At 44.0% G+C, this 144,179-nt stretch overlaps 2 protein-coding genes, 1 long non-coding RNA gene, 1 other non-coding gene and 1 pseudogene across 5 annotated transcripts in view; 1 reads left to right on the plus strand and 4 right to left on the minus strand.

Moving 5' to 3' along the window:
• Positions 1-2,297: 2,297 nt before the first annotated feature.
• Ppp1r21 (protein phosphatase 1 regulatory subunit 21) lies at positions 2,298-68,408 on the minus strand. The gene is made up of 22 exons (XM_051157774.1): positions 68,268-68,408; positions 55,905-55,973; positions 53,517-53,663; positions 50,632-50,733; positions 48,990-49,154; positions 48,803-48,861; positions 47,925-48,019; positions 44,886-44,938; positions 44,039-44,188; positions 40,852-40,953; positions 40,677-40,765; positions 36,873-37,009; positions 33,537-33,629; positions 29,248-29,375; positions 25,935-26,087; positions 23,024-23,116; positions 17,526-17,768; positions 13,033-13,065; positions 10,821-10,937; positions 8,539-8,637; positions 7,285-7,413; positions 2,298-2,823 (listed from the first exon to the last, which is right to left on the minus strand). The coding sequence occupies exons 1-22, from the start codon at positions 68,322-68,324 to the stop codon at positions 2,794-2,796; spliced, it is 2,343 nt and encodes a 780-aa protein (XP_051013731.1). The 5' UTR covers positions 68,325-68,408; the 3' UTR covers positions 2,298-2,793.
• Positions 15,477-15,804, minus strand: LOC127199977 (protein S100-A11-like; annotated as a pseudogene).
• LOC127200059 (uncharacterized) lies at positions 21,821-23,017 on the minus strand. The gene is made up of 4 exons (XR_007832021.1): positions 22,804-23,017; positions 22,457-22,514; positions 21,993-22,050; positions 21,821-21,876 (listed from the first exon to the last, which is right to left on the minus strand). It is a non-coding gene; the product is annotated as an uncharacterized LOC127200059 (long non-coding RNA).
• Positions 68,409-104,880: 36,472 nt separating the features above from the next.
• Foxn2 (forkhead box N2) overlaps positions 104,881-144,179 on the minus strand; it is a 49,021-nt gene continuing 9,722 nt past the window's right edge. For both annotated transcript variants that reach the window (XM_051157914.1, XM_051157843.1), the window contains exons 2-6: positions 127,512-128,062; positions 122,234-122,328; positions 119,985-120,049; positions 107,498-107,566; positions 104,881-105,686 (exon numbers count right to left, since the gene is read on the minus strand). In XM_051157914.1, the coding sequence (XP_051013871.1) occupies positions 105,169-105,686; positions 107,498-107,566; positions 119,985-120,049; positions 122,234-122,328; positions 127,512-128,048 (1,284 nt within the window). In that variant the 5' untranslated portion in view covers positions 128,049-128,062 and the 3' untranslated portion in view covers positions 104,881-105,168. The remainder of the gene's footprint in view (positions 105,687-107,497; positions 107,567-119,984; positions 120,050-122,233; positions 122,329-127,511; positions 128,063-144,179) is intronic.
• Positions 131,241-131,345, plus strand: LOC127197622 (small nucleolar RNA U13). The gene has a single exon (XR_007831705.1). It is a non-coding gene; the product is annotated as a small nucleolar RNA U13 (small nucleolar RNA).

Below are 144,179 nucleotides of genomic sequence, written 5' to 3' on the forward strand. Positions count from 1 at the left end.
TTCCTATTAAAGAATATTTTTCTTTCCATTTTCATTAAAACATGTATGTTCATTAAGTAAGAGCAAAAATAAGTACATTTCTAAATTTTTTTTTTTTTTTTTTTTTTTTTTTTTTTTGTGGTGGGGACAGACAACTCCCAAGCGCAAAGCCAGTGCCTAGCAAGAAGAGCAAAGGAAAGCAGCATGCTATTTGGAAATATAAAAACCACACAGGTGAGTCAAAGTGGTTTTCTCTTCACAGAGTGGGATGTGAGAGGAGGCTTAGGGGACTGGCTTTGGTTTCTCCTCAGTAACATGTATTTTCGAACAGCCTGACTCAAGGTGAAGTTCGTAGCTCCGATTAAAGTCGAGATAACATGGGAGCTGGAGAACTGGCTCAGCAGTCAAGAACACTGACCCAAGTTCAGTTTCCACACCCAGTTCAGCGCAGCTCAGAACTGCTCCGACTCCAGTTCCAGGAGATCCAACACTCCGGCCTCCTGTGCTCACGTGGATTCTATTATATACACAGACAAACACATAATTAAAAAGACTTCAAAAATGAAATACAAACAACCTAAGGAAAAATAGCATCTATGTATTACGTCGTGTTTCTTTTTCTCTTTTGACGTTTTTGAGACAAGGTTTCCCTATGCCGTCTTGGCTATCCTGAACTCTCTTTGTAGACCAGGCTGGCCTAGAACTCACAGAGATCTACCTGCCTCTGCCTCCCACAGTGCTGGGACTAAAGGTATATACTTCGTGTTTCTTGAGCTGAGACCATCACAGGACTGAGTGAGAACAAATGACAGTTATGATTATGTCATCGTTATGTCACCACTTAGCACTCCAGGCAGTCCATGTCAGCTGTTTGCCCCCCCCCCCCACACACACACACTCAGATCCTGCTCAGCAGCACCTGATGACACACATGCTCCCTGCATGCAAAGATCACATGAATAAGACAGGTTCAGAAAACAGTGCTTACCTCAATTCACAAACATGTGTAGAACTAAAGCACTCAGATGAAACAGCCCAGCCTTCAAACAGTCCAAGAAAAAGAATGTGTGCACAAGATGGGCAAAATATTTCTAAGAATTGACAGGGCCATGAGGGTATTCGTTCCACATCTGTGTCTATTTTGAAACTCTCGTCGTTAAGTGATGACAACAAAGTTAATGGCACAAATAAACTAAACTTGTTTGATAGTTGGAAAGACTTGTATAGGAGGGAATATGCTTTTTTTTTTTTTTTTTTTTTTTTTTAAAGACAGGGGGCCAGAGAGATGGCTCAGCAGTACAATCGCTTGATGCTCTTGCAGAGGCCGCGGGCTCAGTTCCCAACACACACATGGCAGCTTACAACAGGCTGTGACTCTAGTGATCCAGTGCCCTCTTTTGGCTTTTCTAGGCACCAGGCATACATGCAGTACATGTAAATACATGTGGGCAAAGCAGTCATACACATTTTAAGTCAGAGGGAAAAAACCATCATGCCAACAGCTGGAGAGTCAGTGGCAGTCAAGAGCGGTTGCTGCTTCTTCAGAGGACCGAAGTCTGATTCCCATCAATAGGTCCTTCACAGCCATCTATCTAAGGCTCCAGCTAAGGGCATCCTCCGCCTCTGGCCTTTCGAGCGCCTGTTCTCTTGTGTTCACACACACACACGCACGCACGCATGCACACACACACATTTTAAAAACAAAACTTAATCTAAGAAGGTGACCACAAGGTCTGAAGATGTGAACAAGGTGGATGACACTAATGGAGTTACTGAGAAATGGAACACTTCACCCTCCAGACACAAAGCACCAGGAACGTGGTGCCCCACCCAAAAGGCGTGTTGGTGAGCGGGCTCAGGCCTGTGCTCCCGACTGTGGCCAGGTTGCCTCTGGCCTCTATGCCTTAGTTTCCTCTCTGCAACTGAGCACAAGCATCTGCTTGTGGTCTTGGGAGTGGGGTGCAGGGAGAGGCACCCTGAGGTTGGTGCTGGAACAGAGTCCAGGGAAAGCTGAAAGAGCGTAGAGTCCTCGCTTGGAAGGTGGCTCCCAGCAAAACTCAAGCCTTCTAGAGGCTTGACTGTCACTGCTCAGTCAAAAGCTCCCTTCTAGGTCAGTTGGAACTGGACATATTTCCGGTTTCTTCTATCGCATTGGCACAGACAGACTGAAAGGTTCACGTGGCATGAATTTATTGACACAAATTCCTTTAGCAATTATTCTAACACAGAGAGTACTGCACAGCTGCACACATGACAGCAAACCCACGGGGCTCTAAAGGCTGTGAGGCTTGGCACCTCCAAGACATGGACGGAAGGGGGGAGGAAGGGAGACCCTTTTAAAAACAATCTGAGAGGTCTTTCCATTTTCAATTATAAGAAGAAATGACAATACGGGAAGTAACGGCATCTGACAATTTAAGCATTTTATCCAGAAACATAGATCTATTCCATAGATACCAAATCCGTTACCATATAATTGAGTTTGAAAATATACAAAATATTTGTTGTTCTTACATACTGAAATTAAACCTTAATTTTAAAAAGTGCACAGTAAAAACAGCGTAAGGAAACCTACAATATCCATGGTTATGTCTGTTGTTTTCCATTTGACTGTCAACAACAAATTCTGTATTTGCCTTCTGTTTACAAATAGACTTCAAATGCCTCAAGGTCACAGACAACACTGGCTAGTTTCCGAGGTCCGGCAGCACTTCAGCCTCCCTGAGGCCACCAGCACCGGTGCTGGAGCCTGCATCTTCGAGCAGCAGCTGCAGTCGGTCTGGAGGGGACAGTCACTGGCCAGCTACTCGGCAACTATCGACTTCTGTTCTTCTTAGAATTTCCCTGTGCAAAAAAAAAAAAAGTCACCATGAGAGCACAAGCTTCAGAAGTGTTCACACAGCTTATAAACAAGCTGCCTGTGGCCATGCTGTTCCACAGACCTCTGGGTTCCCATACGGACAATAGCTGGCAGATAACCTGCACCTCAGCTTCTGTCCAGTAATCACAGTTTGACTCTCCCTGCTCCCAGCCTCCACAGCCAATCCCTCTTGAGCCAAGGGCAGAGAATAAAGAAAAGCAAGCCACTGCCCAGTTTACCAAAATTCCTTTTCTTATGAGAAATAGTTTTAGACCAAATATGGTTTTTGTTATTTAAATAAGCAGGTTTTAGAGGAATAGTTTTCAACCTTCCTAATGCTGCCAATGACGCCCGACCATAAAATTATTTCGTTGTGATTTCATCATTGTAATTCTGCTACTGTTATGAGTTGTAATGTGAATATCTGATATACAGGATACCTGATATGCAATCCCCAGGGGGTCGGGACCCACAGGCTGAGAACCACTGTTTCAGAGCATGGTGTGGTGGGACACAATTCTTTCAAACAGGGTGATTTGGCATCATTCTCTTCTCTTTGGAGAGGTTTACTTCTTAGGACCACATTCTAATTACATCCCTAAATAATGAGGTCCACACACTATTTCTTCCCATAAATGGGCAACACTTGCAGAGCACAGCTACTAAGAGCAAGATCATGTCACACACGTGGTAGAGATGTAGAGTCAACATCCAGTGGAGACAACACTCACCAGCTAGAAGAGGACACTACAGCAACATAAACACCAATGAGTAGAGGCAGGTGATGGGCAGGGTTAGGTCAAGTTGACACAGTCATATGAAAGGAGGGAGCATCTATTTTAAAAACACCTCCATAAGATCTGTAGGGCATTTTTTCTTAATTAGTGATTTATGGGGGAGGGCTCGGCCTGTTGAGTGGTGCCATCCATGGGCTGGTGTCCTGGGTTCTGTAAGGAAGCAGACTGAGCAGGCCATATGAGCAAGCCAGTAAGCAGCGCTCTCTATGGCCTCTGCATCAGCTCCTGCCTCCAGTTCCTGCCCTGCTTGAGTTCCTGCCCTGACTTCCTTCAGTGAAGAGCAGTGCTGTGGAAGTGTGAGCTGAATACACCCTTCCTTGTCCAGGCTGCTTTTGGTCATGGTGTTTCATCACAGCAATAGTGACCCTGACTAAGGCAAGGAGGAAGCAAAGTACAAGGCTCCCAGGATGACCAGAATGGTTAAGAACACCCTCTGAACTGAAGCGAAGTCACTTAACTGAATTTAATAATGCAGGTATTTTAAGGACTTTAGAGACAACTTGAAAAATTAAAATTTTGAAGCAGCTACAATTCAGTTTCTTTTGAGATATGTTACACCTAATATCCCCTTCGCTCACCTCGTACAATGTATATGTACCTCAGGGGGTGAAGCATTCACTGTCACTGCTCTTTAAATATTAGGTGTTACAACGCACTTTTTCACAACTGCTACGATAAATTAAATCATAGAAAAACTAAATACAATCTCTTGAGTGTATGTGCTTTCTACGCTGACTAGAAATGTAACCAAGTCATGAGAGTCAGGGGAGGCATTCATGGGAAGGAGTGCAGGCACACACGCACACCTGTACACCATGCCTCCAAGATCATACTTCCTGAAGCACATTGGCTGGTAATCAACCAGAGATGTCCAGACAAGCAGCAGTAACAGCTCCCCAGGGCTACCCTGAAATGGTGCTGAGAAGTGTTCTGTAGTGCAGACTCCCAGGAGAACTAGTCGACAGCACCAGCAAAGCCGCAGCTGCACCTCTCCACTGCCTCTTCAGCTCACAGCTGGGCGGGCAAGTGCCCACTGAGCTCCAGAAACGCACTGAGCATCTGAGCCGACACACAGGACTGAATGCCTGCTGCCCTGGAGTGCACACTCATAGACGAGGAGCTGCATGTTACCACTCACGAACAGAGATGCAGGGTATGGAATGCATCCCGGTCTAAGCACAGTGCCCAGCAGCTACTGCCAGGCCCAGACTGAGGCTCTATGAGAAACAGTATCAACAGGGATCCGGCAGGGGAAACAGTTAGCATTCCTAGTTACACAGCCAGTACTGAGAATAGATAAAGGGCTCTGTTCCACCCCAGGCACATACCCAAAGAAGGCCACATCCTGCCCCAGAGATGACTGCACAAACAAGTTTACTGTGGCTTTGTTCACAACAGCAACAGAACGAGACCAGCTTAGATGCCATCAACAGATGAAGAGATAATGAAAATGTGAGAGATATATGCAGTATTATTCAGCTACAAAGAAAAATGAGACCTGCAGGAAAATGGGTGGACTTGGGAGGCATAAAACTAATAGAGGTTAACTAATACTAAATAATTAATAATAAACTAAAAAAGAAAAAACCTACATGTTCCCTCATATATGGACCGAGGCTCTAATGTAAACATGTATGTATGTAAATAGGTCCAGGTCAGGCCATGGGACAGCACTTAGAACAGAAACCAGAAGAAGGTAGCACTGAGTGGTGAGAGGACAGAGTGCAGGCATGGACACACGTGAGTCAGGCATGGACACAGGTGAGTCAGGCATGGACACAGGTGAGTGCAGGCATGGACACAGGTGAGTGCAGGCATGGACACAGGTGAGTCAGGCATGGACACAGGTGAGTCAGGCATGGACACAGGTGAGTCAAGCATAGACACATGTGAGTTAGGCATGGACATATGTGAGTCAGGCATGGACACATGTGAGTGCAGGCATGGATACACGTGAGTCAGGCATGGACACACATGAGTGCAGGCATGGACACATGAGAGTCAGGCATGGACACACATGAGTGCAAGCATGGATACATGTGAGTCAGGCATGGACACACGTGAGTCAGGCATGGACACACATGAGTGCAGGCATGGACACACGTGAGTCAGGTATGGACACATGAGTGCAGGCATGGACATATGTGAGTGCAGGCACGGACATATGTGAGTCAGGCATGGACATACGTGAGTCAGGCATGGACATATATGAGTCAGGCATGGACACATGTGAGTTCAGGCATGGACACACATGAGTCAGGCATGGACACATGTGAGAGCAGGCATGGACAAACATGAGTCAGGCATGGATACACATGAGTCAGGCATGGATACACATGAGTCAGGCATGGACACACATGAGTGCAGGCATGGATACATGTGAGTCAGGCATGGACACACATGAGTCAGGCATGGACACACATGAGTGCAGGCATGGATACACATGAGTCAGGCATGGACACACGTGAGTCAGGTATGGACACATGTGAGTCAGGCATGGACATATGTGAGTCAGGCATGGACATATATGAGTCAGGCATAGACACATGTGAGTGTAGGCATGGACACACATGAGTCAGGCATGGACACATGTGAGTGCAGGCATGGACACACATGAGTCAGGCATGGACACACATGAGTCAGGCATGGACACACATGAGTGCAGGCATGGACACATGAGAGTCAGGCATGGACATACATGAGTGCAGGCATGGATACATGTGAGTCAGGCATGGACACATGTGAGCCAGGCATGGATACACATGAGTGCAGGCATAGACACACGTGAGTCAGGGATGGACACATGTGAGTGCAGGCATGGACACATGTGAGTCAGGCATGGACACACGTGAACCAGGCATGGACACATGAGACTCAGGCATAGACACACGTGAGTCAGGCATGGACACATGTGAGTGCAGGCATGGACACATGTGAGTCAGGCATGGACACACATGAGTCAGGCATGGACACACATGAGTGCAGGCATGGACACACGTGAGTCAGCAAAGAGGATGCTAAGTATTTTTTTTCCTAGTTTCAACTCTGTCTGTTTATTCTTTTTTCTTGTGATGGATAACTGAGTAAAATTGTAATTAAAGCCATGCAGAGGTGGCACATGCCTTTAATCCGAGCACCCAGGAGACAGAAGCAAGCCAACCTCTGAGTTCAAGGCAAGCCTGGGCTACACAGAGAAGCCTTGTCTCAAAAAGCAAACAACAAGAACAAAAAGCAACAAACAAACAAAAAAACCAAAGCAGCAATGGGCAGTGAAAGTGTAAAAGCCTAAATGAAGCCTCTGGTCTCAGGATGTGCAGTCGCTCACTGAGATGGCAGAGTTTGGGGCTGGCTACATGTTTGAGTGGCTTCCTTAAGCTGTGTGAGGCTTCTTTTTGTGAATTAATTAGAATACATGATTTTGAACAATTGGTAAGGGTTACTCCTTTACCATTAGGGTCTTAAGACAGACAGCACTATCCCTCTGCTAGGGCAAAAATGTCAGACCTCAGCTTAGACTCAGGCAAAGAAACGTGGAGTGAAGGAAGAGGATCGCCAGGTGCTCTCCTCTTGAAACACATGGCAGTGACGTGTTTTCTCTCAGCTGCATTGCACACACCCCTGCGGCCCGCCTCCCCGCCCTTCACACACCTTACTGGACATCTTTAGTGTGTCGATCTCCTCCCTCTGTTTGGACAGCGTCTCATTCATGCTGCACAGGTGGTCACTCATCATACTTAACTGATCCTCGTAGCTCCTCTTGGTGGTCGTCAGCTCATCCTAAAGAGCGGAGAAAGAAGAAAGGCCCATCAAAGACCGCAGCCACCACCCAGAAGCTTCTTTTATTACAAGGATCTGGGAAAGCAGCCTTTCATGCTGCCTGAGTGATCACTTAACACAAAGTTAAGGCACAGGCTGGATGGATGGACAAAGTTAAAAGAGATGGGAGAAAAAGGTGTCAGGCCGTGAAGAATGTGTTCATAACTTATATGCAAAAATTTAAAGGCTGGAGAGCTTAGTCAACAAAGTATTTGCCTTACAAGCATGGGGCCCCAGGTTGCGTCCCTAAAACCTGGGTGGGCTTGGGGGTGTACACTAGTAATCCCAGCAGTGGGAAGGCGGGGAGGGGACAGATCCCTGCCTCTGGGACACATGGACAAGCTAACAGGCCTACTTGGCAAGTGTGAGGCCCAGGCGCGGCCCGTTGGCACCTCTCCGGAAGTCACCCTTCTCTCTTCCCACTTCCCATGCTCTCCTCAGCCTCCTGACTGATCTGAGAAGGGGATCTGAAACAGGAGGCCCTGTGATCCTGGGTGTGCCTGTGCCTGCCTCATGTTGATATCAACAGGGCTTCCTAAAAGGCAAGGTTTGAAACTGAAATTTGATTTACTTACTTATGTTTTTACTTAATTATGCATACATATTATATCTATATTAAGAAAGGGGAAAGAAGAATTATAGGTACGTATAAATAAACAAATGTAGATTGTGAAAGATTTTTTTGTTTTTGTTTTTGTTTTGTTTTGCTTTTTAAGGTTTTTATGAGGCAGGGTTTCTCTGTGTAACAGTCCTGGCTGTCCTGGACTCATAAACCAGGCTGGCTTCCAATTCACAGCTCACCCACCTCTGCCTCCCGAGTGCTGGGATTAAAGGCGTGTGCCGCCACGACCAGCCCTGTGAAAGATTTTTAAATTCTTTCTTAACTTCAAGTCAGATACAAATAAGACAGCCACTTTTTCTCTGGTGTAAGTAATATGTTACTTTAAGGTAAGTTAGAAATGAAGAGATTTGACAAGTGTCTTTAAAGGCCAGAGAACACCATCTCCCAAGGGAAGGCTGGCTTTGCTGCCCTTGCAACAGTCAGCGAAAGAGTCAAGTGTGTTGAGGTCACGTTTCAGAGCTCACCTGAAGCCTGCTGATGTTCTGACTGGCTAACTTCATCTCCTCTGTCAGGGTCTCCTTAGACTTCTCGGCCAGGGTTAGTCTCTTAGAGAGCGCTCGGCACTAGACAATCAAAACACTCCATTTTATCCTCGGAAGGTTCGCAGATTACACCAGAGCCACGGCCACTCACTCACTCACCCACTCGCTCACTCACTCCAAAATTGTCTGCTGAATACATATGGTGGAGAACAGAGAGAATGTGGCCCCACCCTCTTGTTTAATGTGACACAGGCTGCCAACCCTGGGACCGAAGATAGGTCCCCTGGGGTTCAGGTTCTTCACTAGAGATCCCAGTACAGGAAGCACAGCATCCTCCTGACCCCACCCGCAGACCACGCGTCTACCTGGGGAAGACGGGTGGCTTCTCTAAGAGCTTTACTAAACCCAGGAGATGCCAGACAGTGCAGGTGAAAAGGAAAATGAGGGAATTTTGTTTCACACTACTGTACAACCAGGAGGATCTGAAGAGACACACCCGAATGCTGTGTGACACCAGGGCTGCAGCTATCCTCTCCAGTAAAGCCATCAGGGGCAGCACTGCTTCCTGTTTCTAGATGAGAACGAACTAGGACAATCTAGAACGTCGTGTATCATAGCTGTGCTGAAAACATTTACTAATATAGGCAAACTCATAAAATCAAGACAGCCTGAAATTCCCCTAGTTACTCATTCGTCCTCAAGAAAAGTTCAGGACAGTTTGTACAGTCAAACCCACCACTTCCCTCTGTGCTCAGCACTGAACCTAACCAAAGAGGAAGACAGCATGCAAGGCACAGGCCCACAGGAAGATGACAATCACAGCTGGGATACCGACCCAGGGAACCAGAAATGATGGCGCCGGCTGCATGTGCATCTCAAGAACCAGTGTCCACCATGAGCCAGCCTGCTTGCTGTGCCCTCACCTTCTACACTGTAACAAGAAGCCACAGTGACTGACCTGTCGAAGGCGGGTGCAGCAGCTCCCTAGACACTGGGCTAGGCAATTAATTTTAACAGGAAAGAATACAAAGTTCTTCTCTTTGTCCAGCAACTGGTTACTGTCAGCCTCTGCATTTCTGCAGTGCTGGGGACAATCACAGGTAAAGCAGGTCCTGACACAGTGTGCCAACCCTTCCTTTTTGGTTTTACAATTGAAGTGGCGTAATTCTTGGCCTGCCATCTGTCATTAATTCTTACTATAGTGTCAAATCAAAGGCTTCAAGCCCTGCATGCACCTACCCAGCCTTATTCCTCCTATTCTTTAGTAGTACTTGTCCCATCCACTCCCCCTCCAACTTTGTAAAGTCTATGCATAGTGCATAGTGGGTTTTTAATTATATGAATTATCGAGTAAAGGAAGAAGAAAATGTGTCAAAAATAAGATTTTATGTTTCTTACAAGTTAAAATAGGCAACACATTTTATTTTATCATTTAAATTCAGTCCTATAAACTTGTCACTTAGAAATTGAAGAGCTGGGCTAGGGCGGTGGCTGTGTTGATAACTGTCTGCTGTGCCTGGGCATGTGATAACATGCCTGCTATGTAGGCACGAGGACCTGAGACCCCAACAACCATGCAGAAAAGCCAGACATGGCAGAATACAGTGTAATGCCAGAGCTGGGAGAGAGAGACAAGAGAAGCCTGGTGTCTGACCAATAGGCTCTGGGTCAGTGAGAGGTCATGTCTCAAAAAGTAAGGTGGAGAACAATGGAGGGATGTGTGCACATGCACACCCACCACACACACACACCACACACACACACACACACACACACACACACACACACACACACGTGTTGGCAAGATGGCTCAGGGGTAAAGATGCCATCAAGCCTAATGACCCCTGGAACCCACGTGGTGGAGGAGAGACAACTCTTGTAAGCTGTTCTGTCACGTCTACATGTGCTGTGATACTCACACACATACAGAGCAAGAAATGTCAAACCAAAAAAGACCAAGTGCATTTTACTTCTCATCTTGTGTATGTGAAAACCCCCTCATCTGTGCATTCCCCACCACGATCCCAAGTAATCCTCAGGAAAGCACCCAAACCCGTACTCTCTCTAGCAGTAACTTGGAGTCTTACACTCGCTGAAATGAAGATTCTGGAGTGGCACACAGACTGTGTGCCATGAGCTATGACCCGTCCAGACACACATGGACAGAAAGTGCAGGCAATGTCGTCTCTCTCCCAGCAAGCAGAGGACAGAACCTGACCTGGCTCGGGAAGGGTCAGGAAGTGGCAAGCTTATCAAGCCCTCACCTCGGAGTAGAAGTGCACTGACTTGCTGTCAGCCAGCTGCAGCTGAGACGTGAGCTCAGCTATCCTCGCCATGTAGTGACTCTTAATCAGGTCTTCACGGGACTCCACTTCCGGAGCCTAAGCAGAGCACAAACGGGAGATGCCAGTGAGAGACACAAGTCTAGCGAGGAAACAAAGACCACACTTTACAGCCCTTCACCAGTCCCTACCGAGAGCCAGCTCTCCTTCAGCCATGCCTCCTTACACAGAGCCTGCTGGCCTAAGTCTTCGGGCTCCCCAGGAGAGAACAGCGCTGCTGTGAAGCCGCAAGAAGCCCTATGGACCAGGCAGCATGGTTTTTATTCATTGGTTCATTCTTGGGTTTTATTGGCTGTTTGTTGGATTTTTAAGTAAGAGTGTTGATAAGCATCCAGGGCTAAACTCAAATTTATAATCCTCCTGCATCAACCTCCCAAGTGTTTGGATTACAGGTGTGAGCCACCACACACAGTTCTGCCCAGCTTTTATCAGCCATAAACCTAACTTTCAAAATTTCTGTCTTTCTGACTAATACACTGTCTTTGATTGGAAGATGGCTGAGAATGGGGCACACTTACTGGAACCGTGTGTTTTTATTAGCACAGTCAGTATATATGCAGCACTGGGCTTCAGCTCAGATAAGCATACACACATTTTGCCTATGCCCTGAATTTCCCACCTTCTCCTCTCTCTTCATCCTCCATTAGTCCCCTCCATTCTTCTAGTCCATACGCTTCCTTGTGTCTTTACATAACTAGGACCCACAAATGGAGAACACAGGACATTTATCTTTCTGAGCCTGACTTGACCTACTTCATATAATAATATCTGGTTATACACATTTTCTTGCAAATAACATATCATTCTTTATGTAGTCATATAATTCTATTGTGTGAATATGCCACATTTTTCTTTTTTCTTTTCTTAAATTTTATTTATTTATTATTATGTATATAACACTGCCTACATGTACATGTGCAGACCAAAAGAGGGCATCATCTCACATTGTAGATGGTTGTGAGCCACCATGTGGTTGCTGGGAATTGAACTCAGGACCTCTGGAAGAGCAGACAGTGCTCTTAACATCTGAGCCATCTCTCCAGCTCCCTTTCTTTTCTTTTCTTGTTTCTACTTCCCTGTTGATGAACAGCTAGGCTGACTACATGGCTTGGCTACTCTGGACAATGCTGCAGTAAATACCTAAGTGTACATACTGAATGCTGTGTTGATTCAAGGTCCTTTGGAACCTCTAAATTTAGAACATTTTTCACTCCTTCATAATTAAACATACTAATAAATTAAACAAAACTGAACACTTAAGGCCTTTGTTCCAGACTTGTACTTTTCGTTGTTATACTACCAATGGTAACTGAGCCAAATTTCAAAATACACGAAATTCAATGTTACCTTTGACATAAGTAAGGAGATCACAGACTCTACCGACCCCTTGAACATTATGTCTCAAGGCCCTGCTAAGTGATAAAGAACTCACAGACTCCACTGGCCTCCTAGAGCCACACTCTGTACTGAGAAATGAGTGCGGTCACTTCAATATTCATTTACTGGTCACTTGTAAACCATGATCTTCAACGATTTCAAACCTCAATTTTTTTTTTAAAGATTTCTTTATTTTATGTATGAGTGCTCTATCTGCATGTACATCTGTAGGCCAGAAGAGAGCATCAGATATCTGTATAGATGGTTGTGAGCCACCTGTGATTGCCAGGAATTAAACTCAGGACCTCCTAAAGAGCAGATGGTGCTCTTAACCACTAAGCCATCTCTCCAGGCCCCCAAAATTCAAATTTATAAACCCACGCGTTAAGTCGCAGTTGATCTGGGCTCACTCACAGAACACACCATGGAGGACTAAGAAGCCCTGCCTTCCCAGCTGCATGCTGGAGGATGACTGGGGCCCTTGGCTTCATACACTTGGCAAAGAGCAATGGCCCTATGGCCAGCCACAGCTGCACTATCAGAACTGTGAAAGCTGGCCCCCAAGTCAGGCTTATCCCCTACTGAGCACAGCATTCAAGGAGTGTGAAAAGCACCATGGGAGCACTGACGAGAGAAAAACACTAACTTTCCTTCTAAGAATGACTGGAAACTAACACACAGACAGCTCCGACAGAACTCTGCCCACAAACATGCTACACATGTACTAACAAGCAACAAGATGTAGAGCGCACCTTACCTCACTGTCTGGCATCCTGGTTAGAATCCCAATCTAGAACATAAAGGGGAAAAACCAGTTAGAAAAGAAGATTTACATCTGAGACCCAGACGTTAATAGCGTTACACTGCATTCTCCTCTTGGTCTGCGCTGTGCACAGAGTGTTGGTAACACAGGACAGATCGCTGTGGATGCTCAGCATGGCTTCTGCCATGAAGCAGAAACCTATGGCCACTGCCAAACGCTCTGTAAAAATACTGATTCACCCAAAAAATTACTCAGGAGGAACAAGATGATGATCAACATTGACCCTGTCATTTCATTTCCAAAGAAGGAGCCAGAGATAGTCCTATGGAGACCACAATCTATAAATGTGCTGAATGAAAAACACAAATAAACACTGCATAAAAACTCAAAAGGTGAGCAGGATGTGGTGGCGCACACCTTTAATCCCAGCACTCAGGAGGCAGAGGCAGGTGGATCTCTGTGAGTTCGAGGCCAGCCTGCTCTACAAAGTGAGTCCAGGACAGCCAGGGCTGTTACGGAGAAACCCTGTCTGAAAAAACAAACAAACAACAAAAGTAACAAAACAAACAAACAACAAACCATCAAAAGGAAAAAACGAACTTCTACACGCTTTCAAGACATTAATAGACATTAATTTGAGACTTAAATATATATAATTTTAGATGAATTATAGTACAACCCTATTTTTCTGAAGTTTGCTTTTATAGGTTAAGATTTCAAAAACAGGACTGGGGGTGGCTTGGTGGTAGAGAGTTCGCCTTACATGCACAGGCCCTAGGTTCAATCCTGACCACTACCACCAATCCTTAAAACCAGAACAGATGTCAAAAACAGGTATGATTGTAGGACTCAAGCTACTGTCCAAGGTGGCGGGGTAGGTGGAAGACAGAGGGACTAAGAACTGCTGAGGACTTCATTCCCAGTGGCTCTGATGGCCAGGGCCAGCCCTGTTGACGACTTCATTCCCAGTGGCTCTGATGACGATGGCCGGCTCCAATGGCAACTTCATTCCCAGTGGCTCTGAGGGCCAGGGCCGGCCCCGTTGGCAGTCTGCACACGTTTTCATCCACCCTCCATGTATCCTTCTTCTGCCCCTGACCCCGACCACAGCCTTCATAGAGCCGGTTTCCTTGTGTAACCACGGCTGGCCATGGACTCGTGGCCTCCTCCTGGGCTGAGCAGCCTAGTGCTGTGTGCCACATGTGCCACTGCGTGCTAGGAACTAAATGTGTGTAGCTACAACAGAGCCTTCCGCAAGAATTTTTGGTTATAGAAGAGCCACAATTTTCTTCTCAATGAAGTAAGACTAGCAATTTCTCTGTTTCTCCATAAGTTAAAAGCTGCTTATAGCAATCTGTTGATCATCTGACTTTGTACAATCAAATATAACTATATTTGGTGTAATAAAACGCAAAGCTACATCTATGTCCCTTTATTTCTCCCACTTCCTACTCTCAGCTTTGAAAACATGTAACCATACAGAGTCCTTCAAAGAATGGTCTATAAATGGAAGGAATGTAATGAAATATATTTTTCAATATTTCTCATATTCTACTAACAAGAGTATAAACCAATACAGTCTCCTTAGAACATATTTGGCAATGAAGAGCAAGGAACTTTTGGTTCTGTAGTTTTTTTCTTTCTTCTTTTTTAAGCTTTATTTATTATTTACACCATATTCGGCCCACATTTGTGCCTACATGCCAACAGAGAGCACCAGATCTCATTAAAGATGGTTGTGAGCCACCATGTGGTTGCTGGGAATTGAACTTGGGACCTTTGGAAGAATAGACAGTGCTCTTAACCTCTGAGCCATCTCTCCGGCGCTGTAGTTCTTTCTTAAAGCTTATTCTTATTATTTTTAATTATGTGTGTGCTTGTGTGAGGGTATGCACACTATGAGTTCAGTGCCCTCAAAGTTTCAATAAAGGCACCAGATCCTTTGGAGTTAGAGTTACCGAAGGCTGTGAGCTGCCTGGCCTGGGTGTAGGGAACCGAACTCAGGTCCCCACAAGAGCAGAACCTTCTCAGAGTCACTGAGCCATGTCTCCAGTCTAATTCAGTAATTCTAATCCTGCCCTAAGAGTACACCCTGAGGAGATCATCTCATATGCTTGAAAACGAGATGATATTTAAGACAGTAAAACATACCCTATGTTCAGCCATGGGGAAACTGAGACGTGTTAGCCATGGAAAACTGTGGAGTCAGCAAGTTCCTACACTTTCCAGTAATACAATATGCATTAATCTTATGCACAGGCCTAAAATGTTTTTGTTTTCCTTTCTTTCTCTTTCTTTCTTTCTTTCTCTCTTTCTGGCATTGTTTTAGTTCTGCTAGCAGGTTTGGGCTGCACATGATGGTGGGTGTGGTGGGTTCAGTGCAGGTGTGGATGGTGGAGGATGGTGATGCCTTGTTGGCTGGAAGGCGAATGAGACAGTTAGATGCGCTTCCGGGAAGGCTGGAGGGTAGGACTCGTGACACACTATAGCTAAGCGGCCAATAAGGTTGGGAAACTCTTGGAAATCTAGCTGCCCGTCACTGTGAGGTCCAGCTTCTCCATCATGCAGTCCAGGGCTCCAGGGTCCTTCTGGCTCTTCGTGAAGGTGCTGGCTGTGTCCATGAAGGCGAGGCACTCAGTTTTGGAGTGTTGACCGCTGCTCCCATCCTTCCCACTGTACTTCTGGAAAGCAGCCATCAGGGACTCAGTGCATCGCCCAGTCTCTGTAGGCTTGGACATTTTTGCCAAGCTGAGGAGCGAGGTCGGACTGTGCCTGAGGCTGAGGGCGGCTGGAATAGGCACGTCTTTGTTTTTCGAGACAGGGTTTCTGTGGGTAGCATTGGCTGTCCTGGACTCACTTTGAGATCAGCCTGTCCTCAAGGTCATAGAGATCCACCTGTCTCTGCCTCCCAAGTCCTGGGATTAAAGGCGCTGTATTCCACTATATACAGTAGTGTGTGAACATTAAGGAGGCACCCCAGCTTTTCTCTAATTTTGAATATCAAAGATAGTATCTGAAATAGCAGTTCATAGAAAATGCAACTCAACTGAGTTTAAATTCTAGTAAGATTTAATTTAAGAAAGTGAAAGAGAGGGAAGGAACAGGTGGTGAGAGGGGGTGGCACAGAGGTGGCAGGAGTCATGAGTAAGCAGGCATCCAGGCAAAAGTACAGGCATAAAGATACTCGAGGCAAAATGCAAAGAACACTATCAGAGAGCAGAATTCAGTTTGGTTTACACAGGGAAATGAGCATCATTCAGCTAGAAAGACAGGATCCAGGGGAATGACCTGTCTCCTGCAGATAGCAGGGAGCGGGAGCCAGAGTGTTAATTAATAATAGGCTCTAGGAAAAGCACGGATGGGAACAGAAGACAAGGCTGTGTGCACACATACTAACTGGACATCTTACTTAAAGGAAGAGCAACTTCCTTTTTTTTTTTTTTTTTTGGTTTTTCAAGACAGGGTTTCTCTGTGTAGCCTGGGCTGTCCTAGACTCGCTTTATAGACCAGGCTGGCCTTGAACTCACAGTGATACACCTGCCTCTGCCTCCTGAGTCCTGGGATTAAAGGCGTGTACCACCACCACCCGGCTTGACTTTCCTTTTTTTTTTTTTTTTAATAACAAGCAGAGTATTATAACTAGAAAGCTTTATAAAACACAGTTGTGAATCTATACTGTCAAGAGAGCTCTTTCTTTACCTTCTGAGTTGAAGTAGTTAAGAAGAAGGCAGGAGCATGAGGCTGTGAGCCGTCGGCCCAGGATCCCTGACAGAAGACATGAGCCTAAGGGTTCTATGTGACACTGTGACCTGAGTTTGCACTTCCTAGGATACATTATGAAATTTTGGGTTGGCTATTTAGCTCAGTGACAGAGCACTTACCTAGCAAGTAAAGGCCCTGGGCTCAGTCCTCAGTGCAGAGAGAATGGGGGGTGGGGATTAATTAAAAAGATAAAAACCCCAGCTAAATATAAAGCAGGTATTTGGTCCCTGGTTGAAAACTCCACCTGGGAAGTATCCTCAAAGAGAAGCAGAACTGGCCCTGATTTGACTTACTGTATCTTCTCTAGAAACACTGCGCTGACCACATGGACATTTGGCAAAAACCTCATGAAATTTAACAGAGTTGCTTTTTGAAGGAGACAAGCAGTAGAAACTGACGTGATTCAGATGGGCTTCATTACGTCTCTTAACATCTGTGACGGAGCAGGAGGGGAGGCCCTTGGGAGATACAGCTCCCAGCAGCTCATTCAACACTTTTGCACAGGGCAACACGATGGAAAAGACCTTAACAGTGAGCCTGGAAAGGCACTGCAGAGACGCCTGCTTATGCACGGCACAGTCGCCCCCTCATATCCGTCCCCCACCGCTGCTCATCAGCCACCTGGTCTCTGCTATCTTGTGGTAGGAACAGGAATGCAACAGGTGGGTTCTTTATCAATTACTGCTGAAATAGACTGCAGCATGGGCAAGCAGGAAGACACTCACCAGGCTGGTGCTCTGCACTGGCTCTGTCAGGACCTTCGCTGCAGCTTCCTCCTGGCCAGCAGCAGTGGGCACAGGGGCACTGTCCTGGGCCAGAGCGAGCAGCTGTGCACTGCTCCTACTCCTCAGGCTGTCTGCGATCCGTTGGTTTTCTTTCTCCAGCTTGATTTTGGCTAACTGTGCTTCTAACATCCAGTGTTCTTTCTCCTGCTCCAGCTTAGAAATCTTTTCCAAACTCTGTTGAACCTTAAACGGAAAAAAAAAACAATGTCATCTTAGAGAATGCTGGAGACAGAGCATAGTGGGGCAAAGACTGGACCGAGTGGGAACCGCAACACAATAAAGACTAACACTGGAGCAGAGGGACATTTGTTATATGGGACACCAAAGGAACAAGCCTAAATTCGAAACTTGAACCAATAAAACTGAAGAGTGGAAGGAAGGATAGAGGTAGCTGGGGGGGGGGGGGGGGGGGGATAAAGGACACCACAAGAAGACCTACAGAGCAGTCTAGCCTGGACCTAAGGGTGCTCACAGAGACTGAACCACCAGCCAAAGAGCTTGCATGGACAACACCTAGACCCACTACACATATGTAGCAAATGTGCAGCTTGGTCATCATGTGGGTCCCCAAACAATAGAAATAGGGGCTGTCTCTGCATCAGCTACCTACAGCCGGGTCACTTTACCAAAGCTGGGCTGCCTGGTCACTCCCTGGTGGAGAGCATGAGCTTAGTCTGCAGTGACTTGGGATATCAGGGTGGAGTGGTTCCAACTGCAGGCCTTGGGAGTGGGGAGTAGGACTGGGGGCAGAGAAGGGAGGGGCCGGATCGGAATGTAAAGTGATTAAATAAATAAATAAATAAATAAATGGAAGGAAGGAAAAAATGATGGAGAAAAATCCAAATCTATATCCATCAAAGGATTTACTGGGATGACAGCCCAGGCAGGGAAATGTGGATCTGAGTTTGTTGCTTTGAATTCATGCTAACAAACAGCAAAACTACCCAATTAAAATCCTAGCTCGGAGGAGAAGACGCCAGGTGGGGCTCTGGGGCTCTATGGGGAAATACATGGTGAGTTCCAGAGCTAGGGGGGGGGGGTGGGGGGGGCAGGGGGGGGGCAGAACACAATGAAAAGGAAGTTCAAAGGGTAGAAAGGTTATGAAAAGCATCCAACACAGACAAGCTCCCTGGAGCCCTTGAAGAATCCTTCATGGACAGACATGTGTTTCTGTGATACGCATATCTTACACTGAATTCCTGAAATTCAAGAAAAAGACACTAAAGCAGAAAAGCAGCAAAAACAGCAAAAGCAGAAACAAAGAGTCAAAAGCACTGGAACAGACTACCCACAGGCCTAAGGAAGCACACTACAGGCACACAGGCCTAAGGAAGCACACTACAGACACACAGGCCTAAGGAAGCACACGACAGGCACACGGGCCTAAGGAAGCACACGACAGACACACAGGCCTAAGGAAGCACACTACAGGCACACGGGCCTAAGGAAGCACACGACAGACACACGGGCCTAAGGAAGCACACGACAGACACACAGGCCTAAGGAAGCACACTACAGGCACACAGGCCTAAGGAAGCACACGACAGACACACGGGCCTAAGGAAGCACACGACAGGCACACGGGCCTAAGGAAACACACTACAGGCACACGGGCCTAAGGACACTACAGGCACACAGGCCTAAGGAAGCACACTACAGGCACACAGGCCTAAGGAAGCACACGACAGACACACAGGCCTAAGGAAGCACACTACAGGCACACGGGCCTAAGGAAGCACACAACAGACACACGGGCCTAAGGAAGCACACGACAGACACACAGGCCTAAGGAAGCACACTACAGGCACACAGGCCTAAGGAAGCACACGACAGACACACGGGCCTAAGGAAGCACACGACAGGCACACGGGCCTAAGGAAACACACTACAGGCACACGGGCCTAAGGAAGCACACGACAGACACACAGGCCTAAGGAAGCACACGACAGACACACAGGCCTAAGGAAGCACACTACAGGCACACAGGCCTAAGGAAGCACACGACAGACACACGGGCCTAAGGAAGCACACGACAGGCACACGGGCCTAAGGAAACACACTACAGGCACACAGGCCTAAGGAAGCACACTACAGGCACACAGGCCTAAGGAAGCACACGACAGACACACAGGCCTAAGGAAGCACACTACAGGCACACAGGCCTAAGGAAGCACACGACAGACACACGGGCCTAAGGAAGCATATGACAGGCACACGGGCCTAAGGAAACACACTACAGGCACACAGGCCTAAGGAAGCACACTACAGGCACACAGGCCTAAGGAAGCACACGACAGACACACAGGCCTAAGGAAGCACACTACAGACACAGGCCTAAGGAAGCACATGACAGACACAGGCCTAAGGAAGCACACGACAGGCACACAGGCCTAAGGAAGCACACGACAGACACACAGGCCTAAGGAAGCACACTACAGACACAGGCCTAAGGAAGCACACGACAGACACAGGCCTAAGGAAGCACACGACAGGCACACAGGCCTAAGGAAGCACACGACAGACACACAGGCCTAAGGAAGCACACTACAGACACAGGCCTAAGGAAGCACACTACAGACACAGGCCTAAGGAAGCACACGACAGGCACACAGGCCTAAGGAAGCACAAGACAGACACACAGCCCTGCTTGTCACCCGGCACAGAGGAAGCACAGCCTCCACTGTCCTATAACTAAAAGAGGAAGCAAAGGGTAGGTGTGTCTGGGCATGTGAGCTTTTCTTCACAAGACTGAATGCAGGTCTGACCTAAAAGAGCATATATACACTAAATAGCATAATCTCATTAAAAAATCTCCGTATCTGCCAAGAAAATCAGTCTACAAAAAAAAAAAAAAAAAAAAAAAAAGGAAACAAAGCCAATCTGGGGTATTAGAATGTAGTAGAAGGGGCAATCACAGTTATAGACGGGCTTCTGGAGGCCTCGTAGTTGTTCCTGAGGCACATCTTACACAATAACACAAGCATGTGTATGCATATGTGCACACATGTGCACACACACACACACTGTCGAACTCTGGGTCCTGCTTACATTAGTGTGTTTACATATAAACACGGCGGCAGGCATTAGTGATCTGTATACTTTTTTATGTGTTATACTTTTTTTTCTTAAGTAATTTAGGGAGTGGGAGAGATGGCTCAGCAGTTAAAAACACTGGCAGCTTGTGCACAGGACCTAATTTCAGTTCTCAGTACCCATAGCAGGTGCCAAAAGAGGCCAGAAGAGGATATCAGTTCCCCTGGGACTAGAGTTACAGGCAGTTGTGAGCTACCACAAGGGAGCTGAGAACCAACCAGTGCCTTTGGGGAAGCAGCCACTGTAAACCAAGGTGATACTCTGGGAGAGCAGCAGTGTGAACCAGGGTAATAGTCTGGGAGAGTGGCAGTGTGAACCAGGGTAATAGTCTGGGAGAGCAGCAGTGTGAACCAGGGTAATACTCTAGGAAAGCAGCAGTGTGAACCAGGGTAATACTCTAGGAGAGCAGCAGTGTGAACCAGGGTAATACTCTAGGAGAGCAGCAGTGTGAACCAGGGTAATATTCTAGGAGAGCAGCAGTGTGAACCAGGGTAATACTCTAGGAAAGCAGCAGTGTGAACCAGGGTAATACTCTAAGAGAGCAGCAGTGTGAACCAGGGTAATACTCTAGGAGAGCAGCAGTGTGAACCAGGGTAATATTCTAGGAGAGCAGCAGTGTGAACCAAGGTAATATTCTAGGAGAGCAGCAGTGTGAACCAGGGCAATACTCTTGGAAAGCAGCAGTGTTCTTGACAACTAAGTCATTTTTCCAGTCATGTAAGGAGTATTGTCCAAGTTAAAAATAAGTCATATATGAAAGTAATTTAAGTAAACATCTAACAATACCTAAATTGATATAATTTTATACCAATTTCTGAATCAAACAGTACCTTCCGTGCAATCTATTGGCCCCTATTCAACTGACAAACAAAAGTAAAACTTCTACTCATATAAGAAAGGAAATAACCCGATGAGTCTACACGCTTCTCCCTTTTACTGACATTCATTTGTAGTGTTATTACTCAGCACCAAATATGGCACCAATTAAGTAAAGATGTCCTAAAGTGTCAGAGAGTGATGTCTACTGTGGTCCTTATCCTCCCTGTGAAACAGTCTCACATTAGAGTGTCAGTGAGCGACACCTGTGGTCCTTACTCTCCATGTATAACACTGTCACATTAGAGTGTCAGTGAGTGACACCTGTGGTCCTTATCCTCTGTGTATAACAGTGTCACATTAGAGTGTCAGTGAGCGACACCTGTGGTCCTTACCCTCCATGTACAAAAGTGTCACATTAGAGTGTCAGTGAGTGACACCTGTGGTTCTTATCCTCCATGTGTAACAGTGTCACATTAGAGTGTCAGTGAGTGACACCTGTGGTCCTTATCCTCCATGTATAACAGTGTCACATTAGAGTGTCAGTGAGTGACACCTGTGGTCCTTACCCTCCATGTACAACAGTGTCACATTAGAGTGTCAGTGAATGACACCTGTGGTCCTTACCCTCCATGTACAACAGTGTCACATTAGAGTGTCAGTGAGTGACACCTGTGGTCCTTACCCTCCATGTATAACACTGTCACATTAGAGTGTCAGTGAGCGACACCTGTGGTCCTTATCCTCCATGTATAACAGTGTCACATTAGAGTGTCAGTGAATGACACCTGTGGTCCTTACCCTCCATGTACAACAGTGTCACATTAGAGTGTCAGTGAGCGACACCTGTGGTCCTTATCCTCCCTGTGAAACAGTCTCACATTAGAGTGTCAGTGAGTGACACCTGTGGTCCTTATCCTCCATGTATAACACTGTCACATTAGAGTGTCAGTGAGCGACACCTGTGGTCCTTATCCTCCATGTATAACAGTGTCACATTAGAGTGTCAGTGAGCGACACCTGTGGTCCTTATCCTCCATGTATAACACTGTTACATTAGAGTGTCAGTGAGCGACACCTGTGGTCCTTATCCTCCATGTATAACAGTGTCACATTAGAGTGTCAGTGAGTGACACCTGTAGTCCTTACCCTCCATGTACAACAGTGTCACATTAGAGTGTCAGTAGTGACACCTGTGGTCCTTACCCTCCATGTACAACAGTGTCACATTAGAGTGTCAGTGAGTGACGCCTGTGGTCCTTACCCTCCATGTACAAAAGTGTCACATTAGAGTGTCAGTGAGTGACACCTGTGGTCCTTACCCTCCATGTGTAACAGTGTCACATTAGAGTGTCAGTGAGCGACACCTGTGGTCCTTACCCTCCATGTATAACACTGTCACACGTCACAGATGGAAATCTGACTGCTGGAGCCTTCTGTGCTCCTTATCACTCATCTACCTTAAAACCTCCCACAGGATTGAACATTTCTGCTTTTTACCAGACTCCATGATGTTCCCAGTGCCGTACCTGCTGTGCAAGGCCTTCCCGACTCTCTGTAGAGCTGAGAAGAACCCGGCGGTTGGCCACTGCTTCCTCATAAGGCACAGACTCTGCAAGGGGCTGGGGGGAAAACACTGCAGTCATTAAAGGCTTCCATACATGAAATCAGCATGCCAAGTGGAGTGTGATCACAAACTGAGACAGTTGTCCACATGGATGATTCCCTTTATTGTGTGCGAAAAGAGAAATGTGTTTTCAAAGGAAAACAGAGATAGGGCACTTGTCAGAATAACTTGTACACCTCTCTAACACAAACTCTACACACTTGTACCAAAACACAGGTGGCAGCAGGACAGACATTGCAGGAGCAAACCACGCACACAGGAGTCTACTGTGTGGCAAACGTTGCTCCAGCCCAGTGATGGAAGGAAGGCCTGACAGAAAAAGAGCAAGGCACATCTTTCACATAGTAATCATAACGAACTGGAGATGAAACACTTAAATTTAAAGCTAGATGAAAAACATATTTGAAGAAAATATAGCTGCATGTTTCTATAACCTTGGAAAACAGGCTTGACCAAGAATGACAGAAGAAAAAGATCTATTGGGACAAAAAAGAAAAACCAAACAATGAAAAACCAAGCAGGACCTGTTGAATGATAAATAACGTAAGGACCAAAACTTGTGTGGTGCTGACCGGCTCAGTGGGTAGAGGCCTGTTTTCTATCCCGGGGACCTCACGTGGAGGGAGAGAACTCCGGCTCTTTTCAGAGCATCACACACAGGCCATGGCAATGCATACTGTATCCACCCACTCAAAACAAACAAAAGCCAACATCTACTCTCACAATACTATAACCAAATGCTGGAAAGTATTTTCTACATAAACATGATTAAAATCTTTATATTGTATATCCAGCAGGTGCTGGGATAGATATGACCTAGACACATGTATATATGTAAGAAACTGTCAAGGAATTAAATTTAAATATTCTTTGCAACTCTTAATATATAGGGAACTCTTTCCATTCTAGCTAGGAATGATTCTTTTAAACAGAGAGCTCACAGAATAAAGGTACCCACGGGAAGCTGCCCTACCTCACTAGCCAGCATACACACACGTTAGAACAGGAATGAGCACCTGCCCTTGGAGCCAGGCAAATACTAAGCTTACGGACAATAGGTAGCACTCATGAGATGTCGTCTGAGATACTTACATATATTTTTCTAAATGAGTAAGAATATGTGGTCACTGAAAAGAACCAGAAGATGCAGCAGTACATTATTTTACTCCCAATCTTACCACTCACGTGTGATGCTTCCCATTCCTAACTATGTCCTCATGCAAAAATGTGACTATATATATAAACATTGTGTATGTGTGTGTGTGTGTGCGTGTGTGTGAGAGAGAGAGAGGGGGGGGGGCAGGGGGAGACTGTAAGACCAAAATGTATCTCCTATTTGAATATACTCTTTTAGAGCGTTTTACCCTCCTGATGCATTGTGTATATTTCACAAATATTTCATACATATAATACATTTTGTACTACATAAACTGTTTCTAATGACTGTAGGCATGTGCCACTATCCCTACCTAGTGGTCATCATTCTAATGTCTCTCCAGTATTTCATTCTATGGATGTGTAATGGTTTAACCATTCCACTGCTGGTGGGTATGCAGGCTGCTGCCTGGTTGTATGCACTGCTACAGTGAATATAGTTTGTGTTTTAGAGTTTTAGCTAGAACACATATAAACAGTTTTAAAGTAAAACATTCCTTGTAAGTCATCCCTAATTGCAGTTTTAATTCGGGGGTAATCAAAATTACCAGCTCGATATGTATGTCTGGATCCTTTGATCATTTATAAGTATCTCTCCAAATCTATGCACACTGTCTAGACTTGTTATTTTCTTAAATCTGACTTTTACTATACAGTTTGGTTTTTGAATTGAGAACATTTTAGGGATCTGTCAGTCACTCTGGATACCACCATATGCCCACTGTATTCCTGTCTGAACGCTACCTAGAGTTTTACAGAATGGATGCTCCATGGTTTATTTAGGCTTCCTTTGATTGATGAGCACTGAAAGCCGTAGCCTTGTAAACATCTTCCAGGCACATGCGTAGACCACTAAGAAGTCTAATGATTAAAGCAACCTCATTTGCATGCTATAGAGCTCTCCTGTGCCATCTCTTCTCCAAAGGGCACCCCTAGCCGAATGTAAGGCTACCGGCACCCTAGAGTTGTCTAACTAATGTTTTATGACTAATTCTCCTGAGAAGAACTGCTGATTGAAAGTTTGTGTGTTGGGGAATGGTCTGATGTATTTTGATGTTAATTACTGCTTGCTGTCTGACTCAACTTTTGCTTAATAAAAAGCCATCCCACCAGGGCAGGGCAGGAGATAGGTGGGGCTAAAAGAGAGAAAGAAATTCTGGGAAAAAGAGAAACCACCAAGAGGAGAAAGGAGAGAGACCTGAAGGGAAGAGAGGAAGGCCGCCATGGGTTAGCTGGAGGAGAAGCACATGGCCAGCGGTATGGATGGAGAATCCGGCCCAGATGAAGAACATGAACAAGGATTTGGGATTATGGATGGGAGGTAGCTCGATAGAAGTTATTGGAAGCAGATGGCGTGGGATTGAGGCAGGGATCCCATGCCTGTCCCACTATGGGAGGTAGTTTAGAGGATTGATATCTGCCCTGCCCCAGGTTAACTAAGGCTATTTTAAAATATAACAAATGTCTGTCTTAATTGATTAATAGCCGGGCCTATTGATAATACTAATAATATATGTAATTTAAAACAATATTTGTGAATGCTTCCAATGTTCCAAAAGAAAAACAGAAAAGACACATGCCATTGGTCCACCACCCCAACACAATACCGATAAGGGTAAAGTAAGTATATAAAAGACTGTTAGCAGCCGACCACAAACCTTTCTCAAAGCCTTCATGTAGGCAGCAGCTTTCTTCTTGTACTGTAGCATACATTCAGCTGAAAGGGGACTAATGAATCCACTGGCTGTCTTGGGCCCATAGCTCAGTGAAGCAATGAAGTAGTCCACGTTGTTGTTGAAGAAAGACGCAATCTAAACAAGACAGAACAAGAAACAGTGATCTAAAATACCTACCTAACAGCTCTGCCATGGTTTAAGTGAGAATGGCCCCATAGGCCCATACATTTGAATGTTTAGTTCCCAGTTAGTGGAATTGTTTGGGAAGGATTAGGGGGTGTGGCCCTGTTGGAGAAGGTGTGGACTTGTTGGAGGAGGAGTGTTAGCAGGGGTGGGCTTTAAGGTTTTGAAAGCCTTTGGCAGGCCCAGTCTCTCTCCCTGCAACTGTCTGATCAGATCAGATGTGAGTTCTCAGCTACTGCTCCAGCTTCACACCTGTCTACCTGCTACCAAGTTTCCTGCCAGGAATCACAGACTCACCTCTGAAACTATAAGCAAGCCCCCAGTTAAATGCTTCCTTTTATAAGTAGCCATGATATTTCATCACAGCAATCAAATAGTGACTAAGACAAGCTCTCAGAGAAGTCTGAATGGAAATAAAATTTCAACACCTGCCCCAAAGCCTGCACTTATTTGAGAACACCTCCGCACTGTGTGCTAAAAAGAAGACACCCGTGTAAACACAAAAAGACAACACACACATCCTGCTTGGAACAGTTTCTGTCCCTCCTGAAAGCCAAGACTGATGCAGAATTAGTCTGTAGGTAGCTGAGTGACTCTCTTGTTGAGACAGGCACTCACTATGTAGCTCTGGATGGCCTAGATCTCATTATATAGACCAGGCTAGCCTTGAAATCACAGAGATCGATGTGCCTCTGTCCTCAGAGTGCCAAGAGTAAAGGTATACACCATACCCAGCTGTGTTTCTCATGAACTATACCATCTGTACTTATCTCACAATATCTGAGTTTTTTATGTTAACATTGACTATCTCATATTCCACCAGAATAGCTATGACATAAGCATCTTAAATATGTAATCACTACTTAACCTTAGTTCTACAAAATCTTAGCTTGTTAATTTTAAGTAGAAGAGAAAACAAGACTAAACTCTGTAGATTCTTGTCGCTTACAGATTTAGCATTTGCTCAGTATATGTAACAGCTACAAAGACCCACAATAACAATTTTGCTGAGGTATGATTTTGAATTCTACAGTGCTATATGGAGTGGTGATATAAAGAAAACATCTGTCTAAATATGTCAGCTACAAAAAGAAGTCCTGGATACACTAGCAGGTGTTCTATTTTGGTAAACATTAGAAAGTGATTTGTGAGTGCTCTACCTTGGCAAATATTGCTCAAAACTAATCAATCAAACTCCAATAGTCAACAGGCCTTACTTTTTATCAGTCTTTTCAGCAACAAGTAAAACTCAATGTCAGACACTATATGGCCCAGGTGATTGGTCATTTAGTGGCAGCTGGTGCTCTGGGAGGTTGTGGACCTTCCGGGTATAGAGGAAGCCAGCCACTGGGGGAGGGGCCTTACGGCAACAGCCCTTCTAGTTCTGCAGGTCTCTCAGCTTCCTAGCAAATGCAATGTCACCAGCTCCCTGTGGTGGCTGCATCACCTCAAACGATAAGCCAAATACAACAACAGACATGCCAAAGTGGACAGGGAAAGACGTGAGGCCTCGGCCCTACAGAAGGAACTGCAGGCAACTGAGGAATGCTGAGAGGAGGAGAAACAGTTCTTCCTGGGGAAGAGCACACCAGCTCTTGGTTATCCAATACCAAAACGTCGGCCCTGATCACATGCACCTGAGTAACACACAGGCTGAGTGTTGTGGGAAACTTTCTGGAATAAACACTGTGACACTGGTGAGAGAGGAAGAAACAAGATGCCACCCATAGACCAAAGGCTGAACGCTTCTGAAAGACTTCAGTCCCAGGCCCATTTGGCACTCCCATTTTATACTCTGACACCACAAAGTGGGAGTTTTTACAGATGTGTTCATGGCCACCGGCAGGTTGCTAAGGGCAACGAGCCATTGTGTCAGCTGTTCCTCCAGGTCATTCTGTTCCTGGCAGCAAGTGAAGTCATGCTTGGAAAATAGGGCAGTACAGGCAGTGCTCTGAGTAAATAAATCAATTTACGGTCTTCCTACCTTTCTCCACTTCATCAGCAAGTTATACTAGTAGCATATGTGTGTGCATGTAACAATGAAAAGCCAGGCCATGAATTTTAAAGAGAGCAAAGAGTGGGACATGGGAGGGTTTAGCGGGAAGAAAGGGAAGAGAGAAACAATGTAATTATATTATGATCTCAAAAATAAAAGAAATAATGAAAGATAAATCTCTTCTCTTTTGATTGTTTCTTGCAAGGCATCTGCTCACAGATAAGGAAACTACAGGCAGTGTTCAATAAAATTAGTACTTGAGGGCTGGTGAGATGGCAAAAGCTGCCCTCTCACCTCCTCAGGTGTGCTGTGGCAAGAACACAACAGCCAGATAAAAATAATAAAAAAGACCTCTTCCTCCTCTTCCTCCTCCTCCTCCTCCTCTTCCTCCTCCTTCTTCGAGACAGGGCTTCTCTGTGTAGCCCTGGCTGTCCTGGACTCCCTTTGTAGATCAGGCTGGCCTCGAACTCACAGAGATTCACTGGCCTCTGCTTCCCAAGTGCTGGGATTAAAGATGTGTACCACCAAACTAATAAAGACTTTCTTTTATGAAGTAATATTCAAGACACTTAGGCTGTTCAGGAGGAGGGAAAAGACTAGTGGGCGGGGAAGGGGAAAGGGGATAAGAGAGTAAGGGGGTGGCTACGACAAAGCACAAGGAAGGCTGAGTAAGAGGTATCATAATGAAACCCATTGTTTTGTATATGAAGTGAAAAATTGAAAAATACTTTGGATGGTTTATAAAAACCAGTGAGTGACCCACTCTTTCAGCACAGTGCTGACCAGTCACTACCACAGTGCTTTAAATACTGGATAGAAGGTTCAGCTGAAGAAAGCTGGAAAAAAGTTGGGTAATGGCGAAGAAAAGGAAAAGTAAGACGTTGTTATAGAAAGGAGAAGAGAAGAGGCCTTCCGGTCTGGGGATGTAGCTCAGTGGCAGAGTGTGCCCCCTGTGCTCCTCCGTCACACACACACACCCACAGACACACACACACACACACACACACGCCTTACATTCCACACACTTTTTATAGACCAATGTTCCCATCGTTGTTTTCAAAGGAGCACCTTTTAAAAGAGCTGGGTAAGAGCTGGGATAAGCCAGGGCACACGTACCTTCCCTGCTCCGGTAGTTAACGCCACTGCTGATGACAAGACGCAGTCATTGGTCGTCACCAGCTTCTGCGTTGCTGTTGGAAGTTCATGCTCTATGGAAGCCTTTTGACTATAATGCTTGGAAATATCTATAAAATGATGAGACGGAAACATTACGATCTACATACAAGTGGCATGCAGTTCCAGCCTGTGTGGCTCTCAGGGCCAGTCTACTAGGGTTATTAAGTGAATTTGAAAACAAGGAGCTCAAGTATCTGTTTGCAACAGCTAGTCGCAGAGTGAAGAGGAAGTGGTGTGTGTGTGTGTGTGTGTGTGTGTGTGTGTGTGTGTGTGTGTGTGTGTGTGCGTATTGTGCAAATGTGTACAGATGCCCAAAGAGGCCAGAAGAGGGTACTAGAGCCCTTAAAGCTGGAGTGACAAGCATTTATGAGGCACCTGATCAGGGTGCTGGGATGGCAACACTGGTCCTCGTGATCAAGCATCCAGTGCTCTTAACCACGGAACCATCTCCAGACCCCGTGTGCAACTTTTAATACACTTTTCTGTTCAGAGAAAAGCTATAAAAGTCTCCTATATCCCTCAGCTAGCTTCCCTTCTTACGTGCGTAGGTTGTTTTGTCTTTTTCCCTCAGTACTAAGGATCAAGACCTCGGCCCATGCGTTTTGGCAAGTGTTCTGGTCTCTGAGCTAGAAAGTCCATCTTTACATCTTGATGTCACTATCCTACAGCTGTCACCATAGAGGAACTGACAAACTGTCCCAGTACTATTATGTGCAGTATATTTTTTAAAATAAATGGTTCTCCTATACATAGTCATGTGATATCCACGTGTGTAAAAATCCAGTTAACATGTGCTGTGAAACTTGCTAGCCCCTAAAGCGGACACTTTCTTGCCTCACTGAATGGAAACTTGACTCAACAGTCCGCTGAGGCTGTAAATATTGTACAGCTTCGCTGTGTGCCACCTTGGGTGGTAGGTACTTAGGGTGCTTGTGAAACCGGTGCCACACTGAGAACAGTGCCATCACAGTTGGCTTCAACTCTACCGGTCCTAGTGTTTTCTCTTCATTTGACCCAAATCCTTTTATTATTCAAGGTACAGCCTGACATTAAAGTTTAACTAAAAAACAAAAACCCACAGGAGTGACATGACCCAAGCCGTATGGTTTTCTCCTTGTATATTTCTTGGTATCCCATTAGTCTACTTGCATCAGAGTTCCCAAACTAAAAGGAAACAACCCTCCCACATACGACACTATCAAAATAGCAATGCACTTACATTTTACTTGTGTGTGTGTATGCACGTGTGTACCTGCGTGTATGTACGTGTCCGTGCATGTGCACACCTGTGTGTGGGACTCATGCATGCCACAGCATGTGTGGAGCCCAGGTGACAGCCTTCAGTAGGACTCAGTTCTCTCCTACCATCATGTGGGTCCGAGGAGCCAAACTCAGGAATTTAATGATGAACTTTTACTCACTGAGCCATCTTGCCAACCCTCAACTTCATTTTAATTCCACATAAAAGACATATTATATAAATCCCATGCTTGCTTTTTACACAAACAACCTACCAACCAAACCACCTGGACTTTGCTCCCTATGTCCAAATTAGACAAAGCAATTATTATTCAGGACAAAGCAGAAGGGTAGAGAATTGCAACAAAAGTTGTCTTAAAAACCAGCATTTCGGGCTGGAGAGATGGCTCAGAGGTTAAGAGCACTGTCTGCTCTTCCAGAGGTCCTGAGTTCAATTCCCAGCAACTACATGGTGGCTCACAACCATCTATAATGTGACCTGATGCTCTCTTCTGGCCTGCAGGTGCACATGCAGACAGCACTGTATACATAATAATAAATAAATTAATTAAAAAAAAAAACAGCATTTCAGCCTGGCAGTGGTAGCACACGCCTTTAATCTCAGCACTCAGGTGGCAGAGGCAAGTAGATCGCTGTGACTTCAAGGCCAGCCTGGTCTACAAACCTAGTCCACAATAGCCAAGGCTACACAGAGAAACTCTGTCTCGAAAAAACAGAACACAAAACAAAACAAAAACCAGCATTCCAGACAGGCATGGTGGTGCACGTCTGTAATCCAAGCGCTTAGGGAGGTTGAGGCTGGTGTGAGTTCAAGGCCAGCTGGGTCTACAGAGTGAGTTCCAGGATAGCCAGGGCTACACAGAGAAACCCTGTCTCAAGAAACAAAACAAAAAACACCACCACCAACAACAACATTCTGCCAGACACTGTGCTGCAGGCCTATAATCCCATACTTGGGAGGCTGAGACAGGATCTCAAATTTGAAACCAATCTAGGCTACAGGGTAAGATCCTGACCAAAACAAAACAAATGAGAACACCTAAAGAACAAACAATGACAGAAAAATGCTCCTGCTAATTCCAGTTAATACATACGCCATACTTTTATGATCAACAGTCTTCTGAGTTAGGCAAGGAGACAGACTGAAACTGTCACCATAGCAACAGGGCCCCATAATCTTCCCAACAGGATTCCAGTTTCTCACTTTTCTTTTGTTATATTCATTTTGAAGAGTAGAAAATGTCATAAGGAAACCCATTATTTTCTCACTAAATTAGAAAATATAGCAAATAAGAAGAAAAGAATCAAGTGGCAGCACAGAGGGCCGAGGAGGCCTGACTCATCCACAGTTCCCACTGGCTCTCGCCAGACAAGGAAAGTAATGTGTTTGTCCTGGACCGCTCAGCAGCATCTTGACCTTAGACAACACACAAACAAAAGCATCTTAATGTTTTTAAAGCAGTTTAGGGTTCTTAGGGGGTAACTGGTGAATTCAAATATCCATATAAATAAAATAAGGATATTATGGCATGCCAGTCTCTGGAAGGGCACTAATTATATTCCACCTACACATTATACAAAACACGTCTACATTAAAAACAAGTTATTTCCTATAAAGTTAGTCACCAAGTATCAACAGTGTGATGGACCACCCAGTACAACAGCCCTTCACACAGCTCCTGAATCTTCTCCCACAGTTCAGAAGGGAAAAGGGAGAGAGGACAGGACATCTAGAAGCAACATAGAGCTACGGATTGATTACAACTCAGACCCACCCACTCCAGAAGCATGAGAAAGACCTTCTAATACGGCCACTGGCCATTTGCATTCTTTTCTTCTTTCTTTCTTTTTTTCAAGGCAGGATTTCTCTGTGTAGAATTGGCTGTCCTGGAACTCACTCTGTACACAGGCTGCATATAACAAGCATAGCAAATGTCCGTATTTAGTATGTCTGCTGTGGTCGAATCTACATCCCCACAGGTTGGCCTTGAACTCACAGAGATCTGCCTGCCTCTGCCTCCTGAGTGATGGAATTAAAGGGGTGCACCACCATCACCCAGTGGCTCACTATGTTCTGAAAAGCACAGAACTAAATGAAAATTGGACAAGACCTTAAAAAAGACAGTCATTCATTCATTCATTCATTTATTCACTCATTGATACAGGGTCTTATCTATGTAGGCCAAGCTAGCTTAGAACTCAGAGATCCTCCTGTCTCTGCCTCTCAATACTGGAATTAAAGGTATGTGTCACTAGGCCTGAGCATTTCATTTCTTAAAGTTATGCTCAACAAGACCAGTTTTAAAACAAGCATTTTAAATACCAAAGTATGATCTTGGAATGTATCTCGAAGTGGTAGAACACTAATGCACTATGTACAATGTCCAGGGTTCAATCCTCAGCACTGAGCAACAACAGCAAAAGGATGCTAGTGAGATACTGGGCATGGTGGCACGCCTGGATCCCCAGCATTGCAGAGGCAGAGGCAGGAAGATCACAGGCTGTTTCAACTATACAGAGAGTTCCAGGTACCAAGACTACACAGTGAGACTGTCTCAAAAAGATATAAACAACTAAATAAACATTCACAGGGTAACGTACACTTGACACTCTTCCTAGAGACACTGGCTTTGGTTGCCTCAAGTCCTGCAGGCTTGAGACCTAACAAGTATAACAAATTTACTTAATGCCCCTAATTAGCATGTCTGGTGCAGTCTGATCCACACCCCCAAGTTAAATCACTACACTGTACTGAGCACTGTGCACATGGTCTTCCCTTCAGCATCGTGTTTCCTTTCAGAAGTGAAACAGATGGCAACAGCAGAAGGCCATAGCTGTGCATGTCCATGTAAGCCAAATGCTACGGAGCACTTTTCTGGGTCTGTTACCCTTGGCAGTATTTAAGCCAAATGCAGGCATATTTCAAAACTGAAGGTTCTCACAGATGGAGGTTCTGGTTCAACGCTCACCTTTCATGACATCATGAAATCCCTGCAGAGCAGCACCGACATTTGTTAAGACGGAAGTGTAGTTTGTGCGAAGGAGTCCATCTGGCTCTGTACCTAGGAAAAACCAGTCACAAGCCCATGAGCATTTCCTCAAAAGGCTGACCTTGTGTGCACAAGCATGCACTTGAGAACACACAGCGCTGGACGCAACCATACAGTAAGAGAAGCTCAATACCGACTCACAACTCAGAAGGAGCAGAACAGTGTCCCCCACAAGCTCAGTGTGACAGAGACCCCACTGTCAGCAGGCGCAGCCCAGCACACAGGTGTCCCTCTCCTCATCCCACAGCCAAAGCTGGATCTCTCCTTTCTCCCAGTCACTAGCTGCTATGGCTGAATTCTGATCAATATAGGCAAAGAAATAGGGAAGGGCCCCCCTCCACCTACGCCCCCACCTCTGAGATGGAGGCTCCACCTTCAACAACTGCTGATGAGAATGTCCTGGCCCTTGCTACCCTTGGCTCACCAGCCAAAAAGACCTGCCGTTGCTGTGACACAGATGCCCCCAACACCTGAACTGGTTCAGAGATTTAGCTCTAGAGAGAAGCAGCTTTACCATAGGAAATGACTTCACTTGCAGGACGTGGAGAGGTGCAGGCCTCTGGCTCTTAAGAAATAAGAAACTGTGGTGAAAGCCCAGAAGAGTGGCCAATTCATTCAATTGAACTATAGGTAAACTTAACCACAGAAAAAGAAACAGTCCTCCTCAGGTCAGACATTATAAACACTAACCTCAAAAACTGTACCAGAAGCCTGTAGCTAATGCAATCAGCAGTGAGTGACAGATGTCCCAACGCCTTTAGAAAAGCCCAGAGCAACTATCCAACAATCAGACCCCTTCAGCCCACTGTCATTCAGGGGACTGCACACAGCCAAGGCTGAGCCCCTATGGAGCAGAATGTGTATGTAAGTCTCAGGCTCCAAAAACTACACTGCTTAAAGAAACACCATGGTCAATGGTTCAGAAGACCTAATACGAAATACTCTTGGTATATTCCTTCGGCTACTGAAACAAAGTACTACAAATGAGACCTGTACATTATAGAACCCACAGCTAATGCTACAATTCCTAAGAAAGGGTCCCAAACAATCAAACAATCTTGAAAGAGTAGGAGGATTCACTCTTCCTCATCTCAAAACTTACTACAAAGCAAGTCATCAAAATGGTGTGTGGCTGGCACAGGAGACATGTAGGTCCAGGAACAACAGTGGAGTCCAGGAGTAAATTCATATAAGCATGGTCAACTGACTTGTAACAAGGGTGCAGAACCATTTAACAGAATTGTCTTTTCAACAAATGGAGCTGAGATGGTGGGCAGAAACACGAAAAGATGGAGCCAGATCCTCAGCTTGTACCACACACACAAATTAGCTCAAAATGGATCAAAGACCAACAATAAAAACTGTAAAACTCTCAGAAGAAACCATATCTTCATGACTTTGGAACTGATAAGGGGTTCTTACATATGAAAGAAAAAGAAAGACCCTTCCCCAGCAGAAAAAAAATAACAGCTAAACAGATAATTGTGTTTCATCAAACTTAAAAACTTGGATGTTTCAAAGTGTGCTGTAGACGAAGTGAAAAAACAAGCCACAAAGTAGAAAATTCAATAAATCATATATCCAACAAAGGACTTGACTGTGGAATATATGAAGAAATGTTATAACTCAACAATAAGAAAGCTTCCAAAGGTCCTGAGTTCAATTCCCAGCAACCGCATAGTGGTTCCCAACCGTCTATAATGTGATCTGGTGCCCTCTCCTGGCCTGCAGGTGTACATGCAGGCAGAGCACTGTATACATAATAACAAATAAATAAATCTTTTAAAAAGTAAGTAAATTAACAAATCTTTAAAAAAAAAAAAAAGAAAAGAAAGCAAACAACTGAATCCAACTCAAATTGAAGAAGCGATTCAAACAAATGTTTCACCAAAGACAATAAAGAAGTGTACAATAAACTTATCAAGGGGCATCTGGCACAACTGGACAGCAGGGAAGGGCAAATCAAGCCACAGTGACCCACTAGGATGGCTAAAACCAAAGTCCCATAATAATAAATGTCCATGAGGATGGGGAAATTTTAACTTTCACACATTGCCGGCAGGAAAGCAAAAACAGTGCTTTGGAAAAGGGTCTTGGTAACTCTTCCAATAGTTAAACAGTTACTACTTGATCTAACAAGTCTACTCCTAGGTATAGATGTGTGCCAGCCACCAGGCCGAAAGAAGAAAACGGTAAATCTACATAGAAGCTTATAAATTAGTCTATAGCATCATTGTTCTTGATAGTGAAACAATCCCAATTTGTTGATGAACATGCTTATAACATTTGGTAGTTCTGAACAATACAATAGTGTTCTGCAATAATAATAATAATGTAGTATAGATACATGCTGCATTTTGCATCAATCTTGTAGGCGTTATTAATGAAAGCAAACAAACACACCAAACTACATATAATGGTGCCATTTGTTAATCTGAAGTTGGTAAAGCTGAAGACAGGAAATAGAGGGGTAGCTGCTTAGGGCTAGAGACAGGGGGCATGGCAGAGTAGGAAGCAAAGGGTTTCTTCAGGTGATAAAAATGGTCTGCACTGCAGGTGCACATCAATGACTACACTAGAATGCAGGTGCACATCAATGACTACACTAGAATGCAGGTGCATGCACATCAATGACTACACTGGAAGCCACTGACTTGGACTTCACATGGATAAAATGCACGGTAGGCAACTGAGAGCATAAAAAAGATAAAAACAAAACATCTTTGTTATGCTAGCATTTATATGCTTAGTAGAAGTTTCCTTCTTCTCTCTCTCCTTCCTCCCTCCCTCTCTCCCTCCAGAAACTTAGGACCCTTCTGCCTCAGTGTCCTGAGAGCACAGATAAGCTACCAGGCCCAGCTAAAACCATACCATTATTTAAAATGTCATTGAAACTGAAGTCCATTAGATTTCCTCAGTATTCTTCTCCTTTGGGCCAAACGAAAACTCCCATATGCTCTGGGTGCTAACAACAGCCATGACGCCTGCCCCCTAAGGCTCCCTTATTGAAGTGGTTATTACAATCACCCCACAAAGAGTCATGAAAAGGAGAGAAAAGGAATTCATTTTTAATATATAGGCAGCAGCACACAGCCTACCTTAACTTCATCACACAACAGTCAAACCATTGACTCCAGTAGCTCTAACTGGCTGAGCTCATGGCTCTCAGGCCGTAGACTTCACCCTGCTCACTCCCCCAAGCTAACCCTCAGCTCCTGAGCCGCTCTGTGCCCTCGGGCCGTCAGGCCCACTCACTTGGCAAGGCGAGGAGAGTGACATAGGTCTGCAGCTTCTCGAACACCGCTGTCATCCTCTTCATGTCCTGGGACAGCTCCAGGTTCCTGGCTCTTAGTGCAGGCGTGCAAAGGGAGGAGTCACATTCTTCTTCTAGGCTAGAAATGCCAGAGTTTCAAGTCAGCGTCCCCGATGACCTCCTTTTCCTTTTTTTTTTTTTTTTTTTCTTTTGCTGTTTGTTTGTTTGTTGCTTATTTTGAGACAGTGTTTTTCTTTGTAGCCCTGGCTGTCCTAGAATTTTCTCAGTAGATCAGGCTTGCCTCGAACTCAGAGATCCATCTGCCTCTGCCACCTGAGTGCTGGCATTAAAGGTGTGCGCCACCATGCGCATTCCTTTTTTCTTTTATAAAAGTTTTTTTGTCTAAATGTTTACACACACACATATATGTAATTTGTCTAAATGTTTTTGCCTGCATGTATGTCTATGAACCATTCATGTGTCTGGTTCCTGATGAGGCCAGAAGAGGGCATCACATCAAATTGCCTGGGACTGGAGTTGTGGGTGGTTGGGAGCTCCCAAGTGAGTGCTAGAAATCAAACCTAAGCTCTGGGAAAGCAGAGTGTGCTCTTAACCATGAGCCATCTCTCCGGTGTGAAAGGAAGATATTGTTAAGTATTAAAATTATTTTTCCAAAGAATTATTTGTGGGTGTGCACATGCCACAGCACGGATGTGGAGGTCAGAAGGCAATCTCCCACCATGCAAATCTCAGCAGTCCTGGCAGCAGGAGAATTCGCCTACTGGGCCATCCCTCTGGGTGCATGACATTCTTAGAATAGGCAGGCTTGTCTCACTGCTCTCACCATGACTTCTCACAAGACCGTTAGAGACTAACAGCAAAACTGTTTTGACACTAAGAGACAAAGCAAAACTGTCCCAGTTCCCTGTGGAATTGGATGAAAACTGGTAACAAAACAAAATGTAGCTCCAAGAGAAGGTGTGAAGGAGGACAGGCTGCCTCTGCAGGGTTCACACTAGGGGCACACCTGCTTTGCTGAGCGAGCTCAGCAATCAGCACAACAGATGGCGCTGAGCATCCACAGGGCTGGAGAGCAGGCATGTGAGCCTCACATGTGTGCCCTGCTTTTTTTTCTGCTGTACAAGAGTGAGTGGGATACTTCAGTAATAAATACATAGAATCTTTGCCAGGGGAAATCCTTAAATTGTTATAGAAGACATTTCATTTAACTGCATTCCTAAAGGTAATTAATTAACTAAAAATTGGTATTACTGCTACTGTGGGCTCAAATTTAAGTGTAAATACTTAATTTTATCACAAAATATATTTTACCACTTTCAACTGTAAGGAGGTTCCTTAACTATAAAGTTTTAAGATGTGGAGTTTAATAGTGCTTATTTAACAATGTGTAGTAATCAAGTAAAAAGGCTCACAAAACTAGAAAAATGCCAAGCATGGTGTGCGCCTACGATCCCACTATCAAAAGGCTGTGGCCAGGCAGTTAGCTTCAGGAGCGCCTGTGCTATGAGGCCAAAGTCTGTTCTCACCCCCAAAACAAAACAGAACAATACCCAGAAAAGTTCACATAAGAAACACAATTCAGTCTCTTCCCTTCCCATCCCCTTATCATCTGCTTTAATAAGACAGTTTCATTCATTCAGTTCGGCTCCCATTTGCTGCTGAAGAACAGGTCAACTGATCAAAGCAGTTGTTTAAAAAAAGCTGGGCCAGCAAGATAGCTCAGCAGGTAAGGGCATGTGCCACCAAGAGAAAGGGTTTATAAATGGAAATCATAAAGAACCAGATGTGCACATCATTAATCTCAGCACTCCCAGGCAGAGGCAGGCAGATCTCTGGTCTATCTACATTATACAGTGAGTTGCAGGCTGGCCAAGGATACGTAATGAGACATCTCCAGTTAGTTAATTAATATCATAAAAAATAAAAATATATAGCCATGTAAAATAAGAAATACTTTTCAGCAATTTAGGTTTGGCTCTGTTGCTTTTGTTGTTCTGTTTTCTGAGGTAAGGACTTCTATGTAGTGCACACTGACTAGAATTTACAATTCTCCTGCTTATTTCCAATGTGCTGGGATCCTGGGTGTACACTTCTAGGCTGGGCTTACAATACTTCTCAAAAGTCTGAAAATCTCATATACATAAACCATGGCATTTGCTGACCCAAATACCTTATTAGCTTAGAATTCAAAAACAGATGCCACATAAAATGAATTAACTCTTCTTTTAAAATATCAAAATAAAAAATCAGCCTACATAGTTTCTAATTTTATTATTTTATATTTCAAGAAATATTTTTGTTCTGTTGTATTATTCCTTAATTTAAAAGAAAATAAAGATTTAGGTAAAACGGAAAGCTTTATAGTTTTAGTTCAAGTGTCAAGTATTAAAACTTGCCAGATGTGCCTGGTGCATACCTTTAATCCAAGCACTCAGAAGGCCGAGGCAGGTGGATCTCTATAAACTCAAAGCCAGCATAGTCTACATAGCAAGCTCTAGGCCAGCCAAGACTACATAGTGAGAACTTGTCTCAAAACAAACAAATAAAAAGGATTAAAACTTATAAGTATTTTATCAATATTCCGATACATTGTTATGCCTTTGTGAAAATTTAAGGTTGAACACTAAAGGTTGCTAAATATTTAATACGAGAATACTAGAGGGTGCTGAGTGACACAGACTAGAAGGTCCAGAGCTGATGTAGATTTTATTTTATAATTTCAATATATCTCCAGTAATAAAAGTTTAAAAAGATCACTTCAAAGATAAGTATGGATTAAGACTCAAATGCAGAAGTTAAATATTCTAACTCCCATCTAGACATTAAGAACAAACAAATAGGGGCTGGAGAGATGGCTCAGCGGTTAAAAGCACTGACTGCTCTTCCAAAGGACCCGGGTTCAATTCCCAGCACCCACATGGCAGCTCACAACTGTCTGTAACTCCAAGATCTGACACCTCCACAAAGACATACATGAAGGCAAAACACTGGTGCACATAAAATAAAAAAAAAATAAATTAAAAAAAAAAAAAAAAGAACAAACAAATAATAAAAAAGCAAAGCCAAGCATGGTAGGTAGCGCACACCTGTAATCCTAGCACTTGGGAGGCAGAGGCAGGTGGATCTCTGTGCGTTCGAGGCCAGCCTGGTCTACAAAGCAAGTCCATGACAGACAAGGCTACACAGAGAAACCCTGTGTTGGAAAATCAAAGGGGGAAAAAAAAAACCCAAAGCCATTTGCTGTTCATGTGGCCCCTAGTAAGGGACAAGGCTGTCTCTGTTGTGGACTCTGCTGCCTGCTTTTCCATCACTTTCCCCACACAGGGCTGCCATGCTAGGCCACGGGGGAAGAGAATGTGCTTGGTCCTGATTGTCTTGATGTACTGGGGTAGGTTGGGAGGTGGGGGGCTCCCCTTGTCTGAGGGGTGGGGAAGGGACAAGGTGAAGAGGGAGGGAGGATGGGACTGGGAGGAGAGCAGGGAGGGGCCATGATTGGGATGTAATGTGAATAACTAACTAAATATTGTCTTTTAAAGAAAGAAGATAAACATTCATACTTGCACCTGTAAAACAAAAGAATCAAACAAAACAAAGCCAAAATGTTTCTTCTGAAAAATGTGCCATCCCCAATTACTGGAAACACTGACTATGACCTTATGCAATATTAACAGTCAGCAGACAAGAGGGCCCTGAAAAACCACAGACGACTACTCAGACACGCTACAAAAGCCAAGTCAAGTTCCAACACAGCTCCCTAGACCCCCTGGCCTCCAGGGGATGAATACCTTTTTAACTGGTATGGAAGGATCTTCCTTAGGAAGCGTACATAAGACGTTAGATGGTCGGAAAACATTTTCAATTTCACAGTTGTCTCCTGGATAAAAAGATAATTTCACAGTTAAAAGTGCAACTGGCCAATGGGAGCTCCCATTTCCTTCAGTAAGACAAGAAGGAAATTACCAGAACAGTCACAGTATCCTCTGTAATACTCTCGAATAAATGCAGCATTCCTTCCTCCAGGGGGCGCACGTAAGCCGCATTTTCATGAAGGTGTTGGGAGAACTGAATAGAAAGAAGAAGCATGTGAATTGATTTGCTGGAAAATAAGCATCAGCAGTCAGGAAGTGCATTCACTGACTCTTGCACTGAAATTCTTTTTAAGGGTTTCTGGGAAACTCTTCTATAAAGCCCCAGATAACATTCCCGGTCCCCATCCCTATCCAAGGAAGCAGAAGAAGGGCAGCACAATGCACATCAGGCAGGGGAGGGCAGGGAAGCAGGGCACAGCACAGCACCAGGAAGAGCTGGTGGGCCAGCATGTGTGAACTCTGGCTGCCCTGCAGGGATCCAAGTGGGAGAACACTCCCCAACACACACACACACACCACACACACCACACACACACACACAAACACACACACACACCCGCTCTCCCCCTGCTCCCTCCCCCCGCCCCCGACCCCGCACCCCCTAGCCCAGCAGCTTCTTTACTGTATACACAATTCAGGGTTAACCCATGCAGGGAATGAAGCCAAGATGAGTTAAAATGTTTATTGTCATCACTGATAGCACAGTATGAGAGCAGGCCAGGACTGTGGCTATAGTCCAGCGGTATAGTGTGTGCTTCGCCTGTGTGAGGCTCTGGCTTAAATCCCAACATGGGGAGTACTTGGGAATCCCACCATATTTTAGACAATTTAGAAGCAAAGGTGTTTCACTTATGAAATGCCTCGGCCGTCTAGGCATTCTACAATGGCTCAAGTTTAAACTTCTGCATATAGACACCTACTGTCTTCTCTTGTACCAAACACACATGACCCATGGGAACTGCACAGCAATACTGCCCTGCACAGCTCAAGTGTACTAGGGTCTGTCACCACGGCTGTTAAGTAGGAGCTAAGAGCTCCTACTTAACAAGTCTAGAAATGAGTGTATACATTTTGGTCATCTTTTAGCAAAAGATGACAGACTTTCTAGAAAAATCAAAGGGACTTTCACAGGCCAAAGAACTGAAGAAGACATACTGAAGACTACATGAATTCTTCAAAATAATGAGGTGTCCTGGACAAATTAAAATTACAAAAAGTTATTTCATGCGCTTCAGTAGGTTTGTGGACTCAGAAGAACTGCGGAAAACCCAGCACTGCAGAGATATAGGATGGCCATGACTAACCTCCACCAAGTGCCCGCTGCATGTCAGAGACTCTTAGCACATCCTATGTACCTCATGTGTACCTGTGGAGTGGGCGAGCCCCTCTCCCATTGAATGATGATGAAAACTAGGCAGAAGGACTAAGCAAGCCTCCCAGGGGACACAGCCAGAACATGACCTGGGAGCCCAACAGGTCGGCCTCAGATCCGGGTCCGTGTTACCTAGTACCATTAGCACCTGTGGACTTGAGTGTATCTAGCTCCTTGAAATACTACACACGCACAAACCAACCAGCCAACCAACCCAGGAAGAGTCAGACTAAGTACAGAAGCTTGGCAGCACGGCTGATGCCAGGTCACGTTATCAGGCCCTCAGCAGACACATCTGCAGCGAGATCCTTACTTCCCTTGTGTGTGAATACCTCAGTGACATCCATGTAGTCTTGCCTTTAAACACTGTCCACTCACATTGCCTCACCAACAACACACCCGGCAAGCCAAACGGGACTAGCCACAGGTCCCAGAGGACTATGGCTTCCACGTCTTCTGAAGGACAAGGATATTAGGTGCCATGTCCTAAGAACAGCAAACACCCTCCCAAGAAGGGCACCTGGGGAACAGGCGTCTGGCCTCTGGCCAGCACTAACTTACCAGGCTTGTGAATAATTACATCCGAGCTACCTCTGAGGTAAATCCCTCAGCCAGGGAAGCCTTCAGCAAAGGCAGCCCCAGTGACAGAGAAGTTAGGAGCCACAAACTCCCTAGTTAGTAGTCACTAAATTCTTAACCAAGAAACCAGGGGATAGGCAATGGCTGCTGTCTTAAACTAGTAGGACCACAGTACTGCTGTCCAGTTACACACACACACACACACACACACACACACACACACACACACACACAAAAGTGTATGTACTCATTAGCATTTTAGCTTTTCAGTTAGATAAATTACCTGAGGGCAGGTGGAGTGGAGGAAGACAAAAGAATCTTTTTGTTGTTGTTGTTGTTTTGTTTTGTTTTTCGAGACAAGGTCTCTCTGTGTAGCCTTGGCTGTCTTGGACTCGCATTGTAGACCAGGCTGGCCTCGAACTCACAGAGCTCTGCCTGCCTCTGCCTCCCGAGTGCTAGGATTAAGGGTGTGCGCCACCACACCCGCTATACCTTTTAATAAACCACTACCCAGCGACAAAGTAATCTTTTGGTCAGAAGAAAGCACAGGGACTGAAGAAAGTGGCATGCAAACCTCTTCTACCCTGAGTCAGGCCCTCAGCGGGCCACACCCTTCCCCACTATCGCCTCAACAAAAGGAAAAAGAGCAGCTCAACAACAGGCACACAGCAACTGCAGGCCAGGCAGAAACACGCCAGGGAGTTAACCTCCCGGCAATAAAGATGCAACCTTCCACTCAGCCAAACAGCTCTCAAAAAGCTGCGCAGGCCTCAATCTTGTCACCAAAGGGAAGGTCTCCCTGCCTTAGCCACTTTGCGCGCCAAGCCTTCCTCCCCTCAGCCAGTTATCTCAGCACTCCGTCTCCATCAGCTGCAAGCTCAGCCCCACCCACCTTGCTTTCCCACAGCTCCTTCTCCAGAGTCTAAATAAACAACCAAGAACAGCGATCACTACCCCTCTTCCTCCACTCAGCGCCTGCTCAGTCTTCAAGGCTCCAGACTCCAGAGAACCTTCTCAGGCGATACTAGCAAGGGCATCTCTCCTCCCGGCTGATCCCACACTTCCTGGCCATACTGGTATTGGCTCTCAGCAGTTCACACACTCAGTCCCTCCCAACCTCCATTGCACACTCTGCAGTCTTCTGGTAATCCCCCTAGCTTTAATTTCTTAACACCCTGTATTTGCCCTACTGCTTTGATGAGGACCGTGACTTGTGATTTCTCCAAGACTCCACGGGACTCAGCTAACGCACAGCACTGTCTGGAAAGAATTCCCTATTTGTTCTCCCCATTCGTCCATGGCAACAAAAGGCATTGTGTTTCTTTACCTTCTGATTCAGTGGAGATACTGTGTCTATGGCAGAGTCAACAGGAAAAATCTGAATCCTCTGTTCTGTGTAGGTGTGAAAGTTCAGAAGAGCCGGCACAAGATCCTGAACAAAAGCCAGGGCCTGCCCAGCTAGGTCCCGCATCTTCAGCTTTAAAATGCAAAGTACACATGTCAACTATCAAGTGACTGCTGCAGAGCACCTGAACCCCAGTGAGGTCTACACTCATTTGCTCCCCTCCGATCTCCTCCGCTCGGCCCTGGCTGTTGGATGCAAAGCCCACCTCCCTCAACAGAAGCCTGCTTCAGAAGGTAAGGCATCCCAGGATTGAATTCTAACGTGTCAAAGTTAGAAAAATAGAAAATCGGTAGTACTGCTATGTTGGCGCATGCCTTTAATCCCAGCACCTGGGAGGCAGAGGCAGGGGGATCTTTGTGAGTTCGAGGCCAGCCTGGTCTACATAGTGAGTTCTGAGCCAGCCAGAGATATGCACTGAGATCCTGTAATAAAATAATCAATAGTAGTACTAGGTAAAGGCGTTTGCCACCAGTGCTGCCAAGCCTGACGGCCAGAGCTCAATATGTAGTGGAAGGAGAAAATAGACACCCACCAGCTGTCCGCAGGCCTCCATATATGAGCTCTCCCCCAATAAATAAATAATAAATAACGATTTAGAAATCAATAGCACATGAATTCAGTAAATGCAACTCATACAATTTCAATGAGTGAATGAGAGTAAAGCAGCGTCCTCGCACATCAAGTAGAAGCCCAAAGAGCTGACTTCACTTAGCAGGATAGGGCCGCATGGCTGAAACTACGCACACGCACACACTTACTCCTCCCTTACCTGGTGCCGCCTGTTGTGCAGGGGAACGTTGAGAGCATTGTACTGACTGTACTCTACAAAACAAGAGTGAGGCCATGAGAGCTCAGCTCCATCTTCAGAGAGGAGCAACCGCCAAGTCAGCTTCCTCTGAGAACCCAGAGCGCCCAGCCCGGCAATCACAGGCAGGAGGATGGAATGTATAGGGAATGTGTGACTTCTCAGGTAAGCAATAACTGTGTCTTTCTATAACTTCTGCATTAAGACAAACAAACTACTCCTGGATTTCCACAGCAAGGAGACCCTTTCAAAGACCTCTTTGGGCCTCTAAAGATCCCTAGAGTGTTCCTGCTGTCACTATTCTACAATAGCCCTGTGGGACTGGCACGACAATCCCCAACTGCCAGCTTCCCCAATAGGGTTCAAATCCATCACTGCCTGCTGCTGCTGGTCCCAGCTCCGATGCTGGTTCCATGGTCTTGCTCTGTCCTCTTCACGCTGCGGCTGCCCCTGCCTCAGTGCTGCCTAACACCAAGCACCACACTGCTTGTAGCTCTTTTCTCATGACCTTCGCCTCCTCTCATCACGCCTGTCACCCAGCCTGGCACAAGCCATTCTACAAGTCCCTGTGCCTCCTTGCCAGGGCTAAGCCTCCACTGCTGTTGCTCAGCCACATGGTCCTTCTGTCCCTCAGCACCCCTGCTTCTCTCAGTCCCCTTGGAGCCTTGCTTCTTGTCCCCACAGAGCTGATCTATCACTTCAAAAATGCTGATTGTTAGTAACAGCGAAGCCAGGGCTGCTGCACTACAGTCCACATAACATCAGCTCCACCAGGAAATCAGTCTCCTCCCTGCTGTATGCCAGGACCAGGGCCAAGGTGAAAGTGATCCTTAAAGCAGTATTCTGCTTCATGTGTGTGTTTCTGAGTAAAAGTACCACACATGTGCAGGGGCCCAAGGAGGCAAAATGAGGAAATCAAACTCCCCAGAATCGCTGTTTGGCTGAGGTGGGTGTTGGGAGTCAAGCCCAGGCCTGGGGCAAGAGAAAGCAGAGGACACGTCCCTAGGCCAGCTCCACCTCACAGGCTGAAGTCCACAGCTCAGCCACTCCTCTTCCCAAATAAACCTCCCTCCTTTTCCTGATAGCTGCAGGTAGTTTCTGTCATGACCTGAAGATACCCATCTACCTTTTATTCCTGTCTACTGTAGCATCATCTTCCCCTCAGACTGCCTCCTCCCCTCTCCCTTGCTCCCCCAAACCACCCATGTAGATTCTCTACAGTCTCTGGTCACCCAGGCTCACATGAAGCCATCTCCACTAGGCTCCAGATACCCTGTGAGGACACAAACCCAGGACAACACCTCACTCCAACAACTCCCATGCAAATGAAGGCCATGTAAGTCAGTCCTCAGTCCTCAGCTAGAACGTCCCGGCCACTGCTCCTCACATCCCGACTGGGCCTGCAGCCACACTGAACTACTATCCCTGAGACGTCACGGAGTCACAGAGGTTCTGAAATCCCTGCTTTTTTTCCTAATGTTCTAGCCGGGCTCCTGCACACAGGTCTGAGGACTTCCTCGGAGAAGGCTGCTCCAAGTGAGGCCCCCTTCCCTCACCTCCAACTTGTGGCACAGAGTAGCTTAAACAACTAAAAGCAACCCACAGATATGATGTGCCAAGAATCTAAAACTGGGTGACAAGTGGGATTGGAAAAGGATCCAACGGTTCCTAAGCAGGAAGACCCTGCCTGCTGATGGAGTAACAAGTAACTGAGCCACGGGGATGGCGCAGCCACAGCAAGATGCTCTGACGCCACTCACAGCACTATAGAAGCTGGAGACAGCGCAGTTTTCAAGCGGAATTTAGGTTGTTGATACAGAAATAGTCTGTGCTGATTTTGATTTTAACTATTTTACGTGTTTGTGTGTTTCAACTGCATAAACAACTAGTTACAGGAACAATCACAAAGCCTGTCTGTGCACCACACGCACTCGCTCAGAGTCAGCTCCCAGGAAGCGGAGCCCAGGTCTGCTGGAAGGGCACTCTGTGCCTCCTCTCCAGCCTCACCCATGCTGATTTCAGTGTGCAATCAAAAGACTGTTTTCTCTTTCCTTTTCTCTTTTCTGGCCCCAGGATTTTCTGAGAAAAATTTAGGGAAACTAAAAAATGAATTTCAAATGTAGCTGTACAAAATGGAAGTGTGCATTAACTTGATTGTAGGCTTCAAGTTCCAAATAGATTTGCTTTTAAATTTTATTTATTTATTTTATGTTTTAATTTTTAAAAGCTAATTTATTTTCTGGAGCACATGAGCAAGCACCTGAATGCCACAGAAAGTGAGATCAAAGGACACTTTTGGGAGTCAATTCTCCCTTCCTCCCATGTGGGTTCTGGGGACTGCACTCGGGTTGGCAGCCTTGGCAGCAAGGCCTTGACACACTAAGCCATCTCACTGGCTCCCAATAAATATTTTCTTTGCCTTCAAGGGTTTCATTTAAATCCTTACCTAAAGGTTAAATATCTACTGCACATGTGAGTGCGGCTCTAGGCTACTGTTTAGGTTCCTTTTCATCACTCTTGAGTGTGTAAGCCCCCAGGTCATCTCCAGGATGCTAGACTCCCCAACAGCTCCCTGTCACTGGGGACTCCCCAAGGAGCAGAAGAGTCCAAAAAGACACTTCCTGCTTGGGACACACACACCCGGAAACCCTGTGTACAATTTCTCTTACGCAAACACCCCACCACTTCATGTGCAGGTTGGTTTGCCTTAGGATACAGAAATGCAGTTAAAAGAATGAGATGGGTGTCTCCCAAAAAGACTGGCTTTGGAGCACTTAAAGATGATTTAGAGTGTCCCTAGGCAACATGAGAGCCACAGCTGATCAAGAGAGCCTCCCAACCCCCATCCACCTGGGGCCAATTTGATCTTTCTTTTTCTTTTCTTTTTCCTTGTCCCTCCACCCCCACCCTGGCCAGATGCTTAGGAATTATCTTAATTTACTGGTTACCATAGAAAGATTCAAAAACACAAATAACAGAAACTTACATGTAAGTAATACCTACTTGTATCATTAAAAGGGACCTTTTCACTGATGATTGATAAGGATTCCTCTAATCTACCTGACAAATCTTCATGAAGATTCTTTAATTGTAATTGACTGAAAGAAAAAAGAACCAGCAAAACCACATTATCATCAATCAGTGAATCGTCAATTGCTTGTTACCCTAACAGCTGGCAGCAGGCTTTCAGAGAGCTGTGCCGACATCTGGAACACTCCACTGAGAGTTGTTCACAGATGACATTAGGAGAGGCACCAGCCCCACTGAGACTTCTGGGGAATCCACCACAGTTCCAGTCCCTTATGCAACCTCAGTTTACTTACCAAGATAATCATCAATGTCCTCTTTACTCCTTATGTTTTATTACTGCAGAGTTCTTTTAAGTATTAATACTAGAGTATTTCTTGAGTTCAACAGCTGATAATTTCTGCTTTGGTTAAACTATTAGCACAGATAAACATCTCAACCACACGTGTGTTTCAACTAATGCAGTAACACCGAAGTATATAGTAAACACCAAAATAGAAAATGTTAAGACTATGAACGGCTTTGGCCGCTTGTTATGTAATGTTCACTCAGAATGTAGCATAAGAAAGTTGTCATCATGCAGGCAGGTTTCCTACTGCAGACTATTGGGCAGTCCCTGTGCCAGGAGAGTCAGAAACACAAAGCAGACGAGAGCAGGATCTCCCAGACCTTCTGCTGGGGCCAAGCAGAGGCCACTCTGTCAAGATGAGGGGCCGCTGGGAATGGAGAAGGGCCCTGAGGGTAACACGCTCCAGTCTCCTCAGCTCACAGTGGGATAGGAAGAGAGGAGCTAAGCGGAGCCTCAGGCTCTGGTTCTGACTTCACGGCCTCTTAGAACACATGTTCTCACGTACCATTCTTCTGTTCGAAGTCGACATTCCTTGGCCTCTTTTTCCAGAGTCTGAGATTTTACCTGAATTTTAGGGGGAAAAGAAAAGAAAAACTGACAGGTTAGCCTACGGCTGAGCCCTCCTCACAAGGCATCCAAGAACTTAGAGAAGCCGGAGTTCTTAACATGCTTCCCTGGGCAGCAGGGCTTACCTCTAGCTTAGCTTTGTCATTCTGCAGTTTCTCAATGGTCTCCATGTACTTTCGGGTCAGGCCATCAATCACAGCTTGGTGCTGAGCAGCTTCGGTTTCCAGAGTGGCCAGCCGAGTCCTCAGCTCTGCTTCCACATGCTTGTGTTGCTCATGAGCTTCAAAAAACTGAAAGGAAAGGGCCGTTTCTTTCCTGAGGATCCCCACGACTGCGCAGCAGTGACTGCCATGTGGCTAGAGGTGGCTAGAAGGACCAGGGAACAGGGCAGTACTTTCTTATCTCTCCTACAGAGGTGGAAACACCCTGACCGTGTTATATCACTGGTCTTTGTCTCCAGAAAGGATACTGAAACACAGCAGCCTGCACCAAGCCTCTTAGGCCCACAAATGTCTACTCTGAACAACTATTCACAGACAATTCACCTGAGGCGCTGTTCCTAAAACACACAGAGCCGTTTCCTTAATGAGTCTGATACTAATTAAGAGTTATCACTACTTACACTTAACACGCAACAAGATCAAATTTTTCAAAATTCTTCTTTTTATTTTTTTTTTTTTTTTTTTAATTTTTATTTACATGTCTTTATTTATGTGTTTGCATGTGTGGAACTCAGAAGACAACAGTCATCTTACAGTTCCAGGGACAGAACTCGTGTTGCCAGGCTTGGGAGCAAGTACATTTTCGCATTGAGCCATCTCTTGCTCCCTAAGGGTTTTCAGAGCTGGGTGTGGTGAGCCATACCTGTAACCCTGTACTTGGGCGACAGAGGCAGGCAGGGAACTAAGATTCCAAAACCCCGAAGCTACACAGGGAGCTCAAGGCCAGCTCTGAGCTACAATAAAAGCTGCCTCAAAAATACGAACAAACAAACAAACCAAAAAAACCTCACAATCCATAAACAAAGAATCAACTACACATCACAGATCATCAAACAAGCCCTACTTATTGATAAGCTCCTACCAAATGATCCACGCCATCAATGTCTAGGGAAAGGGACTGCTGCCTAGTATATTCTAGTCCAAAGACTCTGAACAAATGTTCATATTCACACCAAGCCATGTGTGAGATTTGAGACATGAACAAATCAGTCCCATTACATATGTAAGGACACAGAAGACATAAAAAACCCACGCAGACAACAAGGAAACTATTGGCATTCATTTTTTTCAACTTCTGAGATTATAAGACCCATTTATTCTTTTTTTAAGATTTATGTATTTTATGTGTATAGGGTTTTTTGTCTGCATGTTTCATACTACACCACATGCATACCGTGCCCTCAGGAGCCAGGAAAAGGATCCCCTGCGACTGGAGGTACAGGCATTTTTGAGCCATAAAATGGGTGGTAGGAACTGAACCTGGGTCATCCAGAAGAGCAGTAGGTGCTCTTCACCACAAAGCCATCTCTCCACTACCAAGACACATATTTATTTACTCATTTACTCATTTATTTACTGTGTATGGGCACAAAACAGTGCACATGTGGTAGTCATTGGGACAACTTGTGGAGTTGGTTCCCTCCTTTCACTATGTAGGACCCAAGGGTGGAACTCGGGCCGTCAGGGTTGACAGCAAGTGTCTCTACCCACTGAACCACCCTGCCAGCCCCTAAGGCCCATTCTTTTATAGCTCATTTTTTGTCACCTGAATGTGTAGCCGCTCATTCTCCTCGATTTTCTTTTGCAGATCTTCATCAAAGACACTCTTCTGCTCTTGACTCAACTGAGAAGAAGATTCTCCACTTTTCTGGTGGGAAGAACAAGTTATGTCCACACAATGTTGATCCTTTAGAGAAACGTTAAGGCACACAGCAGCTCCACAACCTCAGTAGTGTGTCTTCTCTGTGTGTTCACCATTTTCAAACAGCCCTACACACGGCACACAGTCTGTCGCTTAACTTTGCCTACAGGGACCAAAACTGGAACTGCAAAGACTGCAAAGGGAAAAAAGCTCAAGGGAGAGACAGAGGAAAAGTAAATGAGTTCATCATCTTCCGCACATGGACTCGGGAGCTGGCGGAAGACAGAGCAGCAGGAAATCTGGCCTCGACCTGGTCATTCGGTTTGGGAGAGATTGTGCGAGTCTGAGCTATTGCTTTCCTTTAAGAAGTTCTAGTGAGGGCTAGAGAGTTGGCTCAGAGGTTAAAAGCACTGACTGCTTGAGAGATGATGGCTCAGAGGTTAAAAGCACTGGCTGTTCTTCCAGAGGTCCTGAGTTGAATTCCCAGCAACCACACAGTGGCTCACAGCCATCTACAATGTGATCTGATGCCCTCTTCTGGCCTGCAGGTATACATGCAGCCAGAACACTATATACATGATAATTAATAAATAAATCTTTAAAAAAATAAGTTCTGGTGAAGCTGGGCAGAGGCAGGTGAATCTGACTTCAAGGTTATCTGGTCTATAGAGCAAATTCCAGGACAGTCAGGGCTACACAGAAAAACTCTGTCTCGAAAACCAAAAAGAGGACTGGTGAGATGGCTCAGTGGTTAAGAGCACTGCCTGTTCTTCCAGAGGTCCGGAGTTCAATTCCCAGCAACCATATGGACACTCACAATCAACTATAAAATGATCTGATGCCCTCTCCCAGCCTGCAGGTGTACATGCAGATAGAGCACTCATATATCAAAAAAAAAAGAAAAAGAAAAAATATTAAATTATTTATTTGCATTCACAAATGTTCATTAGAGTCCACATAAGTTCCTATTTAAATAAAAAGATAGCCATGTTAAAAATAAAGCTAGTATATATACAATGAGCTTATAAAAAAATCCCTTCTTGTTAATATTAACTTTTGCACTACGAAGAACAGTAGTATTTAGGAGATCTGAGAATGACCACTTGTTTCAGTGTGATACACAGACAGTCTAACAATGACACTGTTTAGACATCAGTTCCCCATACTCTGCCATTTCTGCATCTTACTCATTACTTCAAATGAAGCCACCTGCTAATCCAACACAAACTGGTGACAAAATGGTCCTATGAAAATACAGCTAAATAAAAAAACAACAGATACTAAGTAGCCATCACGTTTGGCACACAAAAAGTACATGAGGCACATTAAAATGACTTACTTGTGGTCCTCAGTGTTCCCAAACTTGGAAGCTTTACTAAGATAATTCACAAGTCTTGGGCACTTCTGCTGAATAATTAATCTGGTGTGTTAGCCATACTTGGTGGCTCACACCTGTAATCCCAGTACTTAGGAAGCTGAAGCAGGAGAATTAATTGCTACACATCTGAGGCCAACCTGGCCTACATATTTAATATAAGGGCAGCCTGCGCTACAGACTAAGACCCCTACTCAAAACAAAACAAAACAAAAAAAACCAACCAAAGCACTGATAGTCATGTTTGAAGTTACTGGCCACGTCCTCCAAGGACAGCCTGGAATTCCCAAAGCATGCACATGTCCTGGTAGCTCTCATGTGCACCTGGTAGGCCCTCTTTGTCCTCTCTTTACTTAAACACTTCAGAGGTTCCTTCTAAACATGTCGATGCATACAGGAAGGTATTATTAACATATCACATGGTCACACAGCTTTAGGCACGTCATGTGATCCCGTGTAATCCCAGTAAGCATTACATTCTCATCCCCACTTAATGGTGGAGAAAACCTGAGGCTAAAAGACTCACAGCATTGTCAAATGTTAATGCATTTGTAGACAGCAGGCAGAGGATTTAAACCCAGCTGAACCCTAGACGCGCTGTTCTTCCCTGCACCCACCCTGCTTCGGGGTCCCTGTCTACTCCTTCCCCTTGGCACAGCCTGTTAACACACGGGTAGAATACGGGTCTATATACATTCAGCCTTAAGACACCACCACTGGCCCGACATCCCTCCTTATGTTTTTAAACACAGAAATTTAGCCAGGTGTGGTGGCGCACGCCTTTAATTCCAGCACTCGGGAGGCAGAGGCAGGTGGATCACTGAGTTCGAAGCCAGCCTGGTCTACAAAGTGAGTCCAGGACAGCCAAGGCTACACAGAGAAACCCTGTCTCAAAAAACAAAACAAAACAAACAAACAAAAAAGAACCGAAATTTGCCTATCAAGCAAAACCACAGAGGCAACACTCCATCTCAAAGCCCCACCCCTGCCCCACCCACCCCCGCCCACCCCATGCTGCCTGCTTCAGCCATTACAGTTCCTCACTTACCCAAGACATCAATTTTGAGCAGTATGAGATACTCCATTCATTTTTCTCAGATACTACCTCAATTATGTACATGTTTGCTGCTACTAAGTTTTTTAAAACTGACTTTTCTATGCAAATGGCCCTGAACTAGTTGGTCATGGGGGCACAGGCCTGTCACTCCAGCACCAGGGAGGATACGATGGGAGAATTGAGGATTTGAGGCCAGCCTGAGGTACATGAAGAGATCTCATCTCAAAAACAGAAAAGAAAGGAAAACGTGTCTACACGGCGAACATCTGCCTTCTGGACTGAGTTAGCAGATACAGCCTGGAGGGGCTCTCTGACCAGGCCTCTCCAAGGCCACATAGTAGCCTTTACTGAACTCACCTTATTTTTCTTGCCTCGAGGTTCACTGAGAGCTAGCTCATCTTGAAGGAGTTCCACCCTCTTGGCAAGCTGCAGATTTCGAAATGTCAAACTGTCCATTTCCTGTTGTAGTTTCCTCAATGACTGATCCTTCATTTTCAGTTGTTCCTACATCAAAGCAAATCAGTTCCTCACACAGAGTTTGGCTTTTTTTTTTTAAGTCTTTGTTCCAGCAACATAAAATCAAACACCACCTTGCTTCAGGGGATGTAAGTTATATGCTCATCACTTCAGCTAGGTTGTTAGCTACTTTGCACCAAAAAACTTTGTTTCCAGCCAAACTAGTATATTTACAAATAAAATAAGAAAAAACATATACAGATACAGCAGACTATGAGCAACTTAAAGCAAAATGTCTGCAACTCTGCGTCGCTGTCTGTGGCAGTGAGCAGACTGGTGTGAGCAGACTGGCCATGGACTACCTATAAATGTAGATGTTTTAAGGGAACCAGACTCAGTAACAATAGCCCTCAGTGATCACGGAGAGCAGGAAATCTGCTTCTGTTCCTCTCTCTGTGAGTTCCCTCTGAATTTAAATGAAATCCTACCCCACTCTCATCCCCTTTCTTCACACCTTGCATGCGTGCGTGCGTCAGAACCTAGCCTGGCCTTCAGCCGCCTACGGCTCGCCAGCACTTACCACTGAGCTACATTCCCAGCCCCAAGTCTTCTCAGCACACTTATTTTCACCTAAGTCTTTGACCTGTTAGATTTTAAGGCCAATATTAACACAGCACAAGAGTACGTTCAGATTCTGGTCCTCATCAGTTCACTTTCAAGCTTGTGACAACAGGCACAAAAATCTAAATATCCTAAAAAGCTCAACAATAAAGGGGTAAGAAAGAAGAAGTTAGACAGACACATTTAGTTTCGTCTTATTTAAAAATACACTATTTTAACTATATTTTACTTATAACTTTGTGTTCACTGGTATTAAACAGCCACTCTTTTGTCTTCTTAAATAATGACTCTGGATTACTTTCGCTCCAACAATGAGGCAACTAAGCAGTGCAGATGCTGTAACAGACACTGGGACTGCACTGGAGAAGGAACAGCAATGGCCCAGTGTGTGCTTGCTGACAGCTCTGCATGACAAAGGCAGCCAGCAAGCCCAACCACGTGCCCTGGGGAGTAGAAAAATACTTTTTCTTTCCCACTGTTTATCCAGGAAGCCCTAATTTTCACTTGAAGGTCAAAGGTACACACAGGTCCAGTTCAAGTAAATTATCATAAAACCTCAAATGAAGAAAAGTCCAATCAATGACATTTACCCCCACCCCCATCCCCAGCAACTCACACCCTAACATCTGCATTTCCCGACTGGCAACCCTTCACTAGTGCTGTAATTACAATGACAAAAGGAATAAAACAAGAAGTATTTCTTTACACTGCCAGAATTAGTGACTGCTACCTCCAGATGCTCCAGATGTGCTAACCAGTCAGGAGCTTTGGAAGAGCCTGGCTTCTGCACCAGGGATGTCCAACCCTACAGAGGATTTGGAGACAATGAGATACTGTGGGTAGTCATGTGCTCAGTACAATGCCTGGCATGTGGTGAAGTTCGCAGACAGAACTAAAGATCTCGGCACCACTGCCACAGCCGCCACACACCGCTACCACCACAGCTACCCATAAGCATAGCACAAGCAGCTGCCACACAGAACAGGTACTTGTAGAGATTTCTCGGTCCTAGGTTTTAAGCATTAGGAGAGGCAGTGATCATTTCTCCAAAGGTTGCAGGAAAGTAATCCATATCCTAAAATTAATCTGTCCATTCAAAAATATCATCAGCCAGCATTTATTACATGCCAAACAGAATGAACAGAGGTGAACCCACCCTTAGCCTATTGTGCTTTGGCTAACCAAGGTTGCTGGTGGTAAACCTGTCACTCAAGCAGTGTGCGTGTCAACAGTTACCACTACTAAGTAGCAAACTAAAGGCAAGAGTGAGTGAGCCACACGATTCCCAATCCAAACTCATTTATTAGGGCCTGTGGGCTGACCACTGGGGAGACAAACATAAACATGACCAGGCCTCTCGGAGGGCTGCCTAGAGACCCCAGACACAACGCTGCTCTCATCTGCATGGATTTAAGTCCACAAAGGCTTGAGCTAGAGAAGAGATGCACTAGCTAAGGTCAGTATATGTGTACAACCTTTAGAACTGCAGAAATAGCTGAGGAAACATCTAACATACATACGTAAGCAAGAAGGAAAGCTAGACACAGGGACAGTGTTACCTTCGCTATGCCTAGTAAATCAGTGGCGAAGACCTGGGACTTTACCCCTCAAACCACGAGCTTTCCCCAACACGGAGCGACCTCTGCAACCCCAGGTTCTCCTTCTTACCTTTAGTGCAGCAGAGCTGGCCTGCTCGTCCACAACACCTTTCTTCAGGACCTGATTCTGAGCTCGGAGCTAAAAACAGGAAGCACTAATTACTTTTAATGTAAAGCACAGCGGCTTCATAATAAAACACTACAGTGAACAGCTAACTCTCCTCGTGTGTGTGTGTGTGTGTGTGTGTGTGTGTGTGTGTGTGTGTGTGTGCGCGCGCGCGCGCGCGTGCGCACGCATGCGTATGTGTGTGCGCTGCATGTGCTTGTGTGTGTACATGCATATGTATGCGTGCATGTGCGTGTGTATTATGTGTGTGCATGCATGTGCGTGTGCAAGCGCACACTCAAGTGTGCTTGTGGAGGGAAACTGAACTAATTACTGGCCAAATGGAACACAGAAGGTAAGTTCTCCAATAACATAAACCTACTCACTAGCAAATCTGTGTCCCCTGGGCTGTGCCCAGTGGCAGAGTGCTTGCCTAGTGTGAGTCTAGAGGTTTCATTACAAAGATAAATAAGTAAATACCCAAGTCTCCTTGCTTTGAGTATATCATTCTTTATCTGGATTTCTATTCTTTATAAGCCATGGTCCTGAATTTAAAATGATACAATAAAAGAGAAAATATTGGGCTGGAGAGATGGCTCAGTGGGTAAGAGCACTAGCTGCTCTTCTAGAGGACCTGAGTTCAAGTTCCAGCATTCATGTTCCATGTTCCAGTATCCATGTTCCATGTTCCAGTCCTAGGGCATCCAACATCCTCCTCTGGTGACCATGGTTTCTGTACATGAGTCTGCATGCCACAGATACATACATGCAGGCAAACACTTATAAGAAAAATAAAATAAAATCTCAAAATAAAGAGAGAAAATGCTGTGTTCTTGAAATTCTGGAACACTGTTTCATTAGACACAACAGAATAAGCAGTGACCAGAGTGTAGGGCATCAAGAGACGCAGTGAGCCTAGTGCCTGGTAGTACCTGACTCCATCATCAGAGGAATGCTCCAGGAACGGGACTGTTACCAGTCATCAGCTGAAGCACATTCAATGTTCAAAGCTGCTCCATACCCCTCTACACACACACACTAAGTCATAAAATAACTTACCTTGCAGACACAAGAACATGAATTCGATTCCAAGAACTCATGGGGGTTTGCTTGGTTTTGTTTTTTAAAAAGGCAGGCGTGGTAAACTGGGGAACTGAAGACAGGTGCATCTCAGGGGCTTGCTGACCAGCCAGCCTAGTCTGCTGCCAAGTCCAGACCAGTGAGAGACCCTATCTCTACAGCACCTGAGGAGTAACACTGAGCTTACTCTCTGGCACGTGCGCACACACACACACATCCACTTGTACTGTTGAGTCCCAGGTGCCTTCTGTGTGTGACATCAGCCAGTGCTCGCAATTCTAAGGAGGCTGGCTCCTCGCCTCCGCCTTAGAGACGAGGATATGGAGGCACAGAACAGCAAGATGGACACACTGACATTAGGAGCCTGGCAGTTTGGACTCCGTTGTTATAATGCCAACTAAACAACACCAGCTACTATTTCACAGAGATTTTGAGAGAAAAGTAGGCTGGTAAGATGGACTTTCTCCTTGGGAAATTAGGTAGAATTTGAGTGTGTGTGCATGCGCTCGTGTGCCTGCGCAAGTGTGGGCGCGCGCGCACCAGCAGACAACTGGAAGGGGTCTTACTACCATGCAGGTCCCAGGGAGAGAACCCAGGTCCTCAGGCTTGTCAGCAAGCCCATTTGTCACTACTTGCCACCCATTCCTGCTTCCCAACTCAGGGTACCCAGGCTCGTTGAGCTAAACTGGAGGGAAGGGAGCTTAGCCAGGGGACCATGCAGGATTTCATCTGGTGGCGCATGAGAAACAACCCTCTCGGGAGACAGCTTCAGTGAGGCAGCTCATTTAATTGGGGGAACAAAGGCTACTTGAACCTTTGTGGAGTGGGTAGAGGCTTTCAGAGGAGTATTCATCATCAACCTGGGCCAAGGTGCCTGGAACACCTTATTTGCATGAAGAGGAATTCCAGGTGCTTGCTAGACATGACCTTATAAGGACAGAGGAAGTTTAACCTGTAACCTGGCCACCAGGCTACCTGACCCAGGGCAGGGAGGGAACGGTCCTATTCCTGCTGGTCTCAAGATGAGATTCTCAGAGTTTGGAGAGACCTCAACCTCACTCTTGTTCCATGCTGGCTCCTCTGGTCACACAGCTCACCAGCCCATAATACTTGCTTGGCCATCTTACTGCCCCTGTAAATACTTGGTAAAGTTATACTTATGTCTCTAGCTGTGTAACCACCATTGACTGGTTCTACAGTGTAAGAAGAAAGTATTCTCAGCAAAAAAGGAGCACAGCACAGGGACATGGAAGCATATGACAAATGTGGCGGAGGCAAGGGCCTGACAGGCCGACACAGACGCTGACTGACCCTGTTCTCTTCTGAGGAACTAAGAGGGAATAATTTTATCTATGAGCTTTAAAAAAATCTATTTCACTAGGTGTGCTGGCTCACAGATCCCAGAACCTGAGTGGCTCGGGACAGAGGATCACAGGATCAAGGGCAACTTGGGCCACACAGCAAGTTTATGGCTGGACAGGAAGACTTTGTCACAAATGTAATGAATTAATTAATCAAAATTATAACAGCTCATACCTGCCTCCTGAGAAAGGAGGTAAAAAGTGACTCTTTTCTGTGCCAAGAAAATGGAAATATTGAATGTTAAACCTTCCAGGGATATTTAAAACAAAACAGGAAGTTTAAGATTAGAATGAAGGGGCAAGCACTTCCTTTAGGAAGTAAAGAATCACAGCTCACCGCTAAACAGGAAGCATCTCTAAATCCACATCCCACCATTTACTAGACACTGTGAAGGGTCTCCACTTAGACTTCTGAGCTCCAGTCACATGGTCTGCAACATGGGCAAGTCCATCTGCTACTCCCCTTTGCGAGGACACTGAGAGCCAGGTAAGAAACCCACATCAAAGCTCCACCTGGCACAGTGTTCCACAGATGGCAGCCGAGATCTTATCAGTGGACGTAAAGGGACTGCTCTTCAAGGCACGTTTATTAGTGCGCCCATGTACAGCATTGCTCTAAGCCAGTGGTTCGCAACCTTCCTAATGCTGTGGCCCTTTAAAACAATTCTGCACATTGTGGTAACTCCAGCCATAAAAGTAATTTCACTGCTATGTCATTATTGTAATTTTGCTCCTGATAAGCATTGCAATGCAAATATTTGTGTTTTTCAATGGTCTTAGAAGGCCCCTGTGAAAGCGTCAAGAAAAGGTTGAGAACTGAGATTATAAAGGATATGAGAGAGGAGAAGTAAATGATATGGCTGTTCTTTGCAAAGAATTTAACAACTTGTCACGGGTGGTGGCTCACACTGGGAATCCCAACACCGGGAGGCTGGGGCAGGAAATTTTCCTCAAATTGGAGGCCAGCCTGTGGTATAATAGTGAGTTCCAGGCCAGCCTAAGTGAGCTACAGGATGAGACTCTGTCTCAAAAACAAAATTCTAGGACTGGAAAGATGCTGTCAAGTCATGAGGACCAGAGTTCAGATCCCAACACGCACATAACAAGCCAGCTATCCCATGCACACCTATGACCCCACTTCTGAGAGAAGCAGAAGAGGGAGAGTGGCTGGTTCTCATTCAGTTGAGGAAACGCAAACCTTAGGCTCAGGAGGAGACAGTATCTCAAAGGGATGAGTGGAGAGCACCAAAGGACTACTATGTCCTCTTCTGGCCTCTGTTCTAGAACCTGCTCACATATGTGTGCATATACTCACATACACAGGCATACAGATATATACGCATGTGTGTGTATATATATAAGTAATTTAAAAGGAAAGAAAATATTTAAGATAATTAGCAATATTGTATTTTGATGCTTTTTTTTTTAAATGTAGGCATAAAATGTTTAAGAGGCTGGAGAGATAACTCAGCAGGTAAGAGCTCTTGCTGCTTTTCCAGAGGTTGGTCCCCAGTACCCACGTCAGGTGAGTCACAAGCACCTATAACTGCAATTCCCAGAGGATCCATGCCCTCCGGCCTCCAAAGGTACCCACGCACAATGGTATTCACCCACATAGACAAATACACAAAATTTTCAGAAATAAAAATAATTTTAAAAATCTAATTTTTTTTTAAGGGCTTGGCAAACAAAAGTCTAAGATCCAAATGCCTACTACCTCCTTTGAGGTTTTACTGGAATGCGGTCATACTCCTTTATTTGTGTACCACATGAAGTAAGAGAGATGGGCAATTGCAACAGTGGTTAGAGCATCTCAAAACTAAATTATTTACTATATAGCTCCTTACAGAAAAACTCTGCTCTAAAAGCCCAAGGAGAGAAACGCTGCTTTAATATTGACTTTCATTATTAGCTTCTAGTTTCTGAGCAATAAACACTCTTGAGGACCATGCTGCCCAGCAAGCAGAATGGGAACTGACAAGTCGTACAGCTAGGAGATAGAAACAGAGCATCATGCAGTCCAGGCTGGCCTGGAACTCGCTTTTAACTGAAGCTAGCCTTCAACTCCTGATCTTCCAGCCTCTACCTGCAAGCGCTGCAAGAGCTCTTAACCTCTAAGCCATCTCTCCAGCCCCTGTAATAAAATCTTATCATTCGTTTCTAAGGTATAGTGGAGACAATTTAGAACAAGTTGAATAGTCCAATTTGCTAAAGGGGAAACTTTCAAGTAACTGTGTGGCCTCCAATCTAACTGACTAAAACAAAACAAAACAAAAATCTGGTTTTCCTTTGGGAAACTCTCAACTCAAAGCATGGCTTCTGTGAAACTAGTCGACAAAATACCATTAGAAATCTGTATCTCACCGGGTGTGGTAATAGAAAAAGAACTCAGGCAGGCAGTGGTGGCGCACGCCTTTAATCCCAGCACTCGGGAGGCAGAGGTAGGTGAATCACTGTGAGTTCAAGGCCAGTCTGGTCTACAAAGCAAGTCCAGGACAGCCAAAATATCATAGAGAAACCTTGTCTCAAAAAAACCAAAAAATAAAAATAAATAAAAAAGAAAGAAAAAAAAGAAAAGGAAAGAAAGAAATCTGTATCTCAGAGGCTGGTGAAGATGCATGGTGGCACTATACTTTGTGGCTCCACTTTGTAGCACTGGATGCTCTCCTGGCGATGAGCCAGGTCCCTGATTCCTACCCTCAGTCTGGTCCTCCGCAATCCAGCGTCCTCCTCTCCGGCATTGACCACAGAGAGGGGGTGAACTGCACCTGCTGTTGTAGAGCTGAGTTACATCCAGATACCAACTCATCTAGGAGACAGGTATGGAGACTGACTCATATTGACATACTTGAGGAGCAGGTGCCCTGATGTCTCCATTACACAGAATATGACCCTGAAGACAGCACAGCCTGTTCCGAGCAGTAGCGGCTCTTCTGTGCCATCAGGTGGAGGACCAGGATCTCTCAAACTCCCTCCACGGTCCTCTAACCCTCTCCTCACTACCCACCCTGCTCCTGATTAGATTCAGCAAAACACTGAGAGCTCTCCTTCGCAAGGAGTAAGCCTATCGGTTCTGAGGGAACACTTTTCACTTCTGCTCCCACCCCTGCCATAACCTTTCCCTAACCACCTGCGGCCCACAGTGCACTTGCTCCTCAGTCCTCAGCACTTACTAGTAACAAGATGGGCGTTGTTTGTGTTTTGTCTTAACTTTACTTTTTTGAAGTTGGAAAGTTACAGTTATTAATTCATGTGTATTTCTGTCTGCATATCCACCATACCAAGTTAAACTTCTCCAGGAGAGAAACATAGTATGTACTTCTGTATGATTCCTGCTCACAACAAAAGATCAGGTCATAGAAAAAGAACTCAGGCAGGCGGTGGTGGCGCACGCCTTTAATCCCAGCCCTTGGAAGGCAGAAGCAGGAGGACTGCTGTGAGTTCGAGGCCACCCTGGTCTACAAAGCGAGTACAGGATAGTCAAGGCTACACTAAGAAACCCTGTCTCGAAAAACAAAAACAAAAAGAAAAGAAAAAGAATTCAATAATGTTGAACTAATTATTCAAATAAAATTCCACACACATGTGCAGTCTTTCCAAGGCGCTTCTCCCTGTGCTGTTGGCCATTAAGAGCCCTCAAGAGCCTAGAGCCCAACGCTCCCAACCAGCCCCAGCCCTCCATCAGGCCTATGACACAGATGTTTCTCTAGGAACACAGAGTGTAGCAGAAAACCAGCCACAGTCCCCTCATGTCACCCTACCAATCTCTGTCAGGATCACAGGCTCTAGATGAGGGGTATGTGACTTCACAACCACAATGCTGAGAGGGAAGGAGGAATGAGTCATGCACCGCCTTTCTCCATCTAAACCCCAACCACCCCTCACCCCCCACCCCGCAACCCTCACCCCTCACCCCCCACCACCCATGTTGGAGCCATTCTTACGTGGCTACTCTCATACAGTAGACATCCTGACATTTACAACTGGTTTATAACCCTATAAAACCAGCTTTAATAATACAGCATTCCCTTATCACAAAACAATGTGCCTAAGAGACACCCCTAAACCTCACCACGACCCCAGTTCACAGTTTCTGAATGCTAAAGCTATCTGCAGTTTCCAGCTACAGTATCTGGCCAGGATGATCCCTAAAACTCCATGCAATTGTGCAACTCTCTAGCCTGCACTTTCTCTCAGACTAACTGTCCCTACCACAAGAAATGGGGAGGGGCCAGGCTGCAGCCTGTGGATCACTGATCAGCAGGGGCTATCTTGCCCCTGATAAAGGAAAAGCCTCCTCTCAGGCATGGCTTCAGTGGACCGCTTTCTTCAGGCCTTGTCTTCATGAAAGAAAACTGGCCGAGACAAAACTCCTGCTCATAAGGCTTACAGGTTAGCTGCCCCTCAGCAACTAGGAGAGTCAGCTCAGGCAGAGGGGACCAGTCTTCCAGACCTTCTTATTCTAGAACAGTGGTTCCGGGATCACATGATTCTACATATTAGATAGTTACATTACGATTCATAACAGTAACAAAATTACAGTTATGAAGTAGCAACAACATAATTTTATTTTGTTCCACAACACGAGGAACTATATTAAAGGATCACAGCACTAGAAAGGTTGAGAATCACTGTTCTAGAACATTTGGTCTTTGGACAGCTATGACAGCAGCTTGGGAGCAAATTTCAGGCCTCGCCCTAGACCTACTAGACCAGAACCTGAAAGTTAGCACAGTCTGCTGACTTACACATGAGGTGCTAAGCCAGAGTGTCAACCAGCACTGTCCAACAGGGTAGCCCTGAGCCACGCGCAGCTTCCACATGTAGGATTAGTGAGATGGCTCAGTTAGTAGTAAGGCAGCTCGCCACAAAAACTGACAATCCAAACTCTATCTCAGAAACCCATATTGTAGAGGGAGAGAAGCAAAACTCGCAAGCTATCCTCTGACCTCCACACATATGCTGTGGCTCATGCGAGTGTATACACACACACACACACACACACACACACACACACACACACACACTCACATATATGCACACAAAATAATAAATAAGTAAATAAATATAAATTAATTCCCACACGTGGCTGCCCTACTGAACAGGAAAGGAAAAAAACACTGCCTTTCCACGCAGAGTTCTGCTCGCAGCACTGAGTCCACAGCTGTCCCACATTGGCCATTAAAACCTACACATCAAGATTAATGAAAACTGGTATTCTATTTTCATGCAATCCAGATCAAGCCTGTTTCTCTTAGAGCTGGTGATTCATCAGGCTCCACCAGGCCCCATCATCTTCAGAGCAAACTGGACCCAAACTGGCCCTTCCCAAGTAGCTCTATACTAGGATAGAGGTCTGGACTGTTCCCTGAGGCCATCCATCTTCACAAACAGCTGCTTCAACTGCAAGGAGAACTGCTAGAAAAATAAAGGATGTTTGGTTTCCCTGTTGGTTCTCAAGACCACATGGAGAGCCCGGAAAGATCACCTTTATCTGAACAAAGGCTACTTTACTGATAACATTCTTTGAGAGATGATCCTCAAAATTTATCATGTGCTCAGGTTTGGGTATTAAGTGTCCCCTAAAGGTCCACACAGAAAACTGATGTCTAGAGTAGGCCTGGTTTGGTTTTTGTTGTTGTTTGGTTTTGAGGGGCTGGGGGATGCTATGGACATTAAGAAGTGGGGTCTTTCGAGAGTTTCCCAGGTCACTAGAGGTGTGCTCTCAGAGGGATGCAGAACCTTGATGCTTCCTCTACCCATCCCCTGATTTGTTTGTTTATTTGTTTGTTTGTTTGTTTTTTGAGACAGGGTTTCTCTGTGTAGCCCTCACTGTCTTGGACTTGCTTTATAGACCAGGCTGGCCTCGAACTGCACCTGCCTTTGCCTCCTTAATGCTGGGATTAAAGCTGTGCAACACACAAACACACACATAAACACACACATGGCTGACAGATGTTTTCATTCCCCCAAACTACTGAAACTGAAATCTTAAGAGTCTCCAATGACCTCAAATTGCCCAAACTATGTAGTCTTATTCTCCATTTGCACCGAAAAAATAAAAAATAATCCTAGATAAGACGGAAGATCAAGGAAAGTTGATTTCCGTAATCAGCCCACAATCTGTGCACCAGGGAAGGGAACAAAACAGTATTCCTTTCCGTGACATAAAGCTGCCAAGGACAGAGATCTAATCTAGAAAATGTTTCGCACTAGATTAACAGGAAATAAAAAGTACACGAAGTCTTTGACCAGTGTCTGTTGTCTGTGTGTGTGTGTGTGTGTGTGTGTGTGTGTGTGAACGTGCAAAGTGAGCAAGCATGCCTGCACGTGAATGTATGAGTATGCGTGTATATGTGTGTGTGGTGTGGGATTTGAGACATGGTCTTACATTGTAGCGCAGGCTGTCAAGGCTGGTCTATATAGAGAACTCAGGACAATCCCCCTGCCTCAGGTTCGAGCCACCTCTTCTGTTGTTTCTATGTTCAGAAATATGTATAACAGTGCAAACAAAAGAAAGAGAAATGGCCTGGCCCAACAAGGGAGATGAGCACATCCAGCAGGCCTCCTCAGCACCCCCTCTTCCCGGCACATCATTCCTACAGGTGCTCTCTTATCCATTCCCTGACTAACTCTCCAAGCTCATCTTTATGGGACTAGTTAAAGGAAATAGTCTTTGCCCCCATTTTTAGCGAGTTCATCTTTATTTATTTTTATAACTGTCAGAAATTATTCCTAACATTATCTCAAGCTAACATGCAACTTTAACATGCCCAGCATCCCTAAATTCTGTCTTTATCTTTAAAATGCTCCTTTGCTCCCACTTGATCTTCCTTGGTTTCTCTCTCTCTCTCTCTCTCTCTCTCTCTCTCTCTCTCTCTCTCTCTCTCTCTCTCTCTCTCTCTCAGGGTTTCCCTGTGTAGCCTTGTCTGTCCTAGATTCACTTTGTAGACCAGCTGGCCTTGAACTCACAGGGATCCACCTGGCTCTGCCTCCCGAGTGCTGAGATTAAAGGTGTGCCTCACCACGCCTGGCCTGTGACCTTCCTTGGTTAATGGCAATCACAATCCTCCTCCTCACAGTTTTGTCAACTCTGTGTCTTCCCTCACCCACAAGTCCTAAAGACTCAAGGACAAACAGCTTATACACTGTTCCTATCTCTTGAGTCCAGTGCTCGGAACAAAGTAGGTCCTCAAAAATAGAGGTAATCTAAAAGTATTTTTATTTTATTTTATTTTATTTTTAAAGATTTATTTATTTATTTATTATGTATACATTGCTCTGCCTTGCTTGTACCCCTGAAGGCCAGAAGAGGGCATCAGGTCACATTATGGATGGTTGTGAGCCACCATGTGGTTGCTGGGAATTGAACTCAGGACCTTTGGAAGAGCAGTCAGTGCTCTTAACTGCTGAGCCATCTCTCCAGCCCTCTAAAAGTATTTTTAAACCCAAACTCCTGAATGTGGCCTCTTCTCTCCATTCCAGTCACTGACTTTACTAAAGCCTATATACTTTCTTCCCAACCTAACTCTCAGCCAGGCAGTGGTGGCACACGCCTTTAATCCCAGCACTTGGGAGGAAGAGGCAGGTGGATCTCTGTGAGTTCTAGGCCAGCCTGTTCTACCATTCGAGTTCCAGGGCATCCAGAGCTGTTACACAGAGAAATCCTGTCTCAAAAAAACAAGAAAACAAACAAACAAACCTAACTCTCTATTTCAGTCTACCTTCCATATAGTTACCAGCTTCCTTCCAAAAAGTAGTATTGCTCCCTTACTAAGAGAGATCTTTATTTAGGATGGCTCAACCATAATGGCACTTGTCACCAATCCTGATGTTTTAAGTTTAACACGTGGAACCTACATGGTGAAAAACAAAATCAATTCTCCTGACCACACTACCCCTACACACACACACACTCTCTCTCTCTCTCTCTCTCTCTCTCTCTCTCTCTCTCTCTCTCTCTAATAGATACAGATGGGTGGATGGATGGATGGGTGGACGGATGGATGGGTGGGCAGATGGATGAATGGATGGATGGATGGACAGACGAACAGACGGGTGGATGGATGGGTGGATGGATGGATGGGTGGATGGATGGACGGATGGATGGATGGATGGACGGATGGATGGATGGACGGATGGATGGGTGTACGGGAGGAAAGGTCTCTTTGACGTTCTCATTGCAGGTGTCTTATGTGAAATCCACACCCTTCATGACCTAGTCCACCCTCCTTTCAGCACACTCTGCCATGGGCTTTCATGGCTGCAAACACAGGCTAATCTCATTACATGGAAAGCTACTTCCGCCCTTAGCCAGTGACCTCTCTCCGTGCTGCACTGAACTTGCTGGCCGCATCCTATCATAACCCCATAACATATTTGAAGAGTCTACTAAAGGTGATTCTGCAGCTGGAACTCTGGCTCACTCACCTGACTCTGGCCCACAGTTCGCAAGGTGCATGTAACAACACGAGTTTGTCGAACACACTTATATACCCAAAAGATTCAAATCTTTCCACGTCTTTTATTACTTCAGGAGGTGATATAATTATTTCAGCAACGCGGCCACTGCTCTGAGCGTTTCTGGAACTACTCACTGGCCATTTGGAACCGCCTTCCAAGCTTGTTTTCCCTCCAGAGCTGGAAATCAGTCCCCTCACTTTATATGCATGAAACATTTTCAACCAAAAATAGTAGTGGCAAATTTGGGCACTGTCCTATCCTCCACCCACCCTCCTTCATCATATGGAATTGTTCCAAACTTCTGGCTCTTTCAAACAAGGAAGTCTTCCTCAAAAGACGCTCACAATCTCTGACACTGAGGCAAAGACACCTGAGTGGATTTCAAATGGAATTGCTAAGCGAGGTTGCCAATGGTAGTGTGAGTGGGCTAAGCAGAGCATCATAACAGGCTTCCATCTGATGCTGAAGACTTAAAGGTGCATGTTTAGATGCAAGTTTCATTTCTCTTAAAATGTTCACTTTACCTTCCCAAATATATGCGTAATAGAATCATAGAGGGGAACGTACATTGGTTTTTCCAAATTTTAAGAGGGGTTAAATCTTTTCATCGATTTTAATGAACGCCAAGATAATTGAAAATTGAACATGACTACTGAATCATTTCCAAAGGCATGACAGTCTGCTTTAATAACTTCATTAGAATATTCTCAAGGCAGAAAACCTTACCCAGAAACTGCACCACCCTTGTCCAAGAAAAAGGCTCCACCATTTGAAAGACTTCAGAATGCCAGGTCGCTATTTTTGCATAATTCTGCATGTAAGGAGAACCTGTCTAGTGCACTGCCCCACTCCAGGTAAGGAAGACACAAGAAAAAAGGACAAGGCTCCACCACCTAAGCTGTCAAAATCAGTGAAGGCAACATCTGTATTCTAAAGCGCCCGTCCCAGAGAAGCAGATTGCACAGATGATACTATTTACCCTTCCCAAACTGATGTGGAGGCAGATAAGTCTCTTTATCCTGAAACCAGCCCCTCGGGAAGGAGGAATGATGATCTCCCCCATCACTGGGCTGGGCAAACTGAGGAAGCAGCGATCAAACGGGTGGTCCCACATTCCTCCCTTCCCCTCAGGCCAGCAGCAAAGGCTGAGCCCTGGATTTCTGTCATCATGCCACTTCCAAGCCTGCTGGTCCAGCGAGAAGGGAGAATCAAACTCCAGCTCCTTTCTGCAGAGACGCACACGGACCCAGACACCGCCCGGCCCTATCTCCCTGGAGCTGCAGGTGGAAGCGTCGTAATGGTGGAATCAAGAGGTGGAGGGATGAGGAGGAGCCCTCAGCATCCCCCACCGTCCCAAATCGCTGCCACGGCCAGCCGAGGCCGCAGGGCCAGGGACCCCTGACTCCCCACCCACGATGGGTACCTTCGAGTACTCCTGAGCCAGCTTCTGGTACTTGCCCTGCAACTCTGCGGAGGCCATGGCCTCCCCCGCCCCGTCCAGGCCGGGCTGCCCGGGCTGCTGAGCCCCGCCCCCCGCCCCCAACCCCACACTTGCTCCTGGGCAGGGCTCAGCCAGCTTCTGCGGTTCCGCCGCCGCGCCTCCTCCTCCACTTCCGGGTTTCGGGGCGGGAGGAAGGCGGAGCGGGCCCGGGGGCGGGGCGACTGCGGGAGGGGGCGGGGCGACGCCTTGACATCACCACCCCACCCTCCGGCGCCCGCGTTCACGCATGTGCGGCCCCGCCGACGCCTGTGCGGTGCCTGGGCTCGGCCTATGGCCCCGGGCCGCCATCTTGGATGGGGCGTCAAGATGGCGGCCGGGTTCGGGGCGAGCCAGAATCTAGAGGGAAGAGAATGAGGGCCTATGGAATAGACGGAACACCAGAGAGAGAGAGAGAGAGACAGTGGGTGCGAGGAGCGGAGAACCGGAAGGAGAAGCATTCTGAAGGCAACGAGAATTCTGTCTTCCCGGCCCCGTGGTTCCCATAGCAACCATCTGGCGTCAGTAAGTTACGCTGGTGCTCTGCTACTGCCTGTGTCTGGATGTACAAGACTGGCGCTACACTGTAAACTGTCAAACCTACCACAGAGTTACACTGCTAGTCCTTCACCCCTCCTCTGGCATTGAGATGTGTCCATTCTCGACTCACACGCCACATGCCCATTTCTGAGCCCTCCCTTATTCGTACAGACCGTTTTTTCAGCAGACAAAAGGCCGTTAGGAAATTTCCTGAGAATTTCTGCCACGCATTGAGATGTAAAGGATGTTATTGGTTTAAAAAGAAAAACAGCTAAACTAGATAGCTTGGGATTCCTTATGATGAAAAACTTCCTCCCTCTTTCATTTAAAATACCGTTTACAGTTCTGTTGGGGATCAATGCAAGTGGAGTATTGAAGTATTTCTTGATAAAATGATATGAATAAATAAAAATAGTATATGTTTGCTTAGTTATAATATGACAGTTCAACATGTTAAAACGCCAGGCTAACCAGGCGTGATACACCTGGCACTCGATAGGCAGAGGCAGGCAGATCTCTGAGTTTGAGACAAGCCCGGCCTACAAAGTGAGTGCAGGACCGCCCGGGCTATTATACAGAGAAACCCTGTCTCGAAAACCAACAGAACAAAAGCAAACAAACAAAAAAAACCCACCATGTCAAATGTAGTAAGTAAATTGCACTAGGTGCAACTGTGTAAGCCTTTATTTAATCTCAGTACTAAGGTGACAGAGGCAAGTGGTCTACATAGCAGCCAACCAGGGATACACAGTGAAACTGTCTCAAAAAAAAAAAAAACATAAATTGCAACATAATATTAACATATTTTTAAAATATGAAGTAGAAGTAGCCAGACATGCTTAGTCATGCCTGCAGTCCTAGCAGTTGGGAGGCTGATGCAGGAGGACTTCAGTTTGAGGGTAGTCTGGGCTACATAGCAAGATCCGGTTTAAAAATTATGTGTGTGTATATGTATATATACATATAACCTATATGAATTAACATTTCATTTTCTCTTTTTTTCCTTTTTTTTTTTTTTGGTTTTTCAAGACAGCGTTTCTCTATCTTTTCTTGGCCGTCCTGGACTCACTTTATAGACCAGACCAGGCTGGCCTTGAACTCACAGCAATCCACCTGCTTCTGCCTCCAGAGCACTGGGATTAAAGGCATATGCCACCATGTCTGGCTCGTATTATTCTTAAACACAGGAAAATGTAATAAAAATGCAGAGACACGAACTGGAAGACCACACATAAAAACTCTGGTTAGTGGTGCCTCTAGTGAAAAAAGAAGGAAATGAAACTGACAGGACAGAGGAACATCAACTTTATTTCTTTAGGATTTTTAAAGTAAATATTACATTTTTTTAGCCGGGTGGTGGTGGCACATACCCTTAATCCCAGCACTTGGTAGGCAGAGGCAGGTGGATCTCCCTGAGATTGAGGCCAGACTGTTCTACAGAGCAAGTTCCAGGACAGCCAAGGATAACACAGAGAAACCCTGTCTTGAAAGAAAAAAATTATATATATATATATATATATATATATATACATATATATATATATATATATATATATGCATGTATGTATATATATTTACATCTAGGAATGCTAGGTGAGCATTTCAGACTATTTAGAGCCACAATTAAAATGAAGGCTGTGCTACCCTACTTTCCCTTTATCTGTAAGCAATTCAGGAATCATGCAGTCAAGAATTCAGCCTGTACCACTGTCTGTACAAGTTACAAACTAAAAGAGCTGTGTGCTTTGGCTTGCTAACGAACAAGTACTGCCATCCAAACTTTCAGAATAAGAATTTCTAAGAGTGATATTAGTTTTCTGTGGCACCACCAAGTGGCAGAAATAAATGTTGTGATATATTTCCATGGTTTGTCAAAAACGGATTTTTAAAAAATTGTTTTAAAAGTGTCATTCCAAAAATAACATCCCAAAGAAAGAATGTGCAACTTTAGCTAGAGAGCCTATTTAATTCATATTACTGAATTTAGCAATTTATTTTCACTGGCTGACTGTTCGGTCAGACAAATTGTTTTAAAACTCTAGTTGGTAAATACGAATAAATTAAAATTAAGACTCTTATTCTCAACTAATATTAAAAAGGCAAGCCACAAAGGGGAAGAAGTTAATTGTAGCATATGTACCCAACAGCAGGCTCTTGTCCAAATCAAATTTTTTTTTAAAGCCTATCTACTTGTTTCCTATTTCAAAGGATGGCTGAGGTTTGGGGGAAAATTAATTGCCAGGTGGACTTTAAAGACCCATGATTTGGGTAAACTCTAAATCATTGTGAAGACTGAAGAGTGATTGACGAATGTTCCTACTTAAAATGCCAGGCTGGCAGCTGGCTCAGAGAGTGCCTGCCATAAAGTCTGATGACTGGCTTCAACCGTATGTAGGAGAGCGCTGACGCCTGCAAGTTATCCTCTGACTTCTGCACATAAGCTGTGGCACATGTGTCCACACACACTCACACCACATACTCCTAATAAAAATTTTTAAATATATAAAATGCAATAACATTTTTCAATGGTTGGTTATCAAGCCTAATAAGGAAAGCACTGCACTTTTGTCTCAGATCTGGAAAAACTCATAGAATGGAGCAAAGGTTGGTTGTTGCTGACTCTAACCTGCTGTGCTCACTGTCAGTGCACATTATCTATAGACACAGACAATCTGCAAATTTGCATAAAATATGTGTATCACTCAAACACAACACTCCCCAAGCATGCACAGGGTAGCAAAAGATCTGACTTACTCAAAGCCTGTGATCCCAGCTGACATCCAAGATGATGCTGAGGAGGAGGTAAGACTTTGCATGACTTTGTTGAAAACTTTGCTCTTTCTCATGGCCCCAAGCACAGTGGTGAAATCCTTCCTACTCCTTGACCGTGTTCCTAAGTGCAAAAGGGCTGGTTCTGGTGTTATGAAGACAGAAGTGTGTGATAAGCATTGTTAGTCTTAAATCCAGAATGCTATTGCTGAACATGGTGGCACAGGCCTTTAATCCCAGCACTTGGGAGGCTGAGGGAGGCCCAGCTCTGAGCCTGTAAGGCCAGCCTGGCCCACACAGAATTCCAGGACAGCCAGGGCTACACAGAGAAACCCTGCCTCAAAACATCAAAAACAGAGTGCAGTTGACCACTGGTTTGATATAAATAAAGCAAAAATATGCATCAAATAACAAGCCAAAATACGCTTGAAATGTGGTTATGTATAGATGGTTAAGGAAAATGTGGCCAGACACTCTCAAGAACTTCTGTATTTTCCCCAGGAGTGATACTATTTGTAAGTTAATATTTGTAGCAATTTATAAAACATATCTACTCTCATCTTCTGGCTCCTTCTCATTCTCTGGCTCACTCGGTCTTCACCTGAGTTCTCTCTCTGAAACCTGTCTCTCCATTACTGTCCTGGTAAAACTTCCTCTCTGTACTGCACCTTAAGTAGTTTCCCTTTCCTCTCTCTTCCCATGACAGTTGGGCTTATCCTATTCTTTGATTTGTCATGTGTTCTGCCACTCAATTAGACATCACTTTCAAACACGGGTGCTTCCTTCTACAAACTAACTTTACGTCATTGTTTGGGATTAAAGGCTCCTGGACCTAAGCTTTTCTATACCTGAAACTTGCTCTATACCAGGCTGGCCTTGAACTCAGATCTGTTTGCCTCTGTCTCCTGGGTTAAAGGCTTTTTGTTTGTTTGGTTTTTGGTTTTTTGTTTTGTTTTGTTTTGTTTTTGTTTTTGTTTTTTTAATTCCAGCTGGATCACACAGACCCAGAAGATCTTTGGATGTGATCTCTTGCCAGAGCAGCCATGTTCTGAATTAACACTCCCCAGGCTGGAGAGATGGCTCAGCTTGCTCTTCCAAAGGTCCTGAGTTCAATTCCCAGCAGCCACATGGTGGCTCACATTCCTCTACAGAGTGTAGATTGAGAACACTGCAGAACCATATGGACAAGAAATTATGCCATTTGGTTTACAATACAAGAAACACTGAGCCACTGGCTGAATGCTGTTTCATGGTAGAGTAGGATCCACCTGGGTTGTCTTAGTTGTAGGAAGGTTCCCATGTTTGCCAGTGTCTGAAAAACAAGAACTTCATTCAGACTTCAAAGCACTTCCCTCACCCAAGCATTCAGAACAGAGCAAGGAAGGAAATGAAGGAAACCAGGTGCTGGGCCTTGTATGTGCAGCACACTCTCCCTGCCCAGTTGTTTGTTACTGAGGCAGTGTCTCACTATGAAGCCCAGGCTAGCCTTGAACTCAGAATACTCCTGCCTCATCTTCTCCATGCCCTAGTACTGCAAATAAAATAAATTATATACACATATAGTTTATTCCTCCATTAATGAGTATCAGGTTTGTTTCCACTTAGATAAGTTGCAAATGATGCATCTGTGAATACAGATGCAGGAATTACCTGTTGCCAATGAGTCCCTGTCTCTGCCCTGTTAAAGAGATACCCAGAAATGCATTTCTCACTCATGTGATAACTTTATGTTTCAGCGACCCACCCTCTTGTTTTCCATGGTGTTTTCCTGTGGAGCGCACAATACTTTTATTCTATGAATCCTCATGAGCATGTGCCATTATCTGTTTCTTGTCCCATTTGTCCTAATTATTAAAAAGTAATGTCTCCATCTAACCTTAATTTGCATGTCTCTAATGGCTCTTGCTAAGCACCTTTTCCTGCACTTGCTGTTATCTTGCTTTGTTCCTTTCCTTGCCTCTCTGTGAACTGCACTTCTTACTTTCTGCCTGTGCAACAGGACACAGGTCTCTGTCTCTCTGACGTCAGGCTCCTATGGCCTCCCCCCACAGCTCCATCATGAGAACCAATCCTGAGGTCTCATCAGAGGCCACTGACCCTGCTGCAAAACAAGCCAATCTGTGTCCCCATCTGCCCTCCATCACTCCAGGCTGCTCTCCTTCCCTTCCCTCCAGCTTCATAGAATAAAAGTGGATTCACCGGGTGTGGTGGTGCACACCTTTAATCCTAGCACTCAGTAGGCAGAGGCAGGCAGATCCTTGTGATTTCTAGGCCAGCCTGGTCTACAAAGTGAGTCCAGGACAGACAAGGCTACACAAAGAAACCCTGTCTCTGAAAAAGAAACAACAACAAAAAACAACCATCTTCCCTCTTCTCTAAGAAAAGGAAAGGTAATCACATAGAAAAAAACATCTGGCTGGGGTGATGGCCAAGAGGCTGAAGCACTTTCTTTGCAAGCCTGATGGCCTGGATTTGGATCTAAGAGCCCAATTCAACTGCTGTTAGCTGGGTGTGGGGGAACACACCCGTGATGCCAAGGCAACTGGCCTGGAGTGCACATGCTGTGCACTGAAGGTTCGAGGGAGACTTTGCCTTGGCTGGAGGAGAAAACCGACACCCAAAATGGTTTTGTTTGTTTGTTTGTTTGTTGTGTTTTTTGTTTTTTTTTTCCGAGACAGGGTTTCTCTGTGTAGCCTTGGCCATCCTGGACTCACTTTGTAGACCAGGCTGGCCTTGAACTCACAGCGATCTGCCTGCCTCTGCCTCCCGAGTGCTGGGATTAAAGGTGTGCGCCACCACACCCGGCCAAAATGTCGTCCTCAGATCTCCACATTGTCACTAGCTCTGTGCATGCCCACCCCCTCACATGACACAAGTAAATGAGTAAATAGCTTTTTAAAGAAAGGAAAAGGATGCATTGTATGCAAAGTTTGTGTATTTCTATGGCCGAGAGTTTCATAGAAGACCCAACTCCATCCATAAACAGGACCCAAGTCTGCCCACAGCTGGATTTTTCCATCTTCACCATCATCTCTTGTTACACATCTGAAAAGGCTTCTCCATTGTTCTGCCCCTGCTTGCAATTCTTACCCAAGTACAAGTCTTTCTTACATGGTATCAGGAAGACCTTTTAATAACAAGTTATTTTACATTATTTATGTACTTACTTATGGGGGGCACATGTGTGTACCATAGCATGTATATATGTTGTGTGTATATGTGTATATATATATGCATATATATGTGTGTGTCTACATGTGTTATTGTGTGTATGTGCGTATATATGTGTATATGTGTGTATATGTATGTGTGTATGTCTGTCTGTCTACATGTGTGTTATGTATATATGTTTATGTATGTGTGTATGTGTGTGTGTGTGTGTTCTGTGTATGAAGATCAGACAATAACTTTCAGGGTCATTTTTTTTCTTCTGTTATGTGGGTCCCAGGGATCAAACTTAGGCCATCAACCTTGGTAGCAAGCAGTCTTTCCCACTGGACCATCTGGCCGGCCACAGAACAGTCTTGTTTGCTTGGTTGGCTTTTTTTTTTTTGAGACAGGGTTTCTCTGTGTAGACCTAGCTGACCTGGAACTCATTCTGTAGCCTAGGCTGGCCTTGAGATCTGCCTGCCTCTGCCTCCTGAGTGCTAAGGTTAAAAGTGTGCGCCACCACCCAGCCACAGAAAGGTCTTTTAAAGCACCAGTCTTTCCTAAAAGAGCTGCGATTCCCAGGGCATTAAGAATAAAATACAGCCCAGTCCTATGGGGGCATCGCTGAGCTGAGGCTCCTTCCTCTCTGATGACTCTAGCCTATGTCAAGCTGGCATAAAACCATCCAAGACAACTTCCTTCCACCTGCTGACTACTCCTGGCAGATCAGCAGGTTTTGTGGGATTCTCCATGGCATCTTGCCTCCCAGCTCTGAACATCTTCTCCAAAGACCTCTCAGAGCAACCTGTGTGGGTGATGAACTCTGCACTCTACCCCTGCTGCCTGTGGCTAAATCAGGGTTACATGGTGTCGATGCAAAAAACAAACAAACAAACAAACAAAACCTGCTCTCACCTTAAAGGAAATAAGTGATAGTTTATTCTAGAGCCAAACTTGAGAAGCTATGGGAACAAAGATTTAAGTTACCCCAAATTCCATGTTCCAGTGTAGAAGCAGTTTCATGACATCTTTATACTAACAGAACAAAGAGAGTCATAAATTAATTCAGTTTTTTTTTTTTTTTGTTATTAATTCAATTTTAAAAGGCGTTGCTGGGTACAACAGGATGGAAGAATCTCCCCTACAGGCCTCAGGTGTTATCTGTGACATTCTTAGCTTTGGGTTGGGTTGGGTTAGTAGTCTGCTAAGATGGTGGATTGCAAAAGTCTTTTATCTATTAGCCACAGGATCTTAGGCTGGCAACACAGAAGCTGGCAAGGAATCGTTGTGGGGGGAAGGAGGGTGTTGTAAAGGTAGCCCAAAACAAGATCATTAGCATCTGGGGCCTGCAATTCCAACCTCCCACATCACTGCAGTTCTGATCTGCCAATCAGTTTCTGCTGATTTACAGCTTCTTTCTAGAAGTCCCATTGACAATGGCAAATGGAGATTAAGAATACAGATGGAAGCTATTCCACTCCTTGGAATATACCCAGAAGATGCTCCAGCACACAACAAGAAAATTTGCTCAACCATGTTCATAGCAGCCTTATTCATAATAGCGAGAACATGGAAACAGCCTAAGTGTCCCTCAGTAGAAGAATGGATAAAGAAACTGTGGTACATTTACACTATGGAATACTACTCAGCTATGAAAAACAAGGAATTCCCGAAATTTGTGGGCAAATGGATTGAACTAGAAATCATCATAATGAGTGAGTTAACCCAGAAGCAGAAAGAGTTAATGGTATATACTCACTTATACCATGTCCCATGAAAGTCTTCACTAACCAGGAAACTGGGACAGAGAGGAGGACATCCTATTGGGATTCTAGATGAGAGAAGCATGGGAGAATGGCAAAGTTGAAGGATCCAGAGGATCTTAGAAACCTACAAGAAGAAAATTATGATAGGCAGATTTGGGCCCAGGGGTCCCTCTCAAACTATGGCACCAGCCAAGGACAATACAGGCCGTAAACTTCAAACCCCTACCCAGATCTAGCCAATGGACAGGACATTCTCCACAGTTGAGTGGAGAGTGGGGTATGACTTTCACACGAACTCTGGTGCCTCATATTTGACCATGTCCCCTGGATAGGAGACCTGGTGGCCAATCAGAGGAAGGATAGCAGGCTACCAAGAAGAGACTTGATACCCTATGAGCATATACAGGGGGAGGAGTTCCCCCTCAGGAACAGTCATAGGGGAGGGGAGTACGGGGAAAATGGGAGGGAGGGAGGAATGGGAGGACACAAGGGATGGGATAACAATTGAGATGTAATATGAATAAATTAATTTAAAAAAAGAATACAGATGGAATTACAGTAGCAGAACAAGTACAGAACAAGAAATGACAGTATAAAAAGCACTTAGCCCAGCACAACTAACTTTGTGGACAGAGGAGGGAGGCCACAAGCCGTGAGGAATGTGGGTGACCTCTAGAGCTGGTAGACAGAAAGAACACTGCTGTTGACATATTCCTTCTAGCCTAGTGAGAGTTAGTCCTTCGTAACTTCTCACCCACAGAAACAGGATAATAAACTTGCAAAGCTTCAAGCTAGTAATTTGGGAGATAATTTGTCACACTAGTAAAAAAACAAATATTTGCAATAGCTGAGGTAAGGGAATAATTCATAATGTCCCACCCAGCTCCTTTCTTCTCCTATGTCCTGGGGCGGTCACAACTCCTGGCTCAGAGGGTCATCCCAGGCACATCATCCAAAAACCCCAGGCTGGATACTGGAACTGGTATAAACTGTACTGTGCATCCTCATCCAGGCTTATGAGCACTAACTGTTAGATTTTCAAAAACTGCACAAGCCATTTGCTAAATGCAACCACTATTTAAAATTAGAGGACACAATGTAGGCCAATGGGAGGCCATCCTGCCCCTGGCCTGTCCCTAAACCTGGGACTTTGAAATCCTTGCCCCCATGACGTATTGTTAACAGTCAAGCAATGCTTCTTTATTTTTTCTACTACCCTACTGCACATGTCCCAAGGACCCTATAAAGTTCGCCCCTCTGCTTAGCCCACTGCAGTCTCTCTTCCTGTTTAGAGGCTGCCACCCTTCTGTTCTCCCCAATAAATCTCTTGAGTGAGGTTTGTGCCTGTGTGTGGTGTTCCCTGGCTCTCAACTGTCAAGATGTCCTCGCACTGGAAAAACCCTTCAGCACTATTTACAGTGAACTAGGATTTTCCACAAGGAAGTTGTTGTGTAAGCAACTTCCTCCCAGATAAATCTTGCAGGGAATTTTGTTAACACAAGCTGTTGTAAAGCAATGTTTTTCCACCTATGAGTCATGAGCCCTTTAGGGGCAAATGATGCTTTTACAGGGGCTTCCTAAGACCACAGGGAAATATGGATATTTACATTTTGACTCATAAGAGTAGCAAAATTAGAGTTATGAAGTAACAAGGAAAATGATTTTACGGTTGAGGGTCACCACAACTGAGGAACTGTATTAAAGAGTGAGTGCAGCATTAGGAAGGTTGAGAACCACTGTTCTAAAGGAATGTGAAACGTTGCACCCCTCAAGGAAGTTCTGTTAAGCTCAGGAAGTAAACAACTCAAAGGCTTTAGGAAGTCCCTGAAGCTGACCACTAACACTGGGTTCCTCTCTCCTCGAGCATACAAAATCACTAGGAACTAATGGAAGACATTCCCAGACCAGCAGAACTACTTAAAAAGACACTCCTCACTGTGGAGCTGCCTGCAAGTTGTGCACTGAGCTCCAGGGTTTTAAGTTCCACCTGTGTGGGTTCTGGTGCTACCACTGTCTTCGAGTCATTTCTGTTCCCATAAAGGCTTCACCCATGCTCCTATAAGTAACCCAATAAAACCCAGAGCTGTAAGGTGGCTCAGTATTTAAGAGCACTAGCTGTTCTTCCACAGAACTCAGGCTGTGTTCCCAGCACTCATATGGTGGCTCAGACATAGCTATACTTCTAGTTCTAGGGAATCTGGTACATGATATACATGCAGGCAAAACACTCAAACACATGAAAATAAGTACATCATTTTTTAAAAAATGCTTTCACTAGCAATCAAGGACAGCTAAGTACTTTCCTGCCTTCCCTATATACCAAGAAGTCAAGAAAGGAAGTTTCTCTATGCAGAACCAGGAAGGGTGGTAGTTTCTTTGTTTTGGTGCCACTCCCCAAGACCAGCCCTGGGCACGGTGAACAGGAGAGAAGAGAGGTGCATCTGTGGTAGAGAGAATTGAGCAGGCGGTAAACGGCTGGTTAAGGGAAACCAACCATTGGTTGAACAACTAGATAGAGGAACTAGTTGTTGAGGAGAAATTGAGGAGTGGAGGGAAAAGAAATACTCGGAGACTCAGGTATATGTGGTGCAAGCTGAAGGTCTTAAAGCCCAGGAGAACTTTTCTATCTGTCTCTGTCTTGCTTGCTGTCTGACTGACTCCTTGCTCCTTGCACTCTTACTTTCCTACTGTCTTTCTGTCTGTCTATCTATCTAATTATCTATCTATCTATCTATCTAATTATCATATATCTAATTGTCAACTATATAATTAGCTATCTATCATCTATCTATCTAATTATCTATCATCACCTAATTATCTATCATCTATCTAATTATCTATCATGTATCTATACAATTATCTATCATCTATCTATCTATCTATCTAACTTGTATGCTGTTACCCATCTTCCTATCTCCTTTCTTGTTTGTTCCCCATCTAACTATTTGTCTTCCTGCTGTTCCCCATCTCACTCTAGCTTACTCTCTCACAATGTTACTTGTTTGTCCCACCCTCTGTCTAACTAACTAACTCCTTGCTTGCTGTCTGTTTGTCCAACTAACTGTCTCCATGGCCAACCCCAACATTTTATTAAAGTGAAGTTTAATTTTTTCATTACAGATTACATCATAATTTTTCTCATCTTTTACAATCAATAGGGCATTCAAAAATCAACAGAACAATAGAGCAGTCTAACAAGGAAACACAAACAGTTCTGTATAACCTACAATAAAACGTACAGCAAAAAAATCAATGAATTCCCAAGCAATGGTCAGCATAACCTGATTATTATTTCTTAAACAATAGTTGGAAAGTTTATTCATAAATTCCCCTGGGGTAAAGCTATTGTATTTACATGATTGTCATTGCAACATAGTGTAAGCTAAATTTTCTCTAATAAAGAAAAAACTTGACCTACCTCCAGTCCCAATCCAACAGGTGTGTTCTCTATGCCTAGGCTAACCGCCAAGGGGTCCTCTATTATAAACTATCTGTAAAGCATGACATTCCAAGGCCACCTGCTATTGCTCTCAATGCAGATTCTAAAGAAATGTTTCTACAGGTAACAGTATCTAGCCAGATACTGTTATATCTAGGTCATAACTTTCCTTTCATGCAGTTTCTGCATGGGTGCTCACAGTCAGAGCAAAAAATTATCATTGTCTCAAGCCTTTGGCCAGATGCCTTCTCTTAACATTCTCTATGGGAAAAAGTTTTCTTGGGGCTAAGAAATAAGGAGAAAAAAACAGTTTTAGAAGAAATAGCATATTTCTAAACAAAATCACACCTGGACCATACATAATTTTTAAAGGCATTGGTTATCAGGCAAAGATCTTTGGAAGTTTGTCAAGCAAAGCCTCTATGACTTGTCCCCATGTCTGTGACATTTTGGTTTGGTTTTTTTTGTTTGTTTGTTTTGTTTTGTTTGTTTGATTGGTTTCGATTTGGTTTTTGAGACAGGGTTTCTCTGTGTAGCCCTGGTTGTCCTAGAACTTACTATATAGACCAGGCTGGCCTCAAACTCACAGAAATCTACCTGCCTCTGCCTCCCAAGTGCTAGGATTAAAGTCTTGTGCCACCACTGCCTGGCTTGTTTTTTAAGGCCACTGCTTTGTAATTTTTAACAGAACAATTGACTGAAGGCTAAGGTCATCTGAAACCACTGGCTGACAAGTCTACTAGGGAACAGGGTGTTGAGCAGGATGGGACAGCATTCCAGCAATCTCCTTATGAGTCTGTATCTGAACCAAAGAGCAGCAACCAGAGCACCATGGTGGTCTGAAGTGAAAATGGCCTCCACAGGCTCATGGGGTGTGGCATTATTGGAGGTGTGGCCTTTTTGGAGGAAGTGTGTCACCGGGGATGAGCTTTGAGGTCTCAGATGCTCAAGCCAAGGCCAGGGTCCCATTATCTTTCTCCTGTCTGCCCCTCTGGATGTAGAACTCTCAGCTCCTTCTCCAGCACTATGTCTGCCTGCGTGCCCATGCTTCCTGCCATGACAATGATGGACTATCTGCCTCTGAACTATAAGCTAGCCCCAGTTAAGTGTTTTCTAATTAAGAGTTTCTGTGGTCATGGTGTCTCTTCACAGCAATAGAACACTGGCAAAGACAGCACTGAACTGCTTTTGGATATGAGGAAGAATTCTACAGCACACCTCTGAATCCCTCTCATCAACGTGCAGCACAGAAGAGGGAGAGCAAGGAGTGTCTCAGATGAGAAGGGGGAATAGGGTTTCTTAGAGCTTTACATACACGTGCATGTGCATCCACAGACACTAGAACAAGTTATCTGAGAGGAGCAATGAGACCAAGAGAGGTGAGAACATTGTAGGCTAAATTTTCTTACTCAATATATTTTATTAACAACTTAGTCAACCGACCATACGTCACTTATAACCCGACTAACCAAACCAGTAGGAAATGAGGATTAATGGACACCATAACAAAACCATAAGGATATCAGTTCTGAGGAACGATTCTTCTGGCACAATCCACAGGATTTCATCTGCTAGAACCTAGAGTAACCAGAGCCCAGAACCTCAGCAGGAGCCGAAGCCCTGAAGCCTTCCCCTTGAGCAGTTCTCTCTAGGAGTGTCTCGAAGTGGAGCGATGAACAGCCAAAACTATCCCAAGTCTCCAAAAGGCCCCGGCCTCCAGTTCTGGGCTCATTTATATATCTCCTCCCAGAGTCTGTTCACAGGACCTTTTTAGCTGGCAACAATTAAGCTCCTGCACAAGGTGGTTGCTCTTCTAGTGAATTAACCTCACCAGTTCTCTCACGAGACCATTCCAATCCCGCACTTGGGATCCTAAAACACAGGTTTATCTCTCCTTCAGAACACATGTCCTCAAAAAGATGCAAAAGCACACAGATGCGTTGTTACAATAAAACAAAATGTACACACATGTTTGGATGCACATGCACAAATACAAATGCACACACGAACATGCACACCCATGCACACAAAAATGGGCACATGCAAATCCAGGACAGTTTGATTTCTATTATAACAGCCCCACTAGAAACAGTACACATGCCAAGCAGTGGAAGTATGCACAAGCTGTGATATCTGTGACCTGGAATACAATGCAGTGGTCAAGGAGAAGGAGCCACAAGGTGGGGGAAACGCAAAACATGGTGAGAAGTGTGAAAAGCAATACACAGCATTCTCTACTTATCTGTTTAACATGAGATTTAGGACAAGGAAAACACCCACAGCAGAAGAAAACAAGAACAGCACCCACTCCAAGGTACAGGGGACCACTTTGTGACGCAATAGACATGGGAGGAACTCAGGTTAGTTGCCATGCATGTGTCAAAATTCACTCAACTGTGTGCTTAACGATTACCCATTTCTTTAATCATTTATTTATTTATGTGTGTGTATGTGATGGGTGTGTGTGTGTGTGAGAGAGAGCATGTGTGTGTGCCATGGGCACTCAAGTGGAGACCTTAGGACCTCCTGCATGAGCTGGTTCTCTCTTCCCACCATGTGGTTCCCTGGTGATGGAACTCAGGTTTGTCAGGCTGGGCAGCAAGTACCTGCTGAGCTATGTTGTAAGCCCTTAGCTGGGCATTTCAATGTATGTAGTGGTGTGCTGTTTAAGAGAAGGAAGGATGGCTGAAAGAAGAAAGGAGAGGAGGAGGAGGGGGAGGAGGAGGAGAGGGGAGAGAGAGAGAGAGAGAGAGAGAGAGAGAGAGAGAGAGAGAGAGAGAGAGAGAGAGAGAGAGAGAGAGAGAGAGAGCGCACACTAAGAGGCATAGCAACCCAGTGTTGTGTGGACTTCTGGAATCTATAAACTGAGCCGGGCGGTAGGGGCACACGCCTTTGAGCCTAGCAGTCGGGAGGCAGAGGCAGGCGAATCGCTGTGAGTTCGAGGCCAGCCTGATCTACAAAGTGAGTCCAGTTCAGCCAAGGCTACACAGAGAAACCCTGTCTGGAAAACCCAAACAAACAAAACATAAACAACGGAAAAAGGTTTTGAAGAAAATCTTAAGGTGAGCAGAGCGCAATGGCCTATGGACCACTCTAACAAATTGTAAGTACTAAATGTGACAATGGCAGGTGACTCTATAAAAATTTCCTCTGTTCCAAGGATGTATCCCATCACCTCAAGGTAAAGCAACATAATATATGGGTCACAATACTTGTGCAGGGGGTCAAATAAGAAGGAAGAGGGGGTGTGAATGGAGTGGCAAGGAGGAACCTTGGCAGGGCTTAACAGTTCTTTTGTCTCTGCTTTGGTGTACAGTCTAAAAATTTCACAGCAAAATAAATGAAGTCTTAGGAACACAGAAGAGGCCTCAACACCAGCAATGTCAACAGACCAGAGACCTTGTCTATGCTTCTGCTTTGGGCAGATTGTTCATATTTTATTATTAAAAGTCACACCCTCAGTGCATTATATGCCTTGTTTAGTTGGCTGGTTTTGAGTTAGGGTCTCATGTAGCCCAGGCTGGTCTGGAATTTGCTGTAGGAGTCAAGAGTAGCCTTGAATCCTGACTCCACCATCTAAGAGCTGGGTGGTAGGTGGGAACCACCCATGCAACCACTAACCACCTTATGGCCCAGTCCAGTTAATAGAGTATTATTAAGAATATGCAGGGCGTGGTGGTGCATGCCTTTAATCCCAGCACTCAGGGAGGCAGAGGCAGGCAGATTGCTTTGAGTTCAAGACCAGCTTGGTCTACAAAGTGAGTCTAAGACAGCCAGAACTCTACAGAGAAACTCTGTCTCGAAAAAAAAATTGTGGGGGAGGGGGGAGAATCGAAGGACCTGGAGGGGACACAGGGGCTTTCAGAGACTCAAACTCCAACCAAGGACCTTGAATGGACTGGACCTAGGCGCCCTGCACAGATGCAGCCCATGGACAGCTTGGGGTCATGTGGGTCCCCTAGTAAGAGGAGCAGAGGCTGTCTCTGACATGGACTCTGTTTTTTGATTACTTCTCCCTGGCGGGGCTGACTCCCCCAGGCCACGTGGGAAGAGGATGCGCTCAGTCCTGATAGACTTAATGTGCTGGGGTCGGTTGGTAGGGGGCTTTCCTTTTCTGACAAGCAGGAGAGGGGGGATAAGGGGAAGAGGGAGTGTGGGACCGGGAAGAAGACTGAGGGGGGCTACAATCAGGAAAAATTCTTAGTAATACTCTGTTAACTTGACTGAGCCATAAGGTGGTTAGTGGTTAGGAAATAACCACAAATGTTATTTTCAATTTTGAATTTTCAATTCCATTGGCTTTCTCAAACAGCTTTGTGCCTGGTATAACCTCATTTTGCCACCAGGGGGCGCGCAACCACCGAATTTGTTTTGCAGCCACTTGAGGCGACAACTGAGTAACTGCCTACCAGTCCTGGTCTATGACCACTGGTAGCAGTTGTTTAGACATGTCTTTCGTGACTTCATCCCACTAACCGTGAGTCTTTTTCAGGAAACAATTAGCTTGTTTGAGCAGAACAGGTTAGGCAAATTAGTAACTGGAAACTTACTAAGTCCTTCCACAAGACGTGTTGGGATACCTTGCACTCCCTTGCGGCTGATTTAGGGTGTGGCCCCTTTGTCCTCACGTGATGGTCGGAAAGGAGGCAAGTCACCTTCCTTTGCAGGGCACAATCCTTTCTTTGTCCTGGGTGCCGGCCACTGTCTTTTGTTCCACACCCAGTGGGTTGATCCCTCTACAAAGCTCTTGATCTCTGACCCCTCAGGCCATCCTAACAGTGGCGTCGTGAGGGGCCTTCTGCCGAGGAAAGGTATCGACGTGATAATTAAATTCTGGCCGTCATGTACGCTGGGCATTGAGGTGGGTGCTGAAGAGTTCATATACAGACACAGTAGCTGGGGGGGCGGGGGGGGGGGCGGGGGGGAGGAGCAGGTAGTGGGAAGCCAGTTAAGCTACAACAGAAAAGCATTAAACACAGATTCATCTTCAGAGGCAACCGCATGCTAAGAGAGGCACAGACCATAGGCCTCTGTGATGGAGAGAAATTAAGAGGCAAGTTCGGGAAGTTTACAAAAGAGATGGTCTAGCCGCGCAGTCACTCGGTGCATACTTACTGTGTTGAACTATGGGATCCGACTGGAAGAGGAGGTCAAGCAAGTGCCCTACTGGAGGTGACATTCCGGGGGTGCATGCTACACTAGGTCAGAATTCTGTTGGCAGTAGAAAAGCGAAGAGGGTCAGAGGGGTTGGGAAAGGAGGAGTGACATTTGAACAGTGACTTCCAGGATGAGGTGCCTGGGGGTGTGTCCCAGACGTAGCTGTGCAGCATATTTGGGGAACAGCAGGTTTCCTGTGGCCGGAGCAAGGAAGAGAGAAGCAGGGGGCACGAACAGGCAGTCGTAGGCTTTCTGGGATCTTACAAAGACTTGTCTACTGTTCTGAGAAACGTTGGCTTTTAATTGTGGGAGCGCCAGCTACTAGGAAACGTGAGTTCAAAGCAGAAAACAAGGCACAAGACACCAGTGTACCATCGCCAAGCACAAGCTAAGGAGCGACTGTGAGGGGTCAGCTCCCACTTCCGCTGCTCAGAGAAACTCTGGATAGAGCGCTGACAGGCACACTGGCAGCCTTGCTGAGGGCTGGGACTAAAAGAGATGGTGGGGACAGAAGGCCAGTTAATCTAGGGAAATCCGGCTGTGACGCAAACGGGACAGGCTAGTCTCAGAGGTGAGCCACCACAGTGGGCAGATTCAGATCACGCCAACTGAATCCACCTGGGTTTCTCGACAGAGCTATTCAGCGATGCTCCAAGGTTAAGGGGAAGTTTTGGTGAGAGTGAATAGAAAGGCACTCTGGGAAGATGAAGCCGGTCGTGAAGGTGTTTTTGCGGGATAAGAAACAAAGGAATGTGGCTGCCAAGCTTGTCTGCACCACAGTAGACAGAAGTGACCCAACCAAATGGAGCTCTGTGTCATCTTCATACTTATAAATTTTGTTCTGGACATTGAGCTAGCAGTGCGAGTCCAAGGCTGGATCCGCTGGGATATTACTGGGTTCATATGACCCATACCAATAAACCAACAACTGTCATCCTCAGACTCGGAAGTGAACAGCCATCCTTCCTCTCACAGGTGGACTCTGAAATGGTCCCAGAAGAAGGTGACTGCACTGAGTGTGTGTCTTTGAAGGTGTGTCTGTTTCTGGAGGTACAAACTTGTTTATAGTGACTTTCTTTTATCAGGTGCCAGGTGGGCACCAAGGAGTTGCTATTCTTATAGGAATCCCACAACAGCCCAGTGAATTTTTTTCCCCTGTGGAAAATTTTGATTTTTTTTTTTTACATCTTATTTACTTGCAAAATACATTTCACAGGTTCCATTCCATTTAGCTCTTATAAGATTACAGTTTCTGTAATTTAGGCTGAGCTATATACAATAAACAAGCTTAGAAAGAAAAGTGTAAATGCCTATCTGCAGTTAAGCATTTGGGAATGGATGATAATGTTCCTGGATGGACAGATCCAAGCCAAAGGGCATGGCTAACAGAAAATGATCATTTGAGTGACTGCCAGAAGAGCATGATAAACAAAACCTGCCCTAAAAGCAACATAATAACGATAATAGCAATGTAAGTTACGAATGGGCACTCTGAGTGCCTGGCAATTTGTCCTAAGATTTCCTTTAAGAACCTCATTTACAAAATGCCTCAGTTGCTATGTCACTGAACAGGAAAGCAAAGTCTGGCCAGAAGTCACACAGCCCAGTCTCTTGCCTTTGTCCAATAGCATACTGGGAAAATCTTACAGGAAGCAGAGCGATCTGGGTTCTGCACGTCACGTCTCATCCCACCAGCAGGGCTCTTGGAGGAAATCCTCCACAAACAACTCCATCTGGGCATGGATGGTGCCCTTCTGTCACTCCGGCACTGGAGACCAAGGCAAGACAATCAGGCATTCCGGACCAGCCAGAACTATTCAGGAAGATCTTGTCTTAAAGAACAGAAATGGGGCTAGGAGATCGCTCAAGGGGAAAGGAGCTTGCTGCCAAGTATGACCGACAAGCTTTGTTTAATCTCCAGGACCCACAAGGTAGAAGGAGAGGCTCCACTCCCATAAGCTGTCCTCAGTTGGGAGCACTGCACCAAAGTCCGAGCACCCATCAGTCTCTAGCCAAAGGCACACAGGATCCTTTCCATTGGGGAAGATGAAAAGCCCATTCGTTTTTCCATTCAGAAAGCTGAGAATTGGATTGACTAGCAGCCTGCTGATGTGCTCTGTCTGTTGGGCCAGGCCATATCAAGCTCCCACAACCAGGGCTGGAGTGGCTAACTAGTAATCTAAATGACCCTAATAGCTAGGGGCTCCCCGAGATCCCACAAGCAGAACTGGAGATAGCTAATAGTCTAAATGACCCTTATAGGGAGAGGCTCCCCCAAGCTCCCACATCCAGGACCAGCGGTGGCTAAAAGCCCAAATGACCTCTCTGTGCTCTCTGTATGGCAGTGACCACGGCAGAGCCTACCCTAGACCCTTAAGCTATGCAGGTAGCCTGTCTACAGAAACCATCTTCTTGGAAGAAGTGACAAGCCCCCTGAGTTCAGTTTCAGTGTAACTGGTTTTTTTCCAAATTATATTGTGTTACCATTTAATTTATCTAATAGTTTTACCAATAACTACACGAGGCATAAACTGAGGCAGAAGCCTGCTAGTTTAGTTAAGTAACTATTTTCAGTACTATATAAAAAAAAAATATCTATTTCCAAGCATGATCTACAACTAAAGGACTAGCTCTTTAGAAATCTCTTTCTCTGTGTGAAATTCTTCCTACCCAGTCTACCCTTCTCTTGAGCTCCGGACCCAAGAGGGCTCCTTAGCTCTCTTTCCTAGAAGTCTGCTTTACCTGTGTTCTACCAGAAGCTTCTCTGTTGTTCCTGCCAGCCCAGAGAGAGGATCTCTAACTCCTACCTGGAGCGCCTTCCAAAGAGCACTTTGCCTCAGGTCATAGAGCAAAGACCACAAGACCTCTCCTGAGCAACTTGCCTTGAAACAGGAAGGATGTTCCATTCTTTAGCATTCTTAACCTATGGAGGCTTTCAGATGCACACCTAAGATGCATCTCTTCAGGACACATCTAACTGCACCTGGCAAATGCACTATCTATTTAGACTCTTGTATTTTGCTAAGAATCAGGCTTTCTATGTACAATAGTCAAATATCCTATAACAATACTGGGCTTAAATATCTTGGGAATAAACCATCGGATACCAGACTTGATCCAGGTTGAGGAAGTCAATCTGAACTGAATTTTCCTTCTCATCTCTTCTTGATTTGCTTTTCCGCCTGACACCTGGAGGGACTCCCTCAGTCCTCTGACTGCCACATACATGCTGTGGTCTGCCTGTCACACACACACACACACACACACACACACACACACACACACACACACGAATAATGGAGGGGTAATTAATTCTTCATTAACAATAAAAAAGCCAGGCGTGGTGGCGTATACTTTAATCCCAGCACTCAGGAGGCAGAGGCAGATGGAACTCTGAGTTTGAGGCCAGCCTACACTACAGAGAGAATTCCAAGACAGCCAGAGCTACACAGAGAAATCCTGTGTCAAGTACCAAAGCAAACCAAAAGATTAAAAAACAAAAACAAAAACAAAGAAACATCAAAGCAAAATAATGACCAAGGCTAAGCTAAAAATAAATGAAGATGAAGCCTCACAAAGGAGATGCTCAGGTGAGGCATTTGCCTCCATGGTAGTATCTGTCTAGCCAGCGGAAGGCCCTGGGTTGTTCCCAACACCAGAAAAAAAGAAAGAAAAAAGGAGATGTGACTCCCACTCCCGAGTGTGCACGTATACCTATAACATGTGTTTGTGTGCACACACACCTGTAACACATGTGTTTGTGTGCACACACACCTGTAACACACTTGTTTGTGTGCACGCACATGCTGGGGAGCAGCCATCACTGCCCGTCACTTTCTTTTTGAGTGTGAACACAGTTCACAAAAAGGGTTTTCCAAGGGTTTTTCAAAAAGAAGTGGGAACTGTGCCCCGGTCCCTCACCAGGTTGATCACCAGGCACACGTCACTCACTGCATCCTCAGAAAAGGACATCTTTGCTGGTGTTGCGTTTCTGTTGCCCCAGCAACAGCCATCTCCAGACAGTCACCACCGTCCAGTTCCTCTGAAAGAAACTGGGCAGAGTGCTGAACCCTGTTGCTATGTGTCCTACTCTGAGCAGCAGGAAGTAGCAGTGGTTTACTGGAGAAATGGAAGGTTCGTGAAGCCCTGCAAGCACGGATTCTAATTTGTCTATTTGACTCTCCCCTTCGGAGTTCAGAAACAGTCTGTGGGCACAGACCTTGGCATTCGTGTCACTGCATAGACATGCAAGCAACGTTTGTGGGTTGGTAGGAAGAGTATGACAATATTTTAACGCGTTTGGGGAGTCCGTCCCCGTGGATCGCTTTAGATGAAGAAGCAGACACCAAGAGGTTAACTGGTATGCTCAAAGCAAGCAAGCAGCTTCAGCCAAGAGTCTGCCGCTGTGGCTTCTGGCCTTCGTCTGCCTAGCCCATCGCTCTGGTTCTGCGTGCTGAGGTTTCTGAAGGGAATAAGACCCTGGCTTACAGCACTCCCTAGCCCCATGCTGTGCTGGGGCCAGGCCACATGGGAGACACTGCCTCTTTGTGCTGCCCTCCTTGGCACAAGATGAAATCAGGTGGTCCTCATTCTTCCTGCTCTGCTTGGCCAAACTCATCTGAACACATTTCCTGTGTGCAGAGCCAGCTCACCAATTATCTGCTCCAATTAAAGAGATCGAGGGCGCCATGAATTCAGCCGTTCCAGTGGGTTGACCAAGGCGAAAAGCAAGGTTGATAATTCTGCCTTGAAGGTCTTTCAGTGGCCCGGAGCATGCGCTTCCCCTGCCCCAGATGACCAAAGAGGCTGCCTCACCATCCCTTTACTTTCAGAGTCCCTGGTTGCCCTCCCTCCTTCCCATGTTGATAAAGTGCTGTCCTTCTCTGTCGGTGTCCATGGATTCACTGAGGTGCAGGAAGATAGCAGAGAAAGACCATGAGAAAATTAGCTCTTACATGACCTTGCCTATGAGGCATCTTCTGGGTCAAAGCCCCAAATTATGCTTGTCACAGATGAATGTGCAAATCAGGCCTGTTTGGCTCTGTGGTAGAGACCCCAGGCTCTCAGCTCTCACTTGTCAGTTGTTTCTCTCTTCTAGCACCATGAGGCAGGCAAGGGCTGTGGTACCTTCTCTGTAGCAGCCAGGACCACAAGCATGATCAAGACCAGTGCTCTCTCTGCAACTAAACGAGCAGATACGACCCTAAGATGAAAAGCATAAACAATACAACCTACCCATGTCATCCCTCTCAGAACTGGAAAGTGCCTCACTAGAAAGACCAAAAGGCAAATAAAAGGGGTGACAATTTCTTTTTTTGTTTGTCTGGGTTTGCTTTTTGTTTTTTGTTTTGAGACAGGATTTCTCTGTGTAACCCTGCCTGTCCTGGACTCGCTTTGTAGACTAGACTGGCCTCGAACTCACAGCGATCCACCTGCCTCTGCCTCCCTAGTGCTGGGATTAAAGGCGTGTGCTACCACACCCGGCTGGGTGATAATTTCTAATCCAGTAAAATGTCTCTCATGTGTGCTACCCTAGAAGATATGATGAAGGATTTGCCCCAAATGGGCAACTCCAAAGAGATTAATGTAAGAGTTGTTATATGGGAACCAGTTAGCACAGCCAATGGAGATGTCACCTTGTGGGTAGAGAACAAATTCTAATTAAGTTTCAAAAAACGAAATCCAAGATGTCTTTGTTTTATATAAAGTCAAATTCCCAGAAAATTACACATCTGTTACCATACATAAATTATTATGCTTATGCATATATAGTGGTGTTTATATGGTGCCTATATATGTATGTACACACACACACACACACATCTTGTGTGAAGTGGAAGTTTCTGGTTTCTTTAAAATCTCAGTTCTGTCATGTGAATATGTTTTTTGTTTTGGTCCCAAGTATGGGATGTGGGAATGATTTCCCACCACTGAAAACAGACTGGTGATCTTTATTAGCCAAAAACAGACTCATGAGAAAGCCCGTGGTGTTTTGCTGGAAGCTGTCTCATGCGAGGGGTATGTTTTTTTGCCAGCCGGTAAGCATCCTTGTGTGGACTCTGAGAAGGGATAAACAGAAGCCCGCGGACAAAGAGACAAGGCTTTTTGCATCGCTGCTCTCTGCGACCGTCCACATTGCTTCACTGGTCTTCTCTTTGCTACACTTCACTTTGTATAGAGAAATGTTCCAGAGAAGTTTTCATGGCACTGGCTGAGTCTTGCCACTTCTGCTGACTTATGCTGATTCAGTGGAGTCTTGCTGTCTGTCCTGAGTTGGGCTGCCACTGCTGTTGTTTGCTGTTTGCTGGTACCCTGGTGACAAAGACTGGACTTGCCCCAAGGAACCACATCTAAAATGGTCCACAACTCCCTTTTCCTACTAACCTTCTTCCTTCCCTACCCTTGGGTCAGTGGGTTGGCAGGGTGGTAGGAACGTTTAAGAACCCTAAATAAAGTAGTTTTTAAAAAAATCTAAGACTGTACTCACGTGTGTGCGTGTGTTAAATTCAAGGCACAGTTAATTATAAACATTTTTCTGTCACTGTTGTATTTAAATCCATATGAACATAAAACAGGATATTCTAGATTTACTTAATGTAAGATAGTATTTTCATTCATTGAGACAAAAAATATGTAAACTTCCTTCCTTTCAGAATGTCCAAAATGCCTTTCATGTTGTCACAGTCAGCCTGGAAATGTGGTATTCAGTTGAGGCATTGCTGACTTCAATAACATTGGGTTCTGTAGCAAGTAAGTGTGAGGGGATAATGGCCCGGCAGCTGGTGCCCCAGATGGCATTGCTTCACCCACTGACAGTGCCTGGGAACAGCAACAACTAAAAATGCTGATCCGACACAACACACAGGCCTCAGGCATGGGCTGGAGAGATGGCCCAGCAGTTAGGAGCACCGGGCGCTCTTCTAGAGCCGGTGTGGCCTCCTCTACCTGCATGGCAACTCACGCTCTATAGCTCCAGTTCCAGGCATCCAACACCCTCTTCTGGCTTCCGGAGGCACCAGGCACATACACATGGTACACAGTTATACACAAGGCAAAACACTGACATGCATAAAACTAAATGATAAATATTTTAAGAGAGAGAGAGGGAGAAGAGAGAGAGAGGGAGGGAGGGAGAGAGAGAGAGAGAAGAGAGAGAGGGAGGGAGGAAGAGAGAGAGAAGAGAGAGAGAGAGAGAGAGAGAGAAAGAGAGAGGGAGAGAGAGAGAGAGAGAGAGAGAGAGAGAGAGAGAGAGGCAATTTTTCAGATGCTTAGCTTCAAGGTGTGCGAGCTTCTGTTTTGGCTGTCCCTCACAATGATCTGTTCTGACTTGACCCAAATTCAAGGCAACTCTGGGGATAGCAAATGCTGATGAAGACAAGTGGCTCAACCCCAAACCACAACCTCCTGAGCCCCATGCCATCTCAAGTGAAAAGAGCCGAGACGGCAGTGGTCCAGCGCCTCACTCTGACAGCAGCCATTCAAAGAAGTGAATATGGATTGTGCCAACACCTGGGGGAGTGCTGCTTGGGTTCACAGCTGTGTGTTACCTGCTGTGTTGCTCACCCTGTGTACCAACAATGTAAGAGGAGTCTTGGAATGTGGGGAGAGAGGGGCCGTTGTACTAACGTGTGTCCTGGAGTGTGGAGGGACATGTCCCTGACAGCCTGTGCAGCACCAAAGGGAGCAGATGCTCAACACACAATTGCTTTCTGCCTGTTTCCTTCAGAACTGAGTTGCTTCCAGGCCTCTGCTCTGTATTTCTGTTCCATTCATGTACGTGTTTTCAAAGTTAAGCAGAAAGTAACTAGACATGCAATCCTCAAACACACCAGAGATTGTCAGAATATGACATTTAAAATTTTTTGTTTTTGTTTGTTTGTTTGTTTGTTTGAGACAGGGTTTCTCTGTGTAGCCCTGGATGTCCTGGACTCACTTTGTAGACCAAGCTGGCCTCGAACTCACAGTGATCCATCTGCCTTTGCCTCCTGAGTGTTGGGATTACAGTCGTGCGTCACCACCCCCAGATCTTAAAATATTTTTTAAAAATCTTTTGGTGATAGACTTGCCAGCTTCTGATAATACCCAACACCTCTAATCTCCTCCAAAAAAGATGATGGGCACAGAAGAAACTCCATCTGAAACTTGCTTTAAATGTGGCAAAGCTGGTCACTGGGCTGTAGACTGCCCTTTGCCTCAATAGCTGACAGCACTCTGTCCTTGGAACAGGCAGGATTCTGGGACCTGGACTGCATTAATTTCCCAAAACAAGTGTTATGGCAGCCCCTCCAAGTTCCTGCTTCACAGAAAAGTCTATCAGCTCTTCAGGGACTGGTGGCCAAAGATGGATGCCCCACCTACACAGAGGAACCTTCAGTGACTGTCGAGGTAGCCTTTCAGCCTCTGTCACTTTTTATAGACTTGGAAGCCCTTGGTCTGCACTTCCTGCTTACTCAGATAAGATGTATCCTTCTTGGGTCTCCTATGGGTTTGAAGACCAGACTAGTGAAAGATTTAGCAGTTTAACAAAGAACCAAGGCTTCAGATGCCTTCCCAGGCCTTAAGCCTCATTCTCTCAGAGCTGCTACCACTAGGTCTAGACACAGCCTGCCTTATTACCAGCCTCAGAAAACAAGCTTTAATGTAGCCTTATTTTTTTTTTTTAAGACTTATTTATTTATTTATTTATTTATTTATTTAGTTTTTCATGCATATGGTGCTCTGCCTGCATGTACACTTGCAGGCCAGAAGAGGGCATCAGATCACATCATAGATGGTTGTGAGCCACCATGTGGTTGCTGGGAATTGAACTCATGATCTCTGGAAGAGCAGTCAGTGCTTTTAACCACTGAGCCATCTCTCCAGCCCTAATGTAACCTTCCTTTGTCCTTTATCGAAAAGAAATGGATTTACAGTGGCTGCTCCCAGTGGTCAGCCACCTATGCCTCATGGTGGACACTTGGATAGAAAATGTCGAGTTTATGTAAGGCCTGAGAGCACAGAAGCTTAAGTTATGAGGACCAAGGAAGCATTTTAGGGTCTCAGAAGGCACTTTGAGGTTAACAAATGCAAGGGAAAGCCTTGATGGCTAGAAGAAGGTGATTTAAGGTATAGAAAAGGAATAAAAAAAAAAATGCATCAAATATCTTCCTGTTGCAATGCTGCTGTTGTATTAAGACTGTTCAGAGCTTTGATATGAATCAGTGGAGTTTTGATAAATTATTAGGCTGAACTGGATGTGGTGGCACACGTCTTTAACCCCAGCACTCGGAAGGCAGAGGCAGGCAGATCGCTGCGAGTTTGAGGCCAGCCTGGTCTACAAAGCAAATCCAGGACAGCCAAGGCTACACAGAGAAACCCTGTCTCAAACAACAACGTTGCAGCAGTAGCAGCAGCAGCGTCATCAACAACACAGTGATTACCATTCTGCCCACTCAGATACTCTACAATCTCCCTAAGGTGGACTGACTAAAAACTTACTTCTGTAGGTACCTTCACTTCCTTTGCCATTCACGGTAATATACTCACAAGTGCTAGGAACCGGAATCTAGGCACCCAGAGGGTTATTACTTTGCTTGGCATCACTGTGCCCTGACATTCTCAACATGTCCCTGAATCACCAGCCCAGCCCTTTTGACTTTCTCCAAGAAAAACCAACTGAGGAATTCCTTCAACAGAAATAATATGGATATAGCCGGGTGTGGTGACACATGCCTTTAATCCCAGCACTTGGGAGGCAGAGGCAGGTGGATCACTGCGAGTTCGAGGCCAGCCTGGTCTACAAAGTGAGTCCAGGACAGCCAAGGCTACACAGAGAAACCCTGTCTTGAAAAAAACAAAACAAAAAGAATATGGATATAATTTTGAGTAAATATTTTCATCAATTCAGTGAATATTGGCATCTCATTACCAGTAACCAAAGCAGGCAAACGTATTTCCAATTCTTCTCAGTCTCATTCTCCTTCTTCTTCTGACAAGGTCTCTCTGTGTAGCCCTGGCTGTCCTGGACTCACTTTGTAGACCAGGCTGGCCTCGAACTCACAGATCTGCCTGTCTCTGCCTCCCAAGTGCTGGGATTAAAGGTGTGCACCACCACTCCCACTATACCTTTTAATAAACTGGGGACTTACTCAGCTCTCAGTTTCTTACCTGAAAAATGGGTGACATACTAGACAAAGGAGGGTTTATTGTGGGGGGAGGGGCAGTAGGGTGGGGTGGGGGCAGCTCTCAGACATGTTCCCTGACCTCCTCCTGTGGTGAAAGCAATGCACTGGACAGATTCACTTCTGCTTCTGCGCACTGCTCTAAGTAATGTCTTGTTGAGGTAGTGTGCTCTGATCTCAGTGACAGTCCTGTTTGTGATGTGCCTTGGTGCAGGCTGCTTGCGCAGAACAACTGAAGGGCCATCAGAAAACACCACAGAGGTCCTAGCTGGTTTACACGGCCACTCTTGCATGAATGAATGAATAAATGAAATAAATGAATGAATAAATAAATAAATAAATATTTGGAAAACTGTGCACTTCCTTCCAGCCACCATTTCAGTCTGGGAGGGCATTCCCCATGTTGCATGGAGAAGCAGAGCTGTGGAAAGAATCAGTTGTCCTCTCAGGCTGTTGTCCGAGATCTCCAGCAGTTCCGCATCAAGAAGCCAGCCTGCACAAGGGTTAACCGCTTTAGAATTCTCATCCACTGAAGACTGGTTCTTGTTGCCTAGTGACTGCTGCATGTCACTCACCTTGTCTCCAGAGTTATCCCCTACTCTCCTAAGGAAGGTTATGATTGGACAAAGGTGAAACCATAGCAGGAGAAGGAATTACATCGCTTTGTCAAGACAGCACCCATAAGATAACCCAAGAGTTGGTAGCAACGTGTTCAGTTTCTTTTGTTTTAGTGTCTTTCACACCGAACTAACAAATTCCATGGACAATTCTCCATTTCTTGGGGCACCAGTTTTGCAGGTGTCGCTGATGGATTTGTGCCCATAAAAATATTCCTTGACACTGTGTGAATTCTCTTCACACCCATTTAATCAATGCTAGTAGCCCAGCCAAAACCTTCCCTGCCAAGGACTTGGCCAGTCCCCGGGAAGCTGCAGATCACAGACAGCAAATGACTGCCTGCAGCTCATCATCACACCCCAGGCTGCAAGCGCTGAACTCTGCTGAGGCAGCTCTCCTTGGTGCCTGAGGTGCTTCCAAAGCATCCACCTGGAGGACGGCTTCAGAATACAGCTCAGGGCACACATGGGAGGCATCGAAGGAAGGACATGGAGGAAAATATAGTGATTAACGTTCAAAACCTACCTACTTTTAAAAGCAAGCTGTTGGAGGAATCTCACACAATTTAGGTAATAACTACACCTCTTTGGTTACTTTTGCAATTGACATGGCACCTATTGGTGCCGCTCTGAAAACCGAGCCTCACAGTGGTTGTTTTATTCTGCAGTTTACACCGTGTACACTCTTAACTGTTTCAGCCATTGAAAGCGCCCTCCATGCAATGGCAGGGTTGCTTGCAGCCTCACTGTGCCTGGCTGCTGAATCAAACCCTCTTTTCCTGGTAAATATTTAGTATACAGCATCGTCACTGCTGGTATAATTGGATAATTGCTTCCAATTAATGCTCTATTTCAAAAGCTACCCACTCCATAGACAGCTTAGTTGGGCTGTAACAAAGGCAGACCCCCAGGGAAACCGAAGAGAGCGGATTTCTTTTTGTGATCCTGCCGAAAAGTGATGAGAGAGAGAGAGGGCCCGGGGAGAACGTGGAAATGTATTTTATATGGTCCTGATTATAACATCCGCTAATAACGACATGCGTGCGTCAGCTGAAACCTGAGAGGACAAGCTGCCTCTCCCCAAGGCTGGCTGCAAGGAGCTGAGCGTCATTATTTCTTGCTTGAATAACCAGCTTTTTCTTAATGTGAATTAAAGTTGCTCATGCATCTCCTGAGGGGATTCATCTAAAAAGAGGGAAAGACTATTTACACCGAAACCAAGTCACAGGAATATACCTATATTTTGAATTATTAAGCACTTTCAGAAAAAAAATTCATATAATTTCCTTTAAGAGTTCGGATTGGGGCTGAGTGTGGTGTTGCACGCCTTTAATCCCAGCACTCAGAAGGCAGAGGCAGGCAGATCGATGTGAGTTCAAGGACAGCCTGGTCTACAAAGTGAGTCTAGGACAGCCAAGGCTACACAGAGAAAACCTGTCTTAAAAAAGAAAGAAAGAGTTCAGATCGGGTCAGGCAGTGGTGGCCCATATCTTTAATCCCAGCACCCCTGTTGGCAGAAGCAGGCAGTGAGTTTGAGGCTAGCCTGGTTTAGAGAGTGAGTTCTAGGACAGTTAGGGCTACACAGAGAAACCCTGTCTTGAAAAACCAAGGGGGCGGGGGAAACAGGAAAAGAAACAACTCCTCCACCCCCAAGAAAGAACCAAGCAAAAGCCCTCCCACCAACAAAGAATTCACATTGGGAGATGGAGAGATACCTCAGCGGCTAAGAGCACCTACCGCAGCCTGGCTGTGGTGATGCACCCCTTTAATCCCAGCACTTGGGAGGCAAAGGCAGGCGGAGCGATGTGAGTTTGAGCACAGCCTGGTCTACATAGAGAGTTCTAGAACAGCCAGGGCTACACAGAAAAACCCTGTCTCAAAACCAAACCAAACCAAACCCAAACCCCAACCCAACCCAAACCAAAACCAAACCAAACAAACAAGCAAAAAAGCACTTCCTGTTCATTTAGGACCGTGGTTCAGATCCCCACACTTACAGAATTACCAGCTCATGAAACGCCTGTAACTCATTCCAGGGGAATCCAACCTCCTCGTCTGACCTGCAGTGAGCACTGCATACACATTTGCACATAGAAACATATACGCACACATAAATAAACAATAAGTCTTTGTGTGTCGGGGAGCTGGAGAGATGGCACAGAAGTTAAGAACTCCGGTGTCCTCCAGAGAACCAGGGCTCAGTTCCCGGAAGCAGAGAGGTGTCACATCCGACCTTAGTTCCCTTTCCAGGCTAGCCTCAAACTCACTGCCTGCCTTTGCCAACAAGGAATGCTGGGATTAAAGGCATGAGCCACCCCTGCCTGGCCCAATCTGAAGTCTTTCTTTTTCTTTCTTTCTTTTTTTTTTTTTTCAGACAGGTTTTCTCTGTGTAGCCTTGGCTGTTCTAGACTCACTTTGTAGACCAAGCTGTCCTCGAACTCACATCAATACACCTGCCTCTGCCTTCTGAGTGCTGGGATTAAAGGTGTGCGCCACCACACCCAGCCCCAATCTGAACTCTTAAAGGAAATTATATGAATTTTTTCTGACACTCTTCTGATCCCCATGGGCACCGGGCATGCATGTGGTGCACCTTCATACATGCAGACAAAACACCTGTACACAAAATAAAATACATCTGGAAATGAGGGAAGTAGCGCTGGAGAGATGCTCAGCAGCTAGGATGCGAGTTCGAGGCCCCCACACGGCAATTCGCAACCGTGTGCAGCTTCAGTGACAGGAGTTCTGAAGGCTTCTTCTGGCCTCCTGGGGCAATGCATGCACGTGGTGCACAGACATACATGTAGGCAAAACACCCATTAAAAAATAGTAATAGGTAAATCTTAGAAAATTGAAAATGAGTAAATAAAGCTTTCTTCATTGTGTGTTTCATTCTCTCACCCTCCTGTACCCCTCGGGTCCCGGCCCTCCATAACTGCCCTTCTGGTTTCTCTTATGCTACAAAGGACTGGATTTATCTCCTTAAAAATCCCACACCTGGCCGGGCGTGGTGGCGCACGCCTTTAATCCCAGCACTTGGGAGGCAGAGGCAGGTGGATCTCTGTGAGTTCGAGGCCAGCCTGGTCTACAAAGCGAGTCTATGACAGCCAAGGCTACATAGAGAAGCCCTGTCTCAAAATAATAATACTAATAATCCTGCACCTGTTGCTACGATTCCCATAAACTCATGTTTGAAAGCATGGCCCCCAGTTGGTGGGAGTGATGGTGGAGGTTTAGGAGGTGTGGCCGTATTGAAGGAGGGATGTCACTGCGGGCAGCTTTTCTACTGCAGATCAAGCTGTGCGCTGTCAGCTGTTCCAGCCACCATGCCTGCGCTCCACCAGCATGAACCATGTAAATCTGTTAAATCCCAAATAAACCTTCTCCTGTAAGCTGCCTTCGTCATTGTAGTAGTTTGAATGTAATGCGCCCCATAGGCTCATAGGGGGTGGTACTATTAGGAGGTGTGGCCTTGTTGGAGGCAGTGTGTCACTGTGGAGGCGGGCTTTGAGGTCTCTTATGCTCAAGCCACACCCAGAAGGATGGTCAGCCTGCCGATCTGGATACAGAACTCTCAGCTCTTTTTCAGCTCCATGTCTGTCTGCTTGCTGCCATGTCCGCCCCCTGCCTCGCCCTCCCCCCATGATAATGGACTGGACCTCTGAAACTGTAAGCCAGCCCAAACTGAATGTGTTCCTTTGTAAGCATTGTCGCGGCTAGGGGTGGCCTCTTCACAGCAACAGAAAACCCTAAGATACACATGGCGTCTTATAGCAACTTAGAACTTTTGAGAATGGCTTCATGTGTCCTTACAAATACCAGGTTAGCTTTCCTTTTTCCTCTCTCTACCTCCTCAACCCCCTTTCCCCTTTCAGTCTCTCGCTCTCTTCTTTTATAAGGGGCCTTGAAAGAAGGGCCCAGAGCTGAGTTCCTCTGTCTTTGATATGGCCGCTGCCTTGAGCGTACTCAGTAGCCTGGGTAGACCTTGAGTTTATCGTCCACTGCATTAGCCTTCTGAACTAGGCTTACAGGCTGTTTCACCAAGCATAGCTGGTTACTTTTCATGATTAGATTATGGCCTTGGGAAGGAAGAGTGCAGACGCGGAGCCCGTGTTTATTCACATCAACAGTTGGTGCTGAGAATACAGCCTGTGTGAAAGCAGAGCCATGGGATTCCCACACTGTTAAGATGTTGACTCCCAACCCTGTCCCAGCAAAGGCTTGGCAAGAAAGTGACTGGGCACAGCCACATAGGAAGCTGGGGGCTCTGCTTCCATTACCCACAGTTCAATTGGTAGTCTTGGGAATAGGAGATTTGCCTCTGATCCTCATTGGTAAGTTACTCAACTATTTACATGAGATTGGCTCATGGACACTTAACACTTCGTTCCCTCCCTCAGCCACCTTACATTAGTTTTGCTTTTTCCAGTGTCTTATTGTTGGAATCACAGCCTTAATCTTTCCAGATTTTTCCTCCATGTCTTTCCAAGAGTTACTACTGCATTAAAAAAAAAAAAAAAACTTTAAATTATGGTAAAATGTTATGTCAAATTTACTAATTTGGTCATTTTAAATAATATTATTCAGTAGCATTAGGAACATCCACTGTTGTGTAGCCAATTTCCAGAACTACTCTAATTTTGCAGAGCTCAAGCTCTGAGCATATTATACAAGTCTGCTCCTCTACAGCCATGTTGCTAGGGCAACTGCTATATTATTATAGGTATATCACGTAGGTGAGCTAGTCAGTATTTTATGCTATAGCTTGTTCACTCAACTTAACATGACTTCCTCAAGCTTTTCCCCAGTTGTAACACGTCACATGCCCTTTTAAAGAGGAACGTTTTGCTGCGTGTTTCCTCTTTTCCCCGTTCACTTATCTGCTGATGGAGGACGTGCTGTCTAGCCTTGGCTCTGGTGACTACTCTTAATGCCAATGTTAGCAGTGTCTTCGGGCAGAAGCCCTGGTTCTGCGACTCTCAGGGGCGAGGTCTAGCCACTCGTCTAGTGCACCTTGGAGAGGAGCAACAATTACGGGCACAATGCAGTCAGATTCAGAAGAACAGGAAAAGTGATGTCCCCCAAGTCTGTCTTCAAGTTGTGAACAGAAGCTGTGTGATTTCACAGGAAAGAGAAACAAAGGGGAACGGAGCAGGCACTCCTGGAGAGCAGGGGATCTGGCCCAGGACAGTGGCCTGACTCATCTTGGGTCTGATTCTGCAAGGGGATCTGTCAACATTGGTGTTACTGTGAAGCCTGGGAATTTCAGTCCCTGGCCATGAAGATATTTACCAAGCAGACTGGGAGCAACTGGGGCGGGGACAGCAGAGAGAAGCAGAGAAGAGCCACGTGGAGTGACCAGGCTGGTGGAGGCGCCTTTCACTCCATCATGGTTGTACAGACATCTTGACAAACTCCTCCTGGACATACTCTTGTGAGTGTGTACAGAGAGACACACACTTGATCACACAATAACCTTCTATTTAACTTTTTGAGAAATGTCCATATTGTTTGTCCAAAGTAGATATATAATCATTTAGTAATTTCTACCCCCCACACAAATAAATGAAAATTTAAAATATTTTAAAAACACTTGAAATGAAAACTCAAATAAAAACAAGAGAAAGCACGAAAATGTTATAAAACGACATTTATTCTTCAACTTTATCATAATGAATTGCATCTCTTTGGTAAAAATAAACTTTATAAACATTTGAATAGTCAGAGATTAGATACAAAAACTAAATGTTTGTAAGTTGTTTTTACTATGAGTAAAGACTGGCAACTGAGAAGTAGTTCCCTTGTGGCTGGCTGGTCATATAGTGGCAGTTAAACTCACAAGTTTTTATGCTACATCAGAAAAGAAGAAACAATTTAATAACAATTTTCTTTAATCAAAAGGTATTCTTATACTTTTGTTTAAAAATAAATAATAGTTACAATGAATTGGCAATTATACATTTTATACACTATATGATGGCAACATAATACTTTAAAATCAAGCACTTTGTTTAATTAAAAAAGTGCAACAATTTTGAAAACAAGTTTGACAATGGCACTGGCAGTTAGATGTAAAGAACAATCTTGAAAATGGCAGGTATAACATTAAAATACTCTCATTTTGCCTTTCAATAAATATTTGACTACATCATTAACACACTGGAGTAAACTTTAATCAAAACTTAAAATATTTCAAAATAAGAGAGAAGAAAAAAAAAAAACCTATGACATATATGTAAACCAGAAAGCCTCAAAAGTTGCTTCATATAATTTTTCAAGGGTGCTAAGCTGTTGTCCATTCTGGGACAACAGTCTTCAGGCTTTGTGAAGCTCAGTCACTTGGAGCCTAGGCTGCTGTGAAAGGCTTCCCAGTCTACAAGACACAAGCATTCCCTTAACATTGGCTCTGGCCATTAACTGTGCCAACAACATGTATTTAACTGACCATCTAGTGTAACCCTTTACATAATGCCTGAGAGAACAGCGAAAGCAAATAGATGGTAAACTTTACAATATACAAAGGAATCTGAGTTGAGAAGCTGTGCTGGCTATAAAACCAGGAAAGGCTCCAAGGTACAAAGGGGCGACACACCCCTTGCTTTTCTACTGATGTAGGCAATGTTTTTATTCTGAATTTGAAAACAAAAAAATAATTTAGTAATATATTGCACAAACAAATTTTAAAGATGTATGTGAGAAACACCAATTCTCTTGGTGGTGTAGAAAATAAAGATAGCAGTGCTAAAACACAACTTTTACTAGGAACCCATTAAAAATGGAGTTGGCAACAAAATTTTTATCTTGATGTAAGACAAAGTGTACTGTAGCTAAAACCGGTATTAATATATTGAGACATGTAACTGTCTCTGGATTTCCACACTGTGTTTATTACACAAAGCTTCTTGCTTACGGGGATGACTTCCTTCACTGGATCGTTCCAAGCTACACTGAGTACACCAAGCAGAGGCATAGTCTCTAAGAACATCATAAGATACCAACATTACAAAGGCTTCCCCTTGAGATGGATGCCTGGACACAGGAACAAATGAAGACCGAGACACTGAATTCTGTAAGAGAACTAAGTGCAAACTGTAAGGGAGCTTTGCTGTTAAGTTTTCTCACACAGGCTCGTGTCATCCTTGCTCATGGCTGCAGCTGTAAGTACAGACTCCAGTGAGGCGGGAGACAAAGGAACTTAAGTTACTGCCACTCTGAAGAAGTCTCTCTTGGAGCTGAGAACAACGCACCTGCCCACTGCACAGGGACTCAGAGAAACACTCATGCAGAGAGCTTCAGAAGAACACAACGGACCTGCTCCCTGGACAGCGCACGGCCCACCCAGAGGGCTGTGCTGATTAGCCTCAAAATACTGTGCTGTCCAACCGAACGCTGTAATCTCTGTGATTTGTGTCATGTTAAAACCAAACCTCTGTTTGGTGTTTTATTTGCTGTGTGCAATTAAAGACTAACTGCATTTAGCTATTTTCTGGAGAGAAAGCATTTATGACTTAGAAGAATTCCAAATTCCTTACCCTGCATTGTCAATAAAAGAAAAAGGTCTATATGTTACTAGCACCAATTCCATTAATGCGACTATCCAGATTCAATTACAACACACACAGAAACAGGAGTGTATCAATGCTGTTACAGCTTAAAGTGTTGCCAATTAGGAAACATGCTTTTGTTTTTCTTCTCATTTGACAAGTTTTGCCCAAATAAAAATTTAGAGGTAAAAATAAAAACATTTCTCTCTTTAAAAAAAAAAAAAAAAGCCAAGAAAATGCTTTATTGTCATAAAAACATTTGACAGCAGAAAACTGAGCCTGTGTATGTGTGTACACACCAAGTGTATATATGCATAGAAGTGAGAAAAATGCAAAGGTCTAGGATACAGGCTGTATCATGAAACAAGACTAAACTTTCCCAAAGTTTCTCCCACCACACTGTAAAAAACACACACATATACATGAGTTATAGTATTAGTGTCCCTGTTCTCAATACTACAGTCAAACTATACGTGATATGAAAACTGTCTCATGTAAGCAGTTTTACTCAAATACTTAAAATATCATAACCAATACACTTTTGAAATAGTAATATAAAATCTTTTAGCACGGATTAATGGCACATATAGGTATTACATTGCCTTTTCAAAAGTTTTGTGTAAGATCTAATTTTATATGTATTCTGAAATCCCTGAAGATATTTATCTCTACAGTTTTCTTTTAAATGTTTTGTTTTTCTGTTTTTTGAGACAGGGTTTCTCTGTATGTAGGTAGCCCTGGCCCTACTAAATGTTTTAACTCTAATTCATTACACATAAAATTTTAATTTATACAACTCTTGGGAAGTTGTGCCCTCAATGGCCTATCTTTACTTACGATGTCATAATGTATCTTCATTACACCACGTTTAGATAAAAAGAGAAAGAGAGAAAGAAAGAGTCTCTTCCTGCACAAGTGTGTCAAGATGAATGTTCCTTCACAACACACTCTCTATCTATATCTTCACTCTGGACAATTTTTACTTAACAAGGACAGCTAGCAGCTAAAACTTAAAAACACTTGCAAGCACTCTGGGAAAGGGGAAAGGCCGCAGTGACATTGTGCATAACTGTGAGGTAACGACATTTCAAAGACACTATTGCAGTAGGAACTGAAGTCTTGAGATGAGCCACATGGCCAAATGGCCTTTCTGAAACCTTAGAGCTCTTACACTCTCTACATACCAGAGAACCGTCTAGGCATCTAGGATCTCCAATTCATACATGGCCACGCTCACGATGCAGTAGAGAATAACTGAAAACAAGCAGAAAGATGCCAGCAGATGCTTAGCTACATCGACAACTACAAATAATCACAGGGTGGGAAGAAAATTCAAAATACTGAGTTACCAATTTATTACCAATTTACAAAAGTTTTAACCCCTATAAATTAAGGCAGAGGCTGAGAATTTTATGACACAAAAATTTCCAAATCTGGGAGATACTTATTCACAGAAATTATGTTGTGTGTGGGGCTTTATGTCAGATTTACAATTAGGCATGATCCTAAAAGTAACTGTTTAATTAAACAACAACAAAAAACCCTCAAAAAACAAGAAAGCAACAAAAAAATATTTAGAAAGAACCAAGTGGCATCCTTCCCTACCCTCAAGCTACAGAGGTCTGTTATGGCTCTGACATCCCAGGTAAAGAGCTAAGTAGAGAGTATTGCCACACTTTAAATAACTTTACACTAATATGGATTTCTACTTTTTTCGGTGTTTTTGACTCTGTGCCTTTGCAGTACTTATCAGAGAACCAAGGCAGGTACGGATCCCAGCGAGGTGGAGTAGCGAACCAGCAGCTTCTTTGAGCTCCTCATCAATTTCTTGACATGACTGTTTTCGAATTTTTTTGCCTGGCTGTCCTTTGCAAGTGCTGTCCTTGTGAGCTTGTGGTGCATAGCCACTGTCGCCAAGAGGGTCGTCCTCGTCCTCTGTGTCCTCCTCACTGTGGAAGCCCTCACTGCCGTCACTGCCTGCATGGCTGCTCTTTGGGATGAATTCATACACTTCATCCACAGAAGACAGGGAAGACACGCTAGCCCTGGATGCGCAGCGCTGGGCCGCCAAGCTGCTGGCGCTGTAATTATGATCTGCCTTGGGATCGATGCTGGAGGATGGGGAATGGCTCTCCTGGAGCTGCACAGCACTGGGGGCATTGAAGGCACTGCCGTAACTTCTCTTCTTCTGCAGCGACGGCGTCAGAGACAAGGGCTTCTCACCTGTGGGAAACACAACTTGTATCAACAAATCAGAGGTATCTGACTGCCAAAAAGGAGCCCTGAAAACTCTCACTTTTGAGTAATAAGAGCTTAGAATTCGGCTGGGAATGGTGGCACTTACCTTTAATCCCAGCACTCGGGAGGCAGAGGCAGGCAGATTGCTGTGAATTCAAAGCCAGCCTGGTCTACAAAACGAGTCCAGGACAGCCAAGGCTACACAGAGAGACCATGTCTCGAAAAACAGACAAACAAACAAACAAAAGCTTAGAATTAGTGGTTTTGTACAATTTCCCCTATGTTATTCTAGTCACTAGTTTGAAACATTTAAAAACCATTTGAAAAATAGCCTGACCTTCCCATGGAACCTAAAAGTTACTTTGAAGCTGGGAGTGGTGGCGCATGCCTTTAATCCCAGCGCCCATGGGGGCAGAGGCAGATCTCTGTGAGTTTAAGGCCAGCCTGGTCTACAAAGGGAATCCAGGACAGCCAAGGCTACACAGAAAAACCCTGTCTTATGGGGGAAGGGAGATACTTTCAACTATTTGCAAAGCATTTACATTGTTCCCAAGTTTGCACTAGTACAAATAATCCTGCAGTAATGAAATTTATTGAATACCCTATCTACACACACACACACACACATACACACACACACATCCTAGGAGAGACAGCAAGAAATAGAAGCTCTCAGTAAAAGGGTAAACGTGTCTTAAATGCAATTAGCCCTGGGATGGCTGTTACAATTAACCAATAGTGTATGAAAAAAAAATCTACTTTCATATTTCATTTGCTTTTTTTTTTTGAGACAGGGTTTCTCTGTGTAATAGCCCTGGCTCTCCTGGATTCACTTTGTATACCAGGCTGGCCTCAAATTCCCAATGATCCCCCTGCCTCTGCCTCCCAAGTGCTGGGATTAAAGGTGTGCCACTATGCCCGGCTTGTATGCTCATTTCTTACTTGTTGGACCATGTTGTCATCTGTCTATCACACACAGTGGAAGAGCTTTCCCAGTGTTCTGCATCATCTCTCTTAATTCCCTTTTTGTGGTACTAGGGTCAAGTGAGCCAGGGTCTTGCACATGTCAGGGAAGCCTTATAACAGATGTTGAACCCCTCAGCCTCCCAGGCTGGTCTCAAACTTGTTATCTAGCACGGGAAATGGTCCTGAGCTCCTGAGCTCCTCCCCCACTCCCCAGATGCTGAGCGCACAGACAGGGGCTCAGCACCACGCGCCATCATGCTGTTCTGTTTTTCTCAAGCATATTCTTTGTTGTCATAACCTTAATTAAATTTGTACATCCTTTCCTTATGGACTTTGCAATTTATATCTAAACAGTCCTATTCCAAATTTTGAACAATCTTTTAAAAATGGTTTTGTGTATGTGTGTGTGTGCACTCTACAGAAGTCAGTGAGAATCAGTTCTCCCCTTGATGCACGGGCCCTGGGACTGAACTAGGGACCAGCTGATGGCAAGCGTCTTTACTCACAGAGCTTCTCACCAGCTCAAAGGATAAATATCTTTCCAATGTTTATTTGTAGCTTTTATCTTTATTTTTAGTTCATCAAGTTTGCTTCTGAAAAGCATTTCCCTCCTCACATTTCTTGATCAACACAAACATTTCTCAGAGCATTACCTTCATTTTTTCAAATGTTCCTATAAATAGACTAGAAACCGAGTCATTCAGATTAAAACACACTTTAGTGAGAAAGAAGTAACTATGTTATGACATTTAGTCATCTTATATTTTAAACCATTAGTGTGAAAAGGCACTTATAAAATTTATTTTAAAAAGAAAAGGATGATTACTTACATTCTAAAATCTCTTGTTCTATTGACGTATTTAGAAGTATCATTGCGGTGGCAGCATCAATATCAGATTCTGAAAATGGAAAAGAATAGTAGCATTATTATTCTTCATGAGAGGCTTTTGTAAGTATTGTACACATTCAAAAAACCGATCAGTATTAGGACTTTGGTGGCCCAGAGTCTTGCTATGCACCTTTAATCCCAGCACTCAGGAAGCAGAAGCAGATGTCTGAGTTCAAAACTAATCTGCAGCTAGAGAGACGGTTCAGCCACTAAAGGATGGGCTCGCAAGCAAACAGATAAAGCCAACCTGTGCTACATAGCGAGCTCCAGGCCAGACACAACAACTACTTAGTGAGAGGCTGCCTCAAAACAAAACAACACACACACACACACACACACACACACACACAGAGAGAGAGAGAGAGAGAGAGAGAGAGAGAGAGAGAGAGAGAGAGAGACAGACAGACAGACACACAGAGAGAGACAGAGACAGAGAGAGACACACACACACACACACACACAGAGAGAGACAGAGGGGGGCAGCTGGGGAGGGCGGAGACAGAGAGACCCTATTTTGAAACAGAGTCTCATCTAGCTGAAAATGACACTGAACTCTGGGTCCCCCAGCTTTAGTCTCTCAAGTACCGGGATTCCAGGCACGCACCTCTATTCCCGGTTTCTGTGTGCAGGGATAGAATTCCCACACACTGGAAAAGCAGTCTACCAATAAAGCATATCCCAGCTCACATCATTCATCTTAGTTGCAATGTGTGTTTTCCTTTAAGATCATGAAGCCAGGCGGTGGCGGCACATGCCTTTAATCCCAGCACTTGGGGGGCAGAGGCAGGTGAATCACTGTGAGTTTAAGGCCATCCTGGTCTACAAAGTGAGTCCAAGATAGTCAAAGCTACACAGAGAAACCCTGTCTCGGGGGAAAAAAAAAATCAAGGGTATTATGTCAAAGACAATAAAATGCAAGCAACAGCAAAAACGCCTTTTTTCATTCGTAATGAATGAGAACATATGAACTGTATTGAGGTCTACCTTTAAATTAGCTAGAAGGCATCATAATACTATGTTTTAGCATTTTACCTTGGATACCATCTTATAGTTATACATTAATTACAATAGTTGCAAGATTAAAATATACATAACTGGTCACCTTATGATCTGAACTTATAGATGCTAAATAGTTACTGTAGAATCAAAAATACTGATGCTCAGTCACACTTATACACATGTCCATGAGCACTACAGGGTTTTATGGGCAAGTACATACATACATACATACATGTTCACGTCTGTGTTGGTGTGCATGCACATGTGTGTAGAAGCGAAGTCATCTTTTTTGTTGCTGATACTCACTGTGTAGCTTTGTTATAGAAATTTAGGAGGCTCATCAAAGTACAATGCAATCATCTTGACACATTTGTATGTAAAAGCTACTTTGTATATACCACTACATTAATGTTAGAATCAGTTTTGATATAGTAAGAGTTCAAGACACTCAAAAATCACATAAGTATTATTTAGAGCTGACATAACAAATAACCCTGTTTATTATTTTTATTATTTTATTTTTTGTTTTCGAGACAGAATTTGTGTGGCCTTGGCTGTCCAGGACTCACTCTATAGACCAGCCTGGCCTCAAACTCACAGTGATCCACCTGCCTCTGCCTCCCAAATGCTGGGATTAAAGGCGTGCACCACCATGCCCGGCTAGCCCTGTTAATTTTATTAGAAGATACTGAAATCCCATGTGCCTGTCATTTTCAAAACTCATCGTGAATAGATTGTTCAGGAGAGCCTGTCTCTCCACTGTATAACCCACATTTATACATTAATAAAAAGAATTTAAGACACATTGAGCCTTACTTAAGATTCATTAGAGTGACTGCATCTAATTTTTCAATATCTAATTTTCCTTGAAGGATGCTAAGGCCTAATGAGGTTTTTGGTTTTGTTTTGTTTTTTCCAAATGGAAAAAAAAGCTCCCAAATCCATAAATATAGTCAAAGTACAAAACAATATTATTGATAATTTTTATTTAATGTGTATGGGTATTTTTTGCCTACATGTATGTCTGTGCACCACCTGTGTGTCTGATGCCTGCAGAGGCCATTTAAGGTCACTGGATACCTTGGATTTTGTTTTGGGGTAATTTTTTGAGACTGAGTATTTCACTGATTGGAACTTGTCAAGTAGGCTAGCCCAGCTGGCAAGGCAGCCCTGGTAGTCCTGTCTCCACCGCCCTAGCACTGGAATTGTAAGCACCTGGCTCTTTCACGTGGGTTCTGGGGCTCAGGCGCAGGTCCTCATAAGGAAGCATCTTATTGATTGAGCTCTTTCTTCTCTCTCCTGCCTCAGTACTAGACATTTTGTTTGCGTGCTTGCTTATTTCTTTGATTGGAGACCGGCATCACTATGTCACCTAGGCTACCCTAAGAACCCCGATGCTCTCTGCCTCTGGAGTTTAGAATTAAGGTGTGTGACACTGCACAACCTCAAGCTGGGTATTGAACAGGGGCAGGAGAATCATGAATCCCCAAAATGAGAACAGAGCTACCTGAAGACCCAGCTGTACCACTCCTGGGCATATACCTGAAAGATGCTCCACCACACAACAAGGGTACTGTCCAACTATACTCACAGCAGCTTCTTTTCTAACAGCCAGAACCTGGAAACAACCTAGATGTCCTTCAACTGAAGAATGGATAAAGAAACTGTGGTACATTTACACAATGGACTACTACTCAGCTATTAAAAACAAAGAAATTGTGAAATTTGCAGGGAAATGAATGGAACTAGAAACAATCGTCCTGAGTGAGGTACCCAGACCAGAAAGACACACATGGTGCGTGCTCACTTATAAGTGGATATTAGCGACATAATGCAGGATAACCACACTACAATACACAGACCTAAGTTCTCCTTCAGAAGGACAAAGACACCAGAAGTGGTTGAAGAGAGGGAACAGGACAGGAGCCTATCACAGAGGTCCTCTGAAAGACTCCACCCAGCAGGGGATCAAAGCAGATGCTGAGACTCACAGCCAAACATTTGGGCAGAGTGCAGGGAATCCTATGGGGGAGTTGGGGAATAGAAGAACCAGTGGGGACAGGAGCTCCACAAGGAGACCAATAGAGCCAACAAATCTAGGTCCATGGGGGCCTGCAGAATCTGATGCACCAACCTAGGACCATGCACGGAGAGGACCTAGACCCCTGCTCAGATGTAGTCAATCAGCAGCTCAGTCTCCTCATAGGGGGCAGGGGCTGTTCCGACATGGACTTTATAGCCTGCTCATCCATCACTCCCCCCGATGGGGTGTCCATGCTAGGCCACAGAGGAGGAGGATGCGGGCAGTCCTGAGAGACTTGATAGGCTGCGGTCAGATGGTGGGGAGGGGGGAGAGAGGGTGGGAACAAGAGGAGACAAGAGAGGGAGCTACAATTGGGTTATAAAGTGACTACATTAAAATATAAATAAATAAGGGAAAATAAAAAGAGTCATAAATTCCAGATAAGCCTGGGACACAATGAGAAATCAGGTCTCAAAAATGCACAAATATGAAGCCAGACATGGTGGTGCACACACTTAATCCCAGCACTCAGAGAGGCAGAGGCAAGTGGATCTCTATGGGTTCAAGGCCAGCCTGGTCTACAAAGCAAGTCTAGGCCGGGCATGGTGGAGCATGCCTTCAATCCCAGCACTTGGGAGGCAGAAGCAGGTGGATCTCTATGGGTTCAAGGACGCCTGGTCTACAAAGTGAGTTCAGGACAGCCAGGGCTACACAGACAGACCTTGTTTTGGAGAAAAAACAAAAACAAAAACAAAAAACAAAGCAGGTCCAGGACAGCTAAGGTTACATAGAGAAACCTTGTCTCAGAAAACAAACAAACAAAGCACAAATTATGAGACTGCGCAGAAGGTAACGGTGCTTGCTGCCAAGTCTGACGGTCAGAATCAGGTCACAGGACTCCACATGGGAAGGAGAGAAGCAGCTCCCACAAGCTGTCCTCTGACCTTGTGTATACACCTTGTACAAATTAATGTGGTATCTAAAGGACTCTGGCTACCACAGCCACACTTGATAAGCTTGTCTTCCTCTTGGTGATACTAGTTCGAAGAAACCAATGAAATGGTATAAGCAATGACTGTAAACCTTTGCTTAAAAGATGAACTTAAAACAGGATCTAGATATGAAATTTGTATCCATTATATCTTTATGACACTACAAAATTTTCCAATTCAGTTGCTTTAGTTTACTCTATGTTAATACAGACAATGAACCTTTAGGATACTGACTTGTTTACTCCCCAACATGAGTGCAAATTCTGTTAGGGTAAGCAGATACTGGGGTTTTGGTGCTACTTGTTTTGGGGGACAAATGTCTATGTACCCCAGGCTGACTCCAGCTCCTGAGTCCTGGAGATTAAGGATGTAAACCACCAACCGGAGCAGTAACACTGCCACCCTGGGTTTGACAGTAAGCTCAAATACATCTCACTATAGCACCTTATTTCAAAGAAATAAACAGAGGGCTCCCTAAGGATCAGGTAGGATTTGTGCTTCAGTGATGGGCCTCTCAAATGCAAGTGTTCAAGGGTTAGAACTCCTTAATATTCAGTAAGCATCCAGGATTAGACTGAGAATTGCAAAAAATAACCAGACTGCTATGTCTTCATTCTGTCTCTTAGAATTCTTTAAGTAAGGCAACAAATTCATTACAACTACCAATATTTTAATCCATCTGGTCCATTGGTTTAATTTTAAACATATACTAATCTGCAGCCATAGTTTGTACTTAGATGTTCACTTACCATTAACATGAGCATCAACTGCCAAATTGCATCTTTATGTGCAGTACCCTAAGTGTTCTAGTGTAACAGACACTGACACTTGGTAACTGGAACGAGCTCATCTGCGTTCCTCACCACCAAGTGTAGCTCAGCAGTGCTTGTTACTGGGCTCGCCATTTGGTTGGTTATAGCCTTCTGAAGCCCCATAACTACCCTCTGTCTTACTGTCTAATAAGCCATCAGGAAAGTGATTCTATGATGGGACAAATGAATGCAAAAGTGTTAAAACTAGAGCCCAACATGATGCACAAGTGACCTTTGTAAAACATAAACTGCTATTTTCACATGATTAGAGACTGCAATGCGTCCATCTTATAGGAGCACAGGCCACGGCTTCTAACTCCTGATCTGAGGCCCTCTGTGCCATCTACCAGCTGTGTGACCCTGAGAAAGTGACTTCAAAGTTTACTTTCCTTCCTTATTTCTTTTTTCCCAAGAGAGGGTTTCTCTGTGCAGCCCTGGCTGTTGTGGAACTTACTATGCAGACCACACTGTCCTCCGACTCACAGAGATCTGCCTGCTTTTGCGTTCTGAGTGCTGGGACTAAAGACATGAGCCAGCTGGGCGCTGTGGTGCACACCTTTAGTCCCAGCACTCGGGAGGTAGAGGCAGGTGGATCGCTGTGAGTTCAAGGAAAAAGAGTCCAGGACAGCCAAGTCTACACAGAGAAGCCCTGTCTCGGACCACCACCCCCCACCCCGCAAAAAAGGGGGGGGGAGCTAAAGACATGACCCACCACCGCCCCGCCTTTTTTTCTCAGGTGTAGAATATACAACAAAAGGGTTCAGTGTGGTGCTGCTGCAGCCGCTGTAAGAAACACCAGCTACTCATTTTATGCCTAAAACAACAGCTTGTGTCCCTTACACGGCATGCAGTAAGCCTCTGCTTCCCTTGTCTACCTCCATGAAGCCACCAATCACACCTGCACAGTTCTCCCCACAAGTCCGCGCTGACACACACACTCAGCTACCTGTCCACTAACAGATGAATGGATAATGAAAATGTGGTACATGTATACAACAGAATTTCAGTCAGAAGTGAAAGAAAATGAAATTATGCAACTTGAGAAAAATAGATGGAAGTAGAAAATACTATATCAAGTGAAGACAAAATAGAGAATGTTACATCCGTACGTGGAGCTTAGCTTCTGGTCTTTATGTACGTGAGTACTGAGGAGGGCGGATGCCTGGCTACTGGTAGAGGCCCCGTGAAAAGGGGAAGAGGGATAGCGAAGATAATAAGCACACGTGGTATCAACACAAAGGGTGGATGAGCAGGCTGCGCTGACCACTCTTCAACCCCACTTGTCCGGAGGCAGAAGCTCGTGGAACTCTGTGAATTTGGGGCCAGCGTGGTCTACCTAAATTTCAGGCCAGCCAGGGCCACATAGAAAGACTGCCTCAAAAAGACCAACAAACAACAACAACAACAGATAGAAAAAGGAAAAAGGAAAAGAAGAACCCTGACACTGGAAGAGTTAGGTGGGGCTGGGTGACAAAGACAGAAAGAGGCACTAAGTATAAAAACACCATTAAAAAGCCGGGTGTGGTGGTGCACACCTTTAATCCCAGCACTCGGGAGGCAGGGGCAGGCAGATCTCCAGAAGTTCGAGGCCAGCCTGGTCCACAAACTGTGTCCAGTACAACCAGGGCTACACAGAGAAACCCTGTCTCAAAAACAAAAACAAACAAAAAACCCTAAAGAAGTCACTTTATTAGTCCATATTAAAGCCCTTCAGGGTTAAACTATAAAAAATATTCTAAACTATATCTTAATCTAAGCTGTAAGCTTAGTTTAATGCTGATTTCTGTAACCCACCTCTATGTCTGGTTGCAAGCTTTGTTCTGAGAATTTATTGTTGAAATGTTGTGTAAACTGTGCTCCCCAATTGTCCCCCTGATGTTAATAAGGCAGTTTACAGCCAATCGATGACCAGGGGAGAGAATAAGTCTGGACTTCCTGCCAGCACAGGGGGAGGAGTGAGGGGAAGTAGGGACTCAGCCACAGGTAGGGTCCAAGGAGGACCAGGAGGAGGGAGCCGGAGCCCAGGCGAGCTACGAAGTGCAAACACTGCCGGAATGTTTGCTGGAAGACAAACTAGCACAGAGGGTTTAGACCAGACTTTAACTGCTCAGATTGTGTTGTGAGGCCTTGTATTATAAAAGAGTCTCAATTATTTGTGTGATAGCTGGGTTAAGAAATAAACTAAGAGCTGGGCAGTGGTGGTGCACGCCTTTAATCCCAGCACTCAGGAGGCAGAGGCAGGCGGATCGCTGTGAGTTCGAGGACAGCCTGGTCTACAAAGTTAGTCCAGGACAGCCAAGGCTAACAGAGAGACCTTGTCTCGAAAAACAAAACAAAAACAAAAACAAAAAAACAAAAAACAAACAAACAAACAAAAAAACCTAAGAGAAACAAATACTATTGTATAAAAACTTCAGCAAATGGAATACAAGGGGCAGAATTCACAGTAATCTAGCAAGAACTTTTGTAGAAAATAAAACTACAGAGCTGTTTCTTGGTTCTGTTAAAAAAGAGAGGAAGTGCAGTTCCTAAGGCAGGAGCTCACCGCTTCCTGATCAGACACACCCCTAAGGGCAGCAAGGCCTGCAGCTGCTGCAGAAAAACTATCCCTTTTAGCTAAAACTAAAACTGATACTTTACAAACCCTGTCCTAGCCAGGTGGTGGTGGCACACACCTTTAATTCCAGCACTCAGGAGGCAGAGGCAGGGGGATTGATGTGAGTTCAAGATCAGCCTGGTCTACAAAGTGAGTCCAGGACAGCCAAGACTACACAGAGAGACCTTGTCTCAAAAAATCAAAATAATTAAATAAATAAAGAAACAAACAAAGCCTGTCCCAGCACTCGGGAGGCAAAGGCAGGCAGATCTATGTGAGTTTGAGGCCAGCCTGGTTTACAAAGCTAGTCCAAGACAGCCAAGGCTACACAGAGAGACCCTGTCTTGAAACAAACAAACAAACAAATAAAAACAAAAACAAAACAACCCTGGAGAGGCAGTTTCCTGGAGAGAAGAAGGGAGAGGGAGGTGGTGTCATTCTAAGGAAGCTTCTCAAAGCCAGATTTTCTTTCCCAGCCAAGGCAGGAAGACAAATCCCTTTGAGAAGGGGCTCTTGCTAGCCTGACTCCTGCTGGCCAGAAGAGCAAATACTTCGTGGATACAATAACTTTCCAGAGTAGGGGAGGGGTCAGGATCTGTAAAGGTGGCAGAAGAAAAAAAAAGAAAGAAAGAAAGAAAGAAAAAAAGCTTCTCTCTGTAACCAGGAGCCAAAGACAAACCGAGAAGCCACATGCATCTGAACGGGTAAGGTCTAGAAGAAAGCTTGGTCTAAGAAAATAGAGTCCAGCTGGTCAGTGGTGTGCATGCTTTTAATCCCAGCACTTGGGAGGCAGAGGCAGGTAGATTTCTGTGAGTTTGAGGCCAGCCTGGTCTACAAAGAGAGTCTAGGACAGCCAAGGCTACACAGAGAAACCCTGTCTCAAAAAAACAAAACAAAACAAAAAAATCAAAAAAAATAAAGTCCTTAGGCAGAGGTTTTGAGGGTAAAGAAATTTTCTATGTTGATAAAGATGGAAGACACAATAACACATGCTTCTGGATTCCATTTGAGTTTGTGTTTCTTAGCATACAAATAATTTTTTCAGTGACGATTATAGTTTTGTATGTACTCTTTGGGAGAGATCAGGATAAGACAGACTTGGAGAAAGAAGAGAAGTTAGATGCTAAATTGAAGGCCACAGATGAACGTTGGAGCAAGAGAACCTTCAGAGAAACCCAACACCACAAGAGGTAGTTCCTGGTGAAGAGAATCCACAAAGGCGTGAAGAAAGTGCAGAATAATGGCAGGCCACTGAGGTGCTGGCTAGAAAGTCTTTGGCTATAGGCCGACATGGTCAGACTAGATATTATGTGTGCATTGTCAAGGTTCAATTACTAGATGAAGGTCTAGTTGAAGTAAAAACGCAGATCCTGTTTGGTGCTGTCTTGGAACAAGGTCATACAATGGCCTATGGGCTCCACTTTGAAGAGACTGGAGAGCTAAAAAATGCATACGCACCATGCCATAGGTTCATATTCAGAATTCCAACAGGCCTTGCCTTAAACTCTGGAGAGCATGGTTCTGAGGTTACACGCTTGCTAGAGACGGTGACTGTCCTGGAGATGTCTTTGCAATTGGGGATCACAATGCTTCAGCACGTATATCCATTGAAATACAACTTTCTTTTAAAGCATTATGACATGAAAACTATCACAGATATAACTTATAATCCTATGTGTCAAACAATTATGATATCTAACAATTTTTAAAAGATGATTATAAAACAGAAGAATATAATATCTCCCTGAAATAGATTAAATAATACATTGATTTTAATTTGTTTGTTTGTTTTGTGGAGACAAGAGTTTCTCTGTGTAACCTTGGCTGTCCTGGACTTGCTTTGTAGACCAGGCTGGCCTCAAAGTCACATCCCCCTGCCTCTGCCTCCTGAGTGCTGGGATTAAAGATATGTGCCACATCTCTGGAGAGCCCTGATTTTAAATTTTTTTAATGAAACAAATAACACACCTGCTAAGATACATTGGATTTTAGAAAGGCTGCTGAATTAAATCAGCATATAAAGGTCCTAATTCCAAAATGGAAGATAGGAAACGTGTTGGGGAAGGGAATATGCTCTTGTCTCAACAGAAAACAAAAGGCTATGTATTCCATCCAAACTGATGGAAATCAAATTTGACAGGGGGAAGACCTCCTGAAAATCTTGGCTGCAGACAGAAGCAAAGAAATAAAGAAGACCAAACAGGACAGGTAGAGCTCTGAGATGACTGAGACATGAAAATGTCTCCAGCCAGGTCTTCGGCTATGCAAGTCCAGTAAGTCTTTGGCTACAAATTCCTCGGGACTTATCATGCTATTCTTTTAAATGGCATAAAAAATTCTTTAACTGAACTATGCTCAGTACACAGCCCATACATATATTAACACAAAAATATATAATACGTTTCAAAGTTTATTGATTTTGCAGAGCAAGAGGACGAGACACCAAAAAGACAAGACAGGCAGCCCAAGCGATCCTGCCTCACAGAAGGCCTTAGTGACAATGGTTCCTTGAAAATCTTCATCTAGGACAATTTCAAAACGGCTATCTAGACCATCCAGCATCACAGACTGTTCCAGTCAGACTTCAGTTAAGCTCTGAACTTCCTCAACATTCAGAGACTGGACAGCAAATGTTTCAGCCAGTTTTCTTAAGACTGGACAATATCCCATCCAAAAAAAATCTATGTACCATTCCCATGGAGGGGGTGGATGGTTTTGCTCATTGTATGGGTGATAGTTGTTTGTTATTGTTTTAAAGGGGTTGGGTATAAGAACAGTTAAAGTTAAAAAGGTAGATTATTGAATCTACTTTTAGACCAAAAAGCATTAATAAGCCTGAAATCTTATACTGGTACAGCATTGTACCTATGTAACTGTTAAAACTGCAGTGTCTAGTCTTTTTGAAAGCTGCCATTGCCAACTGTTTAGGATACTTAGGAAATGCATATTAGCAGTCAAGACAATCAGACTCATGGTCCTGTAAGATATCATTTTAGTTAATTACACAAATGTTTTCTAGATTGGTAAATAAAATTGCTAGAAACAAACAATTCAAATAAGTACAGAGGGAAATGGTCTTCAAAAACCTCAGAGATCTATAGAATATGGCACTTAAAGATTTTATTAATTCAAGGCATTTCTGACATGACACAGGTCTGCTCCTGGCAGCACCCCTGTTGTACTTCACAGAGCATCAAAAGGCTTCCCATGTGGCAATCCAGCCACCGGGTGAGAAAATGTCCTTGTATCAATTACAGATAGAAACTGTCCAAACAGGACAAACTACATGTAGGAGAGTTGACTGCCAAGCTTTGTAAGGACAAGGTAGACAAGTCCTGCTTCACAGAAAAGCCTGTCCAATATCCTAGGCCAGAATGAAGATGATGCTCCAATGTTATGGAGGAATTTGGGGGACTGTTCAGGCAGCCAAATATCTCTGTCATTTCTATACTTTTGAAAGCTGCTTGCCAGTGCTTCCTACATATTTAGGTAATATTTATTTCTTCTAAGATCTCTGATAGAGTTGAAGACTAGATAGTTATAGTCTGGGCTTGAAAGATGATTCAGCCGTAAGAGGACTGGCTGCTCTTCCAGAGGTCCTGAGTTCAATTCCCAGCCACCACATGGTGGCTCACAACCATCTATAATGTGATCTAATGTGCACTGTATACATAATAAATAAATATTTTTTAAAAAGATAGTTAATAGTCTCAGAGTTAAATTATTTAGGATAGAAATTGGCATAGTAAAAGACTTTATCCAAGGATTGCCAAATAAACACATGTTTATTTTCATAATTGTTAGAGTTTGTTACTGTAAAAAAGGGAGCCTTTTGGGACTGGAGAGATGGCTCAGAGGTTAAGAATACTGGCTACTCTTTCAAAGGTCCTGAGTTTAATTCCCAGCAACCACATGGTGGCTCACAACCATCTCTAATGAGATCTGATGCCCTCTTCGATCCTGCAGGTGTACATACAGGCACTACACTGTATATATAATACATTAAAAAAGAGAGAGGAAAGAAGCTTTTTATTAGACTAAAAGGGGGAAGTGTAGGCATAAGGTTATTGAGTAGTTTAAATGCTGATTTCTGTACCCATGTGTAGCTACAAGCTTTGTTCTGAGAATTTACTGTTCAAGTGTTGTGTAAACTATGGTCCCCAAATTCCCCCCTGAAATGTCAATAAAAACAGTTTACAGCCAATCGATGAGCAGGGGAGAGAATAGGGCTGGACTTCCTGCCAGCCAGGGAAAGAGGAATTAGCGGGGGGGGGGGGGGGGGGGGTGGGACAGGGATTCAGCCACTGGTAGAGGCCCAAGAAAGATAAAGAGGAAGGAGATGGAGCCAAGGAAAGCTGCAGCGTGCAAGCATTGCTGGGATGTTTGCTGGAAGACAAAATAGCAGAGGGTTAAGAACAGACTTAGGACTGTGTTGTAAAGCCTTGTACTGTAAAAGAGTCTCAATTATTTGTGTGATAGCCGGGTTAAGAAATAAGCTAAGACAAATATACAATGTTTTATAAAAATAACTTTCAACAATAAGGGATGGCAAAATTCTTTAGGAAAGGGTCACAAGCATTTTATGATAAGCCAGTTGGCAAAATCAAAGGAGCAATGTGTAGGTCTCTGTTACAGCTAATATTACTGCTGTAGTAGATACTATTTCTCAAAATGTCATTGTTAGTGTCATTTTTTTCTTCTTTGACCACTTCATAAATGTAACATTACCATGGGCCATATAATAATAAGTAAAAGTAACTCCAATGGTAGTATTACTAAGAAATTAAATGCCACTTTCAAGGAAAATTATACATAAAAGCAATGAAGAGGAACAAACTTCCTAGACATTATAAGTCACTGAAAAAACCCAAGGGCATATACATCATACCAAATATTGATAAAAGATGACTTTTACTTTCTCTTTAGAAATTAATTCCTTAAATCTTCTATAATTAGAAAAATTTAAACTCCTGAATTTTAGCCAAGAGGATGTTTTTCATACATACCTTTAAGAGTTTGCACTTGACTTTGCTTGAGAACAGAGCTTAAGTAGTGAGGCGAGAGAGAACCACTAAAAACAGGAAGGGAAGACAGGTGTGCTTGTAAAATCTCATTTCATTTTTCTATAGAACCTAGTCACAAATGCTTATATATACAATGAAAACCACAAGTAATTTCCACCCCGTTTTCTTTGCTAATAGCACTCAGTTTAGAAAGAGTCTACTACGGTCCAAAGTGCACAAAGGTCAAGATTAAAAAATCATCATTTGGTCATTGTTAAGAAAATACTTTCTCTTAATTTCTTCATTTGTAAGACAGAAAAAGCTTCTAACATAGTATTTTTGTACCAGCTACATAATAATGCACTTTAAATGCCTTTAACTGTATGTGTGTGTGTATTTGGTTTTATATTGGATATTTAAGTTTAGCATAATACCAACAGTTATTAGTTTAACACTAAGAATTTACCAAAACAATGTTTAAGAAAAATTCTATATAAAATACCACAGAGTTAAGTTCCCAAGGTTTTTTAGTACAAACATTAAAACTTTTTTGGGAGGAGGGGACTCTATTTGTGGTAGTAGAGAATAATCTTTTTAAATGTTATTAAAAGCTCATTTCCTACCCACAGATTTCCCATACAAATTACAGGAAGGTTACACAAAAACATGTCAGAAGGAAACAAGAAAATGGAGCAAAATGCTTCACTTTATTAATATTTTAAAGCCAGCAAGTAATAACCCCCATGCTGTTATTTTAAAAACGTGAAATTGCTCAAGAGATAAACGTGAAAACACAGCATAAAGGCAGTGAAATGTGACTTGTGACTGCTTACAAAGGGCAGCGCCATTGCCCCATTTGCCTTTAATTAGGAGCATAGTTAAATAAGTCATGAAAGTGAACAATAAAGGTATTTCATTATTATTATTACTATTATTATTATTACTACTACTACTACTGTTTTGTTTCGTTTTTTGAGACAGGGTTTCTCTGTGTAATAGTCCTGGCTGTCCTGAAACTCACAGAGATCCGCCTGCCTCTGCCTCCTGAGTGCTGGGATTAAAGGTGTGCACCACCACACCTGGCTTAGCTCCAAATTATTAATTAGCAGATAAGCAAAGGTCTGATCTTTTTCTTTTTTTTTTTCTTTTGAGACAGGGTTTCACCATGTACTTTAGGCTGACCTTTAACTCAGAGAAAGCCCTCTTGAGTCCTAGGATTAAAAGTGTGCAACACTATACCTGTCTCCATTTCTTTAAAAAATTTTGTTTCAGTTCATTCTTTAAAAATTTTGTTACATTACCTGCTGGTTCCTCTTACAATGACATATAATGTCCAAGAGGTGATGCTGCTGACATTTCAATTTTACTTCCCTGATCATTTATTTATTACTACATTCAACTATAACTTTCCGTTAAATAAAAATTCAAGAACTCAAATGAACCACAGTAGGAAATTCTGATTTTTTTTTTTGTTTTTTTGTTTTGTTTTGTTTTGTTTTTTTGAGACAGAGTTTCTCTGTGTAGCCTTGGCTGTCCTGGACTCACTTTGTAGACCAGGCTGGCCTCGAACTCACAGCGATCCGCCTGCCTCTGCCTCCCGAGTGTTGGGATTACAGGCATGCGCCACCACCGCCCGGCTAGGAAACTCTGAATTTGCTAAAGTGAGATTTCATTTTAATTTTATCCCTATGTATGTTTTTGAAAATGTAAAACTGATCTTTCAGACTTTTGAAAAAACATTAAGCATCAAGGACTATCACAAATATATAATAGAATTTTGAAGTTTTTTTTTATTTGTTTGTTTTTCAAGACAGGGTTTCTCTGTGTAGCCCTGGCTGTCCTGGACTCGCTTTGTACCCCAGGCTGGCCTTGGACTCTTGCACCCTGCCTCTGCCTCAGTGAGGCTGGGATTAAAGGTATGTACCACCACACCTGGCTGAATTTTAAGATTCTTAAGGATTCCATAGGAAAAAGAAATAAAATCGGATTTAAGGATATCATATAATGGCAAGAGTTAAATATAAGAAAGTGTAGAAAACTAAAGGTAGGGGAAGCTGTAAGAAAATACATTATAAAAACATTTTTCAGAGAACATAAAAACCTTCAAAGCATTATTTTCTAGAAAAAGAGCAATTAACCAAGAAGAAAATATCTTAGTTATACAATTAAATAAACACAGAAATAAAACAAGGCCCTACAACTTTGTTTTCTCCAGCTCCCAATATAAGTCTGAATCACACAAAGGCCCTTACGTTTGTGCAGAGGAAAAGGGCTGCTTCTTCAAGGCCTGCACCAGGCTGGGCTTATACTCTGGATCAACGCACCATAAGGAACCTTTTCCATTAACCTAGAAGAGAGGGTGCAAGAGTGAGCGCAGGGGAGAAAGCCTCCCACCTGCTGAGTGCATACCAAAGTGGAAGCAATCTGGGGATGCAGCCTAGTGGTACAGCGCCTGCCCAGCATCTGCTGCCACACCCATTCCTGCTTCCCCACCTCCTAAAACGTGCAAGTGAGCCTGCTGTACACAACTGATTGTAGTCACCATAAATTACATAAAACTTGCTCTAATCACAAGATGAGAGAGGTCAAACTTATTTATACCCAGGCTTAGAATTTATCTACTTATCTATGAGGAGACTGACACGCCAAGAATGGAGGAGTGGGAGGAAAACTTGCCTGAGTCAGCTCTCTCCTTTTACTGCCTGGATCCAAGCACTCAGAGTCAGGTCTCTCAGCCTCGGTAGCAAGTGCCTTTACCTTCTGAGCCACCTCGCTCACACTATGCTTTTTATATTGCAAAAATTATAAAATTTAAGTCTTACTTTACAACCACATTAACGAATCTTCGAAAAACAGTTAAATGTAGTTATTTCCTTTCCCCCTACTCCTTCCTTGTATAAAATCACATGTGACATAAGGTTTAATGCAATGATCTTCACATTGTTTCCATTTTCTACATTCTTTGTCACAGCAATATTAATATACTCGTGAGAGCTCTTATCTTTGAATACTATTTTATTTTTATAAAATGGCATGATGAACTATTGTTCAGTAAGTTTAAGAACTAGGGTCTGGGAGGCTGGAGAGATGGCCCAGCAGTTAGCGCTCCCAGCACGCACACCAGGAGGCGCCAAGCACACACAGCTCCAGTTCCAGGGGCTCTCCCACCGCTTCAGCCTGCTGGCACTTGCACACAGGTATGCATACTCACACACATAATATATAATTTTTTTAAAAAATCTTAAAACACCCAAGAAATTCATTACTACTTACTCTCTGGCCATATGAAAATGGACAAATCATTCAATCTGAGAGTCAGACCTCTTACATTTTACCTATAAAATATAGCTCCGAAGTCATTTCAGTGAGTTGTAATGAGATTCAGATAAAGTAATTTATAGCCAAGTGACACAGTTCAAAATAAATGAACATCCACTAGTTATTTTGAGATTGGCATAGAATGTTTACTGAATGCTGGTAGAAAGAAAGGTATTAATAATACTAACAATAAGAACAAACTACTAGGTGATCAACAGTAAGGGTTAAGACTAACGGTGAGGGGAAGCTGTGTATCTGGGAGAGTCCAAACAACAGGGTTGGTGGTGGTTCTGGGTATTTCGAGGCAGGGTTTCTCTGTGTAGCCTTGACTATTTGGACTCATGTTGTCGACCAGGCTGGTCTCGAACTCACAGAGATCCACATGCCTCTGCCTCCTCAATGCTGGATTACAGGTGTGCGTCAGCACAGCCAGCTGAACAGAACAGTTTTTTTCTTTTGTAATGGTGAAAACAGTGTCTATTTAGAACTAGCCAGCTGGGCTCAGTCCCAATCTTGTGGGCAACACCCAGAGCATCATACTGAGGCGGCAGCGAGCACACGCCTTCTTCCCGGTCAGGTCTTACCAGGGTGTTGGCTTTGGCCACATCAATGTCAGAGTTTCTTCACGGCCTGTTTGACCTGGTGCTTGTTAGCCTGGACATCCACAGTGAACACTAGTGTGTTGCTGTCCTCCATCTTCTTCATGGCTGACTGGGTGGTCAGGGGGAATCCGTCAAGCTTGTTTCTCCTGGGTGCACTCTTTCAGGGGTTTTGGGCTGGCTCAGGAGCAGCAGTTGGGCCATAGGAAAGTGGGTGTCATGGAAGCCTTTCAGCACTTCCCTCTTAGCCTTCAAGGCCTCCACTTTGGCTTTGGGAGGGAAGGCGCTTCCTTCTTAGCTTTCAGCGCCATCTTGGCAAAAAGCTGAACAAAACAGTTTTAAACCCCCTGGCAACTGAGACATGCAACAATGGGAAACACAGCTTGTCTTTCAACACACTCACACAGGGAGAATCGGCTGAGTTACCACACGAGGCATCGCTGGCACTGAGGGGTAAAGTACCACAGAAAAGCATCTGCACCAAGTGTGGTGTAATCCAAGTCCTTGGGAAGTGGAGGGAGGAGAATGGTCTTAACTTCAAGGCAGCTCGTTCTACACAGAGTTCTGTCCCAGCCAGCACTGTGTGTGCGCGTGGGCGCGCATGTGTATGTCTGTGTGTGCCCTGTCCTAAAAACTAATGGACAAAAATAACAAAAACCAAGCAACTGACAAGTTTTTCCAAGAAAGGTTAAGATTTGCAAATGGAGTTTTAGGTAGTGATAAAAGCCAACTTTGTTGTGTCAGTTAGAGAAAATGACAGACATGTTTTGACAAAAAACTAAATGCCAACATACATCATTTGTTTCAATTGGGTTTCATAAGCGTAAGTAATTTTTCATACACTGACCAACACAATTTTATCAGTAACTACCCAGAATCTACCCTGGTATTTCAGAATATCTCTTACACACTGTTTGGTTCAACTTTTGTTTTCAAATTCTATAGTAAGAAGTCTGAAAATTGTTTTTGACCACAGTTAAAAAAGAAAGAAAGAAAGAAAGAAAAAAAGCTGTTTCCTTGAAAGAGCAAATTGTAAAAACTGAGAACTTGCAGTTTCAGGCACTAAAGTACTCCGAGGATATTGTCACATAACAGTCTGGCACGGGTCGCCATGGCAGCAGTTCCTTTCACTGGGTCTATTCATGACAGTAACAAGAGCTAAAACTGTGTATTTGTTTATCTATATTTTAGAGTCTGTAAAAAGAATTTTTAACTAATTCTTAAATATTGTTTAGACAATAAAACACAAATGATACAAGTTTTATAAATATCATTTTAAAATAAAATCTGCCCGTGAGAGTCTGGATTCTGGCAGAATACAAAATATGCATTCTCCCATTTACTGTCAGGAATTTTAAAGCCATAAGGATAGTTTTAAAGGTTTTGTAGAAAGGAGTATATTAAGGGCTAAATTACAAAGATTGATCTTAATAAAAGTTTTAAATAATAAGTTCAGAGGAGACACACTGCTACTATGACGTTTTTGCCTTCTACATCGCTGTCTGTGGTTTCTCTGTGCAGCCTTGCTGTCCTAGAACTCATTTTGCTCACATGATGAACCCTGAGACTGGGCTGTTTACTGGAAAGACCTGTTTCTAGTTATGGTCTACTTCAGTCCTAGCACACATCTTTAATCCAAGAGCTTTCTGCTTGACTAAATAAAGTTAATCCTCGGTCAAGAGGCAGAGCAAGCAACCAGTCAACAGGAAGTGAACTTAGGAAAAAACCCAGAGTAAGAGGCAGCGAGGAGGGTGGACAGAGAGACGTACAGGAAGCAGAAAGGAGGGACACTCAGTCTGAGGGTTTCTGAGACTGTGTAGGGAAGAAGGCTTGTTCCTTTTGGGATGTCGGCTGAGGAGCAATAATGGTCAGCTAATATAACTCTAGATTAAACAATTAGTTGAAATTAGGTCTGGTCTTTAGGAGACTTGAGAGTCTTAGCATCCGGATCCTGTGTGAAGCCATGGACATGCTTGAGATCACACAAGGAAGCACTAAACTTAAAAGACAAAAGTGAAACAAAGCTATTCAAAAATTTTTAAAATGTTACTAGTAAGGAGGCTGGATATTGGTAGCACCCACCTTTAATTCCTGCACTGGAAGGCAGAACAGGAGGATATATGTAAGTGAGTTTCTACAGATATCTACAGAGTGAGCTCCAGGACAGCCAGGGCTACACAGAGAAACCCTGCATCAGAAAAACATTTTTTAAAAAGTTTATAGTAAAAAAGAAAAAAAAAATCCAGCTACGTATGAATGCAGTTTTATATATTTTACAAATCAAGGAAAAATGAATTTCTAAAGCTATTCTTACCTTATAATACAATATCAAAGTAAGTCAACTGATTTAGACATGAGGCAAGTATTACTCATCAACTGTTCAAACCCTACATCTTTATTAAAACTATACCCACATGCGGTACTAAGTGTAATTCTCTTTTGACAGAGAATCTAGATATGTTTAGGACAACAATGCACTATCATTCACAAATAAAGGAAACTCTTACCACACCCTTTACCTCAAAACTGATGCCTTAGAAACTTATGACATTCACTAGCCTTCACAGTATTCACTGAACCCTTCCACCTTACCTGCTTACATTTTTCATTCCTACAAAACATAATACCGCCTTCATATACTTCCTATAGCTATAGTAAACCTTTCCTATAACAGAGAAAAAATAAATTAAAAATAATTCTTGTCAGCCGGGCGTGGTGGCGCACACCTTTAATCCCAGGACTCGGGAAGCAGAGGCAGGCAGATCGCTGTGAGTTCGAGGCCAGCCTGGTCTACAAAGCGAGTCCAGGATGGCCAAGGCTACACAGAGAAACTTTGTCTCGAAACCCGCCCCCCCAAAATAATAATTCTTGTCATCTCCTTTGATGTAAATAAGCTACACATTCATTATAAATAGGACACACACACACACACACACACACACACACACACACACACACTAATACGGTTGGAGAAATCAGGACCGGGGGATCTACTCAATGGGGCTAGAGATGGCTGGTGGTTCTGGTAGCCACACGAGGCGGCTCACAAATGCCTTTCTTTTACTCTAGCTCTAGGGAATCTGACATCCTATTGTGGCTTCTGAAGACACTGTAATCATGAACTAACCCAGAAATACATAAACAATTAATAATAAATAAAATCTTTCAGGTGGTGGTGCATGCCCTTAATCCCAAGCAGAGGTAGAGGCAGGTGGATCTCTGTGAATTCTAGGCCAGCCTGGTCTACAGAGTGAGTTCTAGGACAGCCAGGGCTACACAGAGAAACCCTGTCTCAAACAACCAAAGACAGCCAGCTATCTATCTATCATCTATCTATCTATCTATCTATCTATCTATCTATCTATCTATCTATCTATCTTTTAAGAATGAGGCACACACCCCCCTCAAAAACACAAAGAAGCAACTAAGATGGTCTGGGGCGAGCACAGTGGTAGAGTACTTGTCTATAGGCTCAACCTTTTAAAGCATCATTAATTAAGGCAAATAAAGAAATAATTAACCACAAACTACAGACTTAGCTGTTTCCCTTTATTTTAAAGGACCTACATTTAAAGGACCCCCTCCACACAGAGAAATGTTTGTAAACACTGACCTTGCCGTGGCTTCTTTCCACTTTCTGAAAACATTTATTCAGGGATAGATTATGCCGAACAGAATTCTTCCAGCCTGTAGGTGCGGTGGCAAAGTACGGGAATCGATCCAGAATCCAGCTATAAATTTCTTTGACAGGCAAGCACTTATTTGGAGAGTGTTCAATTGCCATATAAATGAGAAGACTAAAGGAGTACGGGGGCTTTGACGTTTCTGACTGCTTTTCTGGGTTCTGGTAGCACAATGGTTCAAAGGTCGGCATGTCATCTCCCTCTATGTCATACAGTGGGCTGACCATTGGAAGACCTGCACTTCCAAGCCTGAGGTTTGTGAGCAGATTACTGCTCTCATGAAGCCAGTTCAAGTTTGTTAGCTCATCGTCCGCTGCGTCAGTGCCCACCAGCGTGGCCTTTGGCCTAGCAGCGCCCCCTGCTTCAGGCAAGCTTCCCATTTTGTAAATTTGACTCAGTCCTACAACCTTCTCGGCTCCAGGGGTCTCCGCTCTCTTATCTGGAGTCATTCCAACTACTGGACCCATTGACTCGTATAGTTCTGCAATGAAAGCACATCATCAATTAATATAAACCTTAAATTCTGGAAGAAGCAAATAAACATTTATATGCACATATCCAAATCAAGAAAAAGAGTGCAATTAATTATGTCGTAAGCAAATAAATGAACAAATATGCATATCTGGGGTCTTATTTGACGCAAGGTCTCTCTTTATAGTTTTGGCTGTCCTGGAACTCACTATGTAGACCAGGCTGTCCTCAAACTCAAGTGATCCTCCTACCTCTGCCTCCTGAGTGCTGAGAATAAAGGCGTGTGCCACCACACCCAGCTCCCCAAATAATATTTAAATACAATATAGTTTTGACAGTAATAATGCATACAAAGAAGCAGTTGCTTTATATTATTTGAAACAATAAATAAAACATAACTTTACTGCATCAGCTGTACGGGTGATAGTAGCAAAATTAAACAATATAGCTCAAATAGTAAAGTTTCCAGTTTACAATAACCAGTAGTAGCTATTATTAAACACAGTAGAGCTGGTGAGATAGCTCGATGGATAAACAGTGTTTATTCCAGATAGACAACTTGAGTTCAACTCCCAGAACCCATCAGATAGAAGAGCAAATGTCCAATTATTAGCTTTGGACCTCCACAGGTGCATGGTGACATGTATTATTTAGCTGTTTTCATACATAAATAAACTTAATGAACAGATTATATCATGACTTTAATTTATCCTAAGTATCTATGTTTTACTGTAATCATACATACTGCTCACTCTTTAAAATACTCAAATTTAAAACAATGTTTACACAATAATTCCAATTCCAAGTAAATCTTCAGATCTTAAATACTTACCATTTTAAAAAAAATTCTATGCCTAGAGAGATGGCTAAGTAAGGGAGCACTTGCTGCTCCTGTAGAAGACCTAGGTAAAAAAAAAATTCTCAGCACTCGCATGGCAACTCACAATCATCCATAACTCCAGTTCTAAAAAGCGCAAAGCCCTCTTCCAACTTCCTGGATAAAAGGCACAAGTTGCATATACATGCATGTGAGCAAAGCACTCAAACACATTCATGCGTATAAAATTAAAATAAAGCAAGCCAGTTGTTTTTATATATCATACCTAAGGGCAAGCATTTCTTTCCAGATTATTTTTAATTGAAATAAAGAATAGTTATGTAAAGTTGCACACACACACACATATATATATATATATATAGATTGTGGAATGATTAAAACAGACTAGTAAGGGACACAATGGTGCATTCCTATAACCTCACTATTCAGAAGGCAGAGCAAGATGAGAACTCAAGGTCCAAGGCCTGTTTGGTCTACATGGCGAGTTCTAAATTAGCCAGGACTATGCAATGATGTAATGAAGCCCTGGTGCAGCATAAACACACACACACACACACACACACACACACACACACACACACACACACACACACACACTCTCTCTCTCTCTCTCTCTCTCTCTCTCTCTCTCTCTCTCTCTCTGTGGTAGCAGCATGCAGTAGAGATCTAGAACTTACCCACCTGTGAGCCTGCGCCTTTGCACCCTCTGACTAGCACCCCTCCCCCTCCCTGCTGCTACAGTCTCTGGAAACTATCATTCTTTATTTCTTCTACAAGTTCACCAAAATAACATTTCTTATTTCCTAAATTCATTATCAGCTAAGTTAAATTCAGTATAAACTTGCTGTTTCCTTAAAAACAAAAACAATTAGTATTTTATTTAACCCTGAACTCAGAATCATCTCACCCTCAGCATGTCCTGTTATAGGAAGTTTGAACTGCCATTAAAAATACAAACAACCCCCCCCCCACACACACACACAAAAACCCCAGTTCCTGCCAGTTTACATGAAGATGTCTTGAACCTGTTCTACCCGCTGGTGCTATGTTAACTAGGAAGGGAAGAAGTACCAGCAGAACTTCATTTGCTTAGAGCACAGCTAACAGGCCACTTCAAGAACTATGCACTTATCTATTTGGATAGGGGAAGCTATAATTAAATTTCTCAATTAGTGATAACATCAGCCAATATTTTGAGGCCAGACACCATCTTGCTATATGCTATGTGTCAGTTAGCCATCAATTAAAGATGAGACCATTATGAACCTTATTTTATAGATGAGGAAAAGGACTCAGGCTAAGCATCCTGGCAAATATGTGAAAACAGAGTGAAATAGCTGGGCGTGGTGGCACACGCCTTTAGTCTCAGCACTCAGGAGGCAGAGGCAGGCGGATCGGTGTGAGTTTGAGGTCAGCCTGGTCTACAAAACAAGTCCAGGACAGCCAGGGCTACACAGAGAGACCCTGTCTCGAAAAACCAAAACAAACAAACAAACAACAACAAAACCTGAAAAGCAGACAAACAAACAAAACCCCACCAGAGTGAATACCAATGGAAGCAAACTCAGAACCAAAACTCTAGACACAATATAGCATGTAACAGTTAAAAACATCACCAATGAGTGCTTGTCTTTCCTGCATTCTCACAAGTGATAAAGCCAAAACTGCACAAAGATAAAAGTTTTCCTAACAAATCTCAAAAACAAGGCTGTTAAAATACTAAATAAATTCTGCTTATTCAAAGCCAGAATGTATGCAAACTTAAAAGCAAAAGGACAGGGTCTCAAATTCTATGTACACAAGTACGATCTTGAACTTCAGATTTGAGTTCTTGAATTACAGGCTTGTGCTGGAGCGTCCCCCCCCCCTCACTTCCCCCAGGTGATTGTCACCTTGAATTTGACATTAGCACTCATCTCTCATTCTTATCTTTTAAGACAGGGTTTTTCTGTGTAGCCCTGGCTCTCCTGGAACTCGCTCTGTAGACCAGGCTGGCCTTAAACTTCCTCTCTCACTCTTAAAACTATAACCCCGAACAAGATAAAATCAATTTACAATTTCATTTACAAAGATAATTCTGAAAGAAAAATAAGTAAATGAATTCATATATTTCTACCTAATAGTTAAACTCCAAGTCTAAGTTTGTCTCCTCTCCGCCCTCTATCTGTCTTAATATTTAATGAACTTGTTATCAAATTTAGGGGGTACAAGCTGTGACTCCTTTGCTACAGGTAGTATTAATGTAACAGGTACTCAAAAATCTCTTGACTAAATATTCTCAGAAATTTATTTAGATGGGGCATATATGGTTTTCTTCTGAAGTTCAAGTTTATAGAAATTCCTTTAATAGGTCCTTTTTTGGTTCATAAACATGATGACTGGTGTTCACACTATTATGATGTGTCCATACTTCAAACTTGTTACAATGCTGGCATATTACTATGTTGCTATGACCCTTTGGTTTAACAATTTAAAAGACCATTATCTGGGGATGGTATATAAGTAGTAGCAAATATGCTTTAGTGTTACAGGAAGTACATAGCAGGCAGAGTGGAAAACTCAAGATGACACTGAAGGCTGACATTTTCTTATTTCAAGATTGACAGTATTTTCAAGCAAAAACAACTGTTTTAAACGATCATTTTAGAGTACTAACAATCATTCCCTATCCAAGCACTAACTCTGACACAGCAGAAAGAAATAAGTGTCAATAGAAAAAAATATGTGAGACAATATTTAACTTCACTAACGATCAAGGCAATGACAAGCAGAACAAACGTGGTGTCACACATTATGCGGCACAGCCCGTGGTACATAAATATTAGTAATCAGAGTCAACATCTATTTCTGTCTAAAAAATATAAATTGTATCATGTCCATCTACAACCTTCCCATTTCCTTCTCCGTCTCCACAAATAGCGAAAGAATAATTAAAGCTGGGAAACTACTAGCTTGCACGTCCTGCCATAGAGAATGTGTAGTTACCGATTCAGTCTGCTATTCAATAGCCACTAAAATTGACTTTCCTAAAAACAGTAACTGAAATAAAACAACTTGTAAAACCTAGACGGAAGTGTGTTTTACAGCCATTTATACGGTTGACCTTTGTTAGTCTTTCCAGGTTTTCTTTAATGTATTTATTTTTACAGGTTAAGCTTGTGCGAGGTTCTTGAGAAAAATGCTGTGCTAGACTATTTTTACTTATAGTAGTTACAACACACACACACACACACACACACACACACACACAAACACACACAGAGCAACTCAGATTCATGACCAGAAAACTCCAGGCCTACACAAAAACCACCTCTTACATGGTTAGAACAGCCTATCGTAGCACAAAAGGCTTTTTTCTATAACATGAATCAATTCATCAATAGAGATACTTTTTGTTTTGAAATTATAAAGAAGACTCTACTCTTAAGGTTCCCACCTTCCTCACGATGCAGCATTTTTACTTTCTTATTCTGCTTGTTTCATGCACTGTATTGATGGTTGGGCTCTGGCAGTCGACAGGATCACTTAATAGAACCCTTCTTCCAATCCGTGGGATTTAGGCAACTTAAAATAATTTATTTCTTAAAACTTTTCAGTATTTTGTTATTAATGTAAAAAATAAAATTCCTGATTGTCAATTGTGCCAAGCACATTTCAGGCATAAAAGAATTCTGTAAAAAGAGCCACATAGTGGCTTACAACCACCTTTAAGGCTGGAGAGATGGCTCCACAGTTAAGAGCAGTGGCTGTTGTTCCAGAGGACCCAAGTGCAATTCCCAGTACCCCCCCATGGTACCACAGCACCATAATGCTGTAATTCCAGTTCTGGAGGATCTGACACTCTTACACAGACATACATGAAGGCAAACCACCAACACACATGAAATAAAAATAAGTAAGTTTAAAATATTTTTTTACAAATAAGTCTTAAAAAAAGACAACCTAAGGCAGGCCTGGTGGTACACCCTTTAATCCCAATACTCGGGAGGCAGAGGCAACCGAATTGATGTGAGTTTGAGGCCAGCCTGGTTTACAAAGTGAGTTCAGGATAGCCAAGACTACACAGAGAAACCCTGTCTAAAAACAAAACAAAACAAAACAACAAAAACAAACAAAAAAATGCTAAGAAATTTAGAAATAAAGGTTGAGCTTTTACTTATTATTACCATTCTCATTAACAAAAGATAAAGCAACAAATACAATATATGGTATAATGAAAACAGCTATTTCAAAATGTACAGAATTATATTCCTTCATACTGAACTCCTTAGCATCTACTGTCTTTTTTCAGAATTTTTCTCAAGTTACAAAATCCATCTATTATGACACTTATGGCTGGATATGATGGCACACACCTGTACCCCAGCACTTAAGTGGCACAGGCTGGAGGATCTCTTGACTGCCCCCATCTCCTGATCATGAAACTGTCTAAGACAGATCCCAAGTAATTTTTTTCTCTTATATAAGTTGCCTTGCTCGTGGTGTCTTTTCACAGCAACAGAACAGTGACTGTGACGGAGACCATAAGATGCCCCAGCTTTTCCTAGGGTTTTAACATTATACCTACAAACAATTTATTGTATATAATGTTCTGTCTGCATGTACATCTGCAGAACAGAAGAGGGCACCAGATCTCATTACAGAGAGTTGAGAGCCACATGTGGTTGCTGGGAATTGAACTCAGGGACCTTTAAAAGAGCAGCCAGTGCCCTTCACCTCTAAGCCATCTCTCCAGGCCAGCATTATAGTAGGCTCTCCGTTATAAATAGAACTCATTCCATAACATCCAATTTTGAGATTTGAAGATAGATTTAAAATCCCAAATGTAACAGCTGAAGAGATAGCTTAATGGTTAAGAGCATTTACTGCTCCTGGATCACAGTACCCACAAGGCAGCTCACAACCACCTGTAGATCTAGTTACAGGGGATCCAATGGCTCCTGAATGTGTGGACACACACACAAAGGCATACACATATATGCACAGAATAAATGAAATCTTTTAAATCCCAAATTTAACTGCAAAAAGATGTCCATTTGGCCATAATGCTACATGATGTCGTGTACCTAGGAGAACCGAGGAACTGCCGTCTCTTAGAGATGAAACTGCCCGGTCAGATCCAGGCGGCACGGCATGTGAGCCAAGGGCTCTGAACAACAACAAACGTGTGCGGCTGCCTTTCCAGTGAGGAGGAGGAGACAGACAGAGTCCTCATGGAGAGGCTGCTTCTGAGATGAGGGCAGGCCTTTCAACAGCACTAAAGCAGAGTCCACCTTTCAACAGTGCTAAAGCAGAGTCCACCAAAATTAAACAGAAAAAATATTAGTATGGCAGCTTCTGTCTAAATCTACTTTTCTTTCTCCCTAACTCCTTAACTCTCCCAGATACACTTTGTAACCTTGAGTATATATTCTACATCTATGTAAATAATTTGTGCACAATATGATAGTCCTATACGTTTTTCCAGCATAAATCTAAAAGCATGGGACAGTTGTTGGTTTCTTGGGGAAGTTACAATGATATAGTATTTGATAAAATAAAACACGAAATATTTCTAATAGTAAACAGCAAGCCAACTTGTTATTTTCTGTATAAAAAAACATAAACAATAAGAGACAGAGACAGACAGACAGACAGACAGACAGACAGACATCCTGCCTGCCTGGGCTTTTGAACTACTCCTTGACTTTTGTTTAAACCATCTGGGGTTTGTGTCAAGGCACTAAGTGGGACTTTAGTTGAAATATCCTTGCTAAAACTGGGAACAGCAGCCTGAATACTTCAAAACCCAGGAATGTGAGATGGCTGCATGTGGATATGGCAATGCTTTTCCGTCTAATAAGTACCTTGATGTCTACACAGCTGATTACTCTTTTCAGTGACATTCATCAAATTGCTAACCTATGTTGTACATCATAGTGCCACTTGCCTCTTGTTCATGTCCTGGTCATCCCTTTAACTAATTGGTTTAAGTTTTACTGAAGAACCAGCTTTTCACACTAAAGCTTAGTTTAAAATCTGGGAATACTGAAAGAATACATGTATTTATTTGTCTATAGGTTGTCGCATTCTTTGAAGCCAAGGGTAGATTTTACTAGTGAAGTTTATGTACTTAATGACTTCCAAAGCTAGTTTCAAGGCTATTAAAAAAAAGAGAGAGAGAAACTGTCAGGCATCAGTATAGTAATAATTATTCCTAAAGTATAGGCACTAGAGATGGCTCTGTAGTTAAAAGCACTTGCTGCTCTTCCAGAGGACACACCTGATCGCATGTGTAACTCCAGTTGGTATCAGGTACACATGTTACACAGACATACATGTAGACAGAACACCCACACACATAAAGTGTATGTATGTATGTATATATGTATGCATGCATGCATTTTTCACGACAGGGTTTCTCTGTATAGCCTTGGCTATCCTGGACTCACTATGTAGACGGCTGGCCTTGAACTCAGTTCACAAAGAGCCGCCTGCCTCTGCTTCCCAAGTGTTGGGATTAAAGGCGTGTACCACCACTGCCCAGCTTAAAGTAAAACTTTTAGATTAAAAAAAAAATGTTCCAAAGACTGGGCAAGAGGGTGCATGCTTTTAATCCCAGCACATGGGAGACAGCCTCTGAGTTTGAGGCTAGCCTGGCCTACAGAGCAAGTTCCAGGACAGCAAGAGCAGTTACACAGAGAAACCCTGTGTTGAAAAAAACAAAAATGAAATAAAATGTTCTTAAAATACAAACATTAAGAGCCATAAACACTATTAAGATCTATTTAAATTAGAGGGGGAAACCAACAACATTTAATTACAAGAAATCCGTGATTTACCTATAAATAATGACTTCAAAAAAACACAAGGATCTGGTAGTACATACGTACTTTTAATCTCTTTAAACCTCAAGATTCAGAAAGCAAGGTGAGTGGATCTCTGTAAGTTTCAGACTAGTTGGTGGTACATGCGGAGACCCTGTCTCACAAAGCCAACAGTAGCATCATGGGACCAGGGAGATAGCTCAGCAGTTATAACGCTCCTCTAGACAGCTGAGTCTGACCCCAGCACCCAGAGTGGGCAACTTACAACTGCTTTAACTCTGGCTTCAGGCAGAGGCAGGTGGATCTCTGTGAGTTCGAGGCCAGCCTGGTCTATCGAGTAAGTCTAGGACAGCAAAGGCTACACTGACAAACCCTGTCTTGAAAAAGCAAAACAAAAAACAAACAACAACAAAATAAACATTTAGAAATGTTTACCACAAAAACCCAATTGAATGAAAAGTACCTGCCACCCAACAAAGAAAGTGGATGCTTCTTTTCTTTTTTTAAATTGAAAACAAAACAATTTGAAAATGTTAACTATTATTTAAATTATGGGACTAGGGCTAGAGAGATGGCTTAGAGGTTAAGAGCACTGTTTTTCCTGAGGTCCTGAGTTCAATTCCCAGCAACCACATGGTGGCTCACAACCATCTATAATGAGATCTGCTGCCCTCTCTGGCAGGCAGGTGCACATGCAGGCAGAACATTGTATACATAATAAATTAATTAAAAATAAATAAATAAATTATGGGACTAATTTACTCTAGTGTTTAACCTAGACCACCAAAAATGTAGTATATCTAAATGGAAACTCCAGCACACAGGAACTCTGATAATACATCCCCAAATAAGATTTTCTTGCATTTCTGTGCTTTAAATTGTTTATAGCACACCTAACTCTAGTAACTGCTACTTCTGGTTTACATTTCAGCTTAAAAACTGTAAGCATGATTTAACATCCAGGCTAGGCAGAGGCCTTCTGCTACTCTCCCACAATTAAATAAAAAACTGCCATACTGGAAATGGCTTAAGCAGACTCAAGTTTCCATAAAGGCATAGCTGTGTTTTGTTTGCTGCTCTAATGTTTGCTGTATGATGAACCAAGGTTCTGCTATCACGTCATTTGGTATCTGAGAAACAGTATGATTTAGTTTTAATAGAGTAGTCTAAGGAATAATCGAAACTGAATTTCGGTGGTGCATGCTACTTTTTGTTACAGCACTGAGGAAACTGAAGCAGAAGTTTAGGATAGGCCGACATGACAAAGCAAGATGTCTTTAAACATACACACTCAAATTCAGCATTACCGGCTTTCCTGTAGATAAATGAACATGTGGGCATATATTACAGAGAGAATAGAACACCATGCTTATTGATAATAAGTATCATTTAAAAATCTTTTCTAAAGCTAACCCATGAGCTTTGTAACAACTGTATCGGATGTTTACTTTCACTGGGCTCTAACTTAAGTATGGAAACAGGGAGATCAAATGGCATGTGACTCACTGAGTGCCACTACAGAGCCCACACTCAGTTCTGTCGTGGTGCCATCTGCTTTCACTGCTTCATCAGTGCAAAAGGATGGGGAAAGTACTTGCTGTCATCCATATACAAAACTCAGTATTACACCCCTTAGGATAATGCTCCTCTCTCTACCTGAAATAAATTCAAACTATATTAAAGTAGTTACTGGTCACTTTTATGTACCCTTGCAACTACAGCTCTTAACATCAGGATTATCTACTTCCCCCACTGTGGTGGTCTGAATAGGAATGGCCCCACAGATTCATGTGTGTGCATGCTTGGCCATAGGGAGTGGCATTGAAGTGTATCACTGTGGAGGTGGGCTTTGAGGTCTTAAATGTTCAAGCTAGGATCAGTGTGCAATACATTCCGTCTCCTTCTGTTGCCTTTGGATCAAGATGTAAACTCTTGGATCTTCCAGCACCATGTCTACCTACAGGCTCTCATGGTTCCCGCCATGATGATAATAGATTAAATAAGTCTCTGAACTATAAGCCAGCCCCAATTAAATGTTGTCCTTTATAAGAGTTGTCTTTAAAAAAAAAATAGTTGTGTTGGTCATGATGTCTCTTCATAGCAATGGAAACCCTAAGACAGAAGTTGGTACCAGGAGTGGGGTATTGCTACAATAGGCCAGAACACACTTTTGTTTGAAGGATTGTGGGTTTGGGAATTTGGATTAGGAAAGCAGTGGAATGCTTTAAGTGGGGCTTAACAGGCCATACCAGAAGAAACGTGGAAGACAGTACTGAGGGTAATTTGAACGGTGGGGGCCCTGCTCAAGAGGCTTTTGTTGTAGAAAATTTTGGTTATAAGTATATGTAATTGTAGTGGTTACTATTTATTCCACTATAATACAAAAAAAAAAAAAAAAAAAAAAAAAAAAGACACAGACACCTGTTGATTTTAATATGCCTTAACTCTGGGGCTGGGCAGAAACTAAGCCCCTACGCCATCTTCACCTCCAAGGCCCACATTCCATCCCACTTGCTTTAGTGATCCCTGGTTGGGCTACTCCCCATTCAGTATCCCATAAATACTCGCCCGTTTCTCATCTGTGCTGCTTTCCTCCGTCACGGATACTCAGAGCAGGCTCCTCCTGGCCATGTGCTATTGGTTCACACTACTCCAGGGTGACTCCGCCTCCGCTCCTCTCCCACGATCGTCTGTCCTCCAAGCCCTCAAACCTTCACTCTGCCTACCTCACTTCTGCCCTACCCAGGTATTCAGGCAAGGTTATATAGCATCACTTTGGTGTATGTGAGGGTCTGCTCATTGAACAGGAAGAATCTCAAAGGAAAAGCAACTAATTTAATACAAAGCACCAGACCATCCCAAAACAATTCCCCCCTTTTGTCTAATTATGGATCTCATGCTATTCACACCCTTACAAATCTTATTTTACCACAGCTTAACGCCAATTAAAGCCCAAGCTTAAAGTTTAAAAACTTCCAGGTCAAAAATGAGTCTCCGACGCATCTCTGTAAGAGAGACTCTTCGGCACAGGCAGCTGCTGCAGGGTTCTACCCAACACCTGCCCAGAAGACACAAGCCTCTTTTCAAACTTTAGCTGCTGGAAAGTTGTGTGCATGTGCGGAGGCAGCGCAACCTTGCTCTGTTGCATACACACTACCATGGCACACATGCTTCCACAGACCTCACAGACATGGAAGCTATTATCGTTGGGCTCTCACAAGATGGCGCTGAAGAAGGAGAATCAAACAACTGATAAACACAGAGCTGACAGGAACAACCCCTGCTCAGCTCACAGAGTGGCTCCTGGGAAAACATCTTAGAGACAACAGCCTAGTTTGGGTCTACACACAGGATGGAACTTGAGGAACTCAGACTAGGACAAAATGAACAATTAATTTATGCACTGAGCAGCCTACTGGTCTTCTTGGTATAGACTTCCAAGGGAACTGATAGGTACTCAGACTAGCACAAAAATAATTTTATAATTTAATTAAAATAATTTAATTGATTAAATACATGCCTTTGATCCCAAAACTTGGGAAGAAAGGATAATAGATCCCTTATGAACTCAATACCAGCCTTACCTATAGAACAAATCCAGGGCAACCCAGGCTATACAAAGAAACCCTTTCTCAATAAAAATATAATTATATCCATAAAAGAGTATATTTTAACTCTATACACTCTTGTTCTGATTTATCAACATAAAGATGTTTGTATATTCAGTGATAATATTATTCATCCCTTTGAGAGAAATCAAAATATAGCAGACCAGGATAAGAATTAGACTGCTGAACTAGATCATTCTATAGTTATGATGGCTTCAAACTAGACAACAAAAGCTATGCTATTTTGGGAGAGGGGCCTTATGATTCTGTTAACAGGAAAAGGAAAAAGGCTTTGGACTCTATCCAAAATAATAAGGATGAGATGAGACAGAGGAAGAGCCCCTGAATGTCTTGACCACACATGAGAAGAAAGAAATCAGAAGACCAAACAGCACAATTAATACAATTTGCTGATCCCTCCACATGGGAAGAGATTGGATGGGACATATAATGTCTCCAGCAAGAACTTCAACTATACAATAGCCAATAAATCTTGTTGGCTACAAAATCCTCAAAACTTGCCAGGCATGGTGGCACACACCTTGGTAGGCAGAGGCAGATGGATCACTGTGAGTTCGAGGCCAGCCTGGTCTACAAAGTGAGTCCAGGATAGCCAGAGTTGTTACACAGAGGAACTCTGTCTAGAAAAAGCAAAAAGCTTCAAATCTTATCATGCCATTCCATTAAATGGCATAGATAAAATTAGTTTACAGTAGTATACAAATCCAGACTGGCTCAAAGGAAGACAGGTGCCACTCTTCTGCTTATACAAAGAGCAGAGAACCATCCTTAACTGATGCATCCTGCGCATCTCATGCATTTACAATTTTAGGACTGTACGCTATTTGTGAGAAATTATGATTTCAGAACAAAAGAATAAAACACCAGTGACACTTGATCGAACCTGACAGGATTCATCCTGGAAGATGCTGACACACTGACACAAGATATTCTAGTCTCATGCTGAAACTTTTCAGGCTCATCAAAGTCCTGTTTGGGACAGTCTGAATGGCTAGCCCAGGTGGGATCAGCAGCTCTCCTTGACGCTGTCCTGGAAGCGCTCTGAGGACCAAGTGAGGCAGTCGGAGGCAGAGCAATGTAGGATGCTGGAATCTTAGCATGTGTCCTAGGGGCCATTCTTGTGATGGTTTTGTAACGAATGTGGCTGCATTTTGCGCTTGTCTGAAGAGTCTGCCTGAGGCTAAGGGAGGGAGGGGACTGTGGTGATTTACACAGGTTTGGCGCCCCCTCCCCCCAGATTTACTTGTTTGAATGCTTGGCCATAGGGAGTGGCGCTGTTAGGTGTGCCTTGCTACAGGTAGCGCTGCTGTGCAGGCAGGCTCTTGAGGTCTAAAGCTACACTCCTGCTGCCTTCAGACAAAGACGTACAACTCTCAGCTCCTTCTCCAGCACCGTGTCTGCCTGTGTGCGCCATGCTTCCTGCCATGATAATGGAGTAAACGTCTGAAACTATAAACCAAGCCAGGTGTGGTGGCGCATGCCTGTTATCCCAGCACTCAGAGAGACAGAGCAGGCAAGATAGGATCTCTTCGAGTTCTAGGCCAGCCGGGTCTACATAATGAGTCCAGGACAGCCAAGGCTACAGAGAAACTCTTGTCTTGAAAAACCAAAAAAGAAAAAGAAAACAAAAAACAAAAACAAAACTGCAAGCCAGCCCCAATGAAATGTTTCCTTTATAAGAGTTGCCATGGTCATGGTGTCTCTTCACAGCAATAGAACCCTAACTGAGACACTATCTTTATAGGCCCCAGCCTAACAGTTGGGCATCGTGGCACATACCTGTGGCACTGAAGTAGAGGCAAGATAGTGGTTGAAGGCCAGCCTGGGCCACATGAGACACGGTGCTGGGGAGATGGCTCAGCAGGAAAGAATGGTGACTATGCAAGCATGAAGACCTGAGTTCAAATCCCTAGTTTTCAAGTAAAAAAAGCCTGGTATGGCCACACATGCCTGTAACCTCAGGACTGTGTGGAGCAGCCTGTGAGTCACAGAATGACTCAATAAGGCAGAAAACAATAGTATGTGATATCCAACACCCTCTTTTGGCATGTAGAGACCAGTACACACATCCACATCTATCACAGAAGCCTAACAATGGCAGGTCCTCCTTAAAAAGTCCTACCCTAACAACTACTTTCTTCTTCCTCTTTTGTTGTTGTTGTTTTGTTTTGTTTTAGGTTTTTCAAGACAAGGTTTCTTTGTGTAGTTCTGACTGTCCTGAACTCATTTTGTAGACCAGGCTGGTCTCAAACTCAGAGATCTGCCTGCATCTGCCTCCCAAGTGCTGGGGTTAAAGGTGTGAGCCACCACCGCCAGACCCCTATCCCAACTTTTACTATATTTCTCTAGTGGTTGTTAGTGTAAGTAGTTCAAAATATAGACACTGGATTATTTATAAACACTAACGTTCTATACCCTATATGGTATTTAATTCAGAGGAAGTCAAACAAATTGCTATCCAGAGAAAGAAAACTGGAAACAACAGACTCAAAATCCGTAAGCATAATCCCTGAGGTATAACCCGCCTTTGCCTTGCTGTCCAGCCAGGTGAGAAGCACAGAGGGAAAAGTATACCCAAGTTTATGTGACTCTCAGCTGTGTCTCAGTTAAACAGAGGAGACATGTTAATCAGCTGTGAAGCAACAGTCACAACTGAAAGTCTCCACAGTATTCACTGAGCAATTTGCCGTCCAAGTATAGAACATAACATGTGCTGCCAATCCCCATTCTGCCTTGTGATGACACTTGATAATATTTTGTTCTCTGTTAGGACATATTCTGGTCAAGGTTTCTTATGCTTTATTTTGTCAGAGCCCTGACCTCAGGAGACAAATGCTCTACCACAGAACTGTACTGCTATAACACTTGGAAAATTTTATCAAAAACAAAAATTAAGAAAAAAGATAGAAGAAAAAACAGGTAAGATAGGGCATTAGGACATATTACTTTCAAATAGAACTGGGCCCTCCCAAAATAGCTCCGGGGTAAAGGTACTTTCCTTCAGAGCCAGGTCACTTTAGATCCCCCTGCCCCCTGAGGAAAGCCCATCCCTCCTCCTCACATTCCCTCGGTACAATGACTCTTAGTTGAATCTATATCTAAGAATGTCTATATTCCCTTTTTTTTTCAATTGTGGCACTGGGGACAGAATCCAGAAGACTGATGCCACACCTGTGTATAGACAGCTGGTGTGTGTGTGTGTGTGTGTGTCTCAAGCATCTGACATGTTAAGTAATCTTCACTTTATACAATTTAACCTCTTCTTCTGAACATAGAAAGACCTCTCCATTGAGAGGACTTACTACAAAGAGAACTTAGTAGTTGAGAGCACAGGCTGCTCTTAGGACACCCATGTCAAGTGTGACCCCAGCTCCAGGACATCTGAAACCCCTCTCCGGCCTCTGCAGGAATGCACAGACATGTGCACACACTCAAAAACGTACACATAAAATGCTTTTTTCTTTTAATTAAATGAATTCTAAAGCTAGGCAATGGTGGTACATGCCTTTAACCCCAGCACTTGGAAAGTAGTGACAGGCAGATCTGCGTTCAAAGCCAGGCTTACATACAGAGTAAGTTCCAGAACAGCCAGCACTACAGAGAGAAATGCTGTCTCGAAGAAAACATAACAATATTAAACAAAGAACCCAAACACAAACAACAATAACAGCAAGAACAAAATAAAACAAAGGAACTCTCCACTAGCTTTCTGATAACCTAATTCATTTCTAAACTATCTTTTACTTATCTTTAAAGATTTATCTCATTTGTAGTTATGCCTCTGTGTGAATATGTGCATGTGTACTGACGTGGATGGAGGCCTGAGGCATCAGATCCCTGCATGAGAAGTTACAGGCAGCTATGGCACACCGGAGGTGGGTGCTGGGAATTAAATTTGGGCTCTCTGTAGTAGTAGTAAGTGCTCTTAATCATTGAGCCATCTTTCAGCCCTCCGTTATTTACTTTAAGACAGCGTCTCACTACACTGTTCTGACTGGGTGGCTTCCAACTCCTGGACGTGTGGTCTTCCTGCTTCACCATCTCAAGTATCTACGAGTATGTGCAAACATGTCTCTAATCTCTAAATAAATAATCTCTAAATAAAAAAAACCCAAAAGTTCCCCAAACAGTAGCCCATCAGTGTTGAGCTATTTAAATCCAGTTATTTCTCTGTAAGTCTAGAGTGTAGTTAGCTCTGTACCATGAGGCTAGCTACACAGTACTGATTAAGAATGTCAGCCAAGGAAGTCTCTCCAACAAAACAATCCTAGGGTCGCCCCATGCTTCCAAAGAACCTTTACTGGATCTTTAAATGCTAGCTTAACTAAGAAGAAACAGAAGGGGGGGGGGCTTTTTGATATGTAAATTACTATAAAAATTAATTAGTAATAATTTTAGGGGAAAAAAAGGATTTGTAATGTAATCATTACAAAAGTTAAAATGATCCTAGAAGCCAGGCGTGGTGGTGCACACCTTTAATCTCAGCACCCGGGAGGCAGAGGCAGGCGGATTTCTGCCTGGTCCACAAAGTGAGTCCAGGGCAGCCAAGGCTACACAGAGAGACCCTCCCTGTCTCGAAAAACCAAAAAAGAAAAAGAAAAAAGATCCTAGAGAGGATTATTGTAACATAGTAGCTACAATACATAAATTTTTGACTCCTCCTCATCATCACATAAAGACAGCAACTATGGCTGGGGATGTGGCTCAGTGTTAAAGGCCCTGGCTTCAATCCTCACCACCACCACCACCACCACCACTACCACCACCAGCAACAACAACAAAAAATAGCAAAAAGCAACTAGAAAGCTGATCCTCAAACTCATCAACTCATAGAATACAACAAAACCCAAGAAA

Source organism: Acomys russatus, chromosome 1, assembly GCF_903995435.1.
Source record: "Acomys russatus chromosome 1, mAcoRus1.1, whole genome shotgun sequence".
Classification (NCBI taxonomy): domain Eukaryota; kingdom Metazoa; phylum Chordata; class Mammalia; order Rodentia; family Muridae; genus Acomys; species Acomys russatus.

Bases quoted from the DNA above. Each gene is read 5' to 3' on its own strand.
- Ppp1r21 (XM_051157774.1), bottom strand. From the start codon at position 68,324: ATGGCCTCCGCAGAGTTGCAGGGCAAGTACCAGAAGCTGGCTCAGGAG. The intron at 49,155-50,631 runs GTGACAAAAAAT...CTTTCCTTTCAG, and splicing joins ATGAGCGGCTACACATTCAG to TTTTTTGAAGCTCATGAGCA. The intron at 7,414-8,538 runs GTGAGCTCTGAA...TCCGCTCTTTAG, and splicing joins AGAACATCAGCAGGCTTCAG to GATGAGCTGACGACCACCAA.